This window comes from Callospermophilus lateralis, chromosome 19 (assembly GCF_048772815.1).
Source record: "Callospermophilus lateralis isolate mCalLat2 chromosome 19, mCalLat2.hap1, whole genome shotgun sequence".
NCBI classification, from domain to species: Eukaryota; Metazoa; Chordata; class Mammalia; order Rodentia; family Sciuridae; genus Callospermophilus; species Callospermophilus lateralis.
In genome coordinates this window covers 30,904,443-31,038,048 of record NC_135323.1, presented here as the reverse complement: position 1 = coordinate 31,038,048, position 133,606 = coordinate 30,904,443, and the positions used below count along the sequence as shown (strand labels likewise).

General features: G+C 38.6%; 3 pseudogenes; 2 read left to right on the top strand and 1 right to left on the bottom strand.

The window, feature by feature from the left end:
* The first annotated feature begins 17,698 nt into the window (after positions 1-17,698).
* On the top strand, positions 17,699-111,136 carry LOC143384894 (cytochrome P450 3A25-like; annotated as a pseudogene).
* On the bottom strand, positions 25,242-26,175 carry LOC143385375 (olfactory receptor 2AE1-like; annotated as a pseudogene).
* On the top strand, positions 52,456-53,383 carry LOC143384855 (olfactory receptor 2AE1-like; annotated as a pseudogene).
* Positions 111,137-133,606: the final 22,470 nt, after the last annotated feature.

Genomic DNA, 133,606 nt, shown 5'->3' with positions numbered 1-133,606 from the left:
AGGAAGGCACAAAGATTCAAAAAAAGGAATGCACAATCTCTTCAATGAAGTAATATCAAAAAATTTCCCAAACATGAAGAATAAATTGCAAAATCAAATACAAGAGGCCTATAAGGAAACCAAATTTACAAAATTAAAATCCGGAGGATTTACAGACCAGAAGGATGGGAAGAGTTGTCTGGGATAGGTATAAGTTTCTACAGAAGTTTGACACTAAGAACAGATAAAAGAAGAATGACCTGCTTAAATTTCTACTCTTTCTGTTGAATTTTAAGAACTTTGAAGTTTTATCACCTAATCCTTAATTCCTCAGACTAAGCAGACACAGAATATTAGATAATGTTCCAATTAGATAGTCCATCATATGGTGACATTAGATAATAAACTGGTGTTATTTCCAAACAGTCAGGGGATCTTTTATCACTAAAGTGATGGGGCCTCACAGGTAGTAATGACACCTGTTACAGAGCTGTTCCTCTCTTAGCTTCCCAGACTCAGTGTCTACCCATTTAATTAATCATCTATTCACCAAAAATCAGGAGGCCTTATATTCTGACTTATTGCAAAGGAAAAGCTCAAATCATATTTTGGTGTTCCTAGATCTTGTATCTGCTCTGGAATTGCATCAAGGTGTTTGGAGGTCTATGTGTCCATGTAGGCTGCTGTTTTCTTTCTTTTTATTTCCTTTCACATCCATTGGTTTGGGACATGCAGACTTTCCAGAAAGCATGAACCTCTCTTTTGTCAAGAATTTGGGTAACTTCTGTCTACTGCAATATTCCCTCAGGGACTGCACAGCAACATGAATACCACTGGTGGGACCATCAGCTCCATCTTGTCTATGTCTCATCTCTCCTTGAGAGGCAATCTTCCCAACAGAATTAGTACAGAATGGCCTGAAAGTACAGTGAAGGTGACTGACACAGGGCCAACTCTTCTTGGTATATTAACAAAGCAGGAAGATGGAGTGGTTGCCAAAAACTCCTGAGAAAGGATCATGCACAACCACAACAATCTTACCCAATTCAACTCAGCCAACTTTTCTTGATTCCAGGGGTGAAACCTTCTGCTGGAGATCAGGCTACAATGGTGGATAATATCCAGCCTGGGCCCTTGAGAAGTTTAATGTCTGGTTTAGGGAAACACTGGTGGAAACAAGCAATGTGTTAGAAGAGTAGAGAGGACAACAATGGAAGTGTGTACAGAGCACAGAAGTTGCTTCAGAGGAATAAGTGCTGTTGCTGGTGGTGATGGTGGTGATTTGTTCATTTCTTGGTATGTGAGGATTTTTGATTGTTTGTTTTGAACTGGGAATTGAACCCAGGAGTGATTCTCCACTGAGGTGCAGCCTTTATTCATTTATTTTTTATTTATTTGATTATTTATTTTGGTACTGGGGATTGAATCCAGGGGTGTTTAATCACTGAGCCATATCCCCAACAGTTCACTATTTGTTCTAATTAGTTATACATGACACTAGAATGCATTTTGACACATTATACTAAAATGGAGTATAATAATTCTTTTGGTTGTACATGATGTAGACATACGCCAGCCATGTAACCACATATGCACATAGGGTGATGACCAGTTCTTTCTACTATCATTAATATATACATGATGCTTAGTTGATCACTGCATTTCTGAATCTGGTTTTGAACTCATGATCTTCCTGCCTCAGCCTATAGAGTCCTGAGGAGAACAGACAAGGAATAAGTTGTCCTACTCTTCGAGATTAGTAAGGAAAGACTCTACCAAAATAGATGCTATAAGAGCTGGCTTTTGGAGGCTCAGCAGGAGTCTTTTATGAGGCAAAAAATATTCTAGGCAGAGGAACCTGTGTGGGCAAAGATATATGTATGGAGCTTGTGTTAAAAAAGGTGTTATGATTTATTTGCAAATACAGCAGCTATGGGCCTGGGGTTGTGCTCAGAGGTAGAACGCTCACCTACCATGCATGAGACACTGGGTTTCATCCTCAGCATCACAGAAATGTTAAATAATGATGTTGTGTTCACTTATAACAACAACAACAACAACAAAAAGACAAGCAGCTAGGATCCAGGAACATATAAGGAGATTTAATGCCAGTGGCCTCACTTGAGTTTCTCATAATATCACATAACTTTGGCATTATTGATTATGCAGTGATTTCCTGATTTTCCATAAAATAAGAATTGAAAGAATTACAGCAGTCCCATGCCAGGTATAAAACACAGGTCTGGCCACATATCACACACCCCTCAGATATTCCAAAGAGTAATTGCAAAAATCAAGAAAAGAACTTTAGACAGTGCAGCCACACCAGAAAGACAAGGGGATCCATGTTTTAAGTCATGTCTTCCAGGTGCTGGCATGACCCAAAGGTTTAAATAGAAGCAGAATTGGGACAGTGGGGAAGAGGTATGCATTGTTAAGCAGTCTTGTCCAAAATGAGGTCTGCAGGATCACTATCTCACTTCTAGCACTGTTAGGTCACTCCTGAGAAGTCCTTATCACTTGAAAGGAATAAATTTTATTTATTGTTCAGGATGTTTATCTACCAGACCTGGAATCCTAAAAGCGGCAGTGTAGGTCCCATGGAATGATTGCTCCTGTTGAGGGAATAAACTCCTGTGTTTATCTGTCTACAAGGCTCTGCCTTAACGGGAAGGAAATGAACAATGACTGAAGACTTCTGGGAACCACCTTGGGGTTCTGAAGCAAAATAATGTAAAAGCTGACACTTGAGGAGCTGGGGTTGTGGCTCAATGGTAGATCACTTGACTGTCATGTATGGAGCCACTGGGTCTGACACTCAGCACTGCACAAAAATAAATAAATTAAACAAAGGTGTTTGTTCATCTACAACTATAAAGAATATTTTTATAAAAGCTGATAGTTGAATATCCCTTCAATCTTGCCTCAATCTTCAAGGGGGATAAGATAGATTAGATAAATTTGTAATCTATTGCTAGTTTTTATATGAGCACTCCTTAAATTATTAACATGTCTATGTGCAGAGCTGAGCAGTCACAAATATTAAGTTAGTAAAGGATACTGAATGAAGGAAGAATGCCAAGCTTTATCCTGCTTTTAGTTACTCATTGTACAGCTGCAGTTCCCAGAGTCACTGTCTTTACCCAAAGGCAGTATCTGTAAGTCCCTGTTTTCAAACAAAGGTGAAAGTAGGAGAGTGCATGATTCTTTGCCAGCTGCAAAGAGGACACTTGACCCCTCCAATTCCAGGAAATGCAAAGGTGGCCTTTCCACTGAATTCATCCCTGGCCTCACCTCCTTTCCCAGCACAAAAACTGGCCTCACTGAATCATAGCTTGTCACAGAATGGACACTCTGCAGGCACAGTTCTGCAAAGGGCAGCCCATATAGCTGAAAGAAAGATACAGAATTCAAAACTGATGAAGCTTTTCTATCTGTGAGTCACTGTCCAGCCTTTTCTCCTCCAGAAGCCTGGAGTTGGTGGTCTAATCAGGTTCCTGTTTTCCTTAACTATTTGGAAGATCAAAATAGATGATGGAATTGAAATTGCTATAAACACTAAAGAATTTTCTATTGATCTTAGGCAGACTGCTTGAGCTTATCCCTGTCCTGATATCTATTTTACTATGGGTTTGGGTATTTATGGGGAGGTGTGTTCCCAGGGATAATCTGATTGGCTCTGAGTTTGCACGTAGAGTAATGAACCAGAATTGACCATATACAGCTAATGTGTAAGTTCTTTTCACATGCAGTGGGAACCTCATCCTTTCAAGCTTTGGGAATTCTGGGGAAAACCAGGTTCCTTGGGTTTTGTCTCTCCTTCTTCTGGGTTTTCTGCAAAAAGACATTCTGGAGGACTGTACCTGTTCATATACTGATTCCTGTAACCTCCTGGCAGTAGAACCATTTGTACAATGCACTATAGCCCCTCAGACACCCTGGGAGGTTGAGTAAAGAATTCCTTCTTTTCTGTGAACCTTGCCTAGCACATTCTTCCCTCTGAAAACTCCATTCTCCCACCCTGAAATTCACAGAAATGGGTGAATGATCAGTGTCTAGAACAGAAAATACCTGACAGAAATTTTAAGAAGTTTTATTCTTTTCTTTTGTATTATCTTTCCTCCCTCTGGGAGATTAGCATCAGTAAAGAGACTTATTTACCCTCAATATAAAATCTATATTTGGGGTGACAAATACCCCTAACCCAATTGGGATTTTTTTATTTCCCTCTACACTCCACCATGAAAGAATGAATCTATACCATCTAGAAGTGATGTGATTTAATTTTATTATATTGTTATACTTAAAGCTTCATCCCAGGATTTCATAAACTGACTTCCATACCATTTTCATTTAATTGAAACAAGCCTTTATTGAAGCACACTAGTGGCCACTGACTAGAACATAAAGCTGTTCCCCCGATCAGCCCTGAACAATTGCAAGGGTGCTGAAAAATCTCAAAAAGCCTGAAAATCTCAAAAGGGATATTCGGGGGTCTAGCCAATGCAAGCAAGCCAGGCTACAGAAGCAGGAGAGTGCAATTAAGTGGCAGGAAGCCTAACCAATCACAGTGAGTCCAGTCACTCCAGTTAAATAAACAGAGCCCTGTTACCCTAGTTACAGAAACAAATCCCCATTAGGTAGTTCTGTGTTCTTAAAGGTTTTGATAGCAAAAGGAAAACAACAGCTTGACCCAGTCATGACCCTTCTACTTGGCATCTTTGTTTTACAGAATGGAGTCACAAAACAAAATGGAGTCACATTTGCTTTTACTATCACATTCCCACTGGTTTTAGTAGGTTTGATGTCAATCTTGCACATCATTAGGCCTCAGTTTCTTTTTCATACTTCTGCATCTAAGGGACCATACTAGGCTTGCAAAACCATAAGTCAGATCTCATCTACACTCTTGTTTAATAGGCAAGGCCATATATTAGTTCCAATCAAGAGAAGGACTAGGGGCCCAACTATGGCTGAGATGATGGTAGTCAGCCAAGGAGACCATGAGAATAGGTTTTGGAACTAATTGCCTGAAGCGTCTTATGTATTTTTTTTCTTTCTCACTAGCACCAAACTCTTTTTTATTTTCCAAGAATGGTTTGCATAAAACAACAAGTTTTTTTCTAGGGCCATACAAAGTCCTCCTTGTTTTAGAAAGGAATGATTTAGACCCCATCTGTTTGTAATACTATTTCTATAAGAGAGTCTAGTGAAAACTCTAGTTTGGATATTGATATTTTTAGTTCTCCTTAATCTATATCTATTTGATGGCTGAGGGACTGAAAATTCTTAGAGACTGTGATAAGAGCTGCAGTTCCCAAAGCAGTATACCAAACCAGCTATTCCCATACCAGCCAGGAGAGGAACTAAAATGGGGGCAGCCTGTCTATGTTGATAAATCAGTGGGCCCTGGCCTTTTAATAAGTCCAGGTTCTTTTCCTTTTTCTCCATCAAAATAGTAGGTTACATAATTTCGAGTTATTGACAGTTTTGAGATTTAGGCAAGAAGTTTGAAGTGGGACCCAGGAAACACAGTTTTTGGTGAACAGGGAGTTGTCCCACTTATAATTTGGGTTGTGGAAGCAAGTGTCTCTTTCTGGTAGATCACCCAGGGTGACCTTGTGGGTAATTCCCCAGGTACATCTTCCTGAGCTAGGCATATTGGGGAACATCTATACAGACCATAATTTTTCTCTAATATTAGGGACCTAGTACTGCTATAAGGGAAAAGGGCGATGACTGTTCTTGCTTCTTAGAGGTGAGAGGGGCCAATGTGAAGTGGGCAAGCAATTTGGAGTACCTTTGTAGAAACTGAGAAGGTTAAGGAGTCCATTGTAAAAATCTGTTTCAGAAAGAACAGACTAAAAATTCACCTGGGGGTGGACACTTCTATGAGAGAAACAAAAAGACATGAGTACTGAAATAAAATTAATGCAAAATAGCAGTTGTAGTATCTGAAATCTTTTCATGAATATTATGAAAATGGTAGAAATTAATAATTGTTTACCAGGAGGTGAAAGACCTGAGAAATTGTCCCCATACAAGGCCTAACAAAGCCTAATAAGGCCTTTTTTTAGGGATATAAATATTTAACATTGTCAGAATTATAAGGAATGTAGACACAACATTTAGTTAAGTTAGTTAATGTCATCTGATTTTTGTAAAATATCTTTATTGGCATGACCTCTACATTCAGTAGAGATTACTTTGTTACTAAGGGCTAGGTAATTATACTAGCAAACACTGATTAAGTCTACTTGTGTATGAGGTTAGGAAAATATGTAGGACTTAAAATAACTAAAAACTTCAGGCTCTGGCAATTTTTATTATCAGGCATTCTTGCCTAAGAATTTTTCTTTTGTTGCCTCCGGTCTTACTTATTTTTTTTTGTGTGGGGGGGTATTAACACATGTGTACATTTTAATTTACATTAAAATAACTGTTGTTTATTTTAAATGCGCAGGAATGGCTGTGCTTTGGTTTTTAACTGTTTTTGCTAGTTGTTTAAGACCAAGCTGGTCAAACTGACCTTTTTCCTATCTATTGGTAAGAGTCAGCTGAGTTTTCTTGCAGGACACTCTTGGGGAACTTGTGAGCCACATTTCAGCTCTGCTAGTGCCATCTGCATTAAAATGGGTCAAGGTCTTGCTGACCATGTGGCTTCTGACCATGTGGAATGGAGACATTCCCCATCAGGCATGTCTCCCCCTTTTAATGACCCTCCTCTTTTGTAGCATGCACACTCATTGGCTTTCTGTTCTCCAGTGGTCTCATTAATCTCCCTTATCAGGAGGTTACGTGGCCCAGAGTTGCAAAGCTCTTCCCCCTGTCCTGAGTTCAGGCTGACTCAGAGGGCAAGAGCCAAATATTGGTTTTCTTGGCCCCTTTATTTTAACCTTAATTTTTAATTTTGACCTTAATCATCAAGAAAGTCAGTTTTATCAGTCTTAAACTGAGAATACTATGTTTTAACTTTAATATTTATAACTTTAGAGTTAATTTTTTTACATAACACAATATCTTTATTTTATTAACTTATTTAATGACGAGGATTGAACCCAGTGACTCACACATGCAAGGCAAGCACTCTACTGCTGAGGCCTTAGCCCCTTTACAGTTAGTTTAATCCCTTTTAATTATTATCTGTCTACAGATGATGGCTTAGCATCTCAAATTAACTTAGGTTATGTTTTCATGAAGTATTACCTCTGTAAAACATTAATGGGCATCAGTTATTGTTAGTTTTGGAGCAGTCTGCACAAATGTTAGCTTCGCTTGTTTGCCTCAAGTCTGAACACTCAACCCCACTCAAGGTTGAACACTGGACTTTCACTCTTCTGGTATAATGGAAACTCACATCTGACTCCTGCCTGGTCTTCCTGAAGGCAGAAGATGACACCCTTAGCAACTACAGTGATACAATCACTGTATGCCAACAAGGCAGCTTGTAGACCCAGAGAGCCCATTAGATTTTGGCTATAAAATCTCTCTCACAAGGTCCCCCTCTCTTGTTCTCTCTTTCTTATCTCACTTTTGCTCTCTTTCATTCTCCTTATCATTCTCTTTCTCTTTCTTTCTTTCCCTCTCTGGTACCCTTTGTTTCCCCCCTCTAGTATTTTCCTTTCTCTCTCTCTCTCTCTCTCTCTCTCTCTCTCTCTCTCTCTCTCTCTGTTTTTCCTATTAATCAGACACTGCCACTATAATGGTCTCTTGGTTGTTCTGAGTGTCATGGTCACTTTTTTTATTTATAATGAAAATACAAAGTGAAATTAACAAAAGTAAAATCATATCTAGCTTGTATATAATTTTGAACCTTGGCTGAGTTATATATTTTTTATTTGAGATCATAGTAATCTTTTTAATAAAATCAATCTTTGAATATAACTTTAAATTAACTGAAATCTGGCCTACTTTGAAGTTATTTTGACATGCTGTAAGGTGGGAGGCAGAGCGTTATCTCAAGTAAGGCAGGGCTCTTCACAAATCTTAGGTAAAGTGTTTTAGTTCTAAAGCTGATCTTTGTCTCTCTTTTTAGATATTATTTTATAAAGTTTACAAAATTGTTTTCTGACTCTGTATAAGTGTTAGCTACCACAATATGACATACATCTGAAACATTAATTAAGAAAAGGCTGAGCGCTCTTTATATGTGGAAATGTGGAAAAAATGTTTTATAATATTAACTTTTAAACAGATCAGGCTCTCATTATCTCTTAAAATACCTTTAAATTTTTATATCCCAGTGTAAAAGGTAACATAAAGTTTGGTTACAGACATCAAATAATATAAATAAATTCCCATTAAAATCTATTATCCTTATAAGTTTAAATTACCATTACAGACAATTTTAGTTTGGAGAATACCAACTTGATAAAATGTTCCTTTAAACCTTTTACCTTAAAGACTTGCATACCTGAAAGATATGAACATATTTAATGTGTAAAGAGAGTAATGTACCACACATTTATCTATGTTTTTATATTAACCAAGGTTAGCTTTTAAAGAAAAATCTAGACTCTGTAATGTAGGACAATACTTTTAAATAAACTTTGCTATTTAACCAAGATTACTTGTTCTAGGGGATAAAATTAACAGACACAATGTAATAAATATTTTTAGAAGTTTTTGTCATTTTAGCATATAAATATATCAGTACATTAATATTTGTCTGTAGGGAATGACCTTGGATAGTTTTAACTATTTGTGGTACATATATAACCAACTTAGTTACATATAAACCTTTTAATATTTATCTTTTATATGTAGACATATATTAATTAATTAGACCCTTTTGTTGTTTACTTAGATACAATATAATTATACTTTACCACATAAAGACTTTTCATCTGGAAACATTTTTTACTAAATATATTTTTATATTAGAACCTTTTAATAATTTTTAATCCATTGATCCTTCTTTCTGATTGTAACTTGAAATAATCTTTATACATTTCTGAATTTATATAAATTACTCTATTTTAGTAAGATGAAATGTTTTGTTATTTATGGTACTTTAATTGAAATGTAGTTGAAACCTCTTGACTCCTTGTATGTAGAATTAGACCTGTTGGGACTTTTACTTTATAGTTACCTTATTTTTATGATAACACAAAATATTTTTTAAACAGAGAGAGAGAGAGAATTTTTTAATATTTACTTTGTAGATTTTGGTGAATACAACATTGTTATTTTAGTTTTATGTGGTCTTGAGGATCAAACCCAGCACCCTGCCCATTCCAGGTGAGCATGTTACCAATTGAGCCACATCCCCAGCTGGACACAAAATAATTTTAATTTTTTTTTAATTTACCAACAAATGAAAATACCAACATTGTTTGAGTATTTTTTCTTATGGAATTTAAGGAGTTAAGAGTACTTGATATTATATTTAACAGTTAGCATTTTAACTTTGTAAAACAATTAGATGCTTCTAACAAACACATCCATAATTAATTTTATATATGTTTAGATGTAACTTATGTTTCTTTTTTAAAAAACAAGGTATCATACAAGTGCATTGAATAGTGTTAGTAATCTTTTTTTCCTGTTGAAGAAAAATCCTAGAGACAATGGATATCAGACACTTTTTAAACATTAACATTTTTAACAGCTGTTTAAACATCTAGAAACAACCTGTGTATTAGTAAGTTTAAAGTCATTTGTACTTTTAATTATTTTTCCAATTTAAATTGAACATTTTAAATCATATTAATCAAAGATATTTGGATATATTTGTTTAAATTTTAATTTATGAGCTCAGATGTCAATTTTTTTGTACCAAATATATGTAGACATGGCAATATATGTAGACAGTACACTGGTGCACCCACACAAAACAAACAGACAAACAAAAGCCTTGTAGCTTATTTTTTAAAAACTATTAGATTGAGAGTTAACCTTTGTAAATTGGCATTAGAATAAAGCAGAGTGTAATCAGAAAAACATATTAATCTAGGCATATTGGATCAAAATTATCAATTGACAAATATAGAATTTTAAAAGTTTTTCTGACCTTTTCCTGAGGTGGTCCTGTTCATCAAAGCTAAAAAGAGTTAAGCGAATACAGACAAATGAAAGGGTATTATTTTTTTTCCTGAAGGAACTTCCCAAAGATGCAGCTCTATTGTCTCCTTGGGAGAGTCCCCCAGGTTGAGGTCCCATTCTAAACTGTTTTTTCTGGTTTCTTGGAGAGTGGCCACCAAATTTTATCCTGACATTGAAAAATCTTTGGACCACTTTTTTAATAGTTGGGAGTTATTCATGCTTGCAAATACTGAGAGACAAAAGCCAAATTTCCCAGACAAAATTATGCTTTTTGTTATACAATTTAGGAATAATAATTTTATAAAACCCTTTGGTTTTAATCTGTCCTCTAAAGTAACTGACATGATTTACCCAGTTGACCACCTGGCCCAGTTCTTAAATGAAGGCAATCTCCAGAATGCTTTTTTTTTTTTTTTTTAACCTTTAGGTTTTACTTTTGACAATTCTTTTAGCCCTGTGGCAGCACTTTACATTTTAATGCAAGCTGTATTGAGCACAGTTAAAACAATTTTAACCGGTTTTTTCCCATTAGAAACAAAATGAGGTAGAAATTAACACAGAACACAAAGGGAACAAACAAAAACAAACCAACAACAAAAGTTCTGAAAATTTTTTAAGAAAATAAGTTAAAGGGATACCATTAGAGATCTCTATAGAGCTTCCTTGTCCCATGATGTTGATGGAGGGAACGAGTCCTGATGAAAGAAGAGCAGTTATGAGAACAAGAAAAGGCCCCATGCATGACACATAGACAGATAAACACCAGACAGATGGCCAGCAAACAGACACTGGACAAATGATAAATAGCAAGGCAGACGCTGGAGAAATGAAAAACAGAACAGATGCAGGACAAGCAACAATTGGTAAGGTCACACAGAGAGACCCCTAATGGGGCAGAGACCATATCTCATCTTGCCCCCAGGAACACATGAGGCCACAGGGAGGCCTCCAGTGGGAGAGAAACAAGATCTCATCCTGTGCCCTGACATAGATGAGGCCCTGCAGGGAGGCCTCCAGTGGGACAGAGACAACATCTCATCCTTTGCCCAGATACAGACAGATGAGGTCACACAGGGAGACCTCCAATGTGGCAGAGTCATGACTTGTCCCGCCCCCAGGTACAGGTAAGAGCCCACTGGGAGGCCTCTAGGGAGACAGTAACAACATCTCATCCTGTCCTGGGAAAGGTGTAAGCAACAGTGTCCAATCTGACCTTTTCCCCAGAGGAGGCGACTCACCATATCTGACAGGCCGGCAGGAGGCTTTTCAGAGCATCCTAGGATAAGGCTGAGTTTCAAAGGCCCATATTTGGAGGCAAATTTGGTGTGAGGGTAAGGAAGAAATGTATCCTGGACGAGCCCCCAGATGTTTTAGTTAAAGCTTCATCCCAGGGTTTCATAAACTGACTTCCAAACCACTCTTGTATAACCAAATCAAGCCTTTATTGAAACACACTAGTGGCCACTAACCAGATTATAAAGCTGTTCCCCTGATCAACCCTGAACAATTGCAAGGGTGCTCCTTATAATCCTGAAAACCACAAAAGGGAGTTTGGGGGTCTAGCCAATGCAAGCAAGCCAGGTTACAGAAGCAGGAGAGTGCAGTCAAGCAGCAGGAAGCCTAACAAATCACAGTTGCCTCAGTCACCCCAGTTACAGAATCAGAGCCCCGTTACCCTAGTTACAGAAACAATGTCCCATTAGGTAGTTCCGTGTCCTTAAAGGTTTTGATAGCAAAAGGAAAAGAACATCTGGACCCAGTCATGACATTCTACTTGGCATGGTTGTTTTGTAGAATGGAAGCACAAAACAAAATGGAGTCACATTTGCTTTTACTATCACAGTATTTAATGGCAGGATTTGTACAGAATATATGAAACCTATGCTGCCTTAAACATTCTCCTCTAAAAAGCAGCAGCAAGTTCTTATTGAAACTGTCTGGAACACATTTTGGGTTCTTATTTTATATTGCATATTTTCTTTTCAGTCAAAAGGACAGTTCCTGAACTTTGGAGGGTCCCCCTCCATGTAGATGAAAGGAATTTCAAGGCATACTTGGCCATTTATTCATGCCACAGTTTTCTCCTCTGCCACTATGGGGCCACTTTTGCAGAACTAGCTGTTTCATAGTTAAAATTGGCCACGACTCTCTTATTCACCATTTATTCTTTCTGTATTTCTCTCATCTTTTCAGATGGTGGAACAGGGGTTGTATGACATAGAACACTCTGGCATGGGGCTGTGAATATGACACATCTGAGTTGCTGGCCACCCAGGCCAAAGGAGCACCAGCCTATGTGGGTTTTCATACAAAAGGAGTTGATGCATGGAGACAATAAACAAACTGTGTTGTGACTGGCCACCTTGGTGGACATGAGCATGCCTGGCTCTGCGCTACCATCTGAGCATCACCAGTTGGAGGAACAGACTCAATGAGAGGGAGAATGTCCTGGAGATGATTCCTCAGTCATTCATTTCTTGCAGTAGTACTCAGAGAACATAGGGAACTCAGCCTTCCCTCTGGCTCAATTCAATCAGATTGTCTGACAACAGACTTGGGTGACACTCAACATAGCTCAAATTTGTGTGAGGTAGAGAGAAGTCTCATTGTTTCAAAATGCTACACTTGCTATTCAACTGAAGAATATTATTACTGCTTCCAAGGATCCATATAAAGTCAATTTTAAAGAAGGGCTGGATGCTAAACCAGGAGCATGGCATGGAAAGAAGGAAAAGCTCAAAAGCTTTGTGACCAAGTTGTAAGAAAAAAATGTCACCAGAGGCTCTCAGTGGACCCTCTGTGATTGAGTGGATTGTGTTAACCAAAATCTCCTCATCAAAGTAACATCAAAATATCACACACAGACCCTTTTTAGCCTGAAAATACTACATTAAGGAAAGGGGCAACATATCAAAGAGACACGCAAATAAAATGCCCTGGCAGAATGCCAGGCTTGACCTTGCAGGAGCACTCAAGTCTGGGAATGTGTATGGAGTATGAACCTAAGAATAGGGGCATGAAGTCTCAACTTCTCTTAGCCTATCATTATGCCTTTAGGATAAGGGGGGCCTCTCTAAATGGAGTTGGGAAGGAGAGAATGTGCTGTTAGAGTTTTTGTTATGTATCACCTACATGTTACCTCCCTCATTGCCTGGTCCAGTTCCTGAGTCAGAGACTGGTCAGGCCCTTATTTATAGAATGACAATCATGGTGACCTGGCTTTCTCTCTCACTTTATAGATATGGAACCTATTAACATGTGCTATGTGAGAAGCTGAGAATTCCTGGGCCAACAACTCTGCAATTCATTGGAATGCTTCTGTAAGTTGAGTATGGTTGAGTTCCTTCTTTTTCTTTGGCAAAAGAAAATGCTAGTTTAATGTCATTGGTAAAAATACACTTCCTTGGGAGAAAGTTCCCAGCTCTCATCCTTTTTGAAACAGTGTGAAAGCTCCACCCTGAGCACAGCCAGGTTTTCCCTGGGGCTCAGTTGTCAACTCTTCAAGAGCCTCAGTGGAAATACTCAGATCCCTAATTCACCTGCATTTGATGCTCAAGATTTTTTTCAGACTTGTACATATCATAAAGAGGATGTTTAATTTGCCTTTGTACATTTGAGCAAAAATCTGTGAAAGAGAAGATGTCAAGCATATTCAAACATTCCTATTCATAACAAGATTTCATGAGTAGCTTTTTTTAAAAAAGTGTTCATGGATATATTTGAAACTACGATTTCTTGAACAATGCAAGTATTCATAGTTTGATAATTTGCACATACATAATTTCTTAATATATAAATCTATGGTTATTTCATGGCACTACCCAAGTTTTACTACTGAAGGTACATGTAGAGGATTTGAGGGATGAAACAAAAGCATTCTGCATTTTTTAATTATCCTTCAAAGATAACACCCTATCTGTGAGTCTTAGAAGGGAGAAAATACAAAAGAGATAAGACAGCTCTTATCTATGGATTTCACATAATTAACCACAAGATGAGTATTTTTTTTCAACAAGGTCAGATTTAGTGATATAAAATAAACAGGAATTGGATGATTTAAAAAATTATTAAAATTTAAGTCAATTGAATGGAGTGTTCCAAAAGAAATGTGAATTTGTGGCTTGCATTTGTCATTAACCTGTTTAGGTATTTGACTCAGGGCCTGAATACTGGACAGAAATTCATGAGCACTAATCCAGATTGTCAGAGGATATGCTGCTCTCTGCTTAGATTATCTTTCCCAAAGACTGAGTCTTCTTAATTAGATTCTATTTCTACAATTTGGAGACCTAATGACCACCTGAGAATTTCATACTGATGTTCTCTTTGGAAAAACAATCATTTAATCTTCACACTTCCCAGATAAACTGTTTACTAGACAGGCTGTAAGGTCCACATAATTGGGGTCTCCCTGTGCATCATGAAAGCATCACCCCTGAAACATAGCAACAGAAAAAATTCTTTTTAAGTGTTAGAAGCAAAAACTTAGAGCAAGGACTTAATTTATTGACTCTCATGGGTAGGGGTGGCATCGCCCCATCCTCTCCACATTGATCTGGAAAACTGGAAGGTGACTCCATTTTGTCAATCCTCACTTATTCTTTCTCACTCCACAACATGCATGAGAATCACCATTATGGTTAGGGTGTACCCCAGAAACTCATGTGTGAGGCAATGGAAGAAAGTTTAGAAATAAAGTGATTGAATTGTGAAAGCCTTAATCTACTCGGTACACTATTTCCTCAGTAAAGATTAACTGGGGGTAACTATAAACAGGTAGGGTGTTGGTGGAAGAGGTGGGTCACTGGGGGCCTGGCTTCAGGGCATACATTTTGTCCCTGGTTAGTGGAGTTTCTGTCTGCTTCCTGGTACCATGTCCTGAGCTGCTTTATTCTGTCACACTCTTCTGCCATGTTATTCTGCCTCACCTCAGTCCATGGCAACCGAGGAAGCTGTGTATGAACTGAGACCTCTGAAACTGTAGGCCCAGTAAATCTTAATTTTCTACATGGTTCTTTTCAGGGTCACAGTAGTGAAAACAACAACTAAACTAATCATATCAACATGGTCATCTTAGAGGTGACTGGTGCCTTGAACTTCCTAATTCCCCAGTATTCTAGGGAGATTCATGAGAGAAATGAAAAATATCTGGGGAAAAAATGAGTGAAGTATCCTTGTGACTGTCCCTGGGAAACTCACTTACTTTCTCTCAGCTTTGGTTTTTTCACATCCATGTGGATGGTATGATTCAAATTTGGCAGGATTTCAGAAACAGTCCATGCACATGAGAAAATAATACAGAAATCCAGGCTTGCTTCATATTCATACTCAAGGACAACTGGCCAAACAGTGGCACACACCTGTAGTCCCAACCACTCTGGAGGCTGAGGCAGGAGAATCACAAATTCAAGGTTAGCTTGAGCAATATAGGAAACATGGCAATACCTTGTCTCAAAAATAAAAAAGAAGGATAATTTCTTCAATATGTACAATACTTCAAAAAATTCAAGGTAAACTCTAAATTCTCTTTTCAAATATCTCTTTTATTTTCTCTTCTTTGCCTTTGGATGTCTTAGAATAAGATCTTCCCTCTAACTGCCAGTGATGGACCATATTCCAGTCTGATTTCAAGGGATTGGAATCATTGGTTCCTCAATTAGAAGCAGGGTTCAATATTTTCAAAATAACAATATAAATTCTCTTGTTTCTCCTCCCAGGGTTTTTGGCAATATGACCCCCAATGTCATGAAAAGTATGGGAAAATGTGGGGGTGAGTATTTTGGAAACTTCCCTTGGGTTGACTTGTTGGATGGGGCACTCTAGGACAAGAGGACAATGCCAGCCCATAGCTATTACTGATAATTAATTATAAATCTTTTAGAGTCTTCTTTTCCTGCCAAGGGTCCCATATTTCACCAGGTGTCAAGGTTTATGTCCAAGAATGTCACACTTCAGACTTTTCTAAGTCTCTGATGATCCAAACCCTCTTGGCCTCACCTTCTTTCCAGTGCCCAGCCTCTATCCCCTTTTCCATTTTTCTTCATTAGGAGCCTTTAATAATGCATAGGAGGCATTAAATCAGACCTTTCTAAAATGTGAACCATGCATGGCTTAATCTTCTTTCAATATTGTCACTTTAGTAAATTGTCACTTTATATAAATTTGGGGGTTATTATGTACATTTGAAAGAAAAGTGGAGACAGAGATGAATAGATTGGGAAATGATTTGACCCCTGCTTTCTTTTATTTTAACTTTCTCTGCAAGTGTAAAGTCTTGGGGATTTCATTTGTTTTTCCCTGTCAATTAGGAGTTTTCAATAGAAGTGTACACAGGGATTTCTCTGCCTACCTCATTCTACTGATTTTGAAGAATGCACTTCCAGTACATTTTAAACCACTGTGTTCCCATGACCTTGTGCACTTCAAAATCTGCTGTGGTGAAAATAGCTAATTTCAGCAGCCATTTTCTTAATAATGTTTGATGAAAGCATTTCCAGAGGTATTATTGTAGTTCTTGTGGACTACAAGCAAGTGAGAGAAGGCTTTGCCTCTTCCTCCCTCTTCATCTTCTCTCATTAAGTCCTCAAAACTGCAGAGCTGGCCACATTATCCTGCATAACTGGCATGGCACATAAAGGCCATTTTGTTGAGTGGAACGAGCACATGGGGCTGAGTCTCCATTGAGACTGTCTCTTGCATCTTAAGCACTTGTAAGAACTTAATAATTTGATTTAATAGGCAACAATAATTTAATTGTTGTATAGTTTTCTCTATCTAATATCCTTTCACATCAGAAGAAACAATTGAGAGCATGAAGAGAGAACCTTCAGAGTGGATAAAAACTTTGTTTCCTGTGCAGCAGTCTGGCTGGGCACAAAATAACCAGTGCTGCCAGGAGGCACTTGTAGGTTCAAACAGGAACTCCTTTATTGCCCAAACTCCAAGGGCACTCCATGCGCACTCCCCGGGAATTCTCTCAGCCCCCAATGGGGCTCCACAAGAACTCAATGGGAACTCAATGGAACTCCAGAGAACTCAAAAGTAGTGGGCACCTGAGGCAGCAGGAGTCGCCCTATTGACAGACAGCAGGGGTCTATATACAACTGAATACACAGCCTGTTTTAATCCAGCATCATCCAGTCACAACAATTATATACAGCTTAACTTAATTATCATCATCTTAAAGGCTCACTGGCATCACCTCTCAACCACTCTTTCTGGCAAAATGCTAGGTGCCATCCCTATTCCCTGTGGCTCTCAACATCCCTGCACTTCTTTTATGGTATTAATATTCACAATATACAAAGAACTCAATGAGCTTAACACCAAAAAGTCAAATAACCCAATCAATAAATGGGCAAAAGAACTGAGCAGACCCTTCTCAAAAGAAGAAATACAAATGATCAATGAATATATGAAAAAAGGTTCAACATGTCAAGCATTTAGAGAAGTGCAAAATTATTTTCCATGATTTTATAATTATGTCAAAATGAAACTTATTGTTATGGATAAATAAGAAGAACTAATGAAAAATTTCAAATGACATTTTGTCTTTATGTTCTAGAAGAGATATTTGATTCATTATAAATATCTCATACTTTATAATCCAGGGAAAACCACTACCTCAGGGACTTGACTCTCCTCTAACTGTGGGTGGAGTTGTGTTTGTGCTTAGATGTTCCCCATCACTAACCAATATGGAGACGCATTGGTGAATCACCTGAGTCAGGAAGTGAAGAAAGGTGAGCCTATCACTGTGAAGGGGTAAGTTTCAGGCCAGCTCTGGGGTTCTGAGCTGTTTTAAGACCTTCCAGCAGCCTGCCAGGGAACTGAAATTACCACTATTGAGCTACTCCCTGACCAGACAAAAGCAAGTGTGTGGTGTCACAAACACAATGGGCCAAACAAGAAGAAGAGGCTCCCAGGAGAAGGTGGGGCAGCTGGGACATCTGTGTACAGAAAACAGAATTAGTTTATCTGCTTGATCGTCAATGTGGATATTATGTAAGTCAAAACACATGTTTTATAATGAAGAATGTGATCACTCAGAAGTTGGGGGTAGAGCATAAGGAATGTTGGTTGGGGCAAGTTTCTGATACCTATTGAGCAGGGACAGAAAGATACAATGCAGGCTATGTAACAACAAATCTCTTCATGGTTGCAATGAGAATGTCAGTAAAATGAAAAATATGAAATATTCCTACCACTTCTTCCTCCAATCTCAATAGAGATAGGGTCCTGAAAGGATACAGATCACAACTACCATATCATTTGTTGTATAAAATGGGTTATTTTGACCCAAGCATAATCTCTGATACTGTAATGGAAAATCTGAAGAAAATATTTTCACCAAGTTGTGAGATCATCCAAGTACATTTTGAGGAGATTTTCAATATTTTAACTGAGGATATTCTTACTCATTATCTTTTGCGAGATTCTGCCTTTGGGTCACTTCAGATCCTAGAGTGCAGGACCTCTCAGGAGCAGTAGCAGTGGGTGCAGAGAAGGGGAGACAATGTTTCTGCCTCTCAGAACAGGGTGTTGCTATGTAATGTGCTGGAGAGGAATCAGCTCTGCACAGACTGTGCTTAGGCAGGGCCTAGGTCAAGGTCACCTATCTTGGATCCCCTAGCAGGAGTCAGTTATAACACCCTGGTCCTGCTGAAGCTCTGTACTTAATCAATTTTATCATCTACACTCCACTCACTGATGTAATTTGTCTGATTATGGGTGTCTGTCTCTCTGTGACTGAACTCCTTGAGCTCACTGCCCTGGTGTCCCTAACTCCCTTGGCACTGGAACAGCTGCCTCATGGCATTTGATAGGGGCATGGACTAGTCATTTGTTCAACAGATATTTCTGACAGTGTGTGAATGTGCTGGTCACACTTCTTCTAGCATGTGTAATAGGAGATTAAAGTGGTACAGATTAAAAGTTTACATTTCTTTCCCTACTCAGAATTTTGGGGAGCTACAACATGGATGTGATCGTTAGCACATCCTTTGGAGTTAATGTCAATTCCCTCAACAATCCACAAGACCCATTTGTGAAAAAAGCCAAGAACATCATTGGTTCAGATGTCCTCCAAACATTGTTTTCTTATAATTAGTATGTGGATTACCATTTCTTTTTTCTTTTAAAATAACAACATCATTAAGATATTATTTACATACTATATGATTCATTAAAATGTAAAATTCCATAATTTTAACATGTTAAATGATACATGCAGCCATCATCATTATCAAAACTCCGAAACTCATTATCTTTTAACTGTCAGCTTCCAAAATCATTTACCCTAAACAAACACTACTCTATTTTATATCTCTTTAGCTTTGCATATGATGTATGCATTATAAAAATGGAGACATGTAATATGCAGTCTTTTGTGATGCAAAGTGATATCATTTAGCATTTTGTTTTCAAGTGAAATATATATCAGTACTTCATGTTTATGGCCAAATAATATTCCATTGTATAGATATACAATGGAATTTAGTTATCTTTTCATCAGTTGATGAACATTTGTGTTATTTACAAATTTTGGCTATTGTGATTGATGCCCTTATGAAAATTAGTGTGAAACTTGTTTGTCAACTCTAGTTTTCTATTTTTTTTGTAGTTTTCAATTTTATCTGAGTGTATACTCAGGAGTGAAATTGCTGCCTTGCAAAGTACTTCTGCCAGTGTTTTCCATAATAGCTGTATAATTTAATATTCTTTCCAAAAATGTGTGAAAGTTCCAATTACTTCATTTATTTCCTAACACTTCATGTTTCCATCTCTTATTTTAGACATTGTAATGGATGTGAGATGGCATCTTATGTGGTTTTGATTTGCATTTTCCTGTTGGTTACTGATTCTGAGCAATGTTAATCACTTTTTTATTTATTATTTTTAGTTATACAAGATATGTTTATAAAAACATAAAGTATATCTTCTTCTAATTAGGATCCCAGGATTGTGGGTGTACATGATATGGAGATTTACTATGAGGTATTCATCTATGTCCATAAGAAAGATAATTCAGATTCACTATTTTGAAGAAATATCTATCCATGTCTTTTGCCCACAATTTCCTGAAGCATTTGTCTTTTTGTTTTAAGGCTTAAGAATCTTACTGGTGTGAGGCTTTACCATGTAAACAACAAGAGGAAGGAAATATTGTGCTTTATTTGTGTACAATGAGTCAAAATGCATTCTGTTGTCATGTATAACTAATTGGAACAAAATAAAAATAAAAGAAAAAAGAATTTTTAGATAATTTAAGTGAAAAAATAATTATTTCATATTCTTTACACAGTTTCTTATCAGATTATGCTTTGAAACACGTTTGTTGTGTTCTATAGATATCTTTTCACTTTCTTGATAGTGTCCTTTGAGGCACATAAATTTTATTTTTTTGCAGTTCGTTCATATCATGGGAGGTACTACATATGCCAACCATTAAAATGAATGAATTACATTTCAAAATCTTAAAATGTATTGATCTCAAAGCTGTAGTGTTCACAAAAGAAAGTAATTGACAGTAGATGCATGCAACCTGATGCCATTTATATAAATGTTAAAACCTCAAAAGGTCTTGGAAACCTAGCTCAATAGAGCTAGTATTGTGGCAAGCATCATTGTTGGAGACTTAGTATTTTCTTGCTGCTAAATCATTTGCTCAGCCTACAGCATCAGATTCTTCAGCTCTTTCCATGCAGGTAGCTTCATCACTGGGTCTCTCTGAGCCATCTTCTTTCCCCTCTTCCTTCAAGAGTTTCTCTTGGTGGAGAATCATGTCTGGAATTTCTGGGTCAATCCTCAGTCGTCTGAACCTTGGTTCTAGGTCCTCCATGCCTGATGGCACATTCAAGTGCCCAAATAGAAAGAAAAGCACCTTCTGGGAAAATACAAGCATGACCTTTGCCCCACATTATAACTGGATCTGGTCCTCTCCATTGACCAGTTTGTAAATCTTTCCACCAAACTTGGCCTAAAGGGCCTGTTGCTGTGGAAGACATGTGTCACTCAGCTGCAGTGTGACACTCTGAGTCACAGTTTTAAAAATTAAAATTGAACAGAGCAGGATTGAGGTTATATGGGGGTGTGTCTTAGTCCTATCTCCCCCTTTTCATTTTTCTAAAAAATTGTAGCTTAATAGATAAATGACCTCAATTTACAATAACTTGACCTTGAGGGTTTTAAGGAATACCTGTTTTATTGTCGATATGAAACTCTTGGCAAAATTGTTGAAAAGAAGAGCTAACATAAGCTGGTGCATTATGTTTTAATTTGTAAAGAACATCCTAATATTGCAAAAGCAGGCAGAAATGAGAAATAGCATGTTGAGTATTTTCTTTTGCATGAGCTGTGGCAAAGATAAATCTAGAATAAATATCTACAATTACATGTACATAAAATTGCTTACTAAATTGAGGAATGTGAGTTACATCCATTTGCCATAACTTATTTGGTTTTAATCCATGTGGATTTACCCCAGATGTTAAAAATGGAGTGTGTATAACACATTGGGGGCAGTGATGTACAATTTGACAAAGTTGCTCTCTAGTAATATTAAATTTTTATGTAAGCATGAAGCATTTTGATTATGCAAAGAATGCAAGGCTTGTGCACAGTCATATAAAGATATTTGCTGACAAACAGCAATCAATTTATCAGTCTTATGATTACATGATATTAAAGGCCCTGGAAGATTAGTGTGGGGCCATATGGGGCCTATAAAACATGGGTGTTTTTGCAGTTGTACTGTCCTTTGGAGGGTATGAAACAAATTAAATAATTCTTGTGATGGTGTATACCCAATAGTTGAAGTTTCAATATTTTTTCAACTCAAACTGCATATAAACTGTCAGAATAAATATTGAGGGACTCATTTGCAAAAAAAAAAAAGGACATAAAGCTAAAATGAGAGCTTGTAGTTCTGCTCATTGGGCAGAAGAAGATAAGGTTTGTATCACCTCTGTATGAGCATGACTATAAAACCTGCTTTCCCTGAGCTTGAGCCATCAGTGAATACCATTAGTGCTCCATCTATTGGATATGCATGCACAATCTTTGAAAAAATAAGTGTAGTTACAAAGGCAAATTGAATAATTTTATCACAAGGATAATGACTTTCTATCTGACCAGGAAAATTAGCAAAAGCTACTTGCCAATTATTAGAAGTTTGGAAAAGCCAATCATTCTGTTGAGCAGAAAATGGAATGATTATAATATTAAGTTCTGATCCAACCAGCTATAAAACTCTGCCTTTGTTAACTAATTGAGCAATCAAATCATGAAAAGGAGTTAAGAGCTTTGAGAAGACTCGACTAAATGAATCCACTCAATAACTCCCATATTGCACCTATAGGAGATTAAGTAGTGGTGAATATCAATAAATATGAAGGCCCTTGTGGGTTATTTCTAATAAGGTGAGCATTTTTAATAGCAATTTCAACTTTCCTCAAAGCCATTCTTCCTTCTACTATGAGCTGAAGAAAAGCTGGAGAAGGCTTTCCCTGTAATATCTGGAATAAAGGACTTAAATCTGAAGGAGTTAGCTTTTTAAGATGGCCTCAGCCAATATAAATCACCTAATAGTTTTTGAAAATCATTAAGAATGTGCAACTCCCTGACTCTAATTTGTATTTTGTGAGGACAGAATGTATGCCCTTCAATCAAATGACCTAGATATTAAAAAGGGGTTATCCTCTGTACATTTTGAGGTGCAATGCACAAACCCATTGCTGTGAGTGAGGTCTCTAATTGGGCAAAGAAATTTAGGAGTACATCTGAATTCACATGAGCTCAAAGTATATAATCCATTAAATAAATAATATATGCATCAGGAAATTTCTCCCTCACAGGTGTGATGGTGTATGCCACAAAATTTTGACAAAGGGTAGGACTGTTACACATTCCCTAAAGCAACACTTTCCAGCAATATCTTTTAATTGGTTTTTGAAAATTTATTGCTTGGACACTAAAGACAAACCTTTCACAGTAATCTGGGCATATTGGTATACACAAGAAACAATCTTTTAAATCTACTACTATTAAAAGAAATCCAAAGGGACAGCTGTAGGAGAAAGAAGCCCTGGTTGTAAGGCTCCGTGGGCTTGATAAAACAATTAATTTCCTGAGATCTTGCAATATTCTCCAGTTGCCAGATTTTTTCTTAATTACAAAGATGTTCCAAGGACTGAGCATAGGTTGTAAATGGCCAGCCTGAAGTTGTTCCTGAACTAACATGTGGGCTATTTTAAGTTTTTCCCCTGTTAAGGGCCACTGACTAACCTAGATTGGTTCTTCCATGAGCCAATGATTTTTTTTCTGCTGTTCTCTGCGTTGGGGATCAAGTTAGGGTGCCTATCAAAAGTTTTGGCTGGTGCATTAATTAGTCTCTCTTGGGAAGATTGAGTTGTAGGTAAATACTATTGTAAATTTTCCTCTGTTTCCCTAGGAAAAATTTTTATTAAGTTCCTCAAAAAACATGATAAAATTTGAAGTTACTAATAACAAACCTAAGCTGCTTAGAATATCATGACCCTACAAATTTACTGGCAAGATGTCTAAAACATAAGCCTTAAAAATTCCAGAGTTACCATCTTTATCACCCCAGTGAAGATATTGAGCTCTTTGTGCAGGCTGAGAGGTCTGACCTATCCCCTCCATGTTGGCAGGTGCAATATGTAAAGGCCAGCCCCTAGGTCATAATCTACTAGATAGAACATATATATCAGCCCCAGTGTATATGATACCTGAATTTTTTATGATTAATTTTAAGATTCATTAGAGGGCATTCTTGGTGAGCTAATTGAGCCCAGTACACTTGGTCTGGCAACCCGAAAGTTGAGGTCTACTCTGGAGATAGGCATGTCGCTCAGTGGTAGAGCACATTCCTAGCATGTGGGGGGCACTGGGTTTGATTCTCAGCACTGCATATAAATAAATGAATAAAATAAAGGTCCATCAACACCTAAAAACATATATTAAAAATAGAATGAACAATTTCATTAATGCAAATTCCAAATACATGACTCAGTACTTAGATCATAGCAGTAAAACAGACTCAGTAAATATTTGTCAAATATATGTATTTTACCACCATTTTACCCATCTATTCCAGTCCTTGGATTATACCCAAAGGACTTAAAATCAGCATACTATAGTGATGCAGCACATCAATGTTTATAGTAGCTCAATTCACAATAGTTAAACTGTGGAACCAACCCAGGTGTCTCTCAATAGATGAATGTATTAAGAAAATGTGATACATACATACTCAATGGACTATTACTCAGCTTTAAAGAAGAGTGAAATTATGCCATTTATCAGTGCATGGTTGAAGTTGGAGAAAATCAGGTTAAGTGAAATAAGCCAATTTCACAAACCAAAGGCCAAATGTTCCCTCTAATATGTGGATGCTAATTCACTATAAGGCAGGGAACACTAGGAAAGAATAGCATTACCTTATATTAGGTAGAGGGAAGTGATGGGAGGGAAGGAAAGAGGATGTAGTGATAGAAAAGGCAGTAGGAAAAAAACAGACATTTTTATTGTATGTATATATGTGACTACATGACCAATATGATTCTGCAACAGGTACACTCAGAAAAATGAGAAGTTATATCCCATCTATGTATGACATGTCAAAGTGCATAAACATATTCTACTGTCATGTAGAACTAATTGAAACAAATTTAAAAATATATACATATTTTACAAAAAGTATGTTCAGGTACTATTACTTTGTATGGAATAACAATTCTCTTCTAAAAACTACTGATTCAGGAACTTATTTTTCACCCTTCCTTTCAAAAAACACTTCACTTCATGTCCCATGATTCTGATATTAAGCAAATCTTCTGATTTTATATTTCATAAATACACTTGAGTAACATCATTTATATCTGTTTTATGAATGAAAATATTAATGGCAAAAGCCCTTATATCTTCTTCCTAATATTTGTTGGAGTTTCACTGAACTTTGCAAGTCTTCTTTGGAGAGATTTTTAATCTTTTCCCCTAGTTCTCTAAGGGAGTGTGAAATGTGCCCCATGATGCTTAGATACCTGAGACCAAGGTAAAACAGTGATGTTATACATAAGCCACCTATTTCTTGCAGTATACAAAGAGAATCAAAGATCTGGATTCTTGAAAGATTTATTCAGATCAACATAAGGAGCTTATTCTATTCCATTCTCTATTTGGAACAACTGCAATTGAAATCACTGGGTGATCTGTATCCCTAACACTCTCCTTAGAGCTTTAGCTACATCCTTATTCCGTAGAGCATAAATCAGAGGACTCACAGTGGGAGTAATGATGCTATAGAACACAGAACCAACTTTTTTTTCAGGGGAGTGCGCTGGGACCTAGGCCCCATGTATGAGAATATGCAGGCACCGAACCAGAGAGAGACTACAATGAGGTGGGAGCTGCAAGTGGCAAAGGCAATTCTCTTACTCCCAGCTGAATGCATTTCAATGACACTGTGCAGGATGAAGCCATAGGATGTAGAAACCAGGATGATGGGGAGGAGGAGAAGCACAATGGTGCTGATGTACACTGTGGACTCACAGACGGTGATGTCAAAACATACCAACTTCATGACAGCTGGATACTCACAGTAGAAGTGATGTATTTTCCAAGGTCCACAGAAGGGAAAGTGCATCAAGATAACTGTGTGAATTAGGGAGTTCAGAGATGCCCCAACCATGACATGAGGGCCATCATCAGTCCGACCTTCCTGCTCATGAGCACAGTGTAACACAGAGGATGACAGATGGCAACATACCTGTCATAGGACATGAGAGCTAGCAGAACACACTCAGCACCACCCAGAGACAAACAGAGGAAGTGCTGGGTGGCACATCCCAGGAAGGAGATGGACTTGCTGCCAGACTGGTAGTTGGTAGCCATCTTGGGGATGGTTGTGCAGACGTGCATCAGGTCCATGAGGGAGAGCTGGCTGAGCAGGAAGTACATGGGGGTGTGAAGCCCACATTCCACACAGATGAAGAGGATGGTGAGGGTGTTGCCACTCAGTGCAACGAGGAAGACCATCATGGTCAGGCAGAAAAGGAAGAGGTGGGCCAGGGAGTCATCGAAGAGCCCTTCAAGGATGAAGTCTGCCAGAGACGTCTGATTCCTCAGCCACATGGTCCCTTCTCAGTCCCTGGGGAAACAGGGAGTGGAGACAAAGTGTGATGCCAGAAATATGGGGTCCTGTGTACAGGGTGATAAGCTCTCTTGATCCAATAAAACATTTGTGACGAGATTTTTCTCTATTTGTAAGTATCCAGCAGCTGAAATTATTGAAATTCAGTTTTTTCAAAACAAGAGAAACCTAAAATTTGTTATAACAATTGTGGTCATTTGAAATACCAAGACTATTAAGGGCCAAAATTTATGGCTCTTCTTACTAAATATAGGCATATGTGTGTGTAATCATATGTGTGATTTGTGTTAGTGTGTGTCTGTGTTTGTATGGTTGTTGGATTATATTTCCTATTTTACCAGGCAGGTTCTAACAAGAGCATCTGAACCACTAAGACATTTCTATTTATACATGTAATTCCTAACATTACAGAACTTTGGCCTTATTTCTTTTGGAAGCTGGTTAAGGAGTTTGTGTACTGCTGTCATGTTTAAGTCTGAAGTGGAAACTTTAAGTCTACAGGACAAGCAGTAGAAAGGGAAGATAGTACAAAGCAGGGCAGACAAGAGGCCGACTAAATCCAAAAGCATGAGCTATATCCCCACAAGAGAAAACAAACAAAAAGAGTCAGTTCTGATTGCCTATGGAATTAGGGACTGGTGTTCTTTTTTTTTTTTTTTGTATTGGCTCTTTTGAATTCTACAAAATATTAGTGTTTGTTTTAACATAATTAAAAAGCATCAAATAGGCCTCAATTCAGTCCACCTACTTCTCTTTCACTCTCCTTCTCTCTTACTCTGATCTCTTCCCTCTACTCAGCTGATCTGCTATTTATTTATGTTTTTTTTATTAGTTACTTGTGGTTATACATAAAGATGAGATCCATATGGTATATTCATATAGGCATATGGGAAATTTAGGTCAGATTTCTAATGAAGCTGAATGCACACCCCTAGCCCAGAATTCCAAGAGCCTAAAGGAGAATCCTGGGGAAGGGTGAGCAACTGCCGGCCCAGCCACTGCTCCCTACCAGTGAGGTGTGAGCCAGCAGACCAGCAAAAATGTATTAGTACTCACAATGACTGCTTACCTTCTTCCCTCTAATATACAAGGAAGCTCCCCTTGAGACCCACCTTAAACAGAAATGATGGATTAGAGGAAATTTAGTGAGATGTAGTTTATCCAAGCCAACCTCACACATCACAAAGTCACTGCAGTCCATCTTCTGCCATTTTGACACACATGCACACCTCCATCACTCAAGTTAACCTCAAATACAAAAATGATATGTGTGTAAACTAAATACAATATATACAGCATGAAGGAAAACACGTTAACCCTTTCTCCAGGAGAAAATCCAAAGTTCTTTGTTTGGCCTAGGGGAGATATTCATTCCTCTGATATATGTGTCCCCTTTAATATCCTGGAACTTCAATATTTTCTGAATGATATATATGAAAAATATTCTTATGGAAACATGAAAGAAATATTCATTACTCCCACTCATGGGATAGAGATTCTTATCCAAAAAAGGGTTAACCAGTATCTTGGATATCAGCCCCTGTTTTCTCACTCAGTCCAGGCATCTTCCCAATAGATCCATGAACAAACTGGACATGGCATCAGGGGTAAAGTTAACCCCTGGATTCAGCATGATGGACATACACTCACCAAGGCTAATCTGTCTGAAGCCGCTGCTGAGAACTCATGGCTAACAGCAAAGATCATCGTGACTTCCCAACATAGCACCATTCCTGGGGTGATCAACCAGCCCCTCCATAGTACATTGTTGACATTGGACCACATTCAACATAAAAGAGACACTCCTTTTTTTTCTGGACTGGACACTCTGGGTATGCATTTTGTTTCCTCGCCCGAACTGCTGCTGCCAGAACTACCATCTCTGGATCACAGAATGATTTATTCACCATAAGAGTATTCCACACAGCATTGTTCCTCATCAAAAAGCTTGATTCACAGCAAATAAGTGTGCAAATGTGGCTTGTGTTCATGGGATTTGTTGTAATTAACATAGGTCCTCCATCTTCCTGAAACACACAACCTGATAGAATGGTGAAATACCCTGAAAGACTCTGTCTCAAGCAACACCTAGGTGGCAACACCACTCATCGCTGGGACAATGTCCTCCAGGATGTGGTACATGCTCCACATCTGCATCTAATTTATGGTACTGCTTCTCCCACAGCAATGAATCATAGGATCAGACTCCAAGCATTCAATGGATAGAAATGAGAGTGTGTTCTCTCCCTATAACAATGATGTCTATGGCCCACCAACATTATTTGTTCCTGCATTTTTCAGTTCTGCTGCTTTAGAAAACTCTTAACTACAAAGGGAGATATTCTTCTACACAGACACAAAGTGATTCCATTTTTTGAGAGTTGAGGTTGCCCTGCTGCCACTTTAGGATGCTCATTATAGCTGAATCAACAGGTGAAGAAGAAGGTCACTCTGTGGCATGGAGTGATTGATTCTGACTAGGAAGGGGAAACTGAGATGCTAGCTCACAATACAGAGAGGAAGAGCAATTGTGACATAGGACATTTTATCAGTGCCTCTTCGAACTCCCAGGTCCTGTGATGGACAGCAATAGGAAACTAAAGCCCATGTCAGGTGACACTGATAAGGGCTCAGATCCTTCAGAGATGAAGGTTTGGGTCCCCCACCTGACTAGAAACAATGACTAGCTGTGAACCAAGGCAGTATGGTTTGTGGAGTGAAATAGGATAATAATAAACACCAGTAATGACCATGTGGACAAACCTCAGGAACACAAATTGCCATACTTTGTGCATTTCTTCTTAATGCTGATAAGAATTTGTATTTATATTAAACACATTAAGCATTTATTTCACTGTCATCCTCTTATCAAACATGAGGTGTGAATAATACCTAAAATCATATCTCAGTATTTAAATAACTGGATATAAATGAAGTAGTATGAATCCATAGAAACAGAATAAATATCACCCAAAATATAAAAAAGAGGAATTTTTCCCTTAATGAGAAAAGGTTTGTATATTTTATATACTCTACTTGGGAAAAATTGACAACATCTTAGTTTATACATAGATTAGTCATATCATATTAGGTTTAAGGATATTTTATATTGTCTTTATTGGAATAATGAGCAAATTTTTTTAAAAATGCATGAGTGCTCTGTTGACACAAAACAAAGCAACCATACCTATGTCCTGGGTAGATTTGTGAGTCAATAAATGACAAAAAAATGCTGACAAAACTAGGGTTTTCACATTGATTAGGCCACACTTGACAATCTGCCCTCTCTCCAGTTCTCCCCAAAACACTAATAAGAATGAGAAGTTCATCTCCATGGGGGAAATCAGACTCAAAAAGTCATAAACTAAGTAGAGTCTTCTATCACTTCTTGTGTCTTACCTCCTCAATATCTTCCTATACTTTCACATATTCTGAATCACTGATGTACATTAACAGGAAAGAACCATTACCATTAATGGAAAGTGATCATGACAATTATAAGAGTGAATACCAGTAATTAAAAATAATTATGTGAGTATAAAAAATTAACTTCAAACATAATAGCAAATAACACAGGACTTAATTCATTCTGATCAAATTTCAACTCTACCAGTAAAAACGAGTTCACATTTATTTTTCTTCTGTCCTAGGGTTGCCCTAGGATTATAATGACAGTCCTGTCACACTGTTACTTCCTGCTCAGCTTCTGTGGACTAAGAGAACAATTTCAACCCTGGTTCTCCTGATTACTCCAACCCAGTCGACTTGATCTGCACACATTTTTTCTACCTAATTACCCACACACATCTCTTTCTCTTTCTTCATTAGTTTCTGACTTTCTCTATGAACCTCCTTGGTATAAGTTTTTCATGGTCTGTCTCTATTCTCTCTTCCTTCCTTAGGCAACCCATTCTTACTTGTACCCCTTAAGTTATGTCTTTCTTTATCTTCTCAGGAAGCATCCTCATGTGCTGATCAAATGTCACCATTGATTAAAGGATAATCTCACAATGCCCTAGTTTCTAATAAAGGCTTCTGAACACCTCAAGCCCCAACACTATGTTACCTGCAATTTTCTCTGCAGAGATTTGTGCACAGAAGTGAAATGGAGAGAGAAGAACATCCTTCCAGCTGCACATTGGCTATTGGTCTTCCACACAAGCACTTGCTGAAATATTCCTCAGACTCCTCCTCTAACCCTGGAAGCTGCATCTTCTAGCAGAATACCAGAGAGAATATTTGTCCAGCTCAGTCATCATGGTGTGCACTAATTATCCTAGTGATGGAGATCACACAAACAATAGGATATGGTGTTCTAGGACCCTCTCTAAATCTGTCTGTGTTCATTATTTTGAGCCCTGTCAAACAGATTAAGTAAAAACGAACACATATGGCCCCTTCTAGTTGGGACCTGGTGTGGTACATATGTTTCCTCTTGACTCTAAACTTACATTTGATCTTATTTACATTACCACATTGAGAGCCTGGGAAATAGAAATGGCCATTTATGTTACCTGAGTAAGATACTAAACATAATGTTAGCTTAATCCTCAATGCTCCCAGAGTCCAATAAATATCCACTTTGCAGTCTCTGTGGTTTTGCGTCACCATAGCATCCTTGTCATAGATTTACCCTCATTCCCTAGTAGTGACATACAAGTATATAGGTTTTATGTAGTTACTAAGCTCCTTCCATACCACAGAGATGTTTCCTCAACAGTAATCAAAGGGGTCAGAAGAGGCCAGACTGTCCTGACCTGAGCCAGTCATGAAGGAAGAGGCCATTCTCCATGAGGATAAAACATCCCTCAGGTCCTCAGGACCTCTGATGTCAGCAGAGGTGAATAGAGATCTGAAGACCTGATGGCATCAGGGATTCTCACTCAGAAGACACACTGTGCCACAGTCTGTCTGGGAACAAAATAACTGAGCCACCACACACCTTGTAGATTCAAATAGTAGCTCTTTATTCCCGAACTGTCACCGGCACTCTACACGCACATTCTGGGAAAATACACACACTCCCCCGGGCTCTGCATACCAAATACTCTCTGAATCCCATGAGAACTCAACAGGAACTCAAGGATCAGGTGCCTGAGGCAGCAAGATATGCCCTATTCCCAGCAGGATCCACCCTAAACCTGGAAGCGCCCTATTCCCAGCAGGATCTATCCTAAACCCGGATCCACCCTAAACCTGGATCCACCCTGGTCCTTGAGCAGGGTCACCTTTCTCAAACATTCATGCAATGTCACTGCAAATGACCTGGGTCCAAGGCAAGCCCATTTCCACGATGGAGAGTCCTCCCTCTAAGCAACATTGGGTAGGCTGACAAGGAAATTGCCTTGCGTCATTCCTACTTGGCTATGGCTCTCAGCATCTTCCCCCTTTTGATTAATTAAACAACAAGCAATGTGGCTTAGAGACCATGTCTGTTAGGTTGTCCAATTCAACATATGGTTCTTACCCGTCATCTGATGATCTGACCTCTAGGCGTCAGCCTCCTGTCTTAGGTTGGTACCACTGCAATTGGATCATACCCATCACTGACTACTGGTCCAGCATACAGCTATACTTGTGGATAGGCCTATTCACCAGTGGGGGGGGTGAAGTTCCTTGCCTCACCTCTGTTGGCCCCCAAATTTGGCCTTGGTGCCAGTGGTGAGGTGAGGTTCTTTGCCTAACCTCTGTTGGCCTCCAAATTTTAGACCATCACTAGCAGAAGGGGGGAGATACAGAAATGCCATGACACCAAGCCAATTGACGGCTCTATTGGAAAAATTGTATCACCGGTGACATCATCAGCAAAGAATATGCCAGCACTACCACAATTCGCTGCACCAACAGATAGTTCACAATGCATTCAAGTGATCCATAGTCCAGGTAAGTTCTGCAAGCAGTTCAAAGTGGAGGAATCTATCAATATGTCCATTTCCTCCCAAATTAAATCGACTCCTTGATTGAGCATTACTTGTTGAGTTATTATTCATTGATGCATCAGTTATATAGTTTACTTTGATAGCTATCATAGAAGCTGTAGTTTGGTTTTATCTTTGTCTTCACCGGCACTGGGATGAAGATAGGAATTCTGGCAATGATGCTAAAAAGAAATTATGTAAATTAAACCATTAAAATCATGTGAATAAAAAAAAATTCAGATCCATTTTTTCATGAGCGCTCCTCATATATGAAATATGGACATATGTACATACAGACATACAACACAAAACACAAGAGTGCACACAAACGTACAACACATAAGACAATAGTAAAGGCCCTGTAGCTTTACACAAGTGAAATCTCCATTGCAATGTTTAAAAACTCCACAGTCAAAAAATAAAACTGATCAGAAAAAACATTAACCTAGGTTTGTATGAGCTCAAAAAATAAAATAAAACTTTATGATGTGGGAAAAGGCAATATTAAAATAGATATTTAAAAAAGCATCCTGGTTAATCACTGTCACAGATGTAAGCATAGCCAAACTGGAGCTCTGGATATCAGCTGTTATGGATTTGAGTCAAATCATCTTCTTTTTGGTCTGTAGAAATTGCTTTGGTTAGTCTCTCTGGAATCCAAATCGCCTGTTGTTCTCCCTGTGGAAACACACAAACTGAACCCTGACTCCAGACAATCACTGGGTCAGGACCTTTCCATTGTCCTGTCAGAATATCTTTCCAAAGTACCTTAGGCTTATGTACATTTTTTGGACACATATGACTTTCCACAGCACTGAGACTTGATGAATCCAAATTAAAAAATTTTAGAGTAAAAAGGGTTATTTTAAGTTTATCTTTGGGGGATATATACCCCTTAAAGATCCTTTTAAATTTAAGTCTTTAAAAAGCATTCTGCCTTAATTTTTAGAATTATTTTAGTCCTTTTAATTTTTTGATGTGGTATTAAAACAATTTCCTTCTAGTTTAATGTTTTCTAAATTGGCTCTTGTCTATAAATTTTAACACCCTCATCTGAGACTTCTAATTTCTGCACCACCAGAAATTAAAGTTGATGGGCTTTTTGAAAAAATTACTAATAATCTCCTTGTTCTTCTATTTTATCCAATATTTGACTTTGAACTTCTCTTTTCTACCTTTTTCTATCTTGAATGTCTGTATCTAATAGTTGTCTTAGCCTTTTGCATTTTCTATCTGAAATACCTTTACTTGATATTTTCAACCATTTTCTGTCTTCTAGTTTTTTCCCCCCTAAGGTTTGTACATTCACCCCTAGTTGATTTTTCCCCCTAGTTTTCTTTTGTTTTCTATTTTGTGGGTTTAAAATTCTTGTCTTCCTACATCTTCTCTAACTTGCTACATCTTTTCTATCTTCCTACATCTTCTCTTTTTTTACCTTTCTGTACTTCTGTCTTTAAAGTTTTCCACTTCAAATTTTTAATCTTCTTTATCAAAATATATTTTATCCTATTATCTTCCCATTTTCACTTTTTTTTAAGTAATGCTTTTAAGATTAACTAGGCTTCGAATGACACAATTTTTCCTCTGTCCTGAAGGCATCTCAACCACCTTCAATTTAACCTTTTAAAGCCTTTTGCAACTTACTTAGACATTTTACAACTTTTTACTTTACCACACAGAGATTATCTCATTTAGAAACATTTATTTTTTTTAACCTTTATATTAAAATATATTTCCACATCTTGAATCTTTTTATATATCTTTTGTAGCTGTTAACCCTTTTTAAAAAATCACATTCTGAAACAACTCTTATAAAATTTCTGATTTAGACAAATTATTCCACTTTAATAAGATGAAATACTTTCAAGTTTTTTTATGGTACTATAATACTATAATTGAAACTCAACTGAAACTTCTTATACTCTTTGTATATAAATTACACATGATAGAATCTTAACTCTTAGTAACCTTGTTTTAGCAAAGACACAGACACAAAGCAATATTAAACTTTTTTCCATTTACCAATTTATGAAAACACACATAATGTTTAAATATATTACCTTATGTAACTTAATAAGTAAGAGTACTTGATTTTATATTTAGGGGTTGATATTTTAACACTTTCGCTTTGTAAATTAATCAGATGTCTGTAAAAACCAAGATCTTAGACAAGTGTAGAAAACAGAACTAGCCATCTCTTTCTTGTTGAAGAAAAATCCTTCTACAGGATACCATGATGGTCCCATTGATATACTTAATAACTCATCTTTAAAAAGCCATGGGCTACATTTTTGTATTTCATCAACATATGTCCTAAGTGTTCTTGATCTTATGCCTCCTTCCTCTAATAATTTCTCTTCCTCAGGGGTAAACAACTTTAAACCTTGAGTCAACCATTTTCCCCAGTTTGCCTGAGAAAGTTCTAGGAACAGGCAACTTGAAATAAAAACAAAATATATCAAAACAAGAACACATTGTTTTTTGAAATGGTCACCCATTCTCTCACCTTCCCTCAGGGGCGACCAATTTCACTTACCTCTAAGCTTCAGACGTTGCCCGCACGGGCCACCAAATGCTGCAATCTGTCTGGGCACAAAATAACCCAGCCACCACACACCTTGTAGATTCAAACAGCAGCTCTTTATTCCCGAACTGTCACCGGCACTCTACACGCACGTTCTGGGAAAATACACACACTCCACCCGGCTCTGCATACAAAATACTCTCTGAATCCCGCAAGAACTCAATGGGAACTCAAGGAGCGGGTGCCTGAGGCAGCAGGATATGCCCTATTTCCAGCAGGATCCACCCTAAACCTGGAAGCGCCCTGGTCCTTGAGCAGGGTCACCTTTCTCAAACATTCATGCAATGTCACTACAAATGACCTGGGTCCAAGGCAAGCTCATTTCCACAATGGAGAGTCCTCCCTCTAAGCAACATTGGGTAGGCTGACAAGGAAATTGCCATGCGTCATTCCTACTTGGCTATGGCTCTCAGCAACACCAGATGTCTTCTGGGCACCATTACCCAAGATACCAATTAGTCTGTGCCATGTGCACTGAGGTGAGTATCCCACGATGCTGTACTTGAAGTTTGTTAGCAGGGGAGGGGGGACCTGGGTAATTTGTGGGATCTGCTTCTGAAGATAACATGGGAATACTCTCTAGGGGCTAGTTAATAATACAGAGTAACTGTTCCTACAGTCCCTGATTTGCTTTCTTCATTAGCGAATTCAGGTCTCTGCAGCCCCTTTCCATGCTACTCTTTTGAGAAGAAAGTCTGAGTGCCTTCTTGCCCAGTGGCCACTTTTCTGTTTTTTCCCATGTGTCATATTATAGAAATGACAGCAGGTAATTACCAAACTCAGTCTTGTTGGTGCTTCAATTCTATGAACCACCCAAAATAGCTTGTCAGGATATTTTATATGGACCAATAGAAAGAAAAGTGCGTTCCCGACATTTCGTTTACTCCCAAGTTTTATTCACTTACTGTCCTCCTCTCATCATAAGCATATTTGAGCTATTCTTGTTTCTCTTATCTCAACTCAGATATTAAGTTGCCTTGCTTCTCTGAGTTTACCTTAACTCTATATCATGGCTTGTTGTTTAAGTAGAGGAAACGTATTATCACTTGCTTCAAAACCTACAAACTAATACTTTTATCTTGTACCTTCCTTTATGACAGAATATAGTTTTAATTAAGGCAGTCTTGGCATTTCTATGATTTATTTATTGTTTCAGAAACATTTTATGAGCACCTGCTGCATTCCAAGAACTGTACCAATTACATAATTATTAACAAGCATGAGAGGTCTTTTCCTCCTTAGGAGTTACAGACACAACTATGTCAACTTGGGTTAAGGATTTGTATTAATCAATATCCAATGCAAGTGACAAAAGACAGAATGTGTTGAATCTTTTTTGTTTGTTTGTTTGTTTTTAGTTATGTCTAACATTAGGATTCATTTTGACATAATTACAAAGCATGGAATATGATTTGTCCCAATTCAGGCTGCAGTATTTCCCTTTCCCTTCCTTTCTCCCTCTTTCTTTTCTTTCTTCTAATCTACTGATCTTTCTACTATTTACTTTTAGGCTTTTTTTTAAAAAAAACTTGTAAATATACATTATGGTGAGGTTCCTTGTGGAATATACATTTATGTGGTATAACCATATATGAATTTTAAATATATTCATATATATGAAAATTAGTTCAGATTCACTCTGCTGCTCTTCCCTTATCATGTACTATCTCCCCCTATTTATTCCCCTTTATCTAGTCCACCTATCTTACTTCTATTTTGATAGAATCCCTCATTTTCCTTTAATCTTTTTCTCTCTCTCTTTTTTGGACTAGCTTTTACAAATCAGAGAAAACATTCAATGTTTGGCTATAGTGAGAGATAGAGGTCAACTTTCATTTTCTACATATGGATTTCCAGTATTCCCAGCACCATTTATTCAAAAGGCTATTTTTTCTCCAGTGAATGTTTTGGAAAGTTTGTCTAGTATTAGATAATTGTATTTATGTGGGTTTACCTCCTCTATGTCTTCTATTCTGTTCCTTTGTTCTTCAATCTGTTTTTTGCCATGCTGTTTTGTTACTATAGCTCTGTAGCATATTTTGAGATCTGATATTGTGATGCCTCCAGCATCACTGTTTTTGCTCAGGATTCCTTTGGCTATTCTGGGTCTCTTATCTTTCCAAAGGAATTTTAGAGTTGCCTTTTCTAGCTCTGTGAAGAATGTCATTGGTGTTTTGATGGAAATTGGATTGAATCTCTATAATAGTTTTGGTGATATGGTCATCTTAATAATATTAATTCTGCCTATCCAAGAACATGGGACATCTTTCCATCTTCTAAGGCCTTCCTCAATCTCTTTGTTAACCATTATACAGTTTTCATTGCAATGTTTCCTGAAATCCATTGTAATATTTAGCACCACTTTTTTCCCCCAGGTTATTGTGAATGGAATAGTTTTCTTTATTAAAGTATAGGAAAGTTATTGAATTTTGTATGTTCACTTTAGAAACTGATTTTACTAAAATTTTATTAGTTCTAAAAGTCTTATGTTGGTCTCTTCCTTGATGTCTTCTGTAACACATAGTTTATTCAGTAGCATATTGTTTTGTCTCCAGATTGTGGAGAGATTTTTATTTTTTATTTTGTCATTGACTTCCAATTTTATTCCATTATGCTCTGACAAAATGTATGGTAGTATCTCTACTTTTCAATTTTTGTTTCAAGCTATGGAACAAACCAAGTTGTGTTTCAACAGATGAATGAATGAAGAAAATGTGATATATCTCCAGCCATAGCCAATGGACTATTATTCATCCATAAAGAAAAATTAAATAATGGTATTTGCTAGTTAATGAAAGGGAGACTATTATTCTCAGTGAGATATGCCAGAAACAGAAAGCCAAAGATTCAATGTTTACTCTGATTTGTAAAAGCTAGTCCAAAATTAGAAAAAAAAGAGAAAAAGATTAAAGGAAAATGAGGGATTCTATCAAAATAGAAGTAAGATAGGTGGACTAGATAAAGGAAAATGAAAAGGGGGAGATGGTACATTATAAGGGAAGAACAGCAGAGTGAATCTGAACTTTCATATATATGAATATGTGTAAAATACATATATGATTATACCACATAAATGAATATTCCACAAGGAACTTCACCATAATGTATATTCACAAGTTTCTATATTAAAAAGCCTAAAAGTAAATAGTAGAAAGATCAGTAGAGTAGAAGAAAGAAAAGAGAGAGGGAGGAAGGAAGGGAAAGGGAAATACTGCAGACTGAATTGGGACAAATTATATTCCATGCTTTGTAATTATGTCAAAATGAATCCTAATGTTAGACATAACTAAAAAGAAAAAAAAAGATTCAACACATTCTATCTTTTGTCACTTGAATTGGATATTGACTAATACAAATCCTCAACCAAAGTTGATATAGTTGTGTCTGTAACTTCTAAGGAGGAAAACACCTCTCATGCTTGTTACTCACAAAATAATCAGTACAGTTCTTGGGACACAGCAGGTGCTCATAAAATGTTTCTGAAACAATGAATAAATCATATAAATGCCAAGTCTTCCTTAATTAAAACTATATTCTGTCATAAAGGAAGTTACCAGATAAAAGTATTAGTCTGTAGGTTTTTAAGCAAGTGATAATATGTTTCCTCTATCTTCAGAAGCAGGTCCCAGGTCCCACAAATTACCCAGTCCCCCCTCCCCTGCTAACAAACTTCAAATACAGCACCATGGGATACTCACTTCAGTGCACACAGCACAGACTAATTGGTATCTTGGGTAATGGTTCCAAGAAGACATCCGGTGTGTCTTCTGAGTGGGAATCCCTGATGCCATCAGGTCTTCAGATCTCTATTCACCTCTGCTGACATCAGAGGTCCTGAGGACCTGGAGGATGTTTCATCCTAATGGAGCATGTTCCTCTTCCCTCATGTCTGGCTCAGATCAGGACAGTCTGGCCTCTTCTGACCCCTTTGATTACTGTTGAGGAAACATCTCTGAGGAATGGAAGGAGCTTAGTAACTACATAACACATACATACTTGTATGTTACTACTAGGGAATGAGGGTAAATCTATGACAAGGGTGCTATAGTGATCCAAAACCACAGAGACTGCAAAGTGGATATTTATTGAACTCTGGGAGCATTGAGGATTAAGCTAACATTATGTTTAGTATCTTACTCAGGTAACATAAATGGCCATTTCTATTTCCCAGGTTCTTGATGTGGTAATGTAAGTAAGATCAAATGTAAGTTCAGAGTCAAGAGGAAACATATGTACCACACCAGGTCCCAACTAGAAGGGGCCATATGTGTTCATTTTTACTTAATCTGTTTGACAGGGCTCAAAATAATAAACACAGACAGATTTAGAGAGGGTCCTAGAATACCATGTCCTATTGTTTGTGTTATCTCCATCACTAGGATAATTAGTGCACACCATGATGACTGAGCTGGACAAATATTCTCTCTGGTATTCTGCTAGAAGATGCAGCTTCCAGGGTTAGAGGAGGAGTCTGAGGAGTATTTCAGAAAGTGCTTGTGTGGAAGACCAATAGCCAATGTGCAGCTGGAAGGATGTTCTTCTCTCTCCATTTTACTTCTGTGCACAAATCTCTGCAGAGAAAATTGCAGGTAAGATAATGTTGGGGCTTGAGGTGTTCAGAAGCCTTTATTAGAAACTAGGGCAATCAATGGTGACTTTTCATCAGCACATGAGCATGCTTCCTGAGAAGATAAAGAAAGACATAACTTAAGGGGTACAAGTAAGAATGGGTTGCCTAAGGAAGGAAGAGAGAATAGAGACAGACCATGGGAAACTTATACCAAGGAGGTTCATAGAGAAAGTCAGAAACTAATGAAGAAAGAGAAAGAGATGTGTGTGGATAATTAGGTAGAAAAGATGTGTGCAGATCATGTTGGCTAGGTTGGAGTTGAAAGAATGAACAAGGCTCATAGGAGAAAATGCCCATTTAATGAGGAACAGCTCTGCATATTTATAGATCCAGTGGTAGTTTGACATTTATGACAGTTTAACAGTTTAATAGTTTTACAGTTGGCATGGGGTGCTTTCTGATTGGTGGGTAAAGATCATGTGAGTCGGCAGGGGTAGTCTGATTGTTTGGTAAGGATCATGTGAGCCAAAAGGGCTAGTCTGATTTGTGGGTAAGGATCATGTGAGCCAGCAGGGCTCATCATTGGACGGCTCTTCTTGGGGAATGGGGAAGTTAGTCTTTGTAGCTAGGGTGACTCCCAACTCCCAATCAGCCAGGGTGATTCCCTTCTCTTTGTTATTAAATGAGAATGGGTGTCAACTCATTCTAGCTGCTTCCTGCTCAGATGGGGCGGTGTGGGAGAATCAGAGAGGAGGGTAGTAACGAGCCCCCACAGGAGGACAGAGAGGACCTGTATAACTTCAAGAACCAGATTGGCAACCGGAGATCTGGGCTGACTGATCCGCGCGGCCCGCCTAGCGGCTACAGACGGCGGGGAGCCACCGAGAAGAGACCAGCACGCAAGCAGGGAGAAACGTTGCTGCAGATTCTGAGGAATCCTGCCATCTGAGCACTCACGGAGCCCTGGGCTGAGTTCAGGATTTCAGACAGGTAAGGAAGCGGCACAGTTCTATCCCCCACAACGGAAACTCCACCAAGGAAATCTGAGGCCACCATCTTGGAGAGCCAAAATAACCACCACCACTCTCCAACCGATTGCAACAATAAAACAGGGGCGTGTTACTCAGCCCATCTCCCATACAGTGGGGAATTCGCATAAAATCTCTCCTAGGCTCTCCAGGGGAGGGATTATCAGAGCAAGCCTACATAAAGACGCGGGGAAAACTAGAGACACCCGACCTTCAACTCCCCCTCCCATCAGCGGGGAAAAGGAAACCTGTACTGCCAGTGCAGGGGGAGGGGCAAGTGGAAAAAATCAAAACAATAGTGCTGGGGCTCTCAATACCCACCCTCCACGCCCAACAAATGGCAGGCCCAGAGTACAGTTTGACCTGCCGAGAGGCATCAGTGAGCGGGCGATCTCTAGCTGCCCAGCCGCGCGGGGGGCGCGGACTCCAGCCTCCCAGACGTGAGGGTCTGGCCTCTAGTCCCCTGGTTTCTCCTGCTAGCCCTGTTTTCTCCTGCTAGACCAGATTTCCCCTGAGTGATGGAAAAATGTAGGAAAAATCCTACATCACATGGAAAATGAACAATATGCTACTGAATGATCAATGGGTTACAGAAGACATAAAGGAGGAGATAAAAAAATTCTTAGAGACAAATGACAATGAAGACACAACATACCGGAATCTATGGGACACAATGAAAGCATTTCTAAGAGGGAAATTCATTTCTTGGAGTTCTTTCCTCAAAAAAAGAAAAAACCAACAAATAAATGAGCTCACACTACACCTCAAAAACCTAGAAAAGGAAGAGCAAAGCAACAGCAAATGTAATAGAAGACAAGAAATAATTAAAATTAGAGCAGAAATCAACGAAATTGAAACAAAAAAAACATTGAAAAAATTGAAAAAACTAAAAGTTGGTTCTTTGAAAAAATAAATAAAATCGACAGGCCCTTAGCCATGCTAACGAAGAGAAGAAGAGAGAGAACTCAAATTACCAACATACGGGATGAAAAAGGCAATATCACAACAGACACTACAGAAATACAAAAGATAATTAGAAATTATTTTGAAAAACTATAATAAAATAGAAGATAGTGAAGATATCGATAAATTTCTTAAGTCATACGATCTGCCCAGATTGAGTCAGGAGGATACACACAATTTAAACAGACCAATAACAAAGGAAGAAATTGAAGAAGCCATCAAAAGACAACCAACCAAAAAAAGCCCTGGACCTGATGGGTATACAGCAGAGTTTTGCAAAACCTTCAAAGAAGAATTAATACCAATACTTTTCAAGCTATTTCAAGAAATAGAAAAAGAAGGAGCTCTTCCAAATTCATTCTATGAGGCCAACATCACCCTTATCCCAAAACCAGACAAAGACACTTCAAAGAAAGAAAACTACAGACCAATATCTCTAATAAACTTGGATGCAAAAATTCTCAATAAAATTCTGGCAAACCGAATACAAAAGCATATCAAAAAACTTGTGCACCATGATCAAGTAGGATTCATCCCTGGGATGCAAGGCTGGTTCAACATACGAAAATCAATAAATACTATTCACCACATCAACAAACTTAAAGACAAGAACCATATGATCATCTCAATAGATGCAGAAAAAGCATTTGACAAAGTACAGCATCTCTTTATGATCAAAACACTAGAAAAACTAGGGATAACAGGAACTTACCTCAACATTGTAAAAGCTATATATGCTAAACCCCAGGCTAGCATCATCCTAAATGGAGAAAAACTAAAGGCATTCCCTCTAAAATCTGGAACAAGACAGGGATGCCCTCTATCACCACTTCTATTCAATTCAGTTCTTGAAATACTAGCCAGAGCAATTAGACAGACAAAAGAAATTAAAGGCATAAAAATAGGAAAAGAAGAAATTAAATTATCGCTATTTGCAGATGACATGATAATATACTTAACAGACCCAAAAGGGTCTACAAAGAAACTGCTAGAGTTAATAAATGAATTCAGCAAAGTGGCAGGATATAAAATCAACACGCATAAATCAAAGGCATTCCTGTATATCAGCAACAAAACTTCTGAAATGGAAATGAGGAAAACCACTCCATTCACAATATCCTCAAAGAAAATAAAATACTTGTGAATCAACCTAACAAAAGAGGTGAAAGATCTATACAATGAAAACTACAGAACCCTAAAGAGAGAAATAGAAGAAGATCTTAGAAGATGGAAAAATGTACCCTGTTCATGGATAGGCAGAACTAACATCATCAAAATGGCGATATTACCCAAAGTTCTTTACAGGTTTAATGCAATGCCAATTAAAATCCCAACGACATTTCTTGTAGAAATAGATAAAGCAATCATGAAATTCATATGGAAAAACAAAAGACCCAGAATAGCAAAAGCAATTCTAAGCAGGAAGTGTGAATCGGGAGATATAGCGATACCAGAGTTCAAACTGTACTATAGAGCAATAGTAACAAAAACAGCGTGGTACTGGTACCAAAACAGGCAGGTGGATCAATGGTACAGAATAGAGGACACAGAGACTAATCCACAAAATTACAACTATCTTATATTTGATAAAGGGGCTAAAAGCATGCAATGGAGGAAGGACAGCATCTTGAACAAATGGTGCTGGGAAAATTGGAAATCCATATGCAACAAAATGAAACTGAATCCCTTTCTCTCGCCATGCACAAAAGTTAACTCAAAATGGATCAAGGAGCTAGATATCAAATCAGAGACACTGCGTATGATAGAAGAAAAAGTTGGCTACGATCTACATACTGTGGGGTCGGGCTCCAAAATCCTTAATAGGACGCCCATAGCCCAAGAGTTAATAACAAAAATAAATAAATGGGACTTACTTAAATTAAAAAGTTTTTTTCTCATCAAGAGAAACAATAAGAGAGGTAAATAGAGAGCCTACATCCTGGGAACAAATTTTTACCCCTCACACTTCAGATAGAGCCCTAATATCCTGAATATACAAAGAACTCAAAAAATTAAACAATAAGATAACAAATAACCCAATCAACAAATGGGCCAAGGACCTGAACAGGCAATTCACGGAGGAGGACATACAATCAATCAACAAGTACATGAAAAAATGCTCACCATCTCTAGCAGTCAGAGAAATGCAAATTAAAACCACCCTAAGGTACCATCTCACTCCAGTAAGAGTGGCAGCCATTATGAAGTCAAACAACAATAAGTGTTGGCGAGGATGTGGGGAAAAGGGTACACTTGTACACTGCTGGTGGGACTGCAAATTGGTGAGGCCAATATGGAAAGCAGTATGGAGATTCCTGGGAAAGCTGGGAATGGATCCACCATTTGACCCAGCTATAGCCCTCCTCGGACTATTCCCCGAGGATCTTAAAAGAGCATACTATAGGGATACTGCCACATCAATGATCATAGCGGCACAATTCACAATAGCTAGACTGTGGAACCAGCCTAGATGCCCTTCAATAGATGAATGGATAAAAAAAAAATGTGGCATCTATACACAATGGAGTACTACACAGCACTAAAAAATGATAAAATCATAGAATTTGCAGGGAAATGGATGGCATTAGAGCAGATTATGCTAAGCGAAGCTAGCCAATTCTTAAAAAACAAATGCCAAATGTCTTCTTTGATATAAAGGGAGAAACTAAGAACAGAACAGGGAGGAAGAGCGTGAGGAAAAGATTAACATTAAACAAAGACGATTGGGGGGAGAGAGAGGGAGAGAGAAGGGAAAACATATGGAAATGGTAGGAGACCCTCAATGTTACACAAAATACATAGAAGAGGTTGTGAGGGGAAAGGGGGGGGGAAACAAGGGAGAGAATTGAACAACAGCACAAGAGGTAGAGAGGGAAGATGGGAGGGGAGGGGAGGGGGGATAGTAGGGGATAGGAAAGAGAGTAGAATACAACAGTCACTAATATGCCATTATGTAAAAAGGAGAGTGTGTAACCGATGTGATTCTGCAATATGTATTTGGGGTAAAAATGGGAGTTCATAATCCAATTGAGTCAAATGTATGAAAGATGATTTATCATGAGCTTTGTAATGTTTTGAACAACCAATAAAAAAAAAAGAACCAGATCAACGAAGGTTCCTTGCACAACAGATCCATGATGATGTCAGTCCATCCAGCATAGGTCTTGACTGTAGGTATCATCAGTATCTAGGAGTTGGTAATTTCTGAGGAGAAGCTGGTTAAAAGCTTGATTAGAAATTTTTTACCCACCTGAGTCTGAATGAACTTTATGATAAAGAGAAGGAACAGGCACAGGGAATTTTTATGGCCCAAATCTAATGGGGTCTCTGGGTCTGCAAGCTGCCTTTTTGGCACAAAGGTGTTAAGTGTTCACCTTTGAGTGGGGGCTTGAGCATTTGAGCTAGCTCCTTCTGCTCTCTATTTAAACTGTCTCCTACCTGGATGTCTCTAAAACCAGCTTGCTTCTCTCTTTACCTTTCTCAAAATATCCCAGTTTTACAAACCATCTTGCTTCTCTCACTTATCACTGTCCCCAGCTTTCCCTAGTCACACCAAGAAAGCATGGGCTTTGTAATAAAGAAGACAGTTTCTCCCATGCTCTGAACGAAGGTGGCCAAGGGAGGATGGTGGCCCATTATTACCAGGTTTCCCTTTGAGAGCAGTCAGATCTCTCCAGACTTTATGTGAAACACCTCAACCTTAAATACTGATACTTGAAATTCTTACGAAATTGAGAGGGTAAACAAAACACTCATGTTCCTCCTTAGGCACAGAAGGCAACTGGTAAAGTGCTCTCTTATGATAAAGGTAGTTCACCCTTATTCAGGGGTCACCATGCTTCAAACACGGAAGTGGTTTGTCAGAAGGACAACACACAACTGCCCCACTACCTGCCAGATCCAAGCAAGTAGGGGGTCTGTAAGGAGAAGAAGGGGGTCTGGCTGGAGGGGGCCCTTAGGGTCACTTGCTTTGAATCTCCACACATAGAGTGAAGAGAGGACCCAAGAGGGGCCAGAAATGAGGAGGAGCATTAGGTATTGGGCTAAGAATGGAGACACGGGAGAGGCGGAGCTTGAGGGCAACTTGTGGGGAGGGATGACAAGAGTACTTAATGACAGGTGATGATCATTGGCTCTTCTGATGAAGGTGTAGGAGCACTGGGCTTAAGCCTGTAAATGTTAATCCATGGGGTAAGTTTGTTATTAAGCAGCTTGAGTTTGGCCACCAAAAGAGTGCACATAATCACCTGAGCAGGACTCCACAATTTTGGCTTTAGAGGGGCTTTTCCCCTGGTGGGAAATAGTAAACAAGTTGACCAGGTGTTAAGGAGGTAGGGTTTTGAAAGAGACTGGGGTCAGTAAGGATCCAGCCTTGATAGCGCCAGAGTTCAGAGCATAGATGGAAGAGGAGGGGCAAGGTATAGGTTTCAGAGATGGGTAGGGGTTCTGTAGGCAATCCGAGAGGAACAAGGGGATGAACATACATGACTTCGAAAGGTGAGAGATTAGAAGGCTTCGTTAGCCAGGCTGTAATGCGCAATAAAGCCAAGGGGAGAACTTTTACCCAGTCCAGGCTTAATTCCATGGTGAGCTTGGTGAGGGTCTCTTTAAGGGACCTATTAGTCCCTTCAACCTTTCCAGAAGCCTGGGGACGGTAAGGGCAATGAAATGCCAAGGGAGTGATAGTGCATGATCCAGTTCCTGAATTATCTGAGAGGTGAATTTGGGGCCATTGTCTGATTGGATAGAAGTGGGCATCCTGAAACAGGGGATTATGTGAGTAAGCAACAGATCAACTACCTTAGAGGCCCTTTTGTTAGAAGTGGGAAAGGCTTCAACACATCCCGAAAAAGAATCTACCAATTCAAGAAGATATTTTATTTTTTTTTACTCAGGCATGTTGGTGAAATCAATCTGCCAGTCTGCAGCTGGGATATGACTGCAGGCCTGATGAGAAGGGAAAGATTTAGGTTTTAATGGAGTATTGGTATTGGTTCTCTGGCCGATCTGACAAGTGGAAGTGATCTGTTGTAGGAGGGTCTTATCGCATGGGGAAAGGGTGAAAAAGGAGTTAAGGAAAGTAGTGAGACTCTGTGGACTAGAATGGAATAGAGAGTGAAGAAACTGGAAGAGTTTTTGGGGATCTTTGGGCCAATCCCTGGTGGTAACGAAGAGTAGAGAAGAGGAGGTAAAGCTCTATAGGGTGGCTGATCGAGCCACTTGATGGGCCTTGGAATTCCCCATAGTAGTAAAAGAGGAGTCAGTTTGATGGGCCTTGCAATGTATTAGTAGGCCAGAAATAAGTGTGGAATTAATGACTGCCATCTCTCTGGTGGTCAGTAGCCCCCTTTAGAGACAGGGTTTTTCCCTCCACTAGCTCGTATGCCCTTGTGGCAGCTATGAATCCAGCTTGTTGGTTGGTGGTATTGGGTGGGAGAGGTTTTGCCTCTATGATGGATGAGAGGGAAAAGAGAGCTTACCCCCCACACACTTTAACCCCTTCTTGTATAAGAGGGCAGGGGTCCCTCAGAAATGGTGGTAGGGGAGAGTAAAATTGTCTCTAATATCTCCAGGCATTTGTGGACAGTATCTTGTGAGGGAGACGATGGGAGAAGAGAGGCAGGGTTTAATGGAGAGCAGGACTGAAAAGAGACAGAGGGATTTACAAGGAGAGAGAACCCTGGAAGGAGGAAGTGACTGTAGCCCCTTGAAGGTGAGGAAATCCTTTAGATGGTGAGAAGATGAGATGGTTATTAGGGACCCAAAGGTAAGCTTGTGTGCTTCCTTCTGGAGGTCATGGGCTGCTGCTAGTGCTCTGAGGCATGGGAGCCAGCCCCTGATGGTGGGGTCAGATAAGTAGGCCACTGTTGCAAATGTGGGGCCATATCCCTAAACCAGAACGCCCAGACTTTGTCCTTGTTTCTCACATAGATAGAGGGTGAAGGGTCGGGAGAGGTCAGGGAGATGCAGGGTGGGTGCCCGGAGGAGTGCCATTTTAAGGATTGTAAAGGGCTTCCCTACTGCTGAGGGTAGGGGTTCATCTTGGGGTCCCTTGGCCAGATTATATAGCAGCCTGGCGAGGAGGGAGAAATTAATTGTAGAGATCTCTTAGAATGGAGGGATAGGAATCCAGCCCCTGAAATACCCAGCCAAACTCAAGAAAGAGAGTATGTCATCTTTGGACTTTGGTGTAGGTATAGACACAATAAACTGTTTTCTGTCTACTGTAATGGCTTTTTCCCCTTGAGAGATATGTGACCTCTTTACATGATATTTGAGAATTTTGTGGAGAGGCCCAATATCCCTTTAAGGCCAAGAAAATAGGAGACATCTGTTGAGTACCCTTTGCACTGGCTAAAAGAATTTGTAGAGGTTTGCAAGTGGTGCAGAGTGGGGATTGGATCAGAGCAAGAAGAAAGCCTGAACATAAGCGATCTCTACCCATTACCCATTTTTTTTTTTTTTAACGCTCACAGTAATTGTAGAGATCCCTTAGAATGGAGGGATCCAGGGACCCAAAAAGGGGCCATCTGCTTTGGTTGCCTAAGGGATAAGTGGGCCAGGCCGGGGTGATATATTTGATCTAAGAAGCATTGTAGTGGAGAGTCAGTGGGAAGAGAGGACACATTACCCATGTAAGGAGGAGGGAAGAGGACGCAGAGAAGGAGGAAACTGATTTATATGCAAAAGTGGTGTCCCCACTAGAGCCAAAAAATCAGAAGTGCCTAACTGGCAGATTCGAGCTGCAGAGATTGGTCATCACCAAATCCTGACAGTCTAAGCTCTCATCCTGGACAGAGCAAGAGCCATGGGAGAACTTGACCAAGACTTTTTGGGACCCCTCCTGAAGAGGCCAGATACTCTTAGGCCTGGAAAGAGGGAAGAGGCAAGGCAAGAGAAGGGGAGGGTAAGCGTCTCTCTAGCGGCTGAGTCTTAAAGGTGAGAGGACTGGGACTTTAGAATCTGCCCAAGAGTCCCTGTGGGCCATCGTAGCCTTACAGGCTGTGGTAGAGTGCTTTCCTCCCTGTAGGTGGGCAAAGAGATTTGCCGAACAATTTCAAGAGGGTGGATTCAGGGCACTGAAGGTGATGGTGGTGGGATCTGTCCAGGTAAAGGCAAAAAGATCTTGTGATTCGGGGGCAAGGGGAATGGAGAAGAAAGCATCCTTTAAATCTATGACAAAGAAGTGGGTGGCAGTGTGGGGGATCTGAGACAGCAGGATGTATGTGCTGGGAACCAAGGGATATATGGGCCTAATGGAGGTGTTGATGAGTTGTAGGTCCTGAACTATGTGATAGGTTCCATTGGGCTTTTCTACTACTAGTATGGGAGTATTGTAAGGGGAATGAGCATGAAGGAGGTACCCCTTTTCTCAGAAGGTCCTGAGTAATAGGTTGTAGGCCCAGAAGAGCTTTTGTGGACAAGGGGTATTGAGCCTGATTGGGGAAGGTGTTAGGATCTTTACTGGTGGGCAGAAAATGTTGGTGGGGGTGTGGGTATCCCATACAATCGGGTCAACCAAGTTCATAGGTAAGGGGTCCTTTTTAGTATGGTGTTTCATATCAGCCTCACAAGTGGAGCAGAATGGCCATTTTTCTGCCAAAAGAGCCAGAAAAGATGAACAGGCTGATTCTGGGGCCTGAGTGATGCCAGGAGCCCAGATGTTGATTGTTGTATTGAATTTAGAGGGAATATCTAGGCCGAGCAAAAGAACTGGTCATTGGGGCATAACTAGGGATGTCTCAGAGAATGGGAAGTTGCCTATGGAACAGAGTAATAGGGGAGTCTTTTTTTGATAGATGGTATTTCCTCCTACCCTGACAATAGGAGAGGTGGATGGTTTGCCCCCAGAATTCTGTCAGGACTGAAGGTAGCCCTGGTGTCAAGAAGAAAGTCAACCTTGCACATATCCACCTGAATCTGCACCCTGTGTTCCTGTCTATTAATCATTATGGCCGGGGACAAGGACCCATGGCTCCATCAATCTTCCATTGCCATGCCCAGAAGGTCAGAGGGTAACCTGGCCATAGACCTCCTATGGGATCTAGGACAGTCAGAGCCCCAAAGACCTTCTTGTTGACATTTAGTGCAAGGAGTACATGGAGTTCATGGTGCGGGGCATGTCCTGGCCCAATGTCCCTCCTTGCCACACTTGAAGCAGGTACCCAGGGGGGATTTCGGTGATGGGCAGCGACCCAAGGAAGCACCCTGCAGGGCCTGGGCGAGTATCTGAAATTTCTCAGTCTGGGGTGTGGCAGGGCCTTGTTCAAGCATTTTTAGTTTGGCCCATATGTCGGGGTAGCTCTGCAAGAGGAAATATGTCATAAGGACATGATAGCCATCTGGGGTTTCAGGATCTAGGTTACTGCTGAAGGGCTTTTGTAAGCCAATTCAGAAATTTCAAAGGGGTCTCTTGTAATTTTTGGAAATTGACAGCCTTACATGCCGCTTTTTTGAACCCAACAATAATACATGCAGAGAATCTGTCCCTACTCTGTATGCCAGCTTGTGTATTATCTGGGGCAACAAATGGCCCCAATGGGTGATTGGGATTAACTCAGTAAGTTTCATCTGTATGGGCTCTGGCAAGTTCCTATACTCTGGTATGTTCCTCAAGAAGGAAAGTATTAGCCAATAACATATAAGTGAGGCTATAAGCCTGGAGAACCTATTGAAACTCTCTTCTGTGGTGAATGAGCCCAACCTTCGCTTGAGTTGCATGAAGTCATTCATAGAGAAACGGACATGTACCCAGATAATGACTTCAGGTCCAGCAACTTCTCTTAAGGGGGCCATGGTTTGTGGGACTAGTGAGTGGAACCTAGTTTGGGGGGAATAAACATGTCAGCTGAGTCAGGGGGAGCACCTGAGTGGCTGGATGGAGCCAACCGGGGAGGTCAGAAGGGAGGGGGTTCATCTTCTGAATAGGTCAGGTTGACAATGAAGAAGAGAAAAAGCCTCAACATAAGGGATCTCCTTCCACATTTTTGAGTGCTCACAGAAGTTAAACAGATCTCTGAGAATTGGGGGATCTAGGGATCCTCCTGGGTGCCATTGACTTTGATTGTCTAATTGATAGTAAGACCAATCTTGTGTGCAGAATTTAATAAGGGGGAGTCTGCAGGGAGGGAAGAATAGGCCCCCATAGGCAAGGAGGGGGACAAGGGTGGTTGAGAGAGAGAGACAGAGAGAGAGAGAGAGAGAGAGAGAGAGAGAGAGAGAGAGAGGAGTGCCTGTTCTTCCACCCCTCTGGACCTCCTGCTCATGAACCAGGTTCCAGAGAGTCCACAATGACCATGAGGGTTGTAGTGGGGTGCATTTTCTCCTCCATATTGGGCATCAGAGGTTTGTTGGACGATCACGGTCAAAGCCCCTGTGTATAGCCCATCTGAAGTTGGATACCTGATGGGGGAACTCACCTACTGAAGATCCGGTGTTGTGTGAATAGTAGCAGTGCTCAAAAAGAGTGGACAAGGATGGCAAGCCTTGAGAGAGGGGGCCCTCAAGCAGCGAGGCATTCACCCTCCCAGGTTTTGGCACCAATGAAAGAACAAAAAAGGCACATCATTGGAGAAAATGCCCGTTTATTGAGGAACAGCTCTGTATATTTATAGAATTGGGGGTGGTTTGACAGTTATGAGAGTTTAACAGTTTAATGATTTGACAGTTGGCATGGGGTGCTTTCTGATTGGTGGGAAAGATTCATGTGATCCAGCAGGGCTATTCTGATTGGTGGGTAAGGACCATGTGAGCCAGCAGGGCTAGTCTGACAGGTGGGTAAGAATCATGTGAGCCAGCAGGGCTAGTCTGACAGGTGGGTAAGAATCATGTGAGCAGCAGGGCTCACCATTGGACGGCACTTCTCGGAGGATGGGGAAGTTAGTCTTTGGAGCCAAGGCTACTCCCAACAGGAGTAATCAGGGGAACCAGGGTTGAAATTGTTCTCTTAGTCCACAGAAGCTGAGCAGGAAGTAACAGTGTGACACGACTGTCAATATAATCCTAGAGCTACCCTAGGACAGAAGAAAAATAAATGTGAACTCGTGTGTTACTGGTAGAGTTGAAATTTGATCAGAATGCGTTAAGTTCTGAATTTTTTGCTTTTATTTTTGAAGTTTATTTTTTATACTCACATAATTATTTTTAATTACTGGTATTTACTTTTATAATTGTCATGATCACTTTCCTTCATTGGTGGTGGTTCTTTCCTGGTAATGTACATCAGTGATTCAGAATCTGTGAAAGTATAGGAAGATATTTAGGAGGTAAGCCATAAGAAGCGATAGAAGGCTCTACTTAGTTTGTGACTTTTTTGAGTCTAATTTCCCCATGGAGATCAACTCCTCATTCTGACAAGTGTTTTTTGGGAGAACTGGAGAGAGGGCAGATTGGCAAGTGTGGCTGAATCAATGTGAAAAACCTAGTTTTGTCAGCATTTTATATAATCTGTTGACTCACAAATCTACCCAGGACACAGGTATGATTGCTTTGTTTTGTGTCAACAGAGCACTCATGCATTTTTTCAAAAATTTTGCTCGATAATCTAATAAAGGCAACATAAAATATTCTTCTACCTAATCTGATAAGACTATTTTATGGATAACCTATGACGTCATCAACTTTTCCCAAGAAGAGTATATAAAATATACAACCCTTTTCTCATTAAGGGAAAAAATACTTTTTTTTTGTATTTTGTGTGAAATTTATTCTGTTTCTACTGATTCATACTCCTTCCTTTATATTCAGTTACTTAAATACTGAGATATGATTTTAGGTATTAATCACAACTCATGTTTGATAAGAGGATGACAATGAAATAAATGCTTAATGTGTGTAATATAAATACAAATTCTTATCAGAATTACGAAGAAATGCACAAAGTATGACAGTTTGTGTTCCTGAGGGTTGTCCACATGGTCATTACTGGTGTTTATAACTATCCTATTTCACTCCGCAGTCCATACTGCCTTGGTTCACCGCTGGTCATTGTTCCTAGTCAGGTGGGTGACCCAAACCTTCATCTCTGAAGGATCTGAGCCCTTATCAGTGTGACCTGCTAGATAATTACAAATAGAGAAAAATCTCTACACAAATGTTTTATTGAATCAAAGTGCTTATCACCATGTACACAGGATCCCATATTTCTGGCATAACACTTTTTCTCCACTCCCTGTTTCTCCAGGGACTGAGAAGGGACCATGTGGCTGAGGAATCAGACGTCTTTGGCAGACTGCATCCTTGAAAGGCTCTTTGATGACTCTCTGACCCACCTTTTGCTTTTTTGCCTGACCATGGTGGTTGCACTGAGTGGCAACACTCTCACCATCCTCCTCATCTGTGTGGATTGTGGTCTTCACATCCCCATTACTTCCTGATCAGCCAGCTCTCCCTCATGGACCTGATTCACATCTGTACAACCATCCCCAAGATAACTGCCAACTACTTGTCTAGCAGCAAGTCCATCTCCTTTGTGGGCTGTGCCACCAACACTTCCTCTATTTCTCTCTGGGTGTCGTTGAGTGTCTTCTGCTAGCTCTCATGTCCTATGACAGATATGTTGCCATCTGTCATCCCCTGCATTACACTGTGTTCATGAACAGGAAGGTGGGACTGATGATGGCCCTCATGTCATGGTTGGGGGCATCTCTGAATTCCCTAATTCACACAGTCATCTTGATGCACTTTCCTTTCTGTGAGACTCAGAATATACACCACTTCTACTGTGAGTATCCAGCGTTTGTGAAGTTGGAATGTGTTGACATCACCGTCTATGAGTCCACAGTGTACATCAGCACAATTGTGCTTTTTCTCCTCCCCATCATCCTGGTTTTTACATCCTATATCTTCATCCTGCACAGTGTCATTGAGATGCATTCAACTGGGAGTAGGAGAAATGCCTTTGCCACTTGCAGCTCCCACCTCATTGTGGTCTCTCTCTGGTTTGGTTCCTGCATCTTCTCATACATGAGGCCCAGGTCCCAGTGCACTCTACTGCAAAACAAAGTTGGTTCTGTGTTCTAAAGCATCATTACTTCCACTCTGAATCCTCTGATTTATCCTCTCTGAAATAAGGATGTACGTAAGGCTCTGAGGTGAGTGTTGAGGAGAGATTTTATCTCCCAATGACTATACCTGTGTTTGTCCCAAATGTAGATGTTATTCTGGTTAAATCTCTAAGAACTTTCAAGAATCCAGATACCTGATATTCTCTGACTCCTCCAAGAATAAAGTAGTTTACATATAACTTCACTATTTTAACTTAGTTGCAGGAAATCAAGCAGCAGTATATGTGTCTACAGTCATTTAGAGTAGTAGAGAAATATTTAGAGTAGTAGAGAAATATCTTTAGAAATCCCATTAAAAGAAGACATATAATGGTCAGTGACACTAAAAATATTAAGATAAATATATAAGGACCTTTCTATTATTATTTGTCAACAAGACGTATGCAAATCATGCCACAGAGGGTATTTATGGAGTGTAAAATTAGAATTTGTTGCTAAATATCAGAATCATGGGAAGTAAAGGGTATATTGAAGGAAAAGGAAGATGATACAAAATTTATACTCAGGACCTTTATAGTTCCTTGAATAAGTGTTTATGAAATTATAAGAGAAGAAATAAAGAGATGAGGATATGAAGAGCGGTGAAGAGAGTCCAAAGAGAACCAGAGAGGCTAAGTCTTCACGTTTGGCAATAAGGTGGTCACCTCCTTTCCATCACACAACACAGAGTACTGTGTAGAGACACTTATCAAGCCTAGAGAAGGTCCAGCGTCACAAGTAACTCAAGAGCAGCATCAATCTATCTTCAATTCAATTTTTTTATTCACAGAGCCAATCAAGATGTCTTTTGTTCTGACATACATCTTTCTTTAAGAACAGAGCATAAATCTTTAGGGAGATTCAGTTTCTACTTTACAGGCTTTTCTCTTGACACAATCTTTAGAACATTGGGTTTTCTGGCTGAAGTAATGATTCCCTGCTGAATTTCAGAGGAATCTGAAAACATTAAACTAGCATACGTAAAAGTAGTAAATGAAGCGCCCAAACCAGAAGGAATTAGAAAAGGTAAATTTCAGAAAATAAAGCTGTATAAACATATGAAAACTACTTTTAACCTTGTATGGCTGGGATTCCTTCCATTTGTTTTATAAGCTTTGTCAAGATTGGATAGTTAAAGCATACATACATCTGTTCATTCAAGAAAATATTTCATGAGCATCTATTCACTACCATGCCTGGGATAAAATCATGTTGGCTTGTGTTTTTTTAAATTTAAATTTTATCAAGAGAGCTGGGGATGAGGCTCAGTGGTTGAGCACTTGCGTAGCAACTGTGAGGCCCTGAGTTCCCTTGTAACACAAAGAAAAAAGTTTAAGTAAAATGGATGAATTTAAAAAAATAAAACCAGAGTCAAACTCTCTGTAAAGCTAAATAAAGTGAACTTCATGGATGTTTGCTCAGGTTCCTTCATGCATGGGTTACACAGGAAATCCTGAGTAGGTTTTATAATTTGTAGTATATGAGTAGTCCTTCCCTTCTAAAAGAGTCCAGTCATGCCTCTTGATTGAACCCATGCAGTTTAAAGATGGACAAGACCTTCAGGGAAATTTTATGCCTTCCCCTTCCAAGGCTCCTCTTTGTCTTTACTTCCAAGAGAAGTGCAAATGGGGAACTTTTGAGTCCTACAGAGTTTTGAGGAGCACTTAGGCCCCATTCTGACCAGGAATTCCTTTACTGTCAGCGGTACTTCCAACAGAGTAATATTCTGATCCCAGGAGAGGGAAGGGAAAACAATTGTCATGGAGATTGAGAAATTCCTTCTGGGAAAGACTAGGAGCTTGCAGAAAGTACCTACCCTATCCCAGGTGTACTAGAGACTTATTTTCTATCAGATCTAAGTTCCCTATATGTACATATGTAAAGCATAGATACATGGCTGCTCTGAATCCTCAAAGAAAATGATAACCATATCTCTCCTCCCGTTTCTGAAATGGAAAACTAACAGATGGGGGAGGATTTGCATATTAAATTAATAAATCCTAGAAAAAAGCCATATAAGACCTTGCTTTTTATGACTCAGTGACAACTTTACATTTTTCAGAGAAGAGATTTCACATTGTTCCATAAATGTAACAACAAATTACTATTTTTAAATTTCAAATACCTTGCAAATATGTTCTGCATTCTGAGAAACAGGTGTGTGCATATTCACACACACACACACCCAAACACACACACACAGAAAGAGGGAGAGAAATATCATTTGTAAAATTATAAAATTAAAAAGAGCAAAAAAAATGACAGCCATGAAATCTAATTCTAATTCAAATCACTTTTTAAATATTTTTGAGTGCTTACCATGGGTGAGGTCCCCTTACAAGTCACCACTAAGAGTTTATGAAAGGCATAAATAAGGTGATGTGGTTAAATGGGATGATGTAATAAGATATAGAAAAAATGGGCCTCCAGGGGCTGTGGTTGTGGCTCAGTGGAAGAGTGCTTGCATAGCCTGTTATAGGCACTGGATTCAAGTCTCAGCACCACATTTAGAAAACTAAATTTAAACCAGAGTCATACTCGTTTAAATTTAGTCCTACAAATGGGATGCTTTAATAACAAAATATTAACTTAGATGATGAAAACACTTTGCAGTAACCAATAACAAAATGGAGAAGTGAATGAGTCTTGCATTAGATGGGGTGGGCTCCTTGAAAGAGTTTGTATATTGAACTAGAATTTGAAGGATGAGAAGAAGGGGGGAAATAAGAGTCAGAAAGAGTTATTACTGAAATGTAAAAAAAGTAGTTTTTCTGTAACAGGACTCCTGGGAGTCAATCAGGATTACCCTGAACTGTATAAATCCTTCATAATGTTAAGAAATGATTGATATCAGTGATTCTCAATTTTGTCTGAGAATGAGAACTGAAGGATACAAGATCAGTATACAAAAAGAAATTGTGTTTCTATCACTGTGATAAACACTCCAAAAGGGAAATTTAGAAATGAAGAAAATATTTTAATTTATGATGTCATTGAAAAGAACAAATACTTAGGAATCAAATTTACAAAAGTGCAAATTAGGTCTGTGCCTGTAGCTCAGTTAGTAGAGTGCTAGCCTAGCACATGTGAAGTACTGGGTTTGATCCTCAGCACTACATAAAAATAAAATATATTGTGTCCATCTATTATAAAATTATTTTTTAAAAACCAAAAAAAGAGAAAAACACGTACAATAATAACTATAAAACACTGTTGAAATAAATTAAATAGGATCTACATGACTATCCAAAAACATGCCAGGTTCATGGATCAGAAATCTTAATATCAGCAAAATGACAGTACTCTTAAAATCAATTTACAGGTTTGAGTGACCTTTGTAAGAGAATTTTAGCTGACTTCTTTGTAGAAATTGACAAATTGATTTAAAATTTAAATTGAATTTAAAGGGCCCCCAAATAGCCATAATGATCTTGAAAATCAAGATTAAAGTGTAGGATACACATTTCTTGATTTCAAAACTTAACATAAAGCAAAAATATACTTTTAGTGATAAAGCAAAATGGTAGAACTATTATAGAAAAGAGTTTTGGTGGTTCTATATTAAGTGAAACACAGAATTATTGGTCCTGGCAGATGGGTAACATGTAGATAAATGGGATATGATTTGGAGTTCATAAAGAAACCAACCTGACTATGACCTGTGGAATTTTGAGAAAGGTGCCATTGCCACTGAATGGGGCAGACAATCTTCAAAAAATGAAACTGAAAAATGAATAGCTACATTCAAAACAATAAAGTTTTGTCCTTACCTGACCCTGTATGTAGAATTTAACTCAAAATGGTTGAAATAACTAAGTATAAGAGTTAAAGCTATGCAATTATTGACAGGAAATTACAACAATTCTGTAAATCCATATGGCCTCAATGGAGTCTGAGATTTGATAATTAAAGCACAAACAATAAAAGGAAAACACATAAATCACACATCATTCAAATGTAAGTTTCTGTGACATGTTGAGTTTTTAACATTTTTATAAATAGCATCATATTATATGCATTTTCTGTCAATTGCTTTTCTTTTATGAACTTTACAGCTTTGAGATTAATACATTTAAGATTTTGAAATCTAGTTCATTCATTTGAATAGTTGAGGGATATAGTAGCTTCCATGAAAGGAATACTTTGCAAAAAAAACTAAAAACTTTGTGCTTCAAAGGAAAATATCAAGAAAGTGAAAAGACATCTATAGAATAGGACAAGCGTGTTGTAAATCATAATCTAATAAGGATCTCTGTGAAGACTATATAAAGATTCTTAAGCCTCAAAATGAAAAGACAAATGCTTTGGGTATACATAAGCAAAAGATGTGGATAGATATTTTTTAAAAATAATATTTTTATTACTTATGGATGGAACTTTATTTATTTGCTTATATATGGTGCTGAGAATTGAACCCAGTGCCTCACACATGCCAGGAAAGTGCTATACCACTGAGCCACAATCCCAGCCCATGAATAGATATTTCTTTAAAAGAGTGGATCTGTCTTAACTTTCCTATGTACACAGATGAATACACCACAGTGAATCTCCACGTCATGTCCATCCTCAAGACTGGGATACTAATTAGAATAAGATGTACTCTATTTTTGTATAAATATGTCAAAATATACTCTCCTGTCATGTACACTAAAACAGAACAAATAAAAAAGTAACTAACATTGCTCAGTACTAGTAACCAATAGGAAGATACAAATCAAAACCACAGGAGATGCCATCTTACATCCACTAAAATGTCTAAAATTAGAGGTGGAAACATAAAGTCTTAGAAAATATGTGAAGTAATTGGGACTCTCATACATTTTTGGTGAGAAAGCAAAATGGTACAACTATTATAGGCAACATTTTTGGTGGTTCATTAATAAGTGAAACACAGAATTATTGTATAAACCAGAAATTTCACTCCTGAATATACACCAGAAGTAATTGAAAACTAGAGTTCACAACAAGTTTCACAGTTATTCATAATAGCACTATTCACAATGGCCAAAAGGTGGAAATCACCCAAATGTTCATCAATGAGGAATGGATAACCAAATTGTGATATATAAATAAAATGAAATATTGTTTGGGGTAGACACATTGCCCCAATTGGAGGAGGGGCGGAGAGAGCCGCCTCCCAAGTCTGCAAGGTGGGCAGACCTGCGACCGACCAGCGGAGCAGGCCCAGAAGCCCGCTGGCATGGTAGACACATTGCCCCAATTGGAGGAGGTGCGGAGCAGAGCCGCCACATGCGCCTGCAAGGTGGGCAGACCTAAGACCAACTGGCGGAGCAGGCCAGGCAGCCTGCAGGCATGGTAGACACATCGCACCAATTGTAGAAGGGGCGGAGCAGAGCCGCCTCCCAAGCCTGCAAGGTGGGACCCCAACCTACCGGCGGAACAGGCCCAGAGGCCCACCAGCGTGGTAGACACATTGCCCCAATTGGAGGAGGGGCAGAGCAGAGCCGCTGCCCAAACCTGCAAGGTAGGCAGACCTGCCACTGACAGGCAGAACAGGCCCAGGAGCCTGCCAGCATGGTAGACACATCACCCCAATTGGAGGAAGGGCCTAGCTGCTGCCCACAAGGTAGGCAGACCATGCATCCCGGAGAAGGGGCCCGGCAGCACGCCAGCCTAGTTGAAAGATCACCCCAATTGGAGGAGGGGCAGAGCTGCAGCCTGTGCCTGCAAGGTAGGCAGACCTGCAACCTGGAGAACAGGCCCAGTGGCCTGCCAGTGTGGTAGACAGATCATCCCTATTGGAGGAGGGGCCCAGCCATTGCTTGCAAAGTAGGCAGACCACGCGACCTGGAGAAGGGGCCCAGAGGCCCGCTGGTGAGATAGATTGATAACCCCAATTGGAGGAGGAGCACAGCTGCCACCCACCTCTGCAAGGGAGACTTTGCAACAATACAAGAGCAATATAAATATATAGGGGGAAAATTCAATAACACAACAGTTTCAATAAGCAGAAAGAAACACGAGCAGTATGAAAAGAGAAGGAAAGAAAGGACCACAAGCAATGCAGGTCAACTCAACTTTAGAATAATTAATAGCAGCAGCAGATGGAATGTCAGATAAAGAATTCAGGATTTACATGCTTCAGATGATGTGGAGTCTCAAGGAAGACATTAGACAGCAAAATCAGACAATGAAAGATCACTTCGACAATGAATTACATAAACAAATCCAAGAAGCAAAAGATCAACTATATAGGGAGATAGAGGTTATAAAAAACAAACAAACAAACAGAAATCCTAGAAATGCAGGAAGCAATAAACCAACTTAAAAACTCAAATGAGAATACTACCAGCAGAGTAGAACACTTAGAAGATAGAACATCAGACAATGAAGACAAAGTATTTCAACTTGAAAAGAACATAGACAGCTCAGTGAGACTATTAAGAAACCATGAGCAGAACATCCAAGAAATTTGGGATAACATAAAGAGACCAAACTTAAGAGGCATTGGGATACAGGAAGGTATAGAGGTCCAAACCAAAGGAATAGCAATCTGTTCAACGAAATAATACGAGAAAACTTCCCAGACTTGAAGGATGAGACAGAATCCCAAATCCTAGAAGCCTACAGGATGCCGAATGTGCAAAATCATAAGAGATCCACACCTAGACACATTATAATGAAGATGCCCAACATACAGAATAAGGAGAGAATTTTAAAAGCTTCAAGAGAAAGGAAGCAGATTACATTTAGGGGTAAACCAATCAGGATAACAGCTGATCTTTCAACACAGACTCCGAAAGCTAGAAGATCCTGGAACAACATATTTCAAACGATGAAAGAAAATGGGTTCCAACCATGAATTGTGTATCCAGTGAAACTAAGCTTCAGGATGGAAGAGGAAATTAAAACCTTTCACGATAAACAAAAGTTAAAAGAATTTGCAGCTAGAAAACCATCTCTTCAAAACATCCTCGGCAAAACATTACAGGAAGAGGAAATGGAAAATAACAATGAAAACCAACAGTGGTAGGTAGTACAGTAAAGGGAAAAATAATTAAAGAGGAAAAACAAACCATGTTAAGTAACATAAATAAACAAATAAGGCTGGAAGAACAATCCATATATCAATAATAACCATAAATGTTAATGGCTTAAACTCACTAATTAATAGACACAGGCTAGTAGAATGGATCAAAAAAAAAAAAAGATCCAACAATATGCTGCCTACAGGAGACGCATTTGATAGGAAAAGACATACATAGACTGAAGGTGAAAGGTTGGGAAAAATCATATCACTCATATGGACTTCGGAAACAAGCAGGAGTGTCCATACTCATATCAAATAGAATATATTTCAAGCCAAAGTTAATCAAAAGGGATAAAGAGGGACACTACATACTGCTCAAGGGAACTGTACACCAGTAAGACATAACAATCATAAATATATATGCTCCAAACAATGGTGCAGCTATGTTCATCAAACAAACTATGCTCAAGTTCAAGAGTTTAATAGACCACCATACAATAATTATGGGAGACTTTAACACACCTCTCTCACCACTGGACAGATCTTCCAAACAAAAGCTGAATAAATAAACTATAGAACTCAATAATGCAATTAATAACCTAGACTTAATTGACATATATAGAATATACCACCCAACATCAAGCAGTTACACTTTTTTCTCAGCAGCACATGGATCCTTCTCAAAAATAGATCATATATTATGTCACAGGGTAACGCTTAGATATTATAAAAGAGTAGAGATAATACCATGCATCTTATGTGATCATAATGGAATGAAACTGGAAATCAATGATAAAAGAAGAAAGAAAAAATCATGCACCACTTGGAGAATGAACAATAGGTTACTGAATGATCAATGGGTTATAGAAGACATCAAGGAGGAAATTAAAAAATTCTTAGAGATGAATGAAAACACAGACACAACATATGGGAATCTATGGGACACAATGAAAGCAGTTCTAAGAGGAAAATTCATTGCCTGGAGTACATTTTTTTTTAAAAAGAAAAAACAACAAATAAATGATCTCACACTTCATCTCAAAATCCTAGAAAAAGAGGAGCAAATCAACAGCAAAAGAAGCAGAAGGCAAGAAATAATTAAAATCAGAGCTGAAATTAATGAAATCAAAACAAAAGAAACAATTGAAAAAATTGACAAAACTAAAAGTTGGTTCTTTGAAAAAATAAATAAGATTGACAGACCCTTAGCTATGCTAACAAAGAGAAGAAGAGAGATAACTCAAATTACTAGCATACAGGATGAAAAAGGCAATATCACAACAGACAATTTAGAAATACAGAAGATAATTAGAAATTATTTTGAATCCTTATACTCCAATAAAATAGAAGACAGTGAAGGCATCGATAAATTTCTTAAGTCATATGATCTACCCAGATTGAGTCAGGAGGATATAGACAACCTAAACAGACCAATATCAATTGAGGAAATAGAAGAAGCCATCAAAAGACTACCAACTAAGAAAATCCCAGGACCGGATGGGTATACAGTAGAGTTTTACAAAACCTTTAAAGAAGAACTAGTACCAGTACTTTTTAAGCTATTCCAGGAAATAAAGAGGGAGAACTTCCAAATTCATTCTATGAGGCCGACATCACCCTAATTCCTAAACCAGACAAAGACACTTCAAAGAAAGAAAACTACAGACCAATATCTCTAATAAATCTAGATGCAAAAATCCTCAATAAAATTCTGGTGAATCGGATACAAAAACATATCAAAAAAATTGTGCACCATGATCAAGTAGGATTCATCCCTGGGATGCAAGGCTGGTTCAATATATGGAAATCAATAAATGTTATTCACCACATCAATAGACTTAAAGATAAGAACCATATGATCATATCGATAGATGCAGAAAAAGCATTCGACAAAGTACAGAATCCCTTCATGTTCAAAACTCTAGAAAAACTAGGGATAACAGGAACATACCTCAATATTGTAAAAGCTATCTATGCTAAGCCTCAGGCTAGCATCATTCTGAATGGAGAAAAATTGAAGGCATTCCCTCTAAAATCTGGAACAAGACAGGGATGCCCTCTCTCACCACTTCTGTTCAACATAGTTCTCGAAACACTGGCCAGGGAAATTAGATGAAAGAAATTAAAGGCCTGTATATCAGTGACAAATCCTCTGAAATGGAAATGAGGACAACCACTCCATTCCCAATATCCTCAAAAAAATAAAATACTTGGGAATCAACCTAACAAAAGAGGTGAAAGACTTATACAATGAAAACTACAGAACACCAAAGAGAGAAATAGAAGAAGATCTTAGAAGATGGAAAAATATACCCTGTTCATGGAAAGGCAGAACCAACATCATCAAAATGGCGATATTACCAAAAGTTCACTATAGGTTTAATGCAATGCCAATCAAAATCCCAACGGCATTTCTTGTAGAAATAGATAAAGCAATCATGAAATTCATATGGAAAAATAAAAGACCCAGAATAGCAAAAACAACTCTAAGCAGGAAGTGTGAATCAGGCAGTATAGCGATACCAGACTTCAAACTATACTACACAGCAATAGTAACAAAACCAGCATGGTACTGGTGCCAAAATAGGCGGGTGGACCAATGGTACAGAATAGAGGACACAGGAAACCAATCCACAAAATTACAACTATCTTATATTTGATAAAGGTGCTAAAAGCATGCAATGGAGGAAGCATAGCATCTTCAGCAAATGGTACTGGGAAAACTGGAAATCCATACGCAACAAAATGAAACTGAATCCCTTTCTCTCACCATGCACAAAAGTTAACTCAAAGTGGATCAAGGAGCTTGATATCAAATCAGAGACACAGTGTCTGATAGAAGAAAAATTTGGCTATGATCTACATACTGTGGGATCGGGCTCCAAATTCCTCAATACGACACCCATAGCACAAGAGTTAATAACTAGAATCAACAAATGGGACTTACTCAAACTAAAAAGTTTTTCTCAGCAAGAGAAACAATAAGAGAGGTAAATAGGGAGCCTACATCCTGGGAACAAATCTTTACTCCTCACACTTCAGATAGAGCCATAATATCCAGAGTATACAAAGAACTCCAAAAATTAAACAATAAGATAACAAATAACCCAATCAACAAATGGGCCAAGGACCTGAACAGACACTTCCAAGAGGAGGACATAAAATCAATCAACAAGTACATGAAAAAATTCTCACCATCTCTAGCAGTCAGAGAAATGCAAATCAAAACCACCCTAAGATACCATCTCACTCCAGTAAGATTGGCAGCCATTAGGAAGTCAAACAACAACAAGTGCTGGCGAGGATGTGGGGAAAAGGATACACTTGTACATTGCTGGTGGGACTGCAAATTGTTGTGGCCAATTTGGAAAGCAATATGGAGATTTCTTGGAAAGCTGGGAAAGGAACCACCATTTGACCTAGCTATTCCCCTTCTCGGTCTATTCCCTAAAGACCTAAAAAGAGCATACTACAGGGACACTGCTACATCGATGTTCATAGCAGCACAATTCACAATAGCAAGACTGTGGAACCAACCTAGATGCCCTTCAATAGACGAATGGATAAAAAAAATGTGGCATTTATACACAATGGAGTATTACTCTGCATTAAAAAATGACAAAATCATAGAATTTGCAGGGAAATGGATGGCATTAGAGCAGATTATGCTAAGTGAAGCTAGCCAATCCCTAAAAAACAAATGCCAAATGTCTTCTTTAATATAAGGAGAGTAACTAAGAACAGAGTAGGGAGGAAGAGCATGAGAAGAAGATTAACATTAAACAGGGATGAGAGGTGGGAGGGAAAGGGAGGGAGAAGGGAAATTGCATGTAAATGGAAGGAGACCCTCAGGGTTATACAAAATTACATACAAGAGGAAGTGAGGGGAAAGGGAAAAAAGGGGGAAAGAAGTGAATTACAGTAGATGGGGTAGAGAGAGAAGAGGGGAGGGGAGGGGAGGGAAGAGGGGATAGTAGAGGATAGAAAAGGCAGCAGAATACAACAGACACTAGTATGGCAATATGTAAATCAGTGGATGTGTTTCCGATGTGATTCTGCAATCTGTATATGGGGTAAAAATGGGATTTCATAACCCACTTGAATCAAAGTGTGAAATATGATATGTCAAGAACTATGTAATGTTTTGAACAACCAACAATAAAAAAAGTGTTAATTGAAAAACAAACAAATAAATAAATAAATAAATAAATAAATAAATAAATAAATCTGAACATTTAAAAAAAAGAAATATTCTTTGGTCAAAAAATCTGAGGTACTGATATATATATTTCAATTAAAAAATGCTAAATTATAGCCCTTTACATCACAAAAGACTACATATTATATGACTCTATTTTTATAATGTAAATGATATCTTAACAAAGTTGTTATTTAAAAGAGAAAAAGAAATGCTAGTCCACATAGTATTTATAAGAAAAAGTGGATGAAAGACATCTAAATCTCTGATTCTCTTCACTATTTTTCTCACAAAGAATCTTGTGGATTCTTTAGGGAATAAACATTAACTTTCTCTGGCTGTATCTGGCCCTGTGGTCATGCCCCTGCCAGTCCATCTTCCACTCAGTGTGAATGAAGATAGTGTGGCATCCTTCCTCTGTGTACCAGGATGTGCTAGTGATTATGCCTGTGCTGTAGGCCCCAAAGATTCTGAGTAGATAAAACACAAAGTATTTAAATCTGTGCCATTTTACCGTCCTTCTGCTACACATGCAGCAAGAAGTAGGACCAGCACAGATCCACACACTGTCAGAATTATCTGTTGACCAAGTAGCTAGTGCTTGCTCCCATCACATGCCATGGGGCAGCTGCCCTTGTGCCAGGGGAGTCAGAGACACTAGTGTGAGTGAGACTCATCTCTCAGATCAAAGGGGGGAGAGAGAGAGAGAGAGAGTGAGAGAGAGAGAGAGAGAGAGAGAGAGAGAGAGAGAGAGAGAGAGAGAGAGACCCATATGTGAACAAATTACAGCAGCAAGTGAAGAATAGATGATAAAAGATGATTAAGGGGGGTTCCAAGATGGTGGGCCAGAGGGAGACAGAATTCTGCATTGCTCAGTGACCTGGGGTTCAAGTTTTGAGAATATGGCTTCTCTGCCAGCAATATTCCCACCCCATGCAGGAAGCACCTTGCCTGTCCAGGGCTCCAGGCCTCAGGATCAGAGTAGGTCTCCCAACTACTATCTCACGCAGGAATACTGGATACCTGAGTGAGACCATACATGGCAGTGGCAGTAGCACCCACAATGAACTTTTGGCCATCGAATCGAGCAGAAGTCACAGATGCTGCTTCAATGGAGGACACCTGAGCTTCCCATGAGTAAAAACTCAGTCTGCCACCCCTGTGTGGACCCTCATCTACCAATGTGGGAAATCCCCTGATCACTGCTATCTTGGGACTCTGCAGCAGCTGACATAATCACGTATGCACAGTGCCTGCCAGCATCTAGGAACTCCACACAGGCTCTGAAGTCTGCTGGCATTGCCAGCCACAGAGCTTGCTGCTGAACTCATCACTCAACACCATCACAAGGCTCCCTCCACCAGAACACACACCCCACCGATGAAAGCAGGAGCCTCCATCTTGGGTCACCTTTACCACCATCTTCCTGGGACTCAGTATCTAACTCCCCTTCTCCCCAGCAGCTGCTAACTCTGCACAATGACATCCTGGTTACTTTCACCATCCAGAAGGCAGAGATACCAGCTAACAACAGAGGACCCCACCTATTGGATGAGAAGGAAAGCAGGAAAGATACTGATAAACTACCAAAACAATCCCTGTGTCTTTCTTCAATATTTTTTTCTCTTTCTCTCTATCTCTCTCTCTCTCCCTCTCTCTCTTTCCTCCTCCTTCTCCTTTCTCCTGCCCTCACATCCCTAACATATGTGAAACCAAATACTGTGCATGAATTAGGATTTTGAGGTCTGGGACGTCTGAATAGTATATTACATTATGTTGTACATTCTTTTAATACTATTGTATTTTTTAAATTTTTAATATCTTTTTTTCTTTCTTCCCACCAGGTTCTGCTATTTTAACATTTTTTAACTTTTTTTGATATATCTGTGTGTTTGTTTTATGTACTCTACTGCCTTCTCACTTAATTGTCTACCCAAAGGTACTTCCTATCCTTCTACTAATTTCCCTCTTTAGATTTCTCTTTTACACTTCCTAAGGTAAAACAACTCTATATCCTCACCTTCCACCTCCTCACCATATCATTCTATTCCTTGCCCCAGTTTCCTTATCTACCATCAGAATCTGTAAATCCTTTTACAAGCCTACTGAGTATATTGTAGAAGTTAATTCACCATTTTTGTACATGGTGAACAAACTGTAAACGTCTTATTAGCAAATATTTGGTTTTTTAGGGTATGTACTTGTTTATACTGGGATCTCATAACATTGTCCTTGACTTCAAAGAAGAGGTATTGGGTTCCTACAGGGACACAATAAGCCTAAAGGGTAAAATAGGTAAAGCCTAGATACACAGTGCTAGAAGAAAAGACACACAAGTAATATGAAAAGACAAAGAAAGAAAGTGCCTCAAGCAAATCAAGATACTGCATTTTTAGAATCCATGGCTAGCACAGCAGAAGATATTACAGAGAAGGAGTTCAGGATGTACATTATTAAAATGTTCTTTGAACTAAGAGATGGTATAAGAGCAAATACAGGCAGCAAAAGATCATTTTGAAAAAGAGCTACATCAAAAAATAGAGGAAGCAAAGGATACTTGAATAGGGAGATAGAGGTTTTTTAAAAAAACAGACAGAAATCTTGCAATGAAAGAAACAATAAACCAAATTAAAAGTTCAATTGAAAGCATCACCAACAGATAAGACCACTTGGAAAACAGGACTTCAAACAATGAAGACAAAATAGAAATCTTGAAAAGAATGAAGACCACACAATGAAAATTGTAATAAACCATGAGCAGAAGATATAAGAAATATGGGATAGCATAAAAAGACAAAATTTAAGAGTTATTGGGATATTGGAAATAATGGAGTTCCAAACCAAAGGTATGAGCAATCTGTTCAATGAAATAATATCAGAAAATTTTCCAAACATGAAGAATGAATTGAAAAACCAAACTCAAGAGGTTTACAGGGTTCCAAATGTACAAAATTCTAACAGATTCACACCAAGGCACATTATAATGAAAATGCCTAATATACAGAATAAGGAGAGAATATTAAAAGTCATAAGAGAAAGGAATCAGATTACATATAGTTGGAAACCGATTAGAATATGTGCAGAGTTTTCAACCCAGACCCTGAAAGTTAGAAGGTCCTGGAACAATATACATCAAGCTCTGAAAGAAAATACATGCCAAACAAGAATCTTATATCCAGAAAAACTAAGCTTTAGATTTGATGATGAAATTAAAACCTTCCGTGATAAACAGAAGTCAAAAGATTTTACAACTCAAAAGTCTCTACTAAAGAACATCCTTGGCAAAATATTCCATGAAGAGGAATTGAAAAACAACAATAAAAATCAGAAAAGGGAGGTACTATACTAAAGAAAAAACAAATCAAAGGAGAAACCAAGTCAAGTTAAATACCAAAAATAAACAAAAATTTCTGGAAATGCAAATTATGTCTCAATAATTACCCTGAATGTTAATGGCATAAACTCACCAACCAAAAGATTGGATTTTTTAAAAAAGGCTCAACAATATGCTGCCTCTAAGAGACTCATCTCATTGTAAAGGCCATCCACAGACTGCAGGGGAAACGTTGGGAAAAATCATACCACTCACATGGACTGTGGGAGAAAACAGAGGTTTCCATCCTCATACAAATAAAGTAGAATTCAAGCCAAAGTTAATCAAAAGGGAAAGATGTACATTACATACTGCTCAAGAGAAACATACACCAAAAGACATAACAATCATAAATATATATGCCCCAAACAATGGTGCAGCTATGTTCATCAAACAAATTCTTCTCAAGTTCAAGAGTCAAATAGGCCACAATATAATAATTTTGGATGACTTTAACACACCTCTTTCATCACTATTTAGATCTTCCAAACAAAAGCTGAACAAACAAACTCTAGAACTCAATAAAACAATCAATAACTTAGACTTAACTGACGTATATAGAATATTTTAATCTTTAACAAGAGAATATACTTTCTTCTCAACAGCACATGAATCCTTCTCTAAAATAGACCGCATAATATGCCACAAAGCAACTCTTAGAAAACATAAAAAGTGGAGATACTACCCTTAATTTATCAGATTATAATGGAATGAAATTATAAATCAATGATAAAATAAGAAATAAAATCCAATCCAACACCTGGAAACTAAACAATATGCTATTGAATGAACAATGGGTTATAGAAGACATCAGGAGGAGATTAAAAAGTTTTGAGAGGTGAATGAGAACACATATACAACATATCAAAATCTCTGGGACACTATGAAAGCATTTATAAGAGGAAAGTTCATTGCATGGAGTTCATTCCTTAAGAGAAGAAAAAGTCAACAAATAAGTGACTTAACAAAGGCATAGAATAAATCAACAAAAAAACCTTCTGAACAAATCAACCCAAAAAGCATCAGAAGACAGGATATAATTAAAATCAGAGCTGAAAGAAATGAAATTGAAACAAAAGAAACAAGGGAAAAAATTGACAGAACAAAAAGTTGGTTCTTTGAAAAATAAAATAAAAGTGACAGACCCTTAGCCATGCTAATGAAGAGTAGGAGAGAGAAAACTCAAATCACTAACATAGTTGATGAAAAGGGAAATATCACAACAGACATTACAACATACAGAAAAAAATTATAAATTATTTTGAAAATATGTAGCCTAATAAAATAGAAAATATCAAAGGCACTGATAAATTTCTAGAGTCATATAATTTGTCCAAATTGAATCAGGATGATATGCAGAACTTAAACCAATCAATTTCAAGTGATAAAATAGCAGACACCACAAAACTCTACCAACCAAGAAAAGCCCAGGAATGGATGGATACACATTCAAGTTCTACAAGACCTTTAAAGAAGATCTAATATCAATACTCTACAACTCATTTCAGGAAATAGAAAAAGAAGCAGCACTTCCAAACCCGTTCTATGAAGCCAATATCACTCTGATTCCAAAACCAGGCAAAGACACATCAAAAAGAGAACACTTCAGACCTCTAATGAATATAGACACAAAGATTCTCAATAAAATTCTAGCAAATTGAATACAAAAACATATCAAAAAGATACTGTGCCATGATCAAGTGGGGTTCATCTCAGGGATGCAAGGTTGTTTCAACATACAGAAATCAATAAATGTATTTCATCACATAAATAGATTTAAATATAAGATGCATATGATCATCTCAACAGATGAAGAAGAAGCATTTGTCAAAATACAGCACTGTTTCATGTACAAAATACAAGAAATACTAAGAATAACAGGAACATATCTCAATGTTGTAAAAGCTATCTATGCTAAGCCCCAGGCCAACATGATTCTAGATGGAGAAAATTTGAATGCATTCCCTCTAAAATCTGGAACAAAACAGGGTTGTTCTCTTTCACCATTTCTATTTAACATAGTTCTTGAAACACTGGCCAGAGCAATTAGACAGATGAACGAGATTAAAGGGTTTAATTTCATTTTGTTGCATATGGATTTCCAGTTTTACCAGTACCATCTGTTGAAGAGGCTATCTTTTCTCCAATGCATGTTTTTGGCACCTTTGTCTAATATAAGATAATTGTAATTTTGTGGTTTGTCTCTATGTCATCTATTCTGTACCATTGGTCTACCAGTCTGTTTTGGTGCCAATACCATGAAGTTTTGTTACTATTGCTCTGTAGTGTAGTTTAAGTTCTGGTATAGTGATTCCACCTGCTTCACTCTTCCTGCTAAGGATTGCTTTAGCTATTCTGGGTCTCTTATTTTTCCAGATGAATTTCAGGATTACTTTTTCTATTTCTATGAGGAATGCCATTGGGATTTTGATTGGAATTGCATTAAATCTGTATAGTGCTTTGGTGGTATGGCGATTTTGATAATATTAATTCTGCCTATCCAAGAGCAAGGTAGATATTTCTATCTTCTAAGGTCTTCTGTGATTTTTTTCTTTAGGGTTCTGTAGTTTTTATTGTGTAGATCTTTTATGTCTTTCTTTAAATTGATTCTCAAGTATCTTATTTTTTTGAAATTATTCTAAATGGGTAGTTTTTATTCTCAGAGGATTTGTCACTGATATATAGAAATGCCTCTGATTTATGGGTGTTGATTTTATATTCTTCTACTCTGCTGAATTCATTTACTAGTTCTAGAAGTTTTCTGCTGGAGCTTTTTAAGTCTTGTAGGTATAGAATCATATTGTCAGCAGATAGTGCTAATTAAGTTCTTCTTTTCCTATACATATCCCTTTAATTTCTTTTGTCAGTCTAATTGCTCTGGCCAGTGTTTCAAGAACTATGTTGACTAGAAGTGATGAAAGAGGACATCCCTGTCTTGTTCCAGTTTTTAGAGGAAATGCCTTTAACTTTTCTCCATTTGGGATGATATTGGCCTGAGGCTTAGCATAGATAGTCTTTATGATGTTGAGAAAAGTTCTTGTTATCCCTAGTTTTCCTAGTATTTTGAACATGAAGCTATGCTGTATTTTCTGAAATGCTTTTTCTTCTCAAATTAAGATGATCATATGATTTTAATCATTGAGTCTATTTATGTGATGATTACATTTATTGATTTCCATATGTTGAATGAACCTTGCATCCCTGGGATGAATCCCACTTGATCATGGTGCACGATCTTTTTGACATGTTTTTGTATTCAATTTGCAAGAATTTTATTGAGAATTTTTGCATCTATGTTCATTAGAGATATTGGTGTCTTTGCCTGGTTTTGTAACCAGGTTGATATTGGCCTCGGAGAATAACCTTGGAATTGCTGCAAGGACAGTCTTTCTAAAGATGGTGCTGGAACAACTGGACATTCACAGGTCGATAAAATGAAACAACAAAACCGAACCTCATCTTGTTTAACAATAAACATGACATAGATCATAGATTTAAATGCAAAGCATAAAAGTACAACTTTTAGAAGAGAAACAAGAAAAACAGTAGTCAAAAGTAAAGAATTTTCAGATATTATGCCTAAACCACAAATAAATATTAATATATTAGTCTCCTCCAAATAAAATCATATTTGCTTTAATGAAGACCCTGTTAAGAGGAAAAGACAAGATACATATACAGACTCTAAAAGACTAGTAAGACAGAGCCTTGGGGAACACTTTGTCTGGACTAGATGATAGTTACATGAATCACAGTAGCAAATTTGCAGACATACATAGGTACACTTGCATGAAGCACATTAAAAAAAACTGCTGAAATCTAAATACGTTCTGTGAATTGTATCAATGTCAATTTCTGGTTGCTATAGTAAGAGGAATAGACTATACTCATAGATAAGCAATGTGCTAGTAAAACATAACTCTTGGAATGCAGGAAAGAAACCTCCCTGTATATTTTTTTTGAGCAATCCTCTGTGAAGGCATAATCATTTTAAGACACAAATTTAATTTTAAAAATCTCATTTAAAAAATAAATGCTTACAGCTGATTTGTGAAAACAAATTATCACTGTTTTGATCATCTCTGGATCTGCAAAAACTAACATAGATGGTGGATCATCACACAACCTGCAATGGTAAAGAAGAGCTGATTAAACTAACAAGCCAGATTCTGCAGTTAGAGTGACCCCCAGGAATCCAGACTGATGTTCCATAACCCATATGCATAACTGAATAATGAACACTAGATACAAGGTCAAATTAGGATATGATACACAGTGAGATTCTGGCCATAGAAACCACTCTGATTTTCATGAAATGAAGGTCTTATAGCTGAAGTAGGGAAGAGATATTGAAAGACAAAATATTCTTCATAAGGAGAGCCTGGTCAGATAAGTCTAAATGGTGCATATGTATTTTCAATTCCATTCACAACAATTTTTGTATTTTAAAATATTTCATTATCAGTGGAGTTTAAAATTTTTATTTTTTAATTGTTAAAGATGTTGAACCTTTTTTCAAACATTCATTGATCATTTGTATTTCTTCTTTTGAGAAGATCTGTTGAATTCCTTTGCCAAATTATGGATTGAATTATTTGGGGTTTGTTTGTTTGTTTGTTTGGTGTTAAGCTTATTGAGTTTTTGTATATCCTGGAAATTAACATCATAAATGAGATGCAGGTGGCAAAGAGTTTCTCCTCTTCTGTACATTCTCAGTTAAAGTTCTTGATTGATCTTTCCCTGTGAAAGAGTGTTGGATTGGTAAAAATTTGAAGGAAAGTAAATTATTAAGTCCTTACAAGGGCTTCAGATGCTGATGTTGTATCAGTGGAGATTCAGCCCTGTGTGCTCTTTCCCTTCGATGACATGCCGTTTATGATCCATGCCAGTTAGGCAGGATGCTGTGGTCAGCCCTTCAGCTCTTGAGAACTTGATGAGAGAAGATGAAGAGGTAGGAAGAGGCAAAGCCTTCTCCCCCTTGCTTATAGCATACAAGAACTACAATAATACACAACTTGTGCTGCTTTTACCAAACAGCATTAAGGAAACAGCTGCTGAAATGAGCTGTATTCACTCTACCAGACCCTGAAGCACATAAGCCCATGGGGGAAACACAGTGGTTTAAGTGTACTGGACATCCATTCTTCATAGTCAATAGAATGATGTTGGCAAAGACATCCTCCTGAAAACACCTGACAATTAAAAACAAATTAATTGCCCCCCAAGAGTTTACACTTGTAGATAAAATTAAAATAAAACAGAGGACAAATCATTTCCCAATCTGTTTATCTCTGTCTCTCATCTTTTCTTTCAAAAGCACATGATGAACCCAAAATTTATATAAAGGTGTTTGACTTTTAATCAAAGTGACTATCTTGAAAGGAGATAAAGTCATGCATGGTGCATATATTAGAAGGGTTTGAAGTAATGCCTCCTATGCATTGTTAAATGTTTTGTAAGGAAGGAAAATTGGAAAAGGGAGGATTGACTGAGCACTGGATAAAAGTTGTGACCAGGAGTATCTGGATCTTCATAGACTGAGAAAATTCAGGAGTGTGGTGTTCTTGGCTTTCAGTCCTGACACCAGGTGACATATGGGATCCTTGGCAGGAGTAGGAGCCCCCAAAAGCTTTATGATAATTACTCACCAGTAATACATCTGGACTGGCATTGTCCTTATGCAGTGGGGTGCCTCATGACAACAAGTCTACCTAAGAAAACTTTCCAGAACACTCACTCCCACATTTCCCATATTTTCATGACATTGGGTTCATATTTCCAAAAATCCTGGGAAGAGGGGAAAAAAGAAATTATATTGTTATTTTGAACATATTGAATTCTGATTCTAGTTGGTTCCAATCCCTTGGCATCAGACTTATTGTCCAATGCTGCAGCTGGAGAGAAGCACCTATTCTAAGACATTTGAAGGCAAAGGCGAGAAAACAGAGGAAATATTTGAAAAGGGAGTTTATAGTGTATCTTGAATTTTCTTGAAGTATTGTACTATATCTGTATCTATCTATCTATCTATATATATATATATATATATATATATATATATATATATATATATAGAGAGAGAGAGAGAGAGAGAGAGAGAGAGAGAGAGAGAGGCAAGATCTTGCCATATTTTCTATGTCTTTCAGGCTATCCTTGAATTTGTTATTCTCCTGCCTCAGCCTTGAGAGTATTTGGGACTGCAGGTGTTTGCCACTGTTTGGCTAGTTGTCTTTGAGTATGAATATGAAGCTTCTGGGTTTCTGTAGCATTATTTTGTGAGTTTTTTGTTTCTGGAATCCTACCAACTTTTGAATTCTTTCCTCCACATGAATGTGAGAAAACTAAAACTGAGGGAAAGTGAGTGAATTTCCCAGGGATATTCACAATGACACTTCACTTGTTTTTTTCCAGATTTTTTTTAATTTATCTTATGAATCCCCTAGAATACTGGTAAAATTAGGAAATTAAAGGCACCAGGGAATTTAATTTTACAAAGTTTATACGATTGTTTTAGTTCATCTTTTTACTGCTATGACCAAATGACCTGAAAAGAACAATGTAGGAGAGGTAAAATTTATTTGGCTCACTGTTTCAGAGGTCTCATTTCAAAGATGGTTGATTCTTTTGTTCTGGTCTATTGTGTGGCAGAACAACATGGCAGAAGAGTGTGATGGAAGAAAGCAGCTCAGGGCACAGCACCAGGAAGCAGACTGAGAACCTCACTCACCAAGGACAAAATATAATCTCCAAAGGCAGGACCCAGTGATCAACCTCCTCCAGCCACACCCTACCTGTTTACAGTTATAACAGTTAATGCACTGATCACATTAAAACCCTCATAAGCCCATCACTTAATTAATTTCTTAATTTTTTTGCATAGTTTCACATATGAGCTTTTGGGGGACACCTCATATTTAAAACATAACAGTGGTCCTCAAACATGTTGTCGAGTGAGAACAAATGAGTGATGAATGACAAAATGGAGTCAACTTCAAGTTTCCTAGCTCAGTGCAGAAAAGAAGGGGAAATGCCACCAATACTCTCATTAATTTCGCTTCAGGAGTCAGGCCCTGAGTCAAACACCAAACTGGGTTAACCACAAAGTCTTGGTCAAAATTCACATTCTTCCTTATGGAACATGTTACATTCAACTCAGTGAATTTACATTTTAATAATTTTTAAAATCATCCAATTTCTGCTGATTTTATATAACTGATTCTGCCTTTGTTGAAACACAAAATTCATCTTGTGGACCAATAATAGGGAATAGAAGACATAGCGACAAACCCATGTAAATACAGTTATCTCCTACTAGAAAAAGGCACCCAAACATACATTGGAGGAAAGATAGCATCTTCAACAAATGGTGCTGGGAGAACTGGAAATCCACATGTAACAAAATGAAATTAAATCTCTATCTTTAATCATGCACAAAACTCGACTCAAAGTGGATCAAGGACTGGAATTACTCCAGAGACCCTGTACCTAATAGAGGAAAAAGTAGGTCCAAATCTTCATCATGTTGGATTAAGCCCCAACTTCCTTAACAAGACTCCTAAAGCACAAGAAATAAAATCAAAGATTAATAAATGGGATGGTCTCAAAGTTAAAAGCTTTTTCTCAGCAAAAGACACAATCAATGAGGAGAACAGACAGCCTATATTTTGTGAGCAAAATTTTGGCCACACACACATCTTATAGGCAGTAATCTCCAGGATATATAAAGAACTCAAAACACTTAACATAAACAAACAACCCATTAAAAAATGGGTTAAGGAGCTGAACAGACACTTCTCAGAGGAAGATATATAGTAGATCAACAAATATATGAAAAATGTTCAACATCTTTAGTAATCAGAGAAATGCAAATCAAAACTACTCTGAGATTTCATCTCATGACAGTCAATATGGCAGTTATCAAGAATACAGACAACAATAAATGTTGACAAGGATGTAGGGTACCACAGTCTGGCTGGGCACAAATCACAAGCCGCCACAAAGCACTTGTGTCTTCAAACAGGAAACTTTATTGCCTGAACTCCACCAGCACTCCAGGCACACACTCCCTGGGAAGTCTCCCAAATGCCTCCAGGAACACACCACACCCCAACAGGAATTCCCTCCACTGGGCTGCATGGGCATTCACTCTTGCAACCCTATGAGAACTCAATGGGAACTCCAAAGTAGCGGGCACCAAAGGCAGCAAGAGCCGCCCTATTACTGGTGTAAAGGTCTAATATACAATTGAATCAATCCATCATCATCTTAATGGCTTGCCTCTCAACCATTACTTCTGGCAAAATGCCAGGGGCTATTCTGACTCAGCTGTGGCTCTCAGCAGTAGGGGAAAACCCACAGTCATACTTTGCTGGTGGGACAGCAAATTGGTGCAACCAATCAAGAAAGCAGTATGGAGATTCCTTAGAAAACTTGGAAGGGAACCACCATTGGACTTAGATATCCCACTCCTTGACCTCAACCCAAAGAACTTGGAATCAGCATACCATAGTAACACAGTCACATCAATGTTCACAGCAGGTCAATTCACAATAGCTAAATTTTGGAAGCAACCTAGATGCCTTTAAATAGATGCATGGATAAAGAAACTGTTGTATATGTACAAATGGAATATTATTTAGCATTAAAAGAATAAAATCATGACATTTTTCTGGCAATTGGATGGAGTTAGAGAATATAATGTTAAGTGAAGTAAGCCAATGGCCCAAATCCAAAGGTTGAATGTTCTCTCTGATAAATGGATACTAATCCAGGGAGCAGGGAGGCATGGGAAAAAATGGAGGAACTTTGATTGGGCAAAGGATAGGCAGGGTGGGCAGGGTGTGGGAGGGCAGGAAATATGATGGAATGAGATAGACATCATTATCCTAGATACCCTAGATACAACAATCACCTTGCAGTAGTGCAGAAAGTACCAAAGAGAGGCAGAGGTGTTGGCCCAGGCATTCTCATCCTCTTAAATAGCCCATGTGAAGATGTTCTGTATCTATAAAGTGAAAGAGAAACCCACATCACCATGATTGTCAGTCTATAGATAAAGGATTAGCCAGTCTCTGACTGAGAAACTGGACCAGGCAGTGAGGGAGGTAACATGTTGGTGACACATAATAATGAAAACTCCATCAGCAAATTCTCTCCTTTGCAACTTCAGTTAAAGAACACCCCCTCCCAACTCCAAAAGCACAATAATTAGCTAAAAGAAGTTTAGTCTTCATGACCCAAATTCATGGGTTCATACTTGATAAACATGAACACAAGTGAGTGCTCCTGAGAGGTTCAGGCTGGCATTCTGCCAGCACATTTTATTTGCTATGTCTCCTTGGTATGTTGACTCTTCCTTAATGTAGAGATTCCTAGTCTAGGTAAAAAAAAGGGTGGGGGAGACTGATGTTTTGACATTATGTTGATGATGAGATTTTGGGTAACCAAGTTCACTCAATTACAGGGAGTCCACTGAGAGAATATGGTGACCTTTTTTACCTTGCAATTTGTTCACAAAATTTTTACGCTTTTTCTTCTCTCTATGCCATATCCCTGGTTCAGCATCCAGCACTACTTTAAATCTGAATTCACATGGGCAATTTGAAGAAGCCTTAATATTCTTCTTTCTATTGAACGAAAAATGTGTCATTTAAAAAAATGACACTTCCATTGGACTAACACAAATGTGAGATCTGTTGAGTGACACCCAAGTCTGTTGTCACACAATCAGGTTGACTTGAGCCACAAGGAAGGCTGATTTCCCTTGCAGCCAGAGGAAAGGCCACTCTTTCCATTTCCTGAAATTGGAGGTTCAGGTGTCCTCTTTGCAGTTGGCAAAGAATCATGCACTGTCTTACTTTGACCTTTTATAATATGAACTTCAAGAAGCAACTTTTGGTAAATCAGTAACTCGGGTCCACAGCTGTTCAATGGGTAACTAAAAACAGGATAAAGGTTGGTGTTTGGCCTTCTTTGGGTGTCATTTACTAACTTAACATTTTTGACTGCTCAGCTCTGCACATAGACATGTTAATCATTTAAGGAGTGCTCATCTAAAAACTGGAAATATCACATTTATTAACCCAAATTTACCTAATCTATCTGATACCCCCTTGAAACCTGAGGCAAGATGGAGGGAACATTCGATCATCAGCTTTTACAGTACCTTGTTTCAGAGACCTGGTGTGGTGCCTAGAAGTTTTCAGTCATTGTTCAATTCCTTCCAGGAATGACAGAGCATTATAGACAGATCACCATGAGGAGACTGTACCCTCAACAGGAGCAATCATTTCATGGAACCTACACTGCCCCTTCTAGAATTTTAGGTCTGGTAGATGAAAATACTGTGCAGTAAGTTAAATTTACCCACTTCAAGTGATAAGGACTTCTCAGAGTGCTAGAACTGAGATAATGATCCATCATACTCCAGTTTGGCCAAGACTACTTAAAAATGCATAACTCTTCCCCACTTCCCCATTCTTCTTCTATTTAAAACTTCCAGTCATGTCAACACCCTGAAGATATGTCTAAAACCTGTATTCCCATTGTGGCTGGTATTAAAGTTCTTTTCTTGATTTTCACAATTACCATTTGGGTTTGTTTTTTGGGGTGAGTGGCCAGACCTGGATTTTGTACCTGGCCTGGAACTCCTGTAATACTTTTAGTTCATATATTGTGGTAAATCAATAAATCACTGTGTAATTGGTAATGCCATAGGTTATTTGATATAATGAGAAACCGAAGCAAAACCACTAGCATTAAATCTCCTTATGTGTCTCTGCGAAATAGTTGCTCTTGTTAAAAACAGACTTTCATCAAAATAAATGTTTCATCAAAATATTCTTAACTCTTTGCCCACACAGTTTCATCTTTCTAATATGATTTTGTGCCTCATGAGAGATTCCTGCTTAGCCTCCAAAACACATCTCCTATAGCACCTATTTAGTAGGGTCTTTCCTTATTTATATTGAACAGTAGAACAATTTATGTTTTGCATGTAATCCCCAAGACTATGGAGGCTGAGGCAGGAGGATTGCAAATTCAAAACCAGCCTCAGAAATTCAGTGAGGTCTTAAGCAACTTAGCCAAACCCTGTCTCAAAATAAAACATACAAAGAGAAGAATAATAGAATGAATCACACATTATTACTCTATGCATATGATTACACAACCCATGTATCTCCACATAGCATACAACCAGTAGATTCATTCTACTATCCTTCTTACCTAGTATCCCCTCCCCTCCCTTCACTCCCTTCTGCCTAATTCAAAGAAATTCTATTCTTCCCTAACCCCCAAACTTATTGTGAATTAGCATCACCATATCAGAGAAAACATTCAGCCTTTGGTTTTTCTGGGTTTGGCTTAGCACAATATTTTCAAGCTCCATTCATTTACTGAAAAATATCATAATTTCATTCCCTTAGGCTGAGTAATATTCCATTGTGTATATATAACACATTTCTTTATCCATTCATCTGTTGAAGGGCACCAAGTTGGTTCACTGTTTAGCTATAAATCTCTGCTCTAAGTACTTGGTTACATAGAAACTCAGCCCCAGATATCATGATGATTTGAGAGAGGCACACATAAACATGCAATTGCAGGATGCCAAATAAAGTAATCATAGTGGAATGAGAAGCAGCATACTATCAATCCTGAATGGTGGAACTTCTTTCTTGCCATGGGATGGTACATCCCCTTGTTCTTCATCAGCCCAAGTGACATCTCTTTGAGAAGCCTGTTTTGATTTCCACTGGCAAGTAAATTGCTCATGGTGTTGGTTTATGTTTTACATTCAAAACTCAGAGGTAATAGTCTTAAATATTCAAAAAGAAAAAAGAAATAAATGAAAGAAAAGAAAAGAGAAAGATGATTTTTGTAACCTAGCTGTCAAATGCACTTTCTTCAAAGTAGGGACTATCTTCATCTTGCCAGTTTGGGGGAGGCAGGCAGTATCTAAGCTTTATGGCTGGGAGAGGGAAGGGCCAAATCTTCTGGCCTTTGTGTATGTGTTGGTGAGGAGAGGGTCAGGTCTAAGGACATTCCCACGTGGCACTGGAGGAAATATGTACCTCAACCCAGGATCACTGCAGGGTGACTGGGCTGTATGCCTGCATGTGTAATGCATAGCTCAGATCATTCTTTAGGATCTGAGCCATGCATTACACATAAGGTTAACCTTTCCTGGGGGAAAGAGACACTAAACGGCAACAACAAAAATTCCATTCATGTAGATTTTTAATTACAAATTGGGATAAATACTGTGAATTAAAATAATTCTTTACTGAAGCTTGCAGCAGGATTTGACTCATTCATTCTTTCTTTTCTTCAAATCACTCCACCTTTGAAAAATATAAAAACAACAGGATCAATGGGACTGGAGGCATGGAAAGTGTGAGGCATTGGATTTGCCTGGACCTCTTTCCTCATGTGGGAGAAGTTGACCTAAGAGGTCCAAAAGTCTTGTTATCTCAATCACAAGACCCACTCAGTACTGCCTGCATATCTCAGGCTTGGCATGAAACACACCCCTTCCTCATTATTCTAATTATCTTGTATATTATAGTCGCCAAATTTCTCCAGTTCATGCAGAATCTAAGAGATCCTATGATCAGGATGCATAAAAGGTGGAATAAACTGGAACTGAAAGATGACACACCGGCCACAGATATCCTGAGCTGTAAAATCTAGAGAGGTCTCACAACTGGGAGTGCAAAAAAAAAAAAAAAAAAAAAAAGGCACCGCACATAGGAATCAATAACTCAGGAAAGAATAGCTAGCACTTATTTACTTATCCATATTTTAAAATTTGGTCTTTTTAGATATACATGACAGTAGAGTGTGTTTTGACATTACACATACATGGAGTATAACTTATTATAATTAGAATAACATTCTTGTGGTTGTACATGATGTGGAGTTTCATTAGTGTTGTATTCATATATGAACATAGGAAGGTGACGTTCAATCAATTCCACTCTTTCCTAGTGTGTGTGTGTGTGTGTGTGTGTGTGTGTGTGTGTGTGTTTTTCTAAGAACTTCTTCATTAACTGGTAAAATCCATCCAACAACTTTATGAGATTTGTGTGGTTATAGTCATTATTTTATGAATGAGTAAACTAAGTCCCACAAAGTTTAACTCACTCACCCATGGTTACCTAGATAATTACTACCAGAGCCACTGTTCTAATTTAAATCATGTAACTCTAGAGACCAGGGTCTTAACCTTGCAACCTGGGCTCAGCCTCACCTACTGCCAAACAGGATGAGTTAAGAAACTGGGATGTGGCCCAGATCTTTTGAAACTGTTGTGCCCAGATCTCTGTCTCCTACAAAGGCACAAATTGAAGATAGCATTTTAGCCCGGTGGGGGACATCATATCTCCCCTCCTCACTCTAGAAGAGGGAACCTTATGAAGATTTTGAGGTTAAGAGTAAGAAGACTTCATCATGGCTGCTCACTTCCTACTCCATTCCTGAGCCTTTCTTCTTTTGAAAAATAACCAATAAGGAAACAGAGTACCTCATAATTTAGAAAGTTCATTTACATCTCTCTTAATGATGGATCCTATTTTTACTCTGTGAGACAACTAGAGTTGGGTTGTTTTAATTCCCATGTTATATCTGTGAAACCAACACTGAAGAAGAAAATTGCTGAGGCAATTTAATACTGAAGTGGGGCCCTGGAGCCAGAACTTGTGATTCCAAATTGTGCTGAAGGTGCAAGGGATTCTCTCAAAAACCTGGTTGATGTGTCAGCCTCACATAGGTTAAATATTTCTTTCCACACCTCCCAGAATTCTCCCAACATAGTTATGAAATGGTGCAGAACTGCTTGTGAACACAAATCCATAGACAGTCTTTAGTTTATTACTAAATGTGAATTCACTGAATTTCTGGAGTCAACCGACAGTCAGAGGTAGAAATAGTTCAGTCATTTTATAATCAGAATCATTTTGATAGTCAGGAAAGCAGGAAGAAAACGAGGAGAAAGCCAATAAATCAAAGAGAAATCAGAATTCATGAAAGAGAAAATGAGTAAGGAGAAGATGAGCATCATGAGGTCATGTTGAAAAGCACTGTAAAACCTGCACACTCTCCCCTCCACGTTGGAGAGTGAACTTCTAACTTGCTTGATGGGACTGTAGGCTGGTCTTATCCAGGGAATGCCCTGCTTACCACCAGGCAGAGCCTTGTAAAATGGGTCTTTTAATATTTATTGATTGATTTTGATACTCAGACTTTTTACTTTTTATTTTGAATCTGGGTCTTGCTAAGTAGGTTAGGACCTCACTAAGTTGCTAAGGGTGGCTTTAGACATGTGATCCTCCTGCCTCAGCCTCCCAAGTCGTTTGGATTACAGGACTGTACCACGACGCCCAGCTAACATTTCTCTTTTACTAAAATCCCTCCAAAGGCTACCCACAGGATAAAATCGACATGCCTTCAGCAACACCTGATTCTTCTTCACCAGGACACACAGGCCTCTTCAATCTTGTCTCACTCTATACCTCCATAAGATGTTTTATGGGATTGTTATTATTTATCACATCTCAAGCTCCCTAAATATGACATGTTCTTGTTTTCGTTTGTCTATACATGCTACTCTTCTCCTGGAATGACCCAACCTGTTTTTCATTAAGTGAATTTCTAACCAACTTTCAGGAGTCACACAGGGCATCATCTACCCCAACTAACCCCTTCAACTGACTCACCAGATAGGTGGTGAGAGTCCACTTCTGTCCTCTCATAATTCCTATAAAGAAACATACAATGGCTGTCAACACAGGATTCCCATTAAAATTGATGTGCATGGGAGGTTGAAAAATGCAGATACCATAATCATACAACATGGAATATAATTTGCTCTACTCCAGACCCTAGTAATTTCTCTGTTCCTCCCATTGTCCTTCCCTCTGTTACCCTTTCTCTATTTTTCTTTATATTTATGTATACTTTTTGAGAATTAGTGCTTTATTGTTATAATGAGATTACAATAAATCACTGAGTCCAACTCAATATAGGAATTGGAACTTTTAGTCACTACTGGTGGGCCAAGAGAAGGCCACAAGTCTGCACTACTTGACCCACTCCAGGGGTTGGAGCACATCATTTATACTTCAAAATGACAAGTGAAGCATATCACTACATTAAACATAAGTGGCTGTTACTATGATTCAAAACCATACACATAAATCATAAGCTCTAAAACCATAAGCAGAAGGGGAAATGGATCAAAACAACCCTAAATGAGAACAATTGAGAGAATGGTTACTAATATCTAGACAATATTCTATGTGGTTAGGGTACATTGCCAAGAAAAATGGGAACCAAAAAGAGAATAATTTTACATTGTATAAGAAGAAGAGAAACATTCACGTTTCTAAGCAGGGTACACTAAGCAGGATCAGGATGACAGTGGCAGGGGTTTCTCCTGGCAAAAGAATTTCTTATATGAAATGGAGTCTCAGAGTAAAATGGAGTTTGTCTGGTTAAGACACATATATCCTGGCCCATAACATTCCCCATTATCAATGAGGTAGGGGGTTGTAATGGCCATTCATTTATATGTGTGTGTTTGTGTGTGTGTGTGTGTGTGTGTGTGTGTGTGTGTGTGTGTGTATACACTTGGTTCACAAAATATATTGTTTTAGTTGTCCTGGCCTTAGAACACAGTCTGAGTAAGAGAAAAAAACATAACTTAATGTACTTTTCATTTCTTTTCGTTGTTGTTGTTGTTTTATCTTTAGAGGGTGGTTGGGGTCTCTTAAGTCTTTCCATTCTTTTGCAGGAAATAGTTTTGTTGTCTTGACTCAGGTGAGATATATCCACCATGTGAGTTCATTTACCTTCATGGCTATTGGGGCAGTCAGGATGAATGAATAAGGTTCTATCTAAATATATGTTAGTCTTTTGTGAAACCCTTTGACATAGACAAAGTCATAGTATTTGTTTTCTTTAATAATGAAATTAACAAAAATAATAACATGCTTAGTTTGTGTAATAGCTATCTTGAAGTTTGGCTGTCTTATGTATTCCTGAGGTTTGAGATCATAGTAATCTTTGAAAAAAGTATCACTCTTCTAAACATACCTTTAAATGAACTGAAGACCAGATTATTTTGGAGCCACTCTAACGTGTAGTAGGTGGAAGGCAGAGTTTTATCCCAGGTAAGATGGGACTTGACAAGTTTTAGGTAAAGTGTTTTAGGTTTGAGGCTGATTTTGCCTTTTTCTTAAATATAATTTTATAAAGTTTGCATACATTATTTCCTGAGTCTATATGAACATTAGTTAACACAATATAACATTACATTTAAAACATGGAATAGAGAAAGGCTAAGGGGGCTGTTATCTTTCCTTTTGTGTGGGTAGGTGGCAAAATGTTTTTATGTTTCCCAATATTACCTTTAAACAGATCAGGCTCTCATTATTTTTAAAAGTGCATTGAAAATTCAATTGTAGGGATCCAACATGGCGGCGGGCAGAGAGGCTGCGCTTTTAATGCACTCCCAGTGATGGGGTCATAAAGTCGCAAGGATAACTCTTGGATTCTACCAACGGAGATTCTCCTAGCAAAATTCCACTGAAGAGAGACTGCCCGGGAGCTACTAGGATTTTTTTGAAGCATCTGTGTGACCCGGACGAGCGGGACCCTGCCACCAGACGCGGAGTTCCAGATCCACCAGCCACAGTCTGCGCACCGCGGGCACAGCTGCAGATCCGTCCACCCGCCCACAGCCAAAGTGACTGGGTCCTGCTAGACGCCGAGACACAGCTTGGCAGGAAGAAGTCTTTAGCCAAGCCTCCATGAGCCAGGAGCTGAGGCGAATGGGGAGGGACCAGTCCCACCCCTCCCCTCGGACACTCCGGCAAGGAGCCTGGGGCCCGCCATAGCAGAGAGGTGACGTCATCGGAGTTCGGCTGGCGGAATTCCTTCCCAGCAGAATCCACTTTAGCAGGTGGATACAAGCAGCCAGGAAACTTCATTGACTTCTCAGGGGTCATGTCCGTAGGGAAGAAGAGGGGATCCCAGCCCCCCAGCCCCCCATATCACCAGCGGTGACCACCAAGGTCTTAGCTGCCAGTTTACCACAGCACTGGGGCTTAAAAGGGACACGCGGTGGGGTTGCAAGTGTAACTAGATCTCTGGGGAATCACTTCTGGGGAACAGGACCTGGCTGGCAGGCTGACAGGAGGAAGGGCGTTAAGAGCTGGAGAAGTGAAATGGCTCTGGACTGACAAGTCTGAGAGACCCCCAGGAGACACCCTACAGAAATAGCTCTTGGCAGGTAGAGAGCAGACGCTCCGCTTGGAGGGCACAGCTCCGCCTACTGGAAGAGAAGAAGGTGGATCTCTAAGACTTTAATTTTTTGTTGTTGTTGTTGTTGTCGATATTTTTTTCTCTCCATCTTCTCTCCCTGTTCCTTTCTCCCCTTTTCCTTCTCTTTTTCTATCCCATTTCAAGTTTTATTGTTCTTTTCATTCCCCTCTAATCTATCTCTCCCTCTATCCTTTTTTCTTTTTAATAGCACCTTCATTCCCCTACCCCCCAACTCTCATCCCAAGCATTACATCTTCCATTGCGTGTAATTGTCTAAATGCAAATAGGTGAATGTCTTGAGGCTGTCTATAAGACTCCTAAATACCTAGCTACTACCAACACCCTGATCCAATTGCCTGGTAGTATCCACCTTCAGTGGAGCAATCTTCTAAAGTAGCCAAGACATACTAACCATCGTACCACCAGAGCTCCCAACCTAAACATATAGTCCTAAGAACAAACAGCAAATCATTATATGCATACAGAACCTAGAAGCCTTATATGAATCAGCTGAATGAATCAGCTTTAAAGTACAACAAAGCCCAACATTTCTAGGCATAATCTCCCACCACAAAAGAGAGACAACAGAGATATACAAAGCCAAAACAAATGTATAGGAGAAAGCAGTTACAAAGCAGTCAAACAGAGCTGGAAAGCAACGTGAACAATATGAAAAAACAAGGGAAAAAAGGGTTACAAAAAATGCAGGACAACCTAAATATACAGGAGGACCTAGAAGAATCAGAAACATGAACAGGGAAAGAAATCAAGGCATACCTAATTCAGATGGAACGTTTTATTAGAGAAGACATGAGACAGAAAATCCAAGCATTGAAAGTATATTTTGAAGAGGAACTAACCACACAAATTCAATCCGCAAAGAATGAGCTTTATCAGGAGATAGAGGTGTTAAAAAAATCAAGCTATAATCATAGAAATGCAAGAAACCATAAATCAGATTAAAAGTGCTAATGAGAATATTACAAACAGACTAGATCAAGTAGAAGTCACAACATCAGCTAATGAAGACAAAGTTTATCAACTTGAAAAGAATATAGTCAACACAGAAAAGATGCTGAAATCTCACGAGCAATCTATCCAAGAGATATGGGATCTCATCAAAAGATCAAATTTGAGAGTCATTGGGATACAAGAAGGCACAGAGAATCAGTCCAAAGGAATGGATAGCTTACTAAATGATATAATACTAGAAAACGTCCCAGAGATGAAAGATGGAATGGATTGCCAAATCCTGGAAGCTCACAGGACCCCAAACATCCCAAACCATAATAGACCAACTCCAAGACACATAATTATGAAGATAGCTAACATACAGGACAAGGAGAGAATACTAAAAGCTACGAGAGAAAGAAGGCAGATTACATTTAGGGGTAAACCAATTGGGTTAACGACTGATTTTTCATCACAGACTTTGAAAGCGAGAAGATCCTGGAACAACGTTTTTCAAACACTGAAAAATAATGGATTCCAAGCAAGAATACTGTATCCAGCAAAACTAAGCTTCAGATTTGACAATGAAATTAAAATATTTCACGATAAACAAAAGCTAAAAGAATTCACAGCCAGAAAACCAGCACTGCAGAGCATGTTGAGCAAAATATTACAAGAAGAGGAATTGAAAAATAGGGCCCAAAACTAACAGTGGGAGGTATCTCAGTAAAGGGGGAGAAAAATAACCATAGAGGGAAAACTAGCCAATCTAAAATAAATAAATAAATAAATAAACATGACTGGAAGTACAAACCATATTTCAATTGTAACCTTAAATGTTAATGGCTTAAATTCACCAATCAAGAGACATAGGCTAGTAACATGGATTAAAAAAACAAATCCAACAATATGCTGCCTTCAGGAGACTCATATGATAGGAAAAGACATACACAGACTGAAGGTGAAAGGTTGGGAAAAATCATACCACACACATGGCCCTCGGAAGCAAGCAGGAGTGGCCATTCTCATATCGAATAAAGTCAACTTCAAACCTAAGGTAATCAAAAGGGATAAAGAAGGACACTATATACGGTTAAAAGGAACCATCCACCATCAAGACATAACAATTATCAATTTGTATGCACCAAACAATGGTGCTGCAATGTTCATAAAACAAATTCTCCTCAAGTTCAAGAGTCAAATAGACCACAACACAATAATTATGGGGGATTTCAACACACCACTCTCGCCATTGGACAGATCCTCTAGACAAAAGCTGAACAAAGAAACTATAAAACTCAATAACGCAATCAATAACCTAGACTTAACTGACATATATAGAATATATCAACCATCATCAAGTGGATACACTTTCTTCTCAGCAGCACATGGATCCTACTCAAAGATAGACCATATATTATGCCATAGGGCGACTCTCAGTAAATATAAAGGTGTGGAGATAATACCATGCACCATATCTGACCATAATGGAATGAAACTGGAAATCAATGATAAAAGAAGGAAGGAAAAATCCTGCATCACCTGGAAAATGAACAATATGTTACTGAATGATCAATGGGTTACAGAAGATATAAAGGAGGAAATCAAAAAATTCCTAGAGATAAACGACAATACAGACATAACATACCGGAATCTATGGGACACAATGAAAGCAGTTTTAAGAGGGAAATTAATTTCCTGGAGTTCATTCCTCAAAAAAAGAAAAAAACAACAAATAAATGAACTCACACTACATCTTAAAACGTTAGAAAAGGAAGAGCAAAACAACAGCAAATATAGCAGAAGACAAGAAATAATTAAAATCAGAGCGGAAATCAACGAAATTGAAACAAAAAAAACCATTGAAAAAATTGATAAAACTAAAAGTTGGTTCTTTGAAAAAATAAATAAGATCGACAGACCCTTAGCCATGCTAACGAAGAGAAGAAGAGAGAGAATGCAAATTACTAACATACGGGATGAAAAAAGGCAATATCACAACAGACACTACAAAAGTACAGAAGATAATTAAAAAGTATTTTGAAACCCTATATTCCAATAAAATAGAAGATAGTGAAGATATCGATAAATTTCTTAAGTCATATGATCTGCCCAGATTGAGTCAGGAAGACACACACAATTTAAACAGACCAATAACAAAAGAAGAAATTGAAGAGGCCATCAAAAGACTACCAACTAAGAAAAGCCCGGGAACGGATGGGTATACAGCAGAGTTTTACAAAACCTTCAAAGAAGAATTAATATCAATACTTTTCAAGCTATTTCAAGAAATAGAAAAAGAAGGAGCTCTTCCAAATTCATTCTATGAGGCCAACATAACCCTGATCCCAAAACCAGACAAAGACACTTCAAAGAAAGAAAACTATAGACCAATATCTCTAATTAACTTAGATGCAAAAATTCTCAATAAAATCCTGGCAAATCGAATGCAAAAGCATATCAAAAAAATTGTGCACCATGATCAAGTAGGATTCATCCCTGAGATGCAAGACTGGTTTAATATACGGAAATCAATAAATGTTATTCACCACATCAATAGACTTAAAGATAGGAACCATATGATCATCTCGATAGATGTAGAAAAAGCATTTGACAAAGTACAGCATCCCTTTATGTTCAAAACACTAGAAAAACTAGGGATAACAGGAACTTACCTCAACATTATAAAAGCTATATATGCTAAGCCTCAGGCTAACATCATTCAAAATGGAGAAAAACTGAAGGCATTCCCTCTAAAATCTGGAACTATACAGGGATGCCCTCTATCACCACTTCTATTCAATTTAGTTCTTGAAATACTAGCCAGAGCAATTAGACAGACAAAAGAAATTAAAGGCATAAAAATAGGAAAAGAAGAACTTAAAGTATCGCTATTTGCGGATGACATGATAATATACTTAACAGACCCAAAAGGGTCTACAAAGAAACTGCTAGAGTAAATAAATGAATTCATCAAAGTGGCAGGATATAAAATCAACATGCATAAATCAAAGGCATTCCTGTATATCAGCAACAAAACTTCTGAAATGGAAATGAGGAAAACCATTCCATTCACAATATCCTCAAAAAAAATAAAATACTTGGGAATCAACCTAATAAAAGAGGTGAAAGATTTATACAATGAAAACTACAGAACCCTAAAGAGAGAGATAGAAGAAGATCTTAGAAGATGGAAAAATGTACCCTGTTCATGGATAGGCAGAACTAACATTATCAAAATGGCGATATTACCCAAAGTTCTCTACAGGTTTAACGCGATGCCAATCAAAATCCCAACGGCATTTCTTGTAGAAATAGATAAAGCAATCATGAAATTCATATGGAATAACAAAAGACCCAGAATAGCAAAAACAATTCTAAGCAGGAAGTGTGAATCTGGAGGTATAGTGATACCAGAGTTCAAACTGTACTACAAAGCAATAGTAACAAAAACAGCGTGGTACTGGTAACAAAACAGGCAGGTGGATCAATGGTACAGAATAGAGGACACAGAAACCAATCCACAAAATTACAACTTTCTTATATTGGATAAAGGGGCTAAAAACATGCAATGGAGGAAGGATAGCATCTTCAACAAATGGTGCTGGGAAAATTGGAAATCCATATGCAACAAAATGAAACTGAATCCCTTTCTCTCGCCATGCACAAAAGTTAACTCAAAATGGATCAAGGAGCTTGATATCAAATCAGAGACCCTGCACCTGATAGAAGAAAAAGTTGGCTCCGATCTACATATTGTGGGGTCAGGCTCCAAATTCCTTAATAGGACACCCATAGCCCAAGAGTTAATAACAAGAATAAACAAATGGGACTTACTTAACTAAAAAGTTTTTTCTCAGCAAGAGAAACAATAAGTGAGGTAAATAGGGAGCCTACATCCTGGGAACAAATCTTTACTCCTCACACTTCAGATAGAGCCCTAATTTCCAGAATATACAAAGAACTCAAAAAATTAAACAATAAGATAACAAATAACCCAATCAACAAATGGGCCAAGGACCTGAACAGACACTTCTCAGAAGAGGACATACAATCAATCAATAAGTACATGAAAAAGCGCTCACCATCTCCAGCAGTCAGAGAAATGCAAATCAAAACCACCCTAAGATACCATCTCACTCCAGTAAGATTGGCAGCCATTAGGAAGTCAAACAACAATAAGTGCTGGCGAGGATGTGGGGAAAAGGGTACACTTGTACATTGCTGGTGGGACTGCAAATTGGTGGGGCCAATATGGAAAGCAGTATGGAGATTCCTGGGAAAGCTGGGAGTGGAACCACCATTTGACCCAGCTATCGCCCTCCTCGGACTATTCCCTGAGGACCTTAAAAGAGCATACTATAGGGATACTGCCACATCAATGATCATAGCAGCACAATTCACAATAGCTAGACTGTGGAACCAACCCAGATGCCCTTCAATAGATGAATGGATAAAAAAAAAATGTGGCATCTATACACAATGGAGTATTATGCAGCACTAAAAAATGACAAAATCATGGAATTTGCAGGTAAATGGATGGCATTAGAGCAGATTATGATAAGTGAAGCTAGCCAATCCTTAAAAAACAAATGCCAAATGTCTTCTTTGATTTAAGGAGAGCAACTAAAAACTGAACAGGGGGAAAGAGCACGAGGAAAAGATTAACATTAAACTGAGACGAGTGATGGGAGGGAAAGGGAGAGAGAAGGGAAATTGCATGGAAACGGAAGGAAACCCTCATCATTATACGAAATCACATATATGAGGTTGTGAGGGGAAAGGGGGGAAGGGAGAGAACGGAACAACAACAGATGAGGTAGAGAGGGAAGATGGGAGGGGAGGGGAGGGAGATAGTAGGGGATAGGAAAGACAGCAGAATACAACAGTCACTAATATGGCATTATGTAAACATTGTGAATGTGTAACTGATGTGATTCTGCAATTTGTATTTGGGGTAAAAATGGAAATGCATAACTCACTTGAATCAAATGTATGAAAGATGAAAAAAATAAAAATTAAAAAAAAAGAAAATTCAATTGTAATGTGAGGAGTAACACAAAATTTCATATGTAACTTATTGACAACACATTAATTTATCTGGTTGTAAAACATTAAATGACATGAATAAATATCAACCCAATTTGTTATTTCTATACACATCTGAGACTTTTGTTACAGATAATTTTAGTTTGGAGAATATCAACATGGCAAAGTGCTCTCTTAAGCTTTACATTTTACTAATTTTAACTTTTACAGTACAGTTTAGAATCCAGAGTACAGTAACAATAATCATAGGTCTGCATGGGTTTACAAAAATCAAAGGATATCCTTAAATTTCTTATACATTTAGAAAACAGTGTAATAATCAGAAACTGCCTTGGTGAAAGTAACGTGATATAGGAGAGATCTCCTGGGACAACATGTGGAGGAGGTAGAGCAGACCAACCCGGCCCCACATATGAAGGAGGTTGATCAGAGAGATCTCAGCCCCATGAGCAGAGGAAGAGCAGACTGAACCCAGCCAGACACACAGAGAAGGAGAAATCTGACCCCAGCCCAAATGTGGGTAGGAGGAGGAGACTGACCTCAGCTAGACACATGGAGGAGGAGGAGGAGATTGACTGCAGCTGCATGTGTGGAAGAGTAGCTCAACCAATGCATGGCTCTTCTGGCTTCTTTCCATCTAGAGACAACAGCCAGGACCTGGAAGACCATCACCAAGGTCCTGGCCTGGTTACACCAGAGGTATCCTTGCTAGCCTATTTCTCTTGATACATCTTTCAACCTCCCTCTATATTCTCACCTTCTACCTCATAAATCATACATCCTATATCCTCCCTTTTGTTCATCATTCAAAATTGTATACCCTTATGCAAACCTACTATTTTTAAAATGGATTCTAATTGGATACATTATTTCTGTTTAATGCGACAAAACTGTAATTGTCTAAATAGGAGTTATATAGTTTAAGACCTTATATTGTTTGCTTTGGATGCTGTAAATATTAATATACTCCTTAAAGTCAAGGTATTGGTAACCTGCAGGGACATTACAAGATTAGAGTAGAAACTGTAATACCTCAGATCTGTACTGCTATAGAGGAAGACCATAAACAACATAAAAAAAACAAGGGAAGAATGTGACCCAAACAAACCAAGACAGTACAATAATAGAACACATTGACATCATGGTAGAAGAAATGTCACAGAAGGACATCAAAACATACATAATTAAAGTGATCTTCAAGGCCAAGAATAAGATACGACAGCAAATACAGGAGACAATAGATCACTCCAATAATGAGATAAGAGACAAAATGCAGGTAGCAAAAGATTACTTCAAGAAATACATAGAGATTCTGGAAAAAAACCAGAACCCTCAAAATGAAGGAATCAATAAACCAAGTTATAAATTCAATAGAAAGCATCACCAATGGACTAGAACACTTGGAAAAGAGAACATCAGGTGATGAAGACAAAATATATAATCTTGAAGATAGAGTTGACTCTGCAGAGAAGATAGACAGAAACCATGAATAGAACATCCAAGATTTATGAGATAACATGAAAAGACCAAATTGAAGAATTATAAGCATAGATGAAAGAGCAGAGATACAAATTCAAGGAATGCACAAGAATTTAATGACATAATATCAGAAAATTTACCAAACCTAAAGAATGGAATAAAAAATCAAATACAAGAGGTTTACAGGACCCCAGATGTACAAAATTACAGCAGACCCACACCAAGATACATTAGAATGAGAATGACTAACACAGAGAATAAAGAAAATCTTAAAGGCTGTGAGAGAAAAACAATCAAATTACATATGGGGGAAACCAATTTGGATCTCAACTGGTTTCTCAACCCAGATGCTCAAAAGGTAGGAGTTCCTGGAATGAAATGTTTCAAGATGTAAAATAAAATGGATGCCAACCAAGAATTTTACATCCAGCAAAATTAAGTTCAGATTTGAAGATGAAATTAAAACCTTCTATGATAACAAACATTGAAAGAATTCACAACTAGAAAGCCTGAGCTACAGAGCATTCATTCTCAACAAAATATTCCATGAGGATGAAGTTAATAAAAGTGGAAACTAGCAAAGGGAGAAACTACACTAAAGTATTATTCAACCAAAGGAGAAATTAAATCAAATTAAAAACCAGAAGTAAAATGACAGGGAATACAAATCATAATTCAATAATAACATTGAATGTTAATGGCCTAAATTTATTAATCAAAAGACCTAGACTGGCAGATTGGATTAAAAAGCAAGACCCAACAATATGCTCATATCCTCCATGGGCATGCTTTCCTCTTACCTCATGTGCTCTCTCCTCAAGTTCTCATAGAGTTAGGAACCTGAAGACACCAGTGGTCTGCTTAGACCAACAGACTTATGTTCATCCCAGTCATAGTATGGAGTAGAAAGTGAGTAAGTGAGCAAATATCAGAAAACTTGCCTCCTGAGTTCCCACTCAGCATGGAGAGATGGAGAACTGCCACCTCTACACAAGGACAGGGCAAGTTCAACACTTGCTCTGAGTTTTCACTTCTGAAAGTTAAGAATAAATCTTTCCATTGCTAAAATGCAATTGTGAATTTTAACTATACAAAAGAGGTCACAGAAATGTGGATTTTGGGATACATCTACTGAAAAGTTCATTTGGGAAAGATGAAGAGGAAATATTGCTTTTTCAGAGAGAAAACGCATGGAGTCCTTCACTGGAACAAACAAAATACTCTTGATGTGTAAATGTTCATCAACAACTAAAAAATATTTTTAAAAAATTCTTCTATGGGGCATGAGGACATGGTAAGCAGACGAAAGTGCATGAGTAGTTATTTAGATATATCCTTTTTGGTGGAATTCAAGGATTTTGTAATGAGAACACCCATGGAGAGAAAAACTGATTAGAAGACATTTGATTCTAATGTTTCACTTGAGTTTCTGATAAGAAGCAATAACCTGGGGCTAGGGATGTGGCTCAAGCAGTAGCGAGCTTGCCTGGCATGCATGGGGAGCTGGGTTGGATCCTCAGCACCACATAAAATAAAATAAAGAAGTTGTGTCCACCAAAAACTGAAAAATGAAAAAGAATGAGTAGGAAGATATCGTCCAAAGGAGCAGGGACAGGTTTGTTTGCTGTACAGAATGACAAAGATAACCTGTCCCTCCAGAGCAAAGGACAGTCAAGCAGCTTATGGTTCCACACTTAAAAAAAAGAAGAATAAGCAATAACCTTTGGGCATAATAATAACACTAATTGAAGTTTTTTAAAAAGTACATATCTTTAATTGTAGGTGGACATAATGTCTTTATTTAATTTTTATTTGGTGCTGAAGTTTGAACCCAGCGCCTCATGTATGCTAGGTGAGCACTCTACCACTGAGCCACAACCTCAGCCCCATCAAAGTTTTTATTGATAATTTTTATAAAATCTGAGCTCAAAGATCAAAATAGGCATGTCTCCAGGACTCATTGCCAACAGCCATGGTGGAGAGGGCACCTGGCTTCTGCAATAGTTGGTGAAGCACAGATAGTTTTTTCTATTGGTTGAACACCCAGCCCCACCTCCTTTCCCAGAATATAAATATGCCAGTTTGACTTCATTGAATCACAGCTGCTCACAGAAGCAAGCTTGGCACATCTAGATCACATATCTGGAAGGACAGTAGTGATGGACCTGATCCCAAATTTTTCCATGGAAACCTGGGTTCTCCTAGGAATCAGCCTGGTGGTCCTTGATCTATGAGTAACTGTTCCAGTTTCTCTCCTCTTGAAACCTCCCATTTCTGTGACTAGGAGGTATAGTGATATTATTTGATTTGGAGGAAGAACTTTGGAGTGAGTCTCAGTTTGAACCTAGATTAATCAACCAGAAGAGTTAAGTAGATGCAGATTACAAACAACTGGACACCTTCTGAAAAGTGATGCACTCTGCAAACTTTCAGAATTCTGGGGGTAAAGAGGGGTCTTCACAAGTTTCTGTGTCATTGTTTATCTTTTGTGTTCTATGTGTACTACAAAAGATGTGTAAGAGGCTTGTCTCCTGTGGAACAGGTGGTTCCTTCTCACTCCCCCCCACGTCCCAGCACCATTTGTAAAATGCACCAAGTGCACCCCAGGTGCTACCACAAGCTCAGACTCAGTTCTTCCCTCTGTTCTCTTCCCTTTCCCTGGGATAGCCCTTCCTCCAAAAACTCAATTCCTCCACCCTGAAATATGCAACAACTTCTGAATGATAAAACTATTGAGCAAAAACCTGGGAGAAATTTTGAACTTTATTTCTTATGTTACCATCAGTGTAGAGCTTTGTTTCTCCCTTGATGTGAAATCTAATGGCAGTTTCAAGAGACTGAAGTTTCCAAGCCCATTTTGTATTTTAAATATTTGCTTATGAAATTCCAGTACAGGAGCATGAATAAAACCATCTAGTATAAGAATTCCTTTAAATAGTGAGAATTCTGGTCTGGGTTTGTGGCTCAGTGGTAGTGAGCTCATCTGGAATGTGTGAGGCACTGGGTTGAATCCTCAGCACCACATAAAAATAAATAAATAAAATAAATGTATTAAGTCTGCCTACAACTAAAAAAATATTTTAAAAAATAGTGGGATTCCTGGTTTCATAGAGCATGTGAAGAGAGCAGTTATTTCTGACTGGGTGTAGAAGACATTGCCCCAAGGAGATCTTTGACTTCTATCTTAAATCCACTTCTACAAGAATAGGCATTCATAAGGTTGTGAAAATAGAAAATATAAACCTGGTTGTAACAATTGAAGTAAAGGGTAGTATTCAGGCTTTTGTTGCATCTATTTTCCCACCAGTGGCATTTTAAAATTAATGGAAATATTTTAATTTTATTCTGTTCAATAGTACAATTTCTTTGAGGTAAGTTCCTCACATTCCTTCTGAAGGTCAAAATAGGATGCTTGGAATCTGTATTTGTGAAAATTTACTTATTTAAAAATGACCTCATCTTTTTTGAACAATTGAAGGAATATTAATCTAATACATACATCCATGATGTAGATTGGACATGTCTTTAAATATACCTGCCCAGCAGATTATTCTTTCTCAACAGTTTCCCATATGCCAGTGTTGAGGGCCACGGCCAGGTCAAGATGGTGCCTGGCATTTTGCCAGAAGGGGAGGTTCCTGCTGCCTCAGGTGTCCCTTATTTTTGAGTTCTTGCGGTGTTCCCATTGAGTTCCGGTTGAGCACTCGTGGAGTTCCTAGAGAGTTCGCGTGGGTTGGTAGAGTTCTGGTTGAGCTCACATGGAGTTCCTGGAGGGTCGCGTGGGTGGCATTCGCATGAGTTCAAAAATAAAGTTTGTTCCTGCTTGAATCTACAAGTGGCTCGGCCTCCTGGTTATTTGTGCCCAGCCAGACTGCGGCATTTGGTGGCCCGTATGGGAAACGCCTGAAAATTGGGGGTAAGTGAAACTGTTCGCCCCTGAGGGCAGGGCGAGACAATGGGTGACCATTTCAAAAAACAATGTGTTCTTGTTTTGATTTGTTTTATTTTTGTTTCAAGCTGCCTGTCCCTAGAAATATCTCAGGCAAACTGGGGATAGTGGTTGGCTCAAGGTTTGAATTTGTTCAGCCCTGAGGAAGAGATAGAGATAGACCACGGATACATATGACAAGAAAATAGAAAAACTGACACAATGAATTTTTGTTCCATTTTTGTTTCATTTTGTTTTGTGATATCTTGTTGGGTTGCATTACCTTTGTAGCAGAAATATGGGGTCCTAAATTAGCAAAAAACAAACTGAAAGAGTGTTAAATAAATTGCCAAACGAAGGAGGCACCCCAGTAAAACCAAGGACAGTTAAGGCATACATTAATACGATACAAAAATGAGCCCATGACTTTTTAAGGAGGAGTTGTTGAATATATCACAATGGGAACATCATGGTGAAGACTTAAGGAAGAGGGAAAAGAAAAACCCAGAAACTTTGCCAGTGGGCACATTGCCATTGTGGATGATGATAAGATTTTGTTTGCCTAGTCCAAAGCTTTCAGTTCAGATTATGGTAGAAGACATATTAGATCAGGAAAAAGAGGAGGCCTCTCGAGATAGTCAGAAAGGGGAAGAAAGTTTAGAGGAGAAAAAGCTATCAGGGGAGAAGTTACAACAGGAGGCTGCTAACTAACACAGTTTTATCACCAGAGGGCATAATTCAACCAACAGCTCCACCTATGAAGACAACATATGCTGAGTGGCCCTTAACCCCCATAGTTGATAGATGGGATCCTGAGACAGGACCTCAAAGATTAGCATGCCCTGTATTTGAGGAGGCAGGAGGGCAGCGAATTCTCAATGCTTTAGATTTCAAAACAGTGAAGCAACTGAAAGAGGCTGTAACAACCTATGGTCCTCGAGCACCCTTCACTGTAAGTATGGTTGAATCCATTACCAACTTGAACATGATGCCAGCAGAATGGCTAGTATGTGCAAAGCTGTGCTAAATGGAGGACAATATCTGGTATGGAAGGTTGCCAATCAGGAATTTTGCACGGAGACAGCTAGGCGAAATGCAGCAGCCAGTTATCCTCAGAGAAATCTAGATATGTTGTTAGGAAAGGGACCTTATGAGGATCAGCTGCAACAAATTAGATATGATCCTGCCATACACTCACATATCGCTTCAGCTGCATTTAGGGCATGGAAAACTTTCCAGGGGCATGGAGATTTACAAGGTCAATTATCTAAGGTAATACAAGGAGCTAATGAACCTTACGCTGAATTTGTAGATAGGCTTATACAAACAGCTACCAGAATCTTTGGGGATGTAGAACAAGCGATGCCATTAATAAAAACAACTATCCTACTAACAAGCAAACAGATGTTGCAGGGAGGCCATTAGACCATGGAAACATGGAGATTTAAACATATATATTAAATAATGCAGAGACATTAATGAACAAGGACAATTCTTGGCAGCTGCAGTATAATAGGCTTGAGGTGCCAGGCCAAAAACATGCTAAAATTGTGAACAAACAGGACATTTTAAAAGGAATTGCCCCATAGGAGGAGGGTTTAACAAAACTAGGTATCAAAGGGGTAGAATACTGGGTATTTTCCCATGATGCCATAGAAGGAGACATTGGGCTAATGAATGCTGTTCTCAAACCACTATAGAGGGTACTCCATTATCAAAAAACGGAAAAGGACCAGGTGTTTACCCATGATATCATGGAGAAAAACATTGGGCTCCATTGCCAAAAAACGGACAGGGGGGCCCAATGCTCTGGGGCCCTCTACCACAAATATACAGGGTATTGGAGGAACCCAACAACACCATCAGGGTAGTGCCCAGGACAAATTATCCATTAGATCCCTCATCAGACAAACCAGAGGGAGTGCAGTGTTGGACATCTGCACCTCTGCCAGAGCAGTACTAACTCCAGAGATGGGAGTACAAATCATTCCCACAGGGGTAAAAGGACCTCTTCCCCAAGGAACAGTAGGCTTATTATTGGGACACAGTTCTTCTACTCTAAAAGAACTTATGATAAGTCCTGGGGTAATTGATCCCGATTATGAAGGTGAAATAAAAATTATAGCCAGTTCTCCAAGGGGTATATCAGTAATTTCACCAGGAGATAGAATAGCACAGTTATTAATAATACCCAGTCTACATGATAAATTTTCCAGTTGTACTATAGAAAGAGGTTCCAGGGGATTAGGCTCCACAGGTGTAGATTGGGCTATGCTTTCTTTAAATTTAGATTCTCGCCCAATGCTAAAACTAAATATTCAAGGACGTGAATTTAATGGGCTACTGGGTGGGTGCAGACCTTAGCATTATCTCTCGTCAAGAATGGCGAAAACATTGGCCATTACAATAAGCCATTCAAATGCTTCGAGGCTTAGGAGTGACAATTATTCCCCATACAAGTGCGATGGTATTAAATTGGAAGGAACCTGAAAGATGTGAAGGAACTATACAGCCATATGTATTGGATCATCTTCCTATAAATTTATGGGGATGAGATGTCCTAGATCAATTAGGTTTGACACTAACAAATAACATCAATCCAAATGCACCCACTATTAGGACTAGACAACATTCTAGGAAAGAAAAAAGATTAGGGGAACAAGCACAAGGTATAGCAGCACCAATACAAATAGATCAAGAAATAGATAGACATGGATTGGGTTTTCAGAAGGGGTCACTGAGACAATAAAAATTACTTGGAAATCAGAAAGACAAGTATGGATTCCTCAGTGGCCCCTGACTAAAGAAAAGATACAAGTAGCCCATGACCTGGTCAAACAACAGTTAGCAGAGGGACATATACAACCTTCCGTATCTTCCCATAATACTCCCATTTTTGTCATCAAAAAGAAATCTGGTAAATGGAGATTATTGCAAGATTTAAGAGCCATTAATAATGAGACGGTTATTATGGGACAGCTCAATCAGGGATTCCCCAATTGTCTGCTTTGCCAAAAACCTGGTATGTTTTAGCTGTAGATATTAAAGGTTATTATTATTATTATTTTTTTTTTTTGCAATTCCAATTCATCCTGAGGATAGTCCATGTTTTGCATTTACTATCCCTGCACTGACTCATGAAGGACCTGATCAGAGATATGAATGGAAAGTATTCACTCAAGGGATGGCTAACAGCCCAACTATGTGTCAAATTTATGTTAACAAAGCAATCCAGCCACTTAGAAATCAAAATCCTGAACTACAAATATTTCGCTATATGGATGATGTATTGTTAGCACACAAAGATAAAAACACATTGCTAGAACGTTATGCCACACTTACAAATTATTTAAAAAATTATAATCTAGAGATAGCAATAGATAAAGTACAATTAAATTTTCTCATTAATTATTTCGAGTTCTATTATCCTCAACCATGGTCCATACACCAAATATTCAAATACGAGTAGATCAACTCAAATCACTTAACAACTTTCAAAAGTTATTAGGAGACATAAATTGGATAAGGCCTTATCTAGGCATACCAACAGGAGAGTTGGGACCTTTATTTGATATCCAAAAAGGTCCATCAGATCCAAATTCACCCTGAATGTTAACACCTGAAACAAGAAAGGCATTAAAAATCATTGAAACAGGGCTGGGGATGTGGCTCAAGTGGTAGCGCGCTCGCCTGGCATGCATGTGGCCCCGGTTCGATCCTCAGCACCAGATACCAACAAAGATGTTGTGTCCACCGAGAACTAAAAAATAAATATTAAAAAAATTCTCTCTCTCTCTCTTTCTCTCTCTCTCTCTCTCTCTCTCTCTCTTCTCTCTCTCTCTCTCTCTCTCTTTAAAAAATCATTGAAACATATATGGAAAATATGCACTTGGATAGAAATGACATAAGTTTGCCTTTATTATTTATTGTACTACCAACAAAAAATATTTCTACAGGAGTATTTTGGCAAGAGGGTTCATTATTGTGGATACATTTATCTTTTTCTCCTAACACTATTCTTACTTGGTATCCTGAGGCTTTAGGACAATTAATACTCAAAGGAATAAAAGCAGCAAAGGGAGTGTTTAAAATTTCTCCCAATAAAATTATTACTCCATATACTATGGATCAAATTGATGAGTTAGCTAATGAGTTAAATACTTGGGCAATAATCATGTGTAAATCTAATGTTTCATTTGATAACCACTTACCGTCTAATCCTTTTTTGTCTTTTTGGTCTTCGCATCCTGTAATTTTTCCAAAAATGACAAGAAAAACAACTATCATGAATGCTCCAAATATATTCACTGATGGGTCAAATAATGGTACAGCAGCAGTAGTTACCCCTGATCAAATTTTTACATTTTTAGTACCTAAGCAATCGGCTCAAAAGGTAGAGCTTAATGTAGTATTACAAGCTTTTGTGATGTTTAAAGATTCTGTATTTAATTTATTTTCCAATAGTCAGTATATAATTAATGCTATAGTATCCCTTGAAGATGCTGGTAGGATTTCCCCTTCCTCTACTCTTTTCTCTTTGTTTTCCACTACACAAAATCTAATCTGGGACAGAAAAGATCCATTCTTCATAGTACATATCAGGGCACATACAGAATTGCCTGGAGCCCCTAGTTTGAGCAATGATTCAGCAGATAAAACTACACATGACATACATATTTATTTTACACTACAAGAAGATACAAATTTTCATAAATCCTTCCATGTCAATGCAAATACTTTAAAAAGGCATTTTAAAATAACTAAGGAACAAGCTAGACAAATAATAAAACAATGTCAAAATTGTGTGACCTTTTTACCACAAGTTAATCTTGGAGTCAATCCTAGAGGACTGATACCTAACCATATTTGGCAGATGGACGTCACACACTTGCCAGAATTTGGAAAGTTAAAATGTTTGCATGTTACAGTTGATACTTCTTCCAGATTTTTGATGGGCTCCCTTCATGCTGGAGAAAAAGCTAAAGATATTATAGCTCATTGCTTACAAAATTTTGCCACTGTAGGTGTTGAAAAACAGTTAAAAACAGATAACGGTCCTGGCTATACTTCTATCTCCTTTTAAACAATTTTGCTCCTCATTGGGCATTACTCATATAACAGGAATCCCATACAATCCACAGGGACAAGGCATAGTTGAAAGAGCTCATCAAACTATTAAAATGTACTTATTAAATCAAAAAGAGGGAATTGGGAAGGGGTATATATCCCCCAAAGATAAACTTAAAATAACCTTTTTTACTCTAAACTTTTTAAATTTGGATTCATCAGGGCTTTTTGCTGTGGAAAGGCATATGTGTTCAAAAAATGTACATAAGCCTAAGGTACTTTGGAAGGATATTCTAACAGGACAATGGAAAGGTCCTGACCCAGTGATTGTCTGGAGTTGGGGTTGTGTTTGTGTGTTTCCAAAGGGAGAACAGCAGCCGATTTGGATTCCAGAGAGACTAACCAAAGCGATTTCTACAGACCAAAAAGAAGATGATTTGACTCAAATCCATAACAGCTGATATCCAGAGCTCCAGCTTGGCTATCCTTACATCTGCAACAGTGGTTCTCCCACACCTGGAGAATAAGAATAATGAACACCATTAAGGCCTATTTCAAATGTAAGAAACCTTGGGCCTTGCTTGTGGGAATACCTTCAGACCCATATGCAAGTTACAAGAAGAAGGATGGGATATCAAAAGAAGAGTCAAACCCAGGTGGTAACCAGGATGCTTTTTTAAATATCTATTTTATTATTGCCCTTTCCCACATCAAGAAGTTTTATTTTGTTTTTTGAGCTCAAACAGACCTGTTTTTCTGGTGATTTTTATTTTTTGACTGTGGAGTTTTTGAGCATTGCAATGGGGATTTCACCTGTAAAACCCTACAAGGCCTTTATTATTATTTTATGTGTTGTATGTATTGTGTTATGTGTGCACACTTCTGTTTTGTGTTGTATGTCTGTATGTGAGTATGTCATATATCATATGAGGAGTGCTAATGAAAAAATAGATCAAAATATTTTTTTATTCACGTGATTTAAATGTTTTAATTTAAATTGGGTAAACAACTGTTGAGGATTGTTTTAATATGTGAACAAAAAAGGAGGTTAACATATCTGTTTGTTTACTTTCACCTTTCCTTTTCATTGTCTTTAATAATTCTGTTCAGGATAATGTAAATTGTTCAGAAAATTGTTTTCTTAGTACCTGTTGGAATGTTACATAACTTTTTTTAGCCATCATTGCCAGAATTCCTATCTTCATCCCATTGCCAGTGAAGACAAAGATAAAACCAAACTATAGCTTTTTTGATAGCTATCACATTAAACTGCATAAACTGATGCATCAATGAATAATAACTCAACAAGTAATGCTCAATCAAGGAGTCGATTTACTTTGGGAGGAAATGGACATATTGATGGATTCCTCTGCTTTGAATTGCTTGTAGAACTTGCTTGGACATGTATCACTTGTGTGCATTTTGAACTATCTGTTGGTGCAGCAAAATTGTGGTAGTGCTGGCGTATCTTTGCTGATGGTGCCATTGGTGGTAAAATTTTTCCACAAAGAGCCATCATTTGGCTTGGTGTCATGGCATTTTGCATCCTCCTCCCTTCTACTAGTGATGGTCTAAAATTTGGGGGCCAACAGAGGTGAGGAAAAGAACCTCATCCCCCTCCACTGGCACCAAGGCCAAATTTGGGGGCCAACAGAGGTGAGGCACAGAACCTCACCCCCCCACACTGGTGCAAGGCCAAATTTGGGGGCCAAAAGAGGTGAGGCAAAGAACCTCACCCCCCCCACACTGGTGCAAAGGCCTATCCACAAGTATTGCTGTATGCTGGACTGGTAATCAGTGACAGGTAAGATCCAATTGCAGTGGTACCAACCTAAGACAGGAGGCTGACACCTTGAGGTCAGCTCATCCAATGACAGGTAAGCACCACATGTAGTATTGGACAACCTAACAGGCACAGTCCCTAAGCCACATTGCTTGTTGTTTAATTAAACAGAAGGGGGGAAATGCTGAGAGCCACAGCCAAGTCAGAATGGCCCCTGGCATTTTGCCAATAGTATTGGTTAAGAGGTGACACCAGCGAGCCATTAAGATGATGACTGTTGAGTTCTCCTGGAGTTCCCATTGAGTTCCAGTTGAGCTCTCATGGGGATTCCTGAAGAGTTCGAATTGTTTGGTGAAGTCCCGGTGGTGGGAGTTCTGGTTGGTGTGGGGGGTGTCCTGGGAGAAGGCCACGTGTGTGGCATTCACGGGAGTTCAGAAATAAAGATTGTTCCTGCTTGAGTGGCTTGTGATTTGTGCCCAGCGAGACTGTGGCAGAGGTTCTCCATGTAGTCTTAAATACACTGCTTCACTCTTAATATCCACCACCAGAGAGTTATATTTGTCACAGTTCAGAAACCTGTATTGACACACTTTTATCATTCAAAGTCCACAGACTTCCTTAGGGTTTGCTCTTGGTGTCCACAGACTTCCTTAGGGTTTGCTCTTAGTCTTGTACATTCTCTGACATGTATCCACATTATAGGAACATACAGTGTATTCTGTGCCCTTTTCATTTATTTTCCAAGTATTTTCTTGCTTTCTGATTTAAGATATTCTAGGTTTCTGCTCTGTTTCTCCTGACAGCTTTGGAATCGGTGATTTTTCCATGAATCTTAGGGTTTTATTTATTTATTTATTTAGTAATTAATGGAATTTAGAAATCAAAACTGAGATCATCTTGTAGATTTTTGCTTTTAGATACTCTCAGCAGACAAGATTATTAATGTGAAATACTTCTACATGAAGCAGAGGAAAGAAATATTTCTGTATCTACTCACATCCAGTGATATAAACTATTTTTCTCTCTCCTTCAAAAGAAATTTTCTAATTTAAAACTTATTTCTGTGACACAAATACTCCCATTGCAGTTCGAATTTTGGCTACCCAGTGTCTTGACAATCATGAAAAAATTCCTGAATGTTGAACAATTAATTCTAGAGATGAGGGCTGGGCTTACTACAGCCTGCCAGTGTACATATTTTTTAAATATCTTTATTTTTTAGTTGTAGGTGAACACAATACTTTTACTTTATTTTTATGTGGTGCTGAGGATCAAACCCAGTGCCTCATGTATGCTAGGTGAGTGCTTTACCACTGAGCCACAAACCTAGCCCCAGTGTACATTTTTTTAATATTCATTTTTTGGTAGTAGACAGACACATTATGTTCATTTTATTTATTTATTTTTATGTGGTGTTGAGAATCAAACCCAGGGCCTTGCACATGTGAGGTGAGCACTCTACCACTGAGCCATAACTCCAGCCCCTCCAGTGTACATACTTTTGTGTTCACATGTGCATATACATCCATCCATCCATCCATCCATCATCCATCCATTCATCCATTCATCCATCCATCCATCCATCCATCCATCCATCCATCCATCAACTCATCTATTTTATATGTCTCTACCCAGTTCTATTCAGCTCTCTGTGATGATGGAAATGGTCTATAGTTTGTTTCAATACAATAACCACCAAACACATGTGCCTACTGACCATTTGACACATGACTAGTGCCACTGAGGAACTGAAGTGTATTGACTTTTAATTAATTAAAATTTAAACACTCACATATGGCTGGTAGCTACGAATGCAAACATCTGAGCTTCAATCCTTGAATTTTTTTTTTTTTTTTTTTTTTGGTGTTGGGCAGTGGGGTACCAGGGATTGAACTCAGAGGTACTCAACCACTGAGCCACATCTTCAGTCCTTATTTAGAGACAGAGTCTCATTGAGTTGTATGGCACCTTGCTGTTGCTGAGGACACATGAATATCTTGCCTCAGCTTCCCACTGGGATTACAGGTGTGTGCCACTGTACCTGGACCAAACCTTGACTTTATAGTCCTACTTCATGGGGTTCAAACTCACTGGGATAAAAGATTTGGTAATTAGATGTTCTCATGACATCATCATAGAAAAACATCATAGAAAAAAAATCAGTAAATCTCAACTCTGTAGACCTTTCAAACCCTGGTTTTGTGTATTCTTTCTTTATCTTGAATTGCATGTTTGGCATAGGGACCATGTTATTTCAGGGATCTAGGTATCTAAATGTCCTGATGCATTCCAAGATACATGAGTTAATTTCATGATTGTGCTTAGCTTCTGTCAAGAGAAAAATCAACATGGAGGTCAGTTTCCATGCGAAGATCTGTTTGGTGTGCATAAAGTAGAGCAGAGAGAGGGCATGTACTAAGGAAGGTGATATTCAGTCATGACTGAATACGTGTTGTGTTTTACTAAAATTGACCCTACTTTTTCACCACATGTCATGCCCATTGCCGCTCTATTGACAGTTTTCAATAGAATAGAATCACCACATTTTATGGAAGTTCATAAAATGGAAGTTCATATTTTGACTTGGTAGTTCTAGAATGGGTTTGAGATTCTGTGTTTCTAATAATTTCCCAAATGCTATTGATACTGCTTGTCCATGGACCAGGCTTTGAGTAGCAACAGTATCTTTGCTGCCCAATATTTCCTTACATTTCCTCCAACATGTTTAGATGAGACATTCTTCAATTTCCCACACATTGAAACCTTAGTATTACAAACGATCAAATCAGTATTTCAAGCTATATGTTACCTAGAATAATTAAAAACTGTCCTGGACAAGAATATCATCTGCTTTTGTACTTACATAAAGTAGATTTATGATAATCTAAGGGACATATTGATTATACTGTGTATCTTAGCTAGAAATAGTGTCTTTGGAAATTACCTATCTTTGGTGGTGCTGAGAATGGCACAGTTAGTAGCCAAGTCCAAGAGTGGTGTAGACCTCAGGAAAACTGGATTAAAAAGTTTTCCTTTGTCTCCCCTATCAGATAGACACGAGAGTGAAAAACCACTCTGAGAATGACCCTGAATTGCTCTTCCTTGGTCCTGCCTAGTCATCTGTAGGTTTCAATGGGATTTCTCTTCTTCTAAACCCTGATGTTGTGATTTTCTGGAATTAACTAGGTTGTGTTTCCTCTTCCATTAGCCCTGTCTGATCTTGAGCTTGTGGCTCAATCAATTATCTTCATTTTTGCTGGCTATGAGACCACTAGCAGTGCTCTTTCCTTCATTTTGTATGAACTGGCCACCCATCCTGATGTCCAGACCAAACTGCAGCAGGAGATTGATGCAGCTTTGCCCAATAAGGTGAGAAGATTGTACCTGGAGAGGGAGGAGAGAAGTGGACCCTCAACATGACTGCCTCCTTGTCTCTTCCTAGGAGACTTTTTCCAAAATAGTCACTGATTCTTTTTACCAGCTCTATTTGGAAAGAATCTGAAGAGACAAATGAAGGAGAAAACAGTATTTGGGGGGAAATGTTATTCCCAAAACTACAAGGAATTTTGAAAAGAATGAAATTTCAGTTGTACCCATTACCAGTTACCATGATGACACCGAGGAAGTGTAAGCATGTGTCACTCAATTGTCCAGATCATTGTCTCTGCTGAGCTGTGGCATGAACTCCTGCCCTACTGTCTGCTGAGTGATCCTGTGCTTGGTGGGCAGACCGACTCTGCACTGCTCCACACATCTTCACACTCTAGTCATGTATTAGAGAGAAGTCGTCACAGGATGAGTCAAGTTTTATGGCTCCTGAGCCAAACACTTTACTTCTACCTTGTGTCCTCTCCAGTGACACACAGGCATTAGTCACATGTTGTGCCTGCTGTCCTCACACCTCTGCCTAAACAGAGAGTCTATTGGATATGAAGACACCTGGTCTCTGGGGCTGGCATGGCTGGTTTGGCAGTGAAGTGAGCACAAAGCCTCTTCTTCAGAGCTCACAATGAAGCCATGAAGAACAACCAGGAGACTGGTCCATCAACAGAGGGTGGGGATGAGAGTGGCTTCCTGTCCTCCTTAGAATGTTCTCTGGAACTGAAATTGTGTGACATGGTGCCATCCAATCTTAGCCCTTTTTTGGTGGTATTAGGGTGAAAGTTACCAGTTTCTCCCAACATTTTTACATGATGTAGTGTTATCTTGATATATAAAGCAGGATTATTCAACTATAAACTGATGTAGAAAGGTTATTTCCTTTTTAATATATTCTATTTACTTGAAATAGATACATGAGTTTTCTAGTGAAAGGTGACAGTGACTTTCACATATTTTGCCTGAGTGTAATTGTCATATTCTGTTTTTGGTGCTATTAGTCACTTTTCCTTACATGAGAAAAAGTAGTACATGATGCTGCTGAGGATATTACACACTGAATTTGGGATTGCCCCAAAGGTCTCTTATGTCCATAACTACCCTGCACTTCTCAATGGGCCATGGACATGGTTGTCAAATGAACATGATTGTTATTACAATGCTAGTTCAATTTTAAGCACTACTCTCCTTCACCATTCTGAATATATTTTGGGATCTTCTAACACTTTAATAATACAGTATAGATTGAGTTTAAAGTTCGTTTCAAACCTTAATTCCCCAAAATTTCATTTTTTCCCTTAAGGCACCTGTTACCTATGATGCAGATGGAGTGCCTAAACATTTTGCCTTCAGACACCTGTTACCTGATGCAGATGGAGTACCTGGACATGGTGGTAAATGAAACTCTCAGATTGTACCCAATTTGTGCCAGACTTGAAAGAATCTGTAAGAAAGATATTGAAATCAATGGAGTATTCATTAGTAAGGGGACACTGGTGATGATACCAATCTTTGTTCTTCATGGAGACGCAAAATATTGGCCAGAGCCTGAGGAGTTCTGCCCTGAAAGGTACAGGGACCCCGGGAAAGGGAACAAACTGGGCTAGGCTGATTCAAGCATATCCTTGTATCTATTAGCATAGGTGACATACAGGTAACTGTGCAATCATTTTCATGTATGTATTTTTATTTTAAGCTGTTTTCATGTTACAAGCATGATATTTACTTGCAAAATGGTATAAATTTGTGACAAGGAACAAAAAGGATGCTATATCCATCCAGTATCTCAAATTCTTTAAATAATCACAAGTTTATAATGTAATTATGTTCTCATAAACATATTTCTGTATAAATATGGATTTTTTGAAAAACTAGATTGTATCATATTTATTTGATTTTGAAATGTTTAACAATAAGCTGTAAATTTTCCATTATCACTTGATGACACTCTTTATGTACTGGTTTTGCACCTATGATTTCAACTAAATATAAACATTTTTCTTGTCATTTCCCTATAAACTGTCTAATACAATAAGTGTTTATAGAGTATGTACATTTCATTAGTTATTAAGTGCAATCCAGAGATGATTTAAAATATATTTCAGTAGGTGCTTAGGATATATAAATATTTCCCCATTATTTTTATAAGAGACATCATCACCCATGATTTTGTAGTGGCCAGATGCTGAAACCAATCCTCCTCAGACATGGCACCATGATTGTGTTTGTGTGTATGCACATGTGTGTGTGTGTGTGTGTGTGTGTGTGTGTCTGTGTGTTTTCAAATTTTATAGAATGTGCCATAACTGACAAAACCACTATGTCATTTCATTTTATGTGTTTATGCTTTATATGTCTTATATTTTTTGTGTGTATGTTGTTTCCTTTACTGTCTCAATTTACCATGATTCCTTTTAAACAGCATTAATCTCATCTCAAAAAGGCTGAAAGATCCTATAGGTTAAGGGAGGAGGGTGGGTGGAAAAATTCCATAGCTTAACAATTCTCACAGCAAAACCACAGCTGGATTTCAATAAAATTCAGCCCAGAAAAGCTTCTTTTGCACCATTGCTTGGGGGGTGTCTAAAGAACACTTTGAAACAAGTAACTGTTGTGGTTTTAATGTTTTGTTGATTTGTCATCTATTGTGGAACCAGGTTCAGTAAGAAGAACAAGGACAGCATCGATCCTTATGTGTACATGCCCTTTGGAAATGGCCCCAGAAACTGCATTGACATGAGGTTTGCAATCGTGAACATAAAACTTGCTCTTGCCAGAGAAATGCAGAACTTCTCCTTCCAACCTTTTAAGAAAACACGGGTCAGTAGATTTTCATATACATGTTTTACTTGAAGATGTTTTTACAAACTGAGGGACCTAGTCACAGAAAAAATATGCTAATTAATCATTTAATTCTTAGATCTGTAGTCCAATGAGTCTCTTTTGCACCATCCTTGAGATTTTAGAGTTCTTCCCTGTGGGAGCTCTAAGTCTATGGCTTTATGAAGACCAAAGTATAAAAAACATATGGACTCAATGCAGATTAGTGTGACATGTGTATGTGTGGACTCTGTACTTGAACATAGTGTAAATTCAGCTTTAATTCTCCTGGAGAGACCCTGTACACAGTTGTGAGATGTGGTGACCACAGGATTATGTTCGAGTGAAGCTCTCCTAAGCAGAACTTATATAACCTCCCTATTGATAGTGGTTCACCTCCAGGACTGGTAGGTTTAATACAACTTTTCCTTCTCAATGGGCCATCTGCATGGGAGAGGAGGATAGAGATGGTTTTAGGGCCAATTGGCTAGTATGAAGGAGTCCCCTGACACACCAGGAATGGGGCAGATACTTTCTGCAAGCTCTGTCTTCTCTAGGCTGGTCTTCTCAATCTAAACAATAATTTGCTTCTTACTGAGAGAAAAACAGTACTCTGTTGGAGATCCCCCAGCCCTGTGGAGTGATTCTGGAAATGGCATGAGGAATTAGTCAAAAAACTGAAGGGTTTAGGAGTTCCCAATTTTCACTGTGCTTAGAAGCCAAGAGGAGATTCCCAAAGAGCATAATGTTCTTAAGGAATTAAGTCCACTCCCATCATTCTACAGATTGAGTTCAACTGCAAGAAGTGAACAGACCCTGCCCATGACGTTGAAGTGTATAAAACCTCCTCAGGGTTCTTTGTTAAGTTTCAGCAGGCACAAAATTAACTTTCTACAGTGTTTTAAAAGTTTGTCTTAATGTGTAGGAATCAATTTTAAATTTTTAAAACTTGTTTTTTTTAATGTAAAATTTTCTTAAAATTATTTTTTTGTTTACTTGATGGACCTTTATTTTATTTTATTTATTTTATATGTGGTGCTGAGAATCAAACCCAGTGACTCACACATGCTAGGGATATGCTCTACCACTAAGCCACAACTCCAGTCCTTTATTTACAATTTTTTCAATAAAGTGAATAAGTCAACCTCAATTTGTCTCAGGCCTAGTATAAGAGATAGTCATAAAATAATTTTTCACATAAATGAATATTTTTACTATCTCATCATGACACATGTTAGAGAAGGAGTAGAAGGAATTCAAGATACATCATACTAAAAATAGTTTTCATGTTTGTAAAGCATGACTGTGCTTAATGTATCTTCTCTACTTTGCTGATGCAATTGCTGTTGCTTCATTTATTGTGCTTCATTCTCCATGTGCTTAGATATATGTTACAGATTCCTCTGCAATTAGGCAATCTAGGACTTCTTCAACCTGAAAAGCCCATTATTCTCAAGGTTTTGTGCAGAGATGGGACAATTAGTGGAGCCTGAACTTCCCTAAGGATTTTTTGCATGGTTCTTCTTGGAGACTGGGACACAGAACATCAAAGAACAAAAATTTATTTTTTGAGGAAAACTCAAAATGAAGGTAGACTCTGTATCCCTCAATTGATGAATGATAAGAGATTCTGGAGACCTTTTCTGAGCTTTCTCAGGGTCTGCATAGAGTATTATCTATTTTGTGATGGAAAGTAGGTGACCACCTCAGTGCCAGATGTGAAGACTCACCCTTTCTGGGTTTAATAGGCTCTCTCCTCTCACTACCAGTTATTACTGGCAGCTCATCCTGAGCTCTAATCAGAGAATCAACAATTATCACCAAATTTGTCAACAATTTTTAATGAAAATGAGGATGGTTGTGGTGACTTTTGTAGTGACATTGATATATATGATGTGTTCTTTGAAATATGCTGTGATATGTTTTATACTGAGAAAGTCAATAAACATATCCTTATAAAATATATCTGAAGCCTCTATGCCCATTTAAGGGGATATATAGTACTGAGTCAGTGAGAGTCGAAACCCAATCTTTTGATCATCACAATCACTGAATACATGAAGCTTTTTCAGAAATTCAAATTAAATAGTAAGATAGATACAGTTAACCCACTGTGAATTTTTGCATTGCTGGAAAAGTATATTCATAGTGTGCTTCTGCAGTTTGGAAGCACATAATTTGAAAAACTCTACTGAGGTAGTTATTACAATATCTTTAGTTTAGATTTCATATTCCCTTCCTATTTCCTTATTGATTCTGGAAATCAAGAAACATATTTGTAGTCCATCTTCAATTCTCAACTTGATAACAAGCACAATGAGCATTGAATTAGAAAATGGTTGATAGTCAAACATTTTTACAGCAGTGCTCCTCAGATTCACCTTGTATCAGGAACTACACAGGATTTTTCCATCTTATTCCTGTCTAATATCTTCCTTCCCTTTACTTCCCTTTCCCTTCCTGAAAAATTCACTCCTAATGCCATTAGATATGGTCCAGCAATGTGAGGGCACACTTTATGGTGGAAGAGGGAATAATGGTGGCTTTAAGTCAGATATCAGATACAATAGGGAAGGTGTCCTCAGAAGGGACAGCCTGCCTGAGTATGGGAGGCCAAGAAACCTGAGATGGGCTCCACAGACAGAGGTAGCCTGTCATAAACACTCGTTGACAAAATAGGGTAGAAAACACTGAGGTGAGCTAAGGAGGGCATGTGGTTTTACAATAGGAAGAATGGAATTTAGCTGTATAAAGAGAGATTGTTTAAAAAGTAAATACATCTAGGACAATGAAATCCAGTTTTCATAGAAAATATTGGTGAAGTGACTCTCTGGTTCAGGAAAGAATATTGGAATGAGACCTGTGAAGGAAGACTGAAATGAAATGTATCACTGTGAATTCATGCTTTTCCAGATAGAAAAATAGAGAAACAAGTGTGTGTGTGTGTGTGTGTGTGTGTGTGTGTGTGTGTGTTGTGTGAGTGTGTGTGTTTGTTTGAGTGTTTGAATATAGAAATTTAAATTTATACTTGTCTGCACTAATGGGACTGGGTAACAGTGACTTTTTAATAGCAAGGACCAGTCGATCAGTCTTGGTGACCAGATCTTTGAATAAAAATATCATATTTCACTATAGGAAGCAGGGCTAGTTAGATAAAAGGTTGATTCCAGGTTAAAAATTGGGAAAGTCCAAAATGAACCTTTAACACCTTTTTGTGAAAAATGCAAGAACATATTCAAAAAAGGGAGGAGGGTGTCCCAGGTCTACCCAGGCCTATCCCACCTCCATCTTGGGCCCCTGTAAGCATCGCCATAGCCCTCCCCATGCAATAGCCTCCACCTCGGGAAAATAGGTAGGGCTTGCAGGCAGCTGCATCTCAGAACAGGCAGCCCAAAGGCACTGAAAGTCCCACTTTTAGCCCCATTTCTGAAAGTAGTTGCATCCATTTTGACACAACTTCACAGCTATCTTGAGTTATCTCCACTATTGCCACCACCACATTTATTTGCAGTCGCATTTATCATGGGACATTGGCTGGAGGCTAGAAGTCCAAAACCAAGGTGAGGTACAAGTAATCTTCAGGATCACTATAAGATTATAGGGTAGAAACTGTAATATCTCAGATTTGCACTGCAAGAAAGAAGACACATAGGCAAAGTGAAAAAACACACCAAGATACTACAATAATAGAATCCATGGAAAGTGCAGTTGATGAAATGTCAGAGAAGGAATTAAGAATATACATAATTAAAATGACCTACAAAGTAAAGAATGACTTAATTGAGAAAATACAGGCAAACATTGATCACACCAACAAAGAGATAAGGGGGCAAATACAGGTAGCAAAAGAGTACTTCAAGAAGGAGAGATCCTGAAAATAAAATCAGAAATCAAGGAAACAATCAACAAACTAACAAACAAACAAAAACTCAACAGAAAGCATAAACAGATTAGATGACTTGGAAAACAAAATTTCAGATAATGAAGACAAAATATACAATCTTGAAAGTTGAGCACACAGTGAAGATGGTAAGAAAGCATAAACAGAACACCCAATAATGATGGAATAACATCAAAATTCCAAATCTAAGATCTATTGGGATAGAGAAAGGCATAAAGATTCAAACCAAAGGAATGCACAATCTCTTCAGTGAAATAATATCAGAAAATTTCCCAAGCATTGTAGTAAGCCATTGTTGTAGATTGTGGCCGCCATTAGAAGATGGCGCCGGCTTCCACTGTGGCCTGTGATAAACAAATTCTTTTGTGGAGAGTTGGCACGCTATCCCTTGCCACCCTATAAGAAAGATCCACGCGGCGGCTTAAGATTGGTACGTGGGGGGCTTTATTAGGCTGTGCTTGGGCTCTCGGAGAGGAAGAGAAAGGAAGGTCACTAAAAGATACTTTAATCAAGGCCTGAATAAACTGCTGAAAGAAGATTCCTGAGTTGCGTCTTCCTTGCGGGCAAGGGGTCGCGACAAGTGGTGCCGAAACCCGGGAACCAGAACTTTCAGCAGTCAGGGGTGGTGCACCAATTAGTCCCAGGTAAGTTGGGACCCGCAGGTAAAGCGGAGATCAGTCCTAGATAATTGGGACCCGCGGTTAAAGCGGAGATTAGTCCCAGATTAATTGGGACCCGCTGTCAAAGCGGCAGCTCCTCTGTAAAGCCAGAGAGAGCATTAAATCTTATTGCAGCTGCACTGTGTACTTTTGCTCTTACTTTCACTTTTGTTTTTTGTGTGTCTTTTGTTGTGTCATGGGTGCCGTATATTCAAGTCCGCTTCTCCTGGCCCTAGATAACCTGTTACGTTCCAAGGGCCTAGAAGTGAAACGTAGTACTTTACAGAGATTTTTACAGAAGACAGATATTGCTGCATCGTGGTTTCCGTTCTGGGGCAGCTTTACTCTACCTAGCTGGGATAAGTTAGGCACAGACCTTGACTTTGCTTCTGAGCAGGGCATATTAGAGGGTGGGGTGATACCCCTTTGGAAGATGATCCGTAGTTGCCTCGCAGATAGCAGATGTCAGGAAGCACTTACTAAAGGACAAGAAGTTTTAGAGCAATTACATGAAGAAAGATCAGAAATGGCAGGCAGTGAGGTATTTCAGGAGGGTGGCAGTGTGCGGAGCGAGAAACAGGGGAGGAAACAATTATCTCCGGCAGGCAGTGACGTATTTCAGGAGGATGGCAGTGTGCGGAGCGAGAAACAGGGGAGGAGGCGATTGTCTCTGGCACGGAGTGAAATATTTCAGGAGGAAGGGAATGTGCAGAGCGAGAAACGGGGGAGGAAACGCTTGTATCCAGATCTCAGTACACTGCGCACACTCCCATGCAAAAGTGGGTCAGAAGAGGAGGAGGATGAGAAGGAGGAGCTCGGGAGACTGTCTCGGCAGCTAGGGAGTTTAACTATGGGAGAAGGGAACAAAGATAAACAGGAGCTCAAGAAAAATGATCCTCCGGACCCGCCGCCGTACGGTGAGGGTGTTTCGAGGAGAGCTTTCCATGCCCAAACATAGAGGGGGCTGTTAACATTTTTACTGATGGTTCCAAGTCTGGAATGGGAGCCTACGTAATTAATGACTCTCCCCCTATCCAGTATCAATTTGCTCCTGGAAATCCACAATGGGTAGAACTACAAATTGTTATTGAAGTTTTTAAACAGTGTTCTTTTCCTTTTAATCTTATTTCGGACTCCAGCTATGTGGTACAAGCACTAAGAGTCCTGGAGGCCGTGGGAGCTATTAGTGATGCCCACAATGTGTCTGTTTACTTTACTCAGTTACAACAGCTTATCTCTAACCGCACTGCTTCTTTTTATCCAATGCACATCAGGGCTCACACCTCTCTTCCTGGTCCGTTATCCCAAGGTAATGCCTGTGCGGACTTAGCCACTAGAGGTCAATTGATATGCTTGGCTTCCTCCTTAGAGGGGGCTAAGTTGTTTCACCAAAACTTCCATGTTAATGCATTAACGCTGCGCAGGCGTTTTTCCATCTCAAGAGCGGATGCTCGGCAGATAGTATTGCAATGTCCCCATTGTGTCACATTTCTTCATCCCCCTAATTATGGAGTAAACCCACGGGGATTGAAGCCATTGATTGTTTGGCAAATGGATGTAACACATATACTTGACTTTGGTAACCTTAAGTATGTGCATGTTTCCGTTGATACGTGCTCTGGAATTATCCATGCTTCTGCTTTATCGGGAGAAAGGGCACGTAATGTCATTACTCACTGTTTAGAGGCATGGGCAGCATGGGGTGCACCTGCATCCCTTAAGACTGATAATGGACCTGCTTATACTGGCAGACAATTTACAGCTTTTTGTTCTACTATGGGAGTGCAACTTACTCATGGTTTGCCTTATAATCCTCAAGGACAAGGCATTGTTGAGCGTCCTCATCGCACCTTAAAGGAAACTTTACAAAAACAAAAAGGGGGAATAGGAGCTGAACACACTCCTAAAGAACGCCTGTCCTTAGCTCTCTTTACCATTAATTTTTTGAATTTGGATATTCATGGTCGCTCTGCGGCCGATAGACATGTGTCCCCTCAGCCCTCTGTGATTGGCTATGTTAAGTGGAAGGATGTTCTTATGGGCCAATGGAACGGCCCTGACCCCGTGCTGACATGGGCACGAGGATCTGTATGTGTTTTTCCCCAGGATCGTACGGAACCATTGTGGGTCCCTGAACGCTTGACAAGAAGAGTCTCGACATCAGCTGACCAGCAACAAGAGATACCACAACAATCCTGTGATGAAGATCTTCATTCTGCTAAGTGCTCTGGCTCTGGTGCTGGTGCCGATGACACAGGCGACACCAATGCGGTGGTGGGCAGTGGCACGGGCATGGCCAATGCCGATGCCGGTTCACGGTAATTCTAGTGTCCTCCCCACTCTTTTTTCTACCTCATGTGAGATGTCTACTCCCTGTGCCTCTCCTAGAGGGGACATGGAGAGAATTTTTAATCAACCTCAAGTTAATCTCACAGGAGTTTTTTGTTTCAGCCTTAGAAACGCTAATTACATTAGCCTTAAGACCAAAAATTTGACTAACTGGGAGGACCCATTGCGGTCCAATCAGGTCTCAGGAAGCATTATCAGTGCTGTATTGAGCAAGGTAGCTTCGGGGAAGCAATCAGGCTCAGGGACCCCCGCAAACAGCAGCTCTGCTCTTAACATAACTACCTTGGCTATTATCTCCGAGGTACTAATCCCAGTGCCTCCTTCTTCTAGTAGTATTTATAATGCCACTCATTTCAAGGCCTCTCCTTACTGTACCCCTAATCTTGGTTTCCCCCCAACATTTACACCTTGTCAGGATCATTCTTGGGAGAAACATCAAGTTGCTAAAGGTTTCTCCCTTTCCCCCTCTCTTGATAGGTATGTTTATAACTTTAACAATAGTGCCAGCTCCTCTACAGGAGTAGGTTGGTCCTGGTTTCAATGACTGATTTCCAATGAAAAGGGGGCTTCAGCCGATATTTCTGCACTGGCTCAGTTGGTAGGAGCCAAAAGTTGGCTGGCTAATATTTCTGGTACTGTTAGGGAAAGTGAACAAGGTAATAGACTTACATCTGTTTCATTCAACTCTCTGTTGTATAATGCCATATTGCCTCCTGCTATGGTCTGTGTCCAATCCCCCTTCTTATTCCTTTTGGCTGAGGCCACCTCGTCGGGGATGCTGTATTGTTCTCATACTACCTGTCTCTTATCTGAGTGTTGGAATGGTTCCTGGACTGTAGCAGTGGTTATGAAATTTCCAACTTTCGTCCCAATCCCGGTCACTGCAGATCCTGATAAATTCCTTATTGTTGAGCTACTTAAAGTCCGCAGAGATTTTGGAATCACAGCGGCTATAGTGACAGCCGTGGCGATATCTGCTGCTGCAGCGGTTACGGCCGGAATGGCTATGGCCAATCAAGTACAAACTGCTGCCACCATTAATCAAGTTGTCCAACAAACTTCCACCATACTTGAATCCCAAAATACAATTAATCAACATATTTTGTCAGGGATTTTAGCTGCCAACCAAAGAATAGATTTACTCCAAGCTCAGGTAGAAGAATTGGCTGACTTAGTGCTTTTGGGTTGTGTTGACCAACGTGCACATTTATGCATAACCTCTATCAGATTTAATGATTCCAGGAATTCTTCCCACATCTTGGCGAATATTTGGCTGGAAATTGGTCCATGGAAGCGGAAGACATGATCCAGTCTCAACTAACCCAGATAGCTGTCTTGAATAGCACCCGTGTTGATCCCGTGACTTTGGGTCAATTCACCAATTGGATATCTTCTGCCTTTTCCTTTTTTAAAGAGTGGGTGGGGGTAGGCATTTTTGGTGCAATGTGTTGCTTCGGTATGTTTCTCTGTTTGTGGTTTCTCTGTCGCCTCAAAGCCCGCAATGCTCACGATAAGGCTATGATCATCCAAGCTCTTGCAGCTTTAGAAAATGGCAATTCACTTCAAGTCTGGCTTGCGCAGCTTAAACAGTAAATCTTTGACATGGCCATTGCACCCCAAGTTATTATAACATTGCACTGGGATCGGCATGTCTTTCCTCATTATTCTCTTGGTGTTGGAAAGCCCTTGCACTCTGCCGGTCTTGCTGCCATTGCACGCAGGTGGGTTTCCACACTAATGCTTCTCTATCGCCTTAAAGTCCGTGCCTTTCTTTCAGGGTGCTGTCAACTCGTTTGTCGTTGTGTACAGCCACAGAACAGCCTCAGCTGTCCCCCTTCGTCCACCTTCATCACGATGCAGGATGCGAGGCAAAGCACTGCACTTGAGTGATCCCTCAACGGACCCCAAGGAAAGCATGTCCTATTGCATGCGGGTTTGACGTCCACACCCCCGCCCTACGAAAAAAGGCGTCGGCTGATATGGGGTCAGGTCTGGGGAAGGCGCCTCCTTAGGACTGAACCATACATTGCAGCCGCTTCTGCACAGTGGGATAGGACCTCTACTTTCACCTGCATTGTTTTATAAAATAGAAGGGGGAACTGTAGTAAGCCACTGTTGTAGATTGTGGCCGCCATTAGAAGATGGCGCCGGCTTCCACTGTGGCCTGTGATAAACAAATTCTTTTGTGGAGAGTTGGCACGCTATCCCTTGCCACCCTATAAGAAAGATCCACGCGGCGGCTTAAGATTGGTACGTGGGGGGCTTTATTAGGCTGTGCTTGGGCTCTCGGAGAGGAAGAGAAAGGAAGGTCACTAAAAGATACTTTAATCAAGGCCTGAATAAACTGCTGAAAGAAGATTCCTGAGTTGTGTCTTCCTTGCGGGCAAGGGGTCGCGACAAAGCATGAAGAATAAATTGCAAAATCAAATACAAGAGGCCTATAAGGAAACCAAATTTACAAAATTAAAACAAATCTACACGAAGATACATTATAATGAAAAGGACTAGCATACAGAGTAAAGATAAAAATTTAAAAGCCACAGAGAAAGGTATGAGATCACATATATGGAAAAAATTAGGATCTATACAGATTTTTCAATCCAGAACCTCAAAGCTAAAATATCCTAATATATATATATATATATATATATATATATATATATATATATATATATATATATACCAAGCTATGAAAGAAAATAGATGCCAACCAAGAATCATATTCAGCAAAACTAAGCTTTAGATTTGATGATGAAATAAAAACCTTCCATGACAAACATAAGATAAAAGAATTACAACTAGAGAGACTGCAGTACAGAACATCTTTGGCAAAATAGACCATGAGAAGAAAATGAAAAACAACAATGAAAATCAGCAAAAGGAGTGATTACACTAAAGGAAAAATCAGCCAAAAGAGAAACCAAGTCGATATAAATACCAAAAATAAACAAAAGTGACTGGGAATACAAATTATGTCTGAATAGTAACCCTCAATATTAATATCCTGAAATCACCAAACAAAAGACATAGACTGGCAAATTGAACTAAAAAAAAAAAAAGACAATATGTTGCATTCAAGAGGCTCATCTCATAGGAAAAAGCATCCACAGACCAAAGGTGAAAGGTTGGGAAGAAACACACTCACATGGTCTGTAGAAACAAGTAGGGGTTTCCACCCTCATATCAAATAGACTTCAAGCCAAAGTTAATCAAAAGGGATAAAGAAGAACATTTCATACTACTTAAGGAAACCATAAATCAATAAGACATAAAAATTATAAATATGTATGCCCCAAGCAGTAGAGCATCTATACTCACTAATCAAACTCTTCTCATCTTCAAGAGTCAAATAGACCACAATAAAGTAATTCTGATGACTTTAACATGCCTCTTTCACCACTGGATAGATCTTCAAAACAAAAGCTAAACGAAGAAATTATAGAACTCAATAATACAACCAATAAGTTAGACTTAACAGACATAGAGAATATTTCATCCACCAATGAGTGAATACACTTTCTTCTCACCAGCACATAGATTCTTCTCTGAAATAGATCATATATTATACCACAAAGAAACTCTTAGCAAATACAAAGAAGTAGAATGTTTTGAACAACCAATAAAAAAAAGAAAAAAAAAAACCAAAGAAGTAGAGATAATACACTGAATTCTATCAGATTATAATGGAATAAAATTAGAAATCGATGATGACATAAAAAATAGAAGATACTCCAAAACCTGGAGAGTAAATATTATGCTATTGAATGAACAATGGGTTGTGAAAGACATAAAACAGGAGATTAAAAATTATTAGAGGTTGTGGCTCAGTGGCAGAGTGCTTGCCTAGCATGTGTGAGGCTCTGGGTTTGAGTCTTAGAATTGCTTATGAAAATAAGTAAAATAGACATGATGTCCATGTACAACAACACAAAAAATCTAAAATAATTTGAAAAATCCTTAGAGTTAAATGAGTACACTGACACAATATATTGAAATCTCTGGGACACTGTGAAGGCAATACTAAGAAGAAAGTTCATTGCATGGAGTTCATTCCTTAAAAGAAGAAAAAGTCTACAAATAAATGCCCAAAATTACATCTGAAAGCACCCCCAAAAAGAAGAACAAATCAAGACCAAAGCAGTAGAAGACAGGAAATAATTAAAATTAGATATGAAATCAATGAAACTGAAACAAAAGAAACAATTAAAAAAATTGACAAAATAAAAAGTTGATTCTTTGAAAAAATAAATAAAATCCATAAACCCTTAGTCATGGTTATAATGAAGAGAGAATAAACTCAAATTACTAACATCTGTGATGAAAAAGGAAATATCATGATGAACATGACAGAAATACACAAGATAATTAGAAACTATTTTGAAAATTTGTACTCCAGTAAAATAGAAAATATCAAAGGTATTAACAGATTTCTAGGGTCATATGATTTTCTCAAACTGAATCAGGATAATATTCACAAGTCAAATAGATATTTTAAGGAATGAAATAGAAGATGCCATCAGAAGCCTCTCATTCATGAAAATCCCTGGACCAGACAGATACCAGCTGAGTTCTAAAAGACCTTTAAAGAATTAATACAAATACTCCTCAAACTATTTCACGAAATAGAAAAAGAGGGAGCACTTGAAAACTCATTCTATCATGCCAATATTGTCCTGATTCCAAAATCACATCAAGACACATCAAAGAAAGAAAGCTTCAGATTTCTAGCTCTAATAAACATAGATGCAAAAATTCTCAACAAAATTCTAGCAAATAAAATACAAAAACATATTAGAAAGATAGTGACTTACAATCAAGTAGGGTTCATCCCAGCGATGTAAGGATGGTTCAACATAAATATAAATGTAATTAATCACATCAATAGACTTTATTAATTATAAAATGTAATTAATTACATCAATAGACTTAAAGATAAGAATCATATAATCATCTCAATAGATGCAGAAAATACAAAATACATCACACCTTAATGTTCAAAACACTAGAAAAACTAGGGATACTAGGAATATTTTCAATATTGTAAGAGTTATCTATGCTAAGCCACAGGCCAACATCATTCTAAATGGAGAAAAATTGAATGCATTCCCTCTAAAAGCTGGAAGAAGACAGAGATGCCTTCTTTTGCCACTTCTATTTAACATAGTTTTTGAAAATCTAGCCAAAGCAATTAGATAGATGAAAGAAATTAAATGGATATGGATAAGAAAAGAAGAACTCAAACTATCACTGTTTTCCAACAACATGATTGTATGCCTAGAAGATCCAAAATATTCCACCAGAAAAATTCTAGAACTAATAAATGAATTCAGCAAAGTATCAGGATGTAAAATGAATACCCATAAATCAAAGGTATTTCTTTACATCGGTGACAAATCATCTGAAAGAGGAAAATCACCCCATTTACACTGTCCCCAAAATAAATAAATAAATAAAATACTTGGGAATTGACTTAATGAAAGAGGTGAAAGACCTCTAAAATAAAACTACAGAACACTAAAGAAAGAAATTGAAGAAAACCTCAGAAGATGGAAGATCCTCCCATGCTCCTGGATAGGCAGAATTAATATTTTCAAAATGATTATACTGCCAAAGCACTATACAAATTTCATTCAATTCCAATCAAAATCCCAATGACATTCCTCATAGAAATAAAAAAAAGTAATCATGAAACTCATCTGGAAAAATAAGAGACCCAGAATACATCAAACAATCTTTACTGAGAAGAGTGAAGCAGGTGGCATCATTATACCAGAACTTAAACTAAACTATAGAGCAATAGTAACAAAAACAGCATGGTATTGGCACCAATGGTACAGAATAGAGGATACAGAGACAAACAAACATAAATACAGTAATCTCATACTAGACAAAGGAGCCAAAAAACTATACTGGAGAAAAGAGAGCCTTTTCAAAAAATGGGGCAGAGGAAACTGGAAATAGACATGCAACAAAATGAAATTAAACTCCTGTTTCTCACCATGCACAAAACTCAGCTCAAAGTAGATCAAGGACCTAGGAATTAAACAAGAGACACTGAACCTAATAGACAAAAGTAGGTCCAAATCTTCATCATGTTGGATTAGGCCCTGAATTCCTCAAAAAGATTCCTATAGCACAAGAAATAAAATCAAGAATCAATAAATGGGATTGATTCAAACTGAAAAGCTTCTTATCAATGAGGTGAATAGAGAGCCTATAGAATGGGAGCAAATTTTTAACCACATACACATCAGATAGAGCATTAATATCTAGGATATATAAAGAACTCTAATAATCTTAAAAACAAAGAAACAACCAAAAAAACAAAACGAGTAATCCAATCAACGAATGGGCCAATGCATTGGTTAAGACCTGGTACATATTTTAGTCCTAAGCACAGATTAGCCTATTGATATTGATGTAAGTTTTTAATGATTCTATTTGTGTGTTATATGTAATATTGGGGTTTATACTGATGTAATCATACAGGCATAAAATATAATTTGCTTCACTTTATTCCCCAGTGCATCCACTATCCCTCCTCTCCTCCTTCTCCTTGTTCCATTTCATTTAATCTATTGGTATTCTATTTATTTATAGCTTTTAAAATTTGTGTTTGTAGATGTACATAAAGGTGAAATTCAATGTATGAAGTACATCATTTATAGACATAGCATAATTTGGCCAATTTAATTTTATTTTTTCTCTCTTTTTTCCATTCCTCCTCCCTTCTCCTCATTCCCCTTTCTCTGCCCCACTGGTCTCTCTTTCACTTTCATGGGATTCAACTCCCCTTTTTATTTCTTAGTTTGGTATAGCTTCTGCATATGACAGAAAACATTCAACACTTGTCTGTCTCAATCTGGTTTATTTCACTTATCCTGATGGTCTGTGGTTCCATGCATTTCCTATCGGATGACATAATTTTATTATTCTTTATGGCTGAGTAAAACTCCATTATGTCCCTTTTAACATGTGTGAATTGTTCCTCATGTAAGTAGAGCAGGTGGAAAGTCATATTGGATTTACTCATAACATCATCTCAGAAAAACACATGTTTTTATAACATAGAAACATATAGTTTCCATAGAAATGTGTTTCCAAAAGAAAATAAAAAGTTTTGGGGGTTTGGGTGCACTAATTAAATTGCTTATGGTCATAAAATGATACTTCAAACTTTCCTTGTTGAATCAATGTTGTTTTACATGCATTCAAATCTTATCACATTTTGCCAGTGAGAAGTCCACATTTTCAGGCCAGTGTCAGGAATCCATAGGGATTTACAGACCAGAGGGATGGGAAGAGTTGTCTAGAGTAGGTATAAGTTTCTACAGAAGTTTGACACTAAGAACAGATAAAAGAAGAATGACCTGCCTGTGCTGCTTAAATTTCTACTCTTTCTGTTGATTTTTAAGAACTTTGAACTTTTATCACCTAATCCTTAATTCCTCAGACCAAGTAGACATAGAATATTAGATAATGTGCAAATTAGATAGTCCATCATATGGTGACATTAGATAATAAACTGGTGTTATTTCCAAACAGTCAGGGGATGTCTTTCATCCCTAAAGTGATGGGGCCTCACAGGTAGTAATGACACCTGTTACAGAGCTGTTCCTCTCTTAGCTGCCCCGGCTCGATGTCTACCCATTTAATTAATCATCTATTCATCAAAAATCAGGAGGCCATATATTCTGACTTATGCAAAGAAAAAGCTCAAATCATATTTTGGTGTTCCTATATCTTGTATCTGCTCTGGAATTGCATCAAGGTGTTTGGAGGTCTATGTGTCTATGCAGGCCACTGTTGCAGGCCGGTGTTTTATTTTTTATTTTTTCCTTTCACATCCATTGGTTTGGGACATGCAGACTTTCCAGAAAGCATGAACTTCTCTTTCGTCAAGAATTTGGGTAACTTGCTGTGTACTGCAATATTCCCTCAGGGACTGCATAGCAAAATGAATACACACTGAAAGGACCATCAGCTCCATCTTGTCTATGTCCCATCTCTCCTTGAGAGGCCATCTTCCCAACAGAATTAGTACAGAATGGCCTGAAAGTACAGTGAAGGTGATTGACACAGAGCCAACTCTTCTTGGTATATTAACAAAGCAGGAAGATGGAGTGGTCACCAAAAACTCCTGAGAAAGGATCATGCACAACCACAACAATCTCACCCAATTCAACTCAGCCAACTTTTCTTGATGCCAGTAGTAAAACCTTCTGCTGGATATCAGGCTACAATGGTGGATAATACCCAAACTGGGCCCTTGAGAAGCTTAACATCTGGTTCAGGGAAACACTGGTGGAAAAAAGCAATGTGCTAGAAGGGTAGAAGGACAACAATGGAAGTTAGTGCAGAGCACAGAAGTTGCTTCAGAGGAATAAATGATACTGTTGATGGTGGTGATGGTGGTGGTTTGTTCATTTCTTGGTTTGTGAGGATTTTTTGTTTGTTTGTTTTGAACTGGGAATTGAACACAGAAGTGATTCTCCACTGAGGTGCAACCTTTATTCATTTATTTATTATTTATTTGATTATTTATTTTGGTACTGGGGATTGAATCCAGGGGTGCTTAATCACTGAGCCACATCCCCAACACTTCACTATTTGTTCTAATTAGTTATACATGACAGTAGAATGCATTTTGACACATTATACAAAAATGGAGTATAACTTATTCTTCTTGTTGTACATGATGCAGACATACACCAGTCATGTAACCATATATGCATAGAGGGTAATGACCAGTTCTTTCTACTATCATTAATATGTGTGTGTGTGTGTGTGTGTGTGTGTGTGTGTGTGTGTGTGTAATGCTTAGGAGGTCACTGCATTTCTGAATCTGGTTTTGAACTCATGATCTTCCTGCCTCAGCCTATAGAGTCCTGAGGAGAATAGACAAGGAATAAGTTGTCCTACACTTTGAGATTAGTAAGGAAAGCCTCTACCAAAATAGATGCTATAAGAGCTGGCTTTAGGAGGCTCAGCAGGAGTCTTTTATGAGGCACAAAAGTATTCTAGGCAGAGAAACCAGTGTGGGCAAAGATATATGGATGGAGCTTGTGTTGACAAAGGTCTCATGATTTGAAAATACAGCAGCTATGAGACTGGGGTTGTGCTCAGAGGTAGAATGCTTACCTACCATGTGTGAGACACTGGGATTGATCCTCAGCATCACAGAAATGTTAAATAATGATATTGTGTCCACTTATAACAACAACAAAAAGACAAGCAGCTAGGATCCAGAAACATATAAGGAGATTTAATGCCAGTAGCCTCACTTGAGTTTCTCATAATATCACATAACCTTTGGCATTATTGATTATGCAGTGATTTCTTGATTTTCCACAAAATAAGAATTGAAAGAATTACAGCAGTCCCATGCCAGGTACAAAATACAGGTCTGGCCACACATCACACACCCCTCAGAAAATCCAAAGTGTAATTGCAAAAATCAAGAAAAGAACTTTAGTCAGTGCAGCCACACCAGAAAGACAAGGGGATCAATGTTTCAAGTCATGTCTTCTGGGTGCTGACATGACCCAATGATTTAAATGGAAGCAGAATTGGGACAGTGGGGAAGAGGTATGCATTGTTAAGCAGTCTTGTCCAAAATGAGGTCTGAAGGATCACTATCTCACTTCTAGCACTGTTAGGTGGCTCCTGAGAAGTCCTTATCACTTGAAAGGAATAAATTTTATTTATTGTTCAGGATGTTTATCTACCAGACCTGGAATCCTAAAAGGGGCAGTCTAGGTCCCATGAGATGATTGCTCCTGTTGAGGGAATAAACTCCTGTGTTTATCTGTCCACAAGGCTCTGCCTTAACAGGAAGGAAATGAACAATGAATGAAGACTTCTGGGAACCACCCTGGGATTCTGAAACAAGATACGGTAAAAGCTGACACTTGAGGAGCTGGGGTTGTGGCTCAATGGTAGATCACTTGACTGTCATGTGTGAGGCACTGGGTCTGACACTCAGCACTGCATAAAAATAAATAAATTAAACAAAAGTGCTTTGTTCATCTACAACTAAAAAGAATATTTTTATAAAAGCTGATAGTTAAATATCCCTTCAATCTTGCCTCAATCTTCATGGGGGATAAGATAGATTAGATAAATTTGTAATCTATTGCTAGTTTTTATATGAGCACTCCTAAAATTATTAACATGTCTATGTGCAGAGCTGAGTAATAACAAATATTAAGTTAGTAAAAAGGATACTGAAATAAGGAAGAATGCCAAGCTTTATCCTGCTTTTAGTTACTCATTGTACAGCTGCAGGCCCCAGAGTCATTGTCTTTACCAAAGGCAGTATCTGTAAGTCCCTGTTTTCAAACAAAGGTGAAAGTAGGAGAGTGCATGATTCTTTGCCAACTGCAAAGAGGACACTTGGCACCTCCAATTCCAGGAGATGCAAAGGTGACCTTTCCACTGAATTCATTTCTGGCCTCACCTCCTTTCCCAGCACAAAAACTTGCCTCACTGAATCATAGCTTGTCATAAAAGGGTCACTATACAGGCACAGTTCTGCAAAGGGCAGCCCATATAGCTGAAAGAAAGATACAGAATTCAAAACTGATGAAGAAAAGTGATGAAGAACCTGACCTTGAATTCTTCCATAGACACCCGGATCCTCCTGTACTATCAGCCTTATGCTTTTCTATCTGTGAGTCACTGTCCAGCCTTTTCTCCTCCAGAAGCCTGGAGTTGGTGGTCTAATAAGGTTCCTGTTTTCCTTAACTATTTGGAAGATAAAAATAGATGATGGAATTGAAATTGCTATAAACACTTAAGAATTTTCTATTGATCTTAGAGCTTCTCCCTATCCTGAAATCTATTTTACTATGGGTTTGGGGATTCATGGGAAGATGTGTCCCCAGGGATAATCTGATTGGCTCTGAGTTTGCACCTAGAGTGATGAACCAGAATTCACCATATACAGCTACTGTGTAAGTTCTTATCACATGCAGTGGGAATCTCACCCTTTCAAGCTTTGGGAATTCTGGAAAAAAAACAGGTTCCTTGGGTTTTGTCTCTCCATCTTCTGGGTTTTCTGCAAAAATAAATTCTGGAGGACTGTACCTGTTCATATTACTGATTCCAATGACCTCCTGGCTGTACCATTTGTACAATGCACCATAGCCCCTCAGACTCCCTGGGAGGCTGACTGAAGAATTCCCTCTTTTCTGTGAACCTCTCCTAGCACATACTTCCCTCCTAAAACTCCATTCTCCCACCCTGAAATTCAGAGAAATGTCTAAACGATGAGTATCTAGAACAGAAAATACCTGACAGAAATTTTAAGAAGTTTTATTCATTTCTTTTGTATTATCCTTCCTCGCTCTGGGAGATTAGCATCAGTAAAGACACTTATTTACCCCCAATATAAAATCTATATTTGGGGTGCCAAATACCCCTAACCCAAATGGGCTGTTCTTTTTTATTTCCCTCTACACTCCAGCATGAAAGAATGAATCTATACCATCTAGAAGTGATGTAATTTAATTTTATTATAATGTTATAGTTAAAGCTTCATCCCAGGATTTCATAAGCTGACTTCCATGCCACTCTGTTATAATCGAATTAAGCCTTTATTGAAGCACAGTAGTGGCCACTGATGAGAACATAAAGCTGTTCCCCCGATCAGCCCTGAACAATTGCAAGGGTGCTCCTCATAAGCCTGAAAATCTTAAAAGGGATATTCAGGGGTCTAGCCAATGCAAGCAAGCCAGGCTACAGAAGCAGGAGAGTGCAGTCAAGTGTACGGAAGCCTAACAAATCACAGTGATCCCAGTCATCCCAGTTACAGAAACAGAGCCCCGTTACTCTAATTACAGAAACAATGCCCCATTAGGTAGTTCTGTGTTCTTAAAGGTTTTGATAGCAAAAGGAGAAGAACATCTTGGTCCAGTCATGACCCTTCCATTTGGCATGGTTGTTTTACAGAATGGAGTCACAAAATAAAATGGAGTCACGTTTGCTTTTGCTATCACATTCCCCACTGGTTTTAGTAGGTTTGATGTCAATATTGCACATCATTAGGCCTCAGTTTCTTTTTCATCCTTCTGCTTCTAAGGGACCGTACTAGGCTCAAAACACCATAAGTCGGATCTCACCTACAGTCTTCTGTAATAGGCAGAGCCCTATAGTAGTCCCAATCAGGAGAAGTACTAGGGGCCCAACTATGGCTGAGATGATGGTAGTCAGCCAAGGAGACCATGAGAATAGGTTTTGGAACTAATTGCCTCAAGGGTCTTATGCTGTTTTTTTTCTTTTTCACTAGCACCAAACTGTTTTTTATTTTCCAAGAATGGTTTGCATAAAAACAACAAATTTTTCCTAGGGCAATACAAATTCCTACTTGTTTTAGAGAGAGATGATCTAGACCCATCTGTTTGTAATACTATTTCTGTAAGAGAGTCTAGTGAAAACTCTAGTTTGGATATTGACATTTTTAGTTCTCCTAAATCTATATCTATTTGACGGCCGATAAACTTAAAATTTTTAGAGTCTGTGATAAGAGCTGCAGTTCGCAAAGCAGTATACTGATCCAGCTATCCCCATACCAGCCAGGAGGGGAACTAAAATGGGGGCAGCCTGTCTATGTTGATAAATCAGTGGGCCCTGGCCTTTTAATAAGCCCAGGTTCTTTTCTTTTTTTTCTCCATCAAAATAGTAGGTTACATAGTTCCAAGTTATTGACAGTTTTGAGATTTAGGCAAGGAGTTTGAAGTGGGACCTGGGAAGCCCAGTTTTTGGTGAACAGGGAGTTGTCCCACTTATAATTTGGGTTGTGGAAGCAAGTGTCTCTTTCTGGGAGATCATCCAGGGTGATCTTGGGGGTAGTTCCCCAGGTACATCTTCCTGAGCTAGACATATTGGGGAACATCTATACAGACCATAATGTTTTCTCTAATATAAGGGACCTACTACTTCTGCAAGGGGAGAAGGGCGATGACTGTTCTTGCTTCTTTGAGGTGAGAGGGTGTGAGTGCAGTGGTCAAGCAGTTTGGAGTCCCTTTGTAGAAATTGAGAAGGTCAAGGAGTCTATGGTAAAAATCTGGTTCAGGAAGAAAAGATTGTAAATTCACCTGGGGGTGGGCACTTCTATGAGAGAAACAAAAAGACATGAGTACTGAAATAAAATTAATGCAAACTAGCAGTTGTAGAATCTGAAATCTTTTCATGAATATTATGAAAATGATAGAAATTAATAATTGTTTACCAGGAGGTGGGGACCTGAGAAATTGTCCCCATAACAAGACCTAACAAAGCCTAATAAAGCCCTTTTTTAGGGACATAAATCTTTAACATTGTCAGAATTATAAGGAATGTAGACACAACATTTAGTTAAGTTAGTTAATGTCATCTGATTTTTGTAAAATATCTTTATTGGCATGACCTCTACATTCAGTAGAGATGTCTTTGTTACTAAGGGCTAGATAATTATACTAGCAAACACTGATTAAGTCTACTTGTGTATGAGGTTAGGAAACTATGTAGGCTTTAAATTGACTAAAAACTTCAGGCTCTGGCAATTTTTATTATCAGGCATTCTTGACTAAGAATTTTTCTTTTGTTGCCTCCAGTCTTACTTTTTGTGTGTGTGTGTGTGGGGGGGGTATTAACTCATGTGTACATTTTAAGTTACATTAAAATAACTGTTGTTTATTTTAGATGCCCAGGAATGGCTGTGCTTTGGTTTTTAACTGTTTTTGCTAGGTGTTTCAGATCAAGCTGGTCAAATTGACCTTTATAAACATTAACATTTTTAACAGCTGTTTAACCATCTAGAAACAAAACTGTGCATTAGTAACTTTAAAGATATTTGTACTTTTATTTATTTTTCCAATTGAAATTGAACCTTATAAATTATATTAACCAAAGATATTTTGATCTATTTTTTAATTTTAATTTATGAGCTCAGATGTCATTTTTTTTGCACCAAATATATGAAGACATGGCAATACATGTAGACGGACAGTACACCAGTGCATCCACACAAAGCAAAAAGAAAAACAAAAGACTTATAGCTTATTTTTTAAAACCTATTAGATTGAGAGTTAACCCTTGTAAATTGGCCTTAGAGTAAAGCAGAGTTTAATCAGAAAAATATATTAATCTAGGCATATTGGATCAAAATTATCAATTGACAAATATAGAATTTTAAAAGTTTTTCTGACCTTTTCCTGAGGTGGTCCTGTTCATCAAAGCTAAAAAGAGTTAAGCGAATATAGACAAATGAAAGGGTATTATTTTTTTTTCCTGAAGGAACTTCCCAAAGATGCAGCTCCATTGGTCTCCTTGGGAGAGTCCCCCAGGTTGAGGTCCCATTCTAAACTGTTTTTTCTGATTTCTTGGAGAGTGGCCGCCAAATTTTAGCCTGACATTGAAAAATTTTTGGACCACTTTTTTAATAGTTGAGAGTTATTCATGATTGCAAATACTGAGAGACAAAAGCCAATTTTCCTAGACAAAATTATGCTTTTTGTTATACAATTTAGGAATAATAATTTTATAAAACACTTTAGTTTTAATCTGTCCTCTATAGGAACTCACATAATTTACCCAGTTGGCCACCTGGCCCAGTTCCTAAATGAATGCAATCTCCAGAATGCTTTTTTTTTAACCTTTGGCTTTTACTTTTGACAATTCTTTTAGTCCTGTTGGCAGCACTTTACATTTTAATGCAAGCTGTAGTGAGCACAGTTAAAACCATTTTAACAATTCTTTCCCATGAGAAACAAATTGAGATAGAAATTAACACAGAACACAAAGGGAACAAACAAAAACAAACCAACAAAAGTTCTGAAAATTGTTAAGAAAATAAGTTAAAGGGGTATAGGTAGAGATCTCTCTATATAGAGCTTCCCTGTCCCATGATGTTGATGGAGTGAAGGAGTCCTGATGAAAGAAGAGCAGTTATGAGAACAAGAAAAGGTCCACACACAACACACAGATAAACACAAGACAGACGGCCGGCAAACAGACACTGGACAAATGATAAATAGCAAGGCAGACGCTGGGGAAATGAAAAACAGCAGAACAGATGCAGGACAAGCAACAATCGGTAAGGTCACACAGGGAGAACTCTAATGGGGCAGAGATCACATCTCATCTTGCCCCCAGGAACACATGAGGCCACAGGGAGGTCTCCAGTGGAACAGAGAAAACATCTCTTCCTGTCCCCAGACACAGATGAGGCCCTACAGGGAGGCCTCCAGTGGGACTGAGACAACATCTCATCCTGCCCCCAGATACAGACAGATGAGGTCACACAAGGAGACCTCCAATGGGGCAGAGACATGACTGATCCTGCCCCCAGGTACAGCTAAGGGCCCACTGGGAGACCTCCAGGGAGACAGTGACAACATCTCATCCTGTCCTGGGAAAGGTGTAAGCAACAGCGTCCAATCTGACCTTTTCCCTAAAGGAGTCGACTCATCATATCTGACAGGCCGGCAGGAGGCTTTTAAGAGCATCCTAGGATGGGGCCGAGGTCAAAGGTCCATGTTTGGAGGCAAATTTGGTGTGAGGGTAAGAAAGAAATGGACCCTGGACGTGCCCCAGATGTTATAGTTAAAGCTTCATCCCAGGGTTTCATAAACTGACTTCCAGACCACTCTTGTATAAACAAATCAAGCCTTTATTGAAGCATACTAGTGGCCACTGACCAGAATATAAAGGTTTTCCCCTGATCAACCCCTGAACAATTGCAAGGATGCTCCTGAAAACCCTGAAAATCACAAAAGGGAGTTTGGGGGTCTAGCCAATGCAAGCCAGCCAGGTTACAGAAGAAGGAGAGTGCAGTCAAGTGTAAGGAAGCCTAACCAATCACAGTTGGCTCAGTCACCCCAGTTACAGGAACAGAGCCCCGTTACCCTAGTCCTTAAAGGTTTTGATAGCAAAAGGAAAAGAACATCTGGACCCAGTCATGACCCTTCTACTTGGCATGGTTGTTTTATAGAATGGAGGCATAAAACAAAATGGAGTCATATTTGCTTTTACTATCATAGTATTTAATGGCAGGATTTTTACAGAATATATGAAAACTACACTGCCTTAAACATTTTCCTCTAAAAAGCAACAGCAAGTTCTTACTGAAACTTTCTGGAACACATTATGGGTTCTCATTTTATATAGCATATATTTATTTCTCAGTCAAAAGGACAGTTCCTGAGCTTTGGAGGGCCCCCTCCACATAGATGAAAGGAATTACAAGTCATACTGGGCTATTTATCCATGCCACCGATTTCTCCTCTGCCACTATGGGGCCACTTTTGCAGAACTAGCTGTTTCATGGTTAAAATTGGCCAGGACTTTCTTGTTCACCATTTCTTCTTTCTATATTTTCCTCATCTTTTCGGATGGTGGGGCAGGGGTTGTATGACATAGAACACTGTGGCATGGGGCTGTGAGTATGACACATCTGAGTTGTTGGTCACCCAGGCTAAAGAGCACCAGTCCTTGTGGGTTTTCATACAAAGGGAGTTGATACATGGAGGCAATAAACAAACTGTGCTGTGACTGGCCACCTTGGTGGACATGAGCATGCCTGGCTCTGCGCTACCATCTGACCATCTCCATTTGGAGGAACAGACTCAACGAGAGGGAGAATGGCCTGGAGATGATTCCTCAGTCATTCATTCATTGCAGTAGCACTCAGAGGACATAGGGAACTCAGCCTTCCCTCTGGCTCAAGTCAACCACATTGTCTGACAACAGACTTGGGTGACACTCAACATAGCTCACATTTGTGTGAGGTAGAGAGAAGTCTCATTGTTTCAAAATTCTACATTTGCCATTCAACTGAAGAATATTATTACTGCTTCCAAAGATGCGTATAAAGTCATTTTTAAAGAAGGGCTGGATGCTGAACCAGGAGAATGCCATGGAAAGAAGGAAAAGCCCAAAAGCTTTGTGACCAAGTTGTAAGAAAAACAATGTCACCAGAGGTTCTCATTGGACCTTCTGTGATTGAGTGGATTGTGTTAACCAAAATCTCTTCATCAAAGTAACATCAAAATATCACACACAGACCCTTTTTA